At 42.8% G+C, this 144,179-nt stretch overlaps 2 protein-coding genes across 8 annotated transcripts; one reads left to right on the top strand and one right to left on the bottom strand.

The window, feature by feature from the left end:
* Positions 1 to 3,606: 3,606 nt before the first annotated feature.
* Positions 3,607 to 24,630, bottom strand: Lins1 (lines homolog 1). 3 transcript variants are annotated; one of them, XM_027408105.1, is made up of 8 exons: positions 24,478 to 24,630; positions 10,659 to 10,763; positions 9,869 to 10,329; positions 9,696 to 9,785; positions 8,924 to 9,065; positions 7,589 to 8,176; positions 6,320 to 6,491; positions 3,607 to 4,614 (listed from the first exon to the last, which is right to left on the bottom strand). In XM_027408105.1, the coding sequence occupies exons 3-8, from the start codon at positions 10,223 to 10,225 to the stop codon at positions 3,699 to 3,701; spliced, it is 2,265 nt and encodes a 754-aa protein (XP_027263906.1). In that variant the 5' UTR covers positions 10,226 to 10,329; positions 10,659 to 10,763; positions 24,478 to 24,630; the 3' UTR covers positions 3,607 to 3,698. The 3 variants fall into 3 exon arrangements, with proteins under 3 accessions (XP_027263906.1, XP_027263904.1, XP_027263905.1); XM_027408103.2 differs by having other exon boundaries at positions 24,300 to 24,622; XM_027408104.2 differs by having other exon boundaries at positions 24,209 to 24,622.
* A 235-nt stretch (positions 24,631 to 24,865) lies between these two features.
* Asb7 (ankyrin repeat and SOCS box containing 7) lies at positions 24,866 to 71,358 on the top strand. 5 transcript variants are annotated; one of them, XR_004769155.1, is made up of 8 exons: positions 24,866 to 25,399; positions 25,577 to 25,674; positions 32,413 to 32,532; positions 35,223 to 35,484; positions 54,887 to 55,492; positions 61,615 to 61,764; positions 62,935 to 63,358; positions 68,028 to 68,159. XR_004769155.1 is itself a non-coding variant. In XM_027408106.2 (6 exons), the coding sequence occupies exons 4-6, from the start codon at positions 35,274 to 35,276 to the stop codon at positions 68,165 to 68,167; spliced, it is 957 nt and encodes a 318-aa protein (XP_027263907.1). In that variant the 5' UTR covers positions 24,870 to 25,399; positions 25,577 to 25,674; positions 32,413 to 32,532; positions 35,223 to 35,273; the 3' UTR covers positions 68,168 to 71,358. The 5 variants fall into 5 exon arrangements, 1 of the variants encoding a protein (XP_027263907.1); XR_003483899.2 differs by having other exon boundaries at positions 63,068 to 63,358; XR_003483900.2 differs by lacking the exon at positions 62,935 to 63,358 and having other exon boundaries at positions 68,028 to 68,157.
* The last annotated feature ends 72,821 nt before the right edge of the window (positions 71,359 to 144,179 follow it).

Genomic DNA, 144,179 nt, shown 5'->3' on the forward strand with positions numbered 1-144,179 from the left:
TAGCATTGGTTACAACAGTGTCTTAGATTCATGGAATTTACTTGCATTTAGTCAAACACCTTGTCAGATCTCCACTGCCTATAAAGACGACTCAAATTCCTCAGCTCAGCACCTTGGGTCATCTCACCTGAATACACTCTTTTAGACCATATCACACCACCACCACCCATACTCATTACAATTTCCATTTTGCCCATACCCATGACCCCATATCTTAAGTACAGGAAATCAATCACAGAGAGGTATGAAAGGATGTTGGGACCAGACTACCTGGATGCCTCCACTTAGCTCAGCCAACCACTTTTCCAGCTGGTAATCTTGCAAGTGACTTCATCTGCAAAACAGGACACATCGAAGTACCAGAATCACCTCTGGGAGTTGAAGAGCACTGTGACTAGGAGCTGGCATCTAAGGAGTGCGTATAAGCTCTGAGTTCTAATTCTCTACACATCTGTCTTCCCCAGGACATTCTCCAGCTCCTGGAGAGTATTCTCCTCTGGTTGGTGGTGCCTATGACGTGACAGTTGCTGGACACTGGGGACAATGTAAAAAGAACTTGACAAATGAAAAGACTTTCTACTGATGATTCAAATGTAATGTGACAAATGCTACACTAGGGAAAGAGTCAAGTGCACAGAACACAGGGCCAGTCAGAACTAATGGTCCAGAACCAATTGGGACAGCTTTCCAGACCTGATACCTGGAAGACCCTTGCTGGACACTGGGGACAGTGTAAAAGAACTTGACAAATGGAAAGACTGCCAACCGATGATCAAGTGTAATAAAGCAGATGCTACACTGGGGAAAGAGTCAGTCAGGGCCTGTCAACATCCAGGACAAACTGAGGAAGCTGAGCATGAGCTGGAGCTCCTGATTGAGAGTCCAGCAGAATGTCCCCTTGGATGAAGCTTCCAAAGGAAAGAACCAATAGCAGCAGGACAGCTAACATCAGCAAATTTGGGACTCTAAACATCCAGTAGAGTGTGGAGAAGCTGACAGTTTCACTCCATGGCCCAACTTCAGGCTGCTTTCCCACTGCAGGCACTTTTATCCCATGGGATAATCAATAGTAACCTCTGATGGAAATGGTTCACCTTCTAGCTGTTTTCACTCTGGTGATTTTGCCCTCCCTGACAGAGTCAGAGGGACCAGGCCATCTTCAGACAAGAGACATTTTGAGACAAACATGCTTGGATTTTGAGATGGAGGTGGCAAACTTTTCAGTGAGCTCATATACTTGCCTGATAGTAGTAAATACATTTACCCATGAGCCATCTTCTAGCCCCATACATCTTATCAAAAGTAAACATTACAGTGCAATAAGTACTGATACTGTGTGAGGTGAAAGGGATATAGGTGGATGTGTGTAGATTCTATAAAAGTAGCATGCTCTTTATAATAAGAGAAAGTCCATGGATTTTGGCTTCATGGTGGGCAGGGTGTGTATGTTTGTGTGTGTGTGTGTGTGTGTGTGTGTGGTAGAACAAGGTCCTGGAAGTCATGCCTTTCAATACCAAAAGATAACCACATATGTAAGTACATGAACAGTGAATGTGTATTACCCCCTGCCCCAATACTTTTTTTAAACAAATGGAGGTCCGGTATATTCTGTTGTGTTTTTGCTGGAGAAGTTTCATTAACTCTAACACAATGCATTTTTTTTTACAGTTATGTAATATTCCAGCAAAATGTGTCTAGCCTTGTCTTTTACAATGTATGATCTTTGGTTACACATTCTTTGATATGCTTTACTGATTATTTAGGCTTAGTGGTACTTGCCTGTAGCCCCAGCTCCTGCGGAAACCGAGACAAGAGGTTTCTCAATCTTGTCCACTATTTTCTCTTTTTTTTAAAGAATCATATTCATAGAGCAGGTAAAGTAGATGGAGCTAGTTATCCCTACCTAGTTATCCCTCTCTAAGTGTGAGAACAAACAAATAGCAAAGATAAAAGTAAGCAGGGATGGAGATAAAGCCCAGCACTACAATGCTTACCTAGCAATTGCAAGGCCTCAGAACTAAAACAAATGATTGAAATTCTTAAAAAGACAAGTGGCATTATGGCAGACACTGCCAATACACATCCTTGCTAACAATGTCTCACTAGCCTTTTTGGTCTCTGTACTTCTGCCTGACTACTATCTTACTGGTTTTCAAAATCAACATTTCTTCCTGTAAAGTATCAATTGTTTTGATTACTACAGGTAATCAAATATTTGGATTTTGTGTGTGCACCTGTGTATGTGCATGTGGAGGCCAGAGTAGGACATCTGGCATCTTCTTCCTGCCCTCTGATTTTCTGCCTTTATAAAGGGTTTCTTCCTAAACTGGAAACTGACTCGTTGGCCGGGCAAACAACGAACAAGGCTAAGTGTCAGATGTCACGAATCAGGGCAATGCAAATCAAAACTACAATGAGATAATGTTACTCCAACTGGAAAGCTACACTCAAAACACAAGACAAAAATAACCAAAGCAACTAACAATGCACAGGCTGCAGACATTGATGTGTCAGCATGGGTAGGATGTACAGTCGTAAAATCGTGGGACATAAACAATGTGGAAGTCCCCAACTGAGAAGAGAATGGGCACATACTCCAGCAACCCCACTTACTGAGTAAACACCCAAGAGAAACCAGTAATATTTTGAGGAGATAGACATAAGAATTATCCCAATCTGCCCATTACATATTAGATACACATACCAAAACAACACAAGAGCCCACAAGAGAGTACATGTTAGGTAAATTAATTTTACTTTTGAAGCATGGCTTACCTTTCAGCCCAAGATGATCTTGAATTTACCATCTGCTGCTTTCATCATCCAGGATTCATCATGCTGAGATCATAGGTATCCACAATCTTGTCATATATATATATATATATATATATATATATATATATATATATTAAAGAATCATGTTCATAGAGCAGGTAAAGTAGATGGGGCTAGTTATCCTTCTTTAAGTGTGTTTCTGGCATGGCCATGATGGCACATGACTCTAATGCCAGCACTGGGGAGGCCAAAGTAGGAGGTCTAGTTCAGGGCCACTCTGGGCTACACAGCAAGTTCAGGGCCAGCTTGGGATACACACAGACCCTGACACAGAAAGTTTTCCTCTTACACATTAATTACTATATGTAAATACTTCAGAGAAATAAAAATTAACTGGGCTAGTGTCTCCCCCAAATTTATGTCCATCTGGAACCCATGAATGTGGCCTTACTGGGATATAGGTCTTTGCAGGTATAAAGGTTTCATATTGGATTCCGACACAGAATGGATAGACATGCACACAGGGACAATGTCATATGAGGCAGTGACTGGAGTGACACAACAAGGGACATTCAGTACTGTGGTGACCAGCAGGAGCAGCAGGGAAGACATCTAGCGCCGCTGACACCTTGGATTTTGGTTTCTGGCCTCCGGAGCTAAGAGGACAACCTCCCTTGTTTTAGGCTATGAAACACGCAGTCATGTGTCATGGCCATCTCTGTGTGGTCTGAGCTAGCACAGACTTTCAGCTGTTGCCCAGCTGCTCCAGGTGACCTGTCAGAGAATGGACCTTTCTCAGGTTGCTCTGGAAAGCAAAGACTCAGAAAACCATTTTTGCAATTTTGGTTCCTTTTTATTTATCTCAGATATGCAATTTACATAGACAAAAACAAGAGGACAAATGCTTCTGTGTCACCCCGTGCTCACACTTTACCACACTTTGCTCCCACCACTTTCAACAACTTCAGAAGTGCTGCTGGGTTATACGGAAAGAGGTTTTTCTCCTGTAAGCGTTCAATAGCGTCCTGTAGCTCCTGGAGGCATTTCACTGTTCTAAGAAACAGCCCCACTTCCTGGACAGCCCCATTGGGAGCAACTTCCCCAGTAGCACAGTTGGGAGGATTGGACTGTAGGGGAAGCAGAAGCCTCTGCTGATGTTCCCTGCTACGGCTACGTTCTTTTCGATTCTGACTTGTTCTAGGCAGGCCTTGAGTTTCCCTGCTCATTTCTTGATGTGAAGATGTCTGTCTGTAGTTTGCTAAATGCTGATTTGTGGCTTCCTCATCAGAATCTTCAGAGCTCTCATAATCTACCAGACTCAGTGGGGTCTGGGAGGGTGGGCCATGAGCTGGCACTGTGTGAGCTTGCCTGGCCATCACCACCTGGCTCTGGGGTTCAGAGGAGGCATTGGAAGCCCAGGAGACCTGTGGGCAAGCATTTCTGTGGCCAACAGGAGAAGCCAGAGCATGCGGTACTGTGTGGCCAACAGGAGAAGCCAGAGCACGCTGTATTGTGTGGCTGGCTCTTGAGTCTTGGACAAGTGAGGGGGTGACAGCACCATGAGTATGTACTCCACATTGTAATTTGGCTGCATCAAAGAACTTGCAGATGGCCAGAAAGTGACCCCAGTCCCTCTGCAGTAACTTTAAGTATTTAACAAAATACTCAAGGAAACAGGTTTCGGAGGAAATCAAGAAGTCAAGAAGAACTGTAGAATCAAACACTATGTTCTTTAATAAGAATAAGAAAATACAGTGTGGATTACAGCCATTTCTATGTGTGTAGTGGATCCATGCTTCATTTTCTTGGGTCAGTCTTCCAGAAGTGTCATCCTGTCCTCTGAAAACACAGATAGGGAGAGCTCAGGATGGCGGGCTTTACAAACACTTTCTCCCACTCACTTGAAATATTACTTTAAAAGGAAATCAAAAGGAATCTGCTCACCACTAACTAGTTTTAGTTTTTGTCTGCACAAAAGTCTCTACCCTTTCTTCAATATCAGAAGCCCCTCTTCTTGAGGGTAACTTATTCCATGTTTAAGGTGAAGCTCAAGACAACCACATCAGGGGTAGACATGTGATCCCAACCTACCAGTCAGAACATGGCTTCATAATCCAAGCGAGTTAATCATATCTCCCCTGAGATATCTCTATGGCTAAGAAAAAGTACAGTGGTAAGATTGTAAAAAAGGAGGGAGGAAGCTGCTGGGTGGGATGGGCAGGCCTGAGAATCAATCAGGCTGTGAGATCATAAACAGGGAAATCATGGCTGGCATGATTTGAATACACACAAACACACAGAAAGACACACACACACACACCCTATATCTGATGCCAATTTGATGCCCTAAAAAACTCTCAACTGGCTAGGTGGTGGTGGTGCATGCCTTTAACCCCAGCACTCAGGAGACAGAGGCAGGTGGATCTCTGTGAGTTTGTGTCTAGCCTGGTCTACAGAGCGAGTTGCAGGGCAGCCAGGCTACACAGAGAAACCCTGTCTAGAAAAATAAACCAAAAACCAAAACCCCAAAAGCTCTCTAGCCAGGCCTCAAAAAATTCTATTTTTGCTTAAACCAGTTTGAACTGGTTTCTGTCATTTACAAACAAGAAAACCTTAATGGCATTTTTTTAGGTCCCCATGGCAGGAAACCTACCTCTGTGGACACAGTGAACTGAAGTGAAGGCAGACAGACTCATATAAAGCAGAGGAGACATAAGAAGGCTGTGCAGAGTGAAATCAACATATACCCTTGAATATTTACTCTAAACCTGTATTTCACTATTTTTGAGCCTAACTCAAATCACATGCAGGAATTCTGTTCTTTGAGCAGAACCTTTTGAAAACTGGCCCCAAACACTCATAGATGGAAAGCAGCCATTGCCAGCTGGGTCCTAATGCAGCAAGCACAAGGCTGCACCGCCAATCATTAGTGAGAAAGCCCTTCTCCCAGGACAAGGGAGAGGGAAATGGAGCAAGTACTTGAGGGTTTTAATGAAGCAGAGCAGAAATAATGGAGAGGGTCAAGGCTGTCAGCTTCAGAAGCAATTACAGACACTGCTGCAAGTATAAAGCAGCAACAGAATTGGGGCAGCAGTGTCCTAGCGGGCCTCCAGAGAGAGCGGCCCGAATAAGTGTATCTGGATGTGAGTTCAGAAAGGCTCTGCTGGTTATTTCCATTTGTATTTGCTTTGAAAAAGACAAAGGTTGCCATCTAGAAGCTTGAGGTTTTTAAAAAGATGGTTCTTAACCATCAGCTGTGGCTCAGGGAAGGCACTGGCTTACCTTGACCCCACAGGCAACACACTGGAACCCAGGGGTTCCGACCTCGCTGTACTATCCCTGATTGGCTCAGCCAGCCAGCTTCTCAGGATAATGCAAATAGCATCCATTTTCATGTAAGGCAGAGTTAAGACAGGAGAAAAGCACAAGATAGTTCTACCCCAGTAGAAAAGAAATGATGCACCAGGCAGAAACACATTTTCTGACACGTGTGTCTGCTGACTCTCTGGCTTGTTGTCAGTCTGAGCACTGGGAACACACAAACCTGGTCAGCTGGAGGTAGATGCTCAGGGACGCTTTGGCAGCCTCCACCATGTCATCGTCCTGCTCTATGAAGACCCTGAACAGCCATTCACATGGGTTGTATAATCGTAGAGGGCGCCGAAGGTGAGACTTCAAGAAGGTCAGTAACTCGGACATGAACTTCTGCAAGTCAGCTTCAAACAAGAGAAATTTCAGAGTGCAGGTAATGTTTATGAACACAAATAATATCTTGTCTGTATGCAACTTTCTAAGTTCATTATCGTAATCTACACTCTCAGATCCTACAGTCAGGGATTAGCTGTTTCACAAATGAAGAACTGAGGATTGTAAAGGTGACTAATGGAGGGGCACTCATTTAAAGCATAGAGTCTGGGTGTCCATCTGCCAAAAGACTAGTCACAGTCTGTCAGTCTGTCTAAGAAATAAATATGTGATTTCACGATGAGAGCATGTCAATTGAGTACACAACAACTATTTCTTCATTGGCGACCACGGCTTTCTGTTAACTAACAACTGCTAAGCCATAAAAAGAAATTGCTTCAAAACAACACAAAAATCTTCCTTTTGCTTGTTAAAGACCTAAAAGAAAGTGCTGCAAAAACCCAAAGTCTGGGAGCTTAACTGCAACTCAAACCTCTGAACTGTGTAACTGATGCCACCTAGTGTTTGAAACTGTAATTGCGCTAATGAGGACATTAAAAATGATGTTGCGGAGCTGCACTCCCCATGGAGCCACAGGCTGCTTGCTGCAGACAGCCACTGTTGGCTCCCTCCTAGTGAAAGGAAGACATACCTCTACAGCACCCACACTGACATCACTCTTTCAGGCACTCTGACCCTGCACTTGTCACCTTCAAGTTATGTGCAACAATTCCTTTATCAACAGAACTTCTGGTACTAGTTTCAATAAAACTTCTAATTATCAGAAATGAATGGAGGTAGTCATATTGCTTTTGTGAATAATGTAATTAGATATGAACTGACCTCTATTTGCTTGGGTAGTGACTCAAAGCAACTATTTTTGTATTCATTATTCTATGCATTAATTGTACAAGAATACAATTTAAGAAGCAGAAAAGCTTCTTAAAATTCCAGTCCCTCATGGCCTCCTCCCTCCCTTTGAAAAAGTATTTACTAAGTTTAATCAGAAAACTATAACTAGATTAATGAAATGGCACTAGCCTTACTACTCACTCATCAGGAGTCACTTTTCTTAAGTGAGCAATGAATTGCATAGTGCTTTGAATAACAAATGAGTCTGGAGAATCACCTCTCATTTCGGCGGCTGACGTACAGTTCTGGAACTTGATTTCTAAGGATTTCACTGTAATCAAGCTTGCTGCTCTCAGGGTGACGTAATCAGGGCCAATCCTTGGTTGGCATCCAGGTTGAACTTCATCCCCTCCAAAGCGGGAAGGCTTTCCAGACACAGACAAGTCCTTCCACAACCCCAGGCGCACGGCATGCAGAAGTGCATCAGCCAAGGCCAGCACGTCACCGTCCAGAAAATGGTCAGGTGACATCAGGGCAGGCACAGATCCACGGCAGAGGTCTTCCCCCATTTTACCTAGAAGGCACTTTTTGATGACTATAACCAATTTCCTTTTAACAAAAGCTGGAATAGGCCAGGCAAGAATATCTAGAGCACAGGGTTTCAAAAATAGCATCCTTTGGCTCTTAAAGTGTAGTTTCAGGTGGATTCTGGAGGCTGTGAGAAGTTCAAGCAGCTCCAGGAAGCACACCAGGCTGTTGACTACGTTAGAGGGATTCTGGAAGTTTCCAAAATGCTGAGAAAATAAGGAATTGTAGAATACTTCAAAAGTAATGTCAAAAGGAGCCAAGAGCTGCTTTAGCATTTCTGTAATTATAAAAATAGTAGTTATAAGAAACAGGAAAATAAAAGCTTTCTTAAAACAAATCTTTACAATTCAGTTTGTATATACATTACTTTGTAAGATAAAAAATAGGTTTAAGAACAGTTACTTTTAATAAAACCAAATGAGGATACACAGATTAAAAAAAAGCTAATTACTAAAAGTTAACATTTGCTTTATAAATATGGACAATATCAGACTACCCAACAGATATTTAATGATTACATTTCTTTCTAAAAGGGTAATCGTCAGTGCTGGGGAGGTGGCTCATTTGGTAATGTGCTGGCTGCTGAAGCATAAGGTCCTTAGGACCCCCAGCACCCATGTAGAAGCCAGACAAGGTGGCACACATCTGTAACCCTGAGCTGCGGAGATGGGGATGGAGCTCACTGGCCAGCCAGCCTAGCCCAGTTGTTGAGCTCTAGGTTCAGTGAGGGCTCTTATCTCACCAAATAAGGTGGAAAGTAGTTGAGGAAGATGCCCAGCATTGACTTCTGGCCTCTACATGCATATGTGTGGGTGTGTACACACATACACACACATCCCCACACATTCAATATGTACACCACACACGCCAAGGCTATGTCTGATTAAAAAAAAAAAAATCAGGGAGAGATTCTTGCATTTTTCCATACTTCAAGAGAGATGAGGAATAACATACATTTTATTCACACTATAAACACAATGCTCCTAGAGAGGTGATGATCATTTGTGGACAGTATGATCTCTACCTGCTTGCTGGCAATGTGTATCTTTAAAGATTTCTTTTATTACAACTGTAAGAATCCAGAGGCAATGCACTGCTTCTCTACTCTCAGGGGATTCAGAGAGATGCTTTTGGCAAAAAGTGATCCAGGGATTACTCAATGCCATCTACAAATGAGAAAACAAAAGGGTAGTTACAATTATTTTGTTTATAATTAAAAATTACTTATCACACAACACAATGCCACAAAATGTTGTCTACTTGTTTTCATGAAAAAAAAGTATGGTAATATTTGACAAAATAAGGAACAAAAATATTCTACTATTCTTTAAGGCAGGAAAGTCAACACACCATAGAAGTGAAGGATCAAAAAGAACCATGAAAACATCCACATTATTTACAAATGGTAATGTGTAAGTGTTTCTTTTAATTCTCTACTCTATTTTCCAAATATTTTACCATAAATGACTTTCATATTCAAAGTGTTGTTTTCAATACAAGCAATAATTGGAGCACAAAGTCAACAGATGTTGGGTATGTGTATGTTTGCAAGCCCCTGTGTAATACATGTGTGTGCCAGTGTACCAGGTACCAGAGGCCGAAGCCAGGTATCCTGCTCACTCACTTCCCTCCTCGTTTTTTTGAGGTAGGGTCTTATTTTATTCTCCTGGTTTTGGATTTGCACATTATCATGGGTGCAGATATATTATTAATTCAACTATCTATAGGAGGAAAGTCAATGCCAATGAGCAACTTTAGAACTGTAAGAGAAATGACTCTGTTCTGATTTACCCTACCTTCGCTCTCAGCTGGAAATAGAGGAGCGATGAGAGGCACTTGGCAGCCAAGTGAGACATCAACTTGTCGGAATTCTGGAGCATCCAGATCTGTGGCAAAACAGACAGCTCATCACACCGCTGAAGCCTTCAAACCTGGACTCAGTACCTAAATTATTTAAAAAATGGCTTACCAGTTTGGAATCGACTTCAGCGGACTGCAAAAGGCCTTCAGTCAGCTTTCTGTACCCCTCCTTTGCGAGGGCCTCAGTTTCAGCAGACAGCACTCGGCTCAGCATCACATCCATCACTGTTAACTGAAGGAGCTTCACCTCCCGGGCCCTGCTCATCTCAAAGGGACTCTTTGCACCTGGCACCCCACCAAGTGTGCCACTGACATTGGACCTAGTTAAAGAGGGGGTTGTACAGTCAGCTTGTTCTGAGAGGTTTGGGTTGAGATAAAAGATGTAACCATGGACGTCATCTTCAAGGGTGCCTCCAAGAAGTACTTTCTTGTATAACTGGTCCAAAATTTCTTCGACACCTTCCATTTTGATTTCTAAAATGTATCTGGTAAGAGGGTCAACTGCCCCAAGGTGTAAATACTGAAGGCTTAGAAATACAAAGACTCTCTAAGACGTTCCCTCAGTGAAGCCTGAAACAGAAAACGTAATTTAAAATTGAGTGTTAAAGCTTTTACAAGTGAAAGAAAACTGTGTTCACTTAGTAAGCCTCAAGTTAGAGATAATGTTAGATACGGGACTCTTATACAAATCATAATAATATTTTAAATGAAATGTATGTTTTATATTCAAATATAAGAGCATAAAACTATTTGTAGTGTTGTTTTGCTTTTGCTTGGTGTGTGTGTGTGTGAGTGTGTGTGTGGTGTGTGTGTGTGTGTGTGTGTGTGTGTGTGTGTGTGTGTGTGTGTACAAATAGTTTTATACTAAGTGAACACCTGCTGCCTTGCTGGGGGAATACCTGAAGATCATCGTGAAGGGCACTGTCTATCCTCTGCCATCATTAGCTTCTTGTGTCCATGTCAGTCATCCAGGAATCCCTTCATCAACTCACCTGTGGTGGGCTCTGGAGGGCAGAACAGAAAAACAAGTCAATTGTGATGCAGAAGAGAAGAGCTAGGCAGATGCTGGCTGATTTTAATGTGGAAGACAATTCTGGGGAATCCCATGAAGGTCTCAAAGAGGCTCGAGCTGCATATTTAAAAACCAAGGTTGCAAGCTGACCAGAAAATGGGATTATCCCTGAGCAAGAAGCTTCAGGAAACATTGGAGAAGCCCCTGCCTGGAAGACAACAGTGAGCACCAACGCCTCTTTCCTGGTAAGCAGGGTTATCACCCATTGCTATTTTACCTGAACTCTTATCTCAGCCACTGAGAGTGTTCATTAAACAGATTAAAAACTTTGGCTTTGGGAAGACTCTCCCAACTGCATATAGGTCAGTAATTACAGGAAAATGTCATCCAAAGTGAGGTAGTGTTCCCAAAAAAGCGGAGCCCTATATAACCCAGTGCTGTCATTTTTAAGTGTCCTCTCCACTCAGCTACCGTCGGCAAGTGACTAATCTCTTACCACAACAGGAAACAAACAAAACCATGAGTGAACAACAAAAATAACTATAAAGAATGCCACTCTCAGAATAGCTGCACTAACACTCAGAGCCACCAAAATGCTGGCAAAGATGTACAGAAACTAGATCCCACTGTAAATTAATCTGGCAGTTCCTTAAAAAGTTGCACATCTAGTCACCAGATGACCCAGCAACTGTGACGCTGGCATTCATGCCAGAGAAATAACACCATCCACAAAACCTGGTACAAGATGTCCTCTACTGGGTGTTCGGTTAAACAAAGGTGCACAGCCACAGTATAAAATACTTTTCATCATCAACAACAAACAACCCCATTGGCCCTCAAAGGGATTATGCCAAGAGGAAAAAAGGCAATCTCAGTGGCTGCACATTATTTCTGTTCCCGAAGAGCAAATGGGTGACGAAATACAGATGGAAGTCAGCTGCTAGCTGAGGGCTCCACCTCCTTACTTAGTAGGCGGGGCTATGAAGAATAACAGGAGTGCCAGTGCTAACAGATGGACAAGGGACAGATTAACTTATATATGACAAAATCACACAAAACTAAGCACAAGCACAAATAAATGCATATAGGTGAAGAGGGAAATCTGAAGGAGGCTGGTGGGCGGTGTCAAGATCCTGGGCTGTGTTGAGCTAGATGCTGGGGGAAATCAGGAAAAGGTATTCCCCTGTATTCCTCTAACTGCTTGTGATTCTACAATGGCCTTAGAGTAAAAGAAGTGCATTAAAAGAAACCCCAGTAATTTTATCCAGGTAAGACAGCGCACCCCTCTAATCCCAGCTACTCAGGAGGCTGAGGCAGAAAGATGTTGCAGAAGGGAAGGGAAGATTGGAGACAGAGCTCAGTGGTAGAATGCTTGCTAGGTATCAACCTCCAGAACCACAAAACCAAACAAACAAGAGACCCCCTTCACACATACACACACACCGTTTACATCCATTAAATGTTATTTAAAACATACCAGCTTTTTTTCTGAGGGAGTAATAACTCACTTTGTAGTCTAGGATGTCCTTGAATTTATGGTTTTCTACTCTAAACCTCCTGAATGCTTATAAGCTTATGTCACCAAGCCTAATTTACACTAAAATTCTGATTCTTAAAGCCTCTACACCAAACCAGAACAGAGTGGTATCTGAAAGTACATTTAAAATGTTTTCTTAAAATATTTCTAGACACTAGCCCGGACATAGTGGTGCATGCTTTTAATCCTAGCATCTGGGAGGCAGAAGCAGGGCAGTCTCTGTGAGTTCAAGGCTAGCCTGGTCTGTCTACATAGTAAGTTTCAGATCAGCCAGAGCTACATAGTAAGACCCTACCTCAATAATAAATAAATAAACAAATCTAGAAGCTGAGTGTAGTGGTTCACGTTTGTAATCCCCACACTTGGGGGTTTGTAGAACACATAGACATAGGAGGGAGAGGACTTCAGGAACATCGCTGAGTGACAGTATGATGGCTCAGCTAGTCAAGGCACTTGCCATAAGCCCAGTGGCCAGAGTCTGACCCCTGGAGCCCACCTGGTGGAAAAGAGCAATTCTCACAAGTTTTCTCCGATCTCCACATGTGCTGTGCACACATAATCAAATGAACATCAGAGATTAAGTCGTCCAAGGTCAAACAGATCCTGTCTCTAAATAAAATACTTTAATAGTAGGATACAGACAGAACTTGAAGCCTTCGTTAGAAAATGTAGTTTCTCATCACTTAATTTCAGAATTACCAAAATTGCCCCTATTTCTATTTCTATGGCCAATATTATTAAAAGTAAAACATTGACTTTCTTTTGACAAATTTACTAGAGTTTGCCAAGAGATTCAGGATTAAGCCTCAGCTTAAGTCAACAATGGCTCAACTTTAATCGCAGCCCAAGTAGCTACATAGTTCAGATGCTGTCTATGACACTTAACACAGAAGCTGAAGCACTCCAAACAAAGGCTGTCTTCCAGGATTCCCATTCTGTCCCCACTGAGACATCATAAACTGTGGGGAACAAGTGGGGTGAGTGGCACATAGGAATGACTATCAAAATTATGCAGGCCCAGCCAAGTAAACATCAATCAGAACTGTCCTCATTTGCATATCACACTTCCACCATCTAGAGGCAGAGTTTTCAGTCCTTGCCCAGCCCACTGCTCCCTTGAAGTATTTGTAAGGTTATCTTTTCTACTCTGACATGGATTGGTGAATTCTTTTTACCATAGATGAATCTGACCCACATGACATTTGTCTGCCTGGACTCTGGGGTACATCAACTACCTGCTTCCATTTCTCATGACCCTCACTCGGTGAACTGCATTAAGAGCTTGGAGACAACTGACAGCCTCTCCTTGGGTCAACTCCCCAGGAGGACCAGGTTTGCATGCTCCAGGACATGGTCACCTCTGTCCTTGGGGGTGAGGGACTAGAGTTCCTCTGGGAGTTTTCCCTCTGCCTCAGGACCCTTGAACAATTCCATGGAAGAATGAGGACAGCTTGATTCCTGGCTGGGACCAATCCCTGTGGAACAAAGGCCTCCCTTCTCTCACATTCAGTGGCAAGGTACCAGAGCTGTCTTACACCTTTCAACAGAAGGCCTTCCCTCCCATGGTAGCTGACAGTCCCCAACTGAGGACTACTCTGGTGGGATCTGAAGGTTGGGACAGAGTGGCCACCTGCTGAGTCTGTAAGGAAGAAAGAACTGTTTCCTGCCTCTCCTCACCCCATCTCAGTGCTCAATGCAGCAGGCCATGGCAGCTCTCTGGGGTGGATCTGTATACACTGTGGTAAACACTTGAGCCCTATAGTTTCTTTCGTTCCTTTCTGACTGTCCCTCTGAGAATTTCTCCATTTATCTGAGGATGCTCTGTGACATCAGACTGCAGAACCTGGACCGTATACCTAGTATCTCCGACCTTTTAACCACTGGTTCCAGTGCCAAGATGTCCTTTTAGTAAGTTAAATGCCCTCTCTGACATCTACACCTTAGGTCCCTTGTGGACATCTTCTCAGGAAGTCCTTTAGGAAGGCAAGCTATCCCTTTTTGAAAATGCACTGTTGAGTCTGTAAGAAAGAAAGAACAGTTTCCTGCCTCTCTTCACCCCATCTCAGTGCTCAGTGCAGCAGGCCATGGTAGTATTTTCTACCTAGGGCCCTTTTCCCTTGGAAGGGTATCTGTTAGGGTGGGGAACTGACCTCCCCAATCATGAGACAGTCACCTCCTTTCCCCTCAGACTCACCCTCGGGGGTGGGGGTGAGGAACATTTGAAAACATCAGTACTAGTCTCCAGTTTGCTCTGCTCTCTTACAAACTTTGGAAGTGACTTCATGTTCACCACAGACATGCTAATTCCTGTCCCCTTTCTCCAGCTCCAAATCTGTGATAAACCCGTTGTGGGTGGTCTGGCCAGGTTCTTGGGACAGGGTTGTTCCATCTCATTCTACTGATCACACTACCCACACCCACCTTCTCAATAGCTCTCCCCCATATCCTGAGGCCCTGACACTCTCTTCCTCTCACACATCTATTTGGGGAATACCTTTAGGGAACAAATAGCTCCCACTGAACAGAACAGGCCCAATATCCCTTCTATGAGGTGGCCAACAGAGAACTGGAAATCATCAGAGTCCATGTGTCCTTTCCCGTGCCCAACTCTACCCACATAGAAACTGAACAGTTCTTTTAATCCAAGACCCCCCCTCCACTTCATTAAAGAATTTCATGTAGTATAAAAACTGTCTCCTTGTCTTGGTTAGGGTTTCTATTGCTATGAAAAGACACCATGACCACAGCAACTCTTATAAGGGAAAAACTTAATTGGGGTGGCTCACTTATACTTTCAGAGGTTCAGGCCATTATCATCACGGCAGGGAGCATGGTGGAATGCATGCAGGCAGACATGGTGCTGGCTACATCTTGATCAGAAGGCAACAGGAAGTGGCTGTGACACTGAGCTAAGCTTAATCAAGAGAGACCTCAAAGCCTGCCCCCACAGTGACAAATTTTCTTCAACAAGGGCACATCTACTTCAACAAGGCCACATCTCCCAATAGTGCCAATCCCTATGAGCTTATAGGGGCCAACCACATTCAAACTATCACACTCCTTCAGCAAATCCTACCGGTCTGCACCACCAGAACTGGCTCTATCACACTCCTATACATGAGGAATTTGGTTACTGACCAAGAAATGGGTCAATGAGGCTCATGCTTGTAACTCTTCTGCACTGCTTAGATTTTTCTGTCAACACAGGCTAGAGTCAGCTGGGAAAATGCCTCTATAAAGATGGTCTGTAGGCAAGTCTATAGGGCACTATGTGGATTAATGATTGATGTGGGAGGGCCCAGCCCAGGGTGGGTAACACCATCCTGGGAAGAAAGCAGTTTAGCTGCCCATGGAAACCAAGCCAGGGAGCGCATTTCTCTGTGGCCTCTGCTTCAGTTCCTACCTCCAGGCTCCTGTCCTGACTTCTGTTCCTGATACAATACCAGGTTCAAAGTCTGAAATAAACCCTTTCCTCCCCCCAAGCTGCTTTTAGTCATGATGTTTATCACAGCCACAGAAACCAAACTAACACACTTGGAAGCCCCTCCAGGGGAAGATGCAATTCCCAAAGGGAACCTGGGTGAGCTTACCCAGATAAGGCTCTAGAAGAGGGAGTCATAATTACCTGTGCCCATGGTTAAGAGGAGAGATGAAAAAGGCCATAAGGAAACCTATTAATTATATCAAATTGAAAGAAGTAAAACAGGCCCACTGAGAACTCAGCTTTGCTTCATTCCTGATTGGCTATGAGGACACAAATTGAGCTGGGTGGACAGAGTACGAGAGGCCTTGCCCTTCTCAAAGACCATTTCATCAGCCAAGCTTCCTTAGATAGCAGACAAAAGCCTCAGGAACTAGACAGATCCCAATTCCCTTGACCCACTTTACTCGATATAGCCCTTGAGATATTTACTGACTAGAGGGAGGATTGAAGGACCAAGAAGGAAGGGCAGTGTGACAAGCAACAGGCCCAGTACAGAAGAGCAGTCATAGAGCATGCCTATGCCAGGGTAGCCCTAGCTACTTTCCCAGCATGGTCCCATCCTGTATGCCAAAGCCCAAGTTCATTAAAACTTTCTCTCCTGACTCACAAGGACCCTCACTGGGCTGTTACAACTGCCGCCAAGTAGTACACACCATTCAAACTGTCAAAATCCACACGCCCAACACCTTGCCCATAACTGGAACTTCAGTACACTGAAAGGGAACTGAACCTTTCTTGCTCAGAAGTGTGTGTGTGGGGGGGGGTAATTTCAAGATCTATGGCCAGAGGGACTGACAGTTACTTTTGATTCTATTCCTTTACTGTAAGTCTACTGTGAGAAGGAGCCATCTTCAGCTTGACTGATAAGAGCCCAGAGGTGGTATAGACTCCAGATTTTCCATCTCTATAGAAGAGGCTTGAATGAGTTTTGTTCTTAGGAGCTGGAGTCAGGGGGATGGCAGCATTTAATACAAACTTGCTCTTTCCTGCATTGCTCTGTCACTGCAATTCTCCAAATGCTAACTTTTTCTAATGTGCCACAGACCTAGGCTGGGCATCAGAACAGTTTTGAGCTGGGATACAATATAGCTCAGTGGTGGGGCATGTGTTTAGTAGGTGTGAGTTACTGGGTTCTAGCCCCAGAACCACCACTAACACCACCTCTCATTTTAGTACCAGAAGGATCTTGAATATGATCTAGACAACATTCTAAAACTCTAGTGCCTGAGTTCCCCAGAAGGCTTGTTAGAACATGGGTATCATGTTCACCCCTCTACCCCAGATTCTGTCTCTGTGGATCTGGGAAGGTTCAAGAACTGGACCAAAGATGACACTAAAATTTTCTGCTCAATTTGTCTAATTTTACTGATGAGAAAGCCGAGTTCCTTGGCTTCATATCACACTGTGCTAAGCATTTTCTAAAAATGGAGCATCCAGTTGAGGGCCCTACCCTGCCTGGGGAGTGATGGGGTGGGGGAGGAGGGATTGGGGTGAGGGGAGGGAGAGGGAGAAGGGACTTACATGTGAAACAGGCTTGTTACCTAACTAGAACTAATAAATAAATTTTAAAAAAAGAAAGCAAACAAAAAAATGGAGCATCTTATTAATATTAAAAGTGGTGGTTTTCTACTCTTAGTTACTTATGATTAAGCAGTCCTTCCGAATTCAATCTTTCACAGGAAAGACTCCCTGCTCGTTACCACCCCATGTCATGTTAAGTGTCCCTCATTTCAGCATCCTGTTTGCTGGGCCAGTGAGACCAGCATCTATGATGTGACTTCTCTACTTACTCCTGCCCCTTTTTGCTAGGTACAGCTGGACTATGCTACAAGGACAACACTGGGTGACATCTGGTCTGTTGTGGTCCTATTCATAATCACTGGGTCCCTACATATTCCCATCCAGAATGGTGCCTACCACCATCCAGACCATAAGCTACCATTTTTCTCTACTACCAACTGCTTTAGAGGCCAGACATGGCTTACAGAGCAGTGATCATACATGGAAGACAGAGTATATTACTAGCAAAAATTTCCAAGCCCCAGATTCTGGAGACCAAGCAAATCATAGTTGCTACATTTGGATTGGGACTTCCTCCAATGAGTCATTATTTAAGAGTTTTTGAGTATTTAACCATTGGAAAAAAATCATATTGTTTCATATATAAGACCCACTGGTTTTTATTATGCTTTTATGAATAAACCAAACACTAGACAGACAGACAGACAGATACACACACACACACACACACACACACACACACACACACACACACACACACAGAGAGAGAGAGAGATTTGTGTGTGCATGTGTATATGCCACATGTGTTCAGGAGAACATCAGCTCTCATGGAGTTGGTGTTACAGGTATCGGTAAAGCATCTAACGTGGGCGAGGAACTGAACTTGGAGAGCACTGTGTGTACTGAGAAGGCTAGAGGTGTCAGTGTGAGTTTGTAATTCCAGCACTGGGGAGACAGAGATAGAAGGATTTCTGAGGCGCACTGGCCAGCCAGCTCCAAGCCGATGAAGGATCTCGACTCAAATGATGTTGATGGTGTTTCTGACACCCAAGGTTGTCCTGTGGCCTCCATCCACACAAGCACATGTATAAACCCACACATTTGTAAACACACACACACACACACACACACACACACACACACACACACACACACACACAGGAAGAACAATATGCATGACTTGGCAGCCATAGAGATGTGCTACCCCCAGTGAAGTCATCACTTAAAACAAATCTAAGAATATCTATGTAACCTTATCTAAATTGGCTTTGAGAAGTAAAGACAGGTGGGGTCAGAACAATCACAGAAACAAGATTTTAAAGCAACTCAATAGACTAGAGAAACAGGAAAAGCATTTTACTGGTAACATAGCCAAGGAGTAGAAGTTTCTCTATCAAGCCTGCATCAAGATGTGTCACCTACTAAGGAGCATTGTATCCCTCACACACACATCCCCACCCCCCACACCCGGACTGCAAGATTCTTCAGATTAGTGCCTTCTGACAACTGCGAGTGATGGAAGAAACAAAAATGTTTCCTCTTAGTAAAAGCCATATAATAATCCAGGCTCAGTGGTTAAGAGCACTTGCTACTCTTGCAGAGAACCTGAGTTCAGTTCCCAGCATCCACACTGTGGCTCAGTGACTCACAGCCCTCTGTAGCTCCAGTTCCAGAGGATCTGACACCCTTCTCGGGCCTCCTCAGCACCAGCATATATGTGGTGCACAGACATACACACAGACACTCATTCCCATAAAACAGAAACAAATGTATCATAGAAGAAACAGTGCTGCTATACTGAAACCTTAACTACCTACTTCACACCAAAGTGAAAAAAAAACACTGCAAAGGAGTCGCTTCCACATCAGTGAGGTCCAAGTCTTACTATTAATAAGCCAATGTGTTATAGTATCCGTATCTCTTGTATTAAAAAAAAAAAATAGGCTGGCAAGATGGCTTAGTGCATAAAGGCTGGCTGACACCTGAGTTCCATCCCTGGGACCTACCACTGAAGGTGAGAACCAACTACTGAAAGTTGTCCTCTGAACTCATATGCATGCATACATACATATAAACTAAACAAATACAAAAAAGGATCTTTTTTTTTTTAAATTAAAAACTAACCATGCCATGGTAAGATAAAAATCATGAAATTAAATCAGGGATTTTTTGTTGTTGTTGAAATATATTTACTATTTTTAAAATTTGAAAAATATTTATAGTCTGATTTTTGACATCAGAATATTTGTATTGTGTTTGCATGCAAACACTGCCCTTATCCTCAGAGAAATAGAATGGTATATCTGCTTAACTGGGAATATGCATGGAGTTGGCTAATTTAACTTTTTGTGTACAATATTAGTATTTTTCTTTTTGCAACACTTAACCTGTAATTTAAACAAATTTTCTAAATATTTCTAATATAAATAATAATATCCTGAAGTATAAGACTGGGGTGTAGCAGTTTTGGTTGCAGCTGCCTATCAGGTGTGGGTCCCTGGGTTTGATCCCAACACTGCAACAAGATTCAACTAAAGGAAAAGCAACCTCCAACCTTCCTGAGCTCCAAAGCTATGCAACCAAAACTGCTTTCCAGTCAAAGAATTATAATTTACAAGTTAGCAAGTCTGATAGCCTAAGTTAATAAAGAATTTTGGGTTCTCCAGCAGCACACTTTGTGAAATTCTGGCTATCTGATGTTCCTCCTGCTATCTCTACCTCGTTTGAAAAGCTGTTGCAGCTTAGATGTGGGATTTTTAACTGGAAGATGGCCAAGCTGGCCATGCGGAGAGAGCATAGTGGCCCTCACAAAGGTGCTGCCAGGCCTTCCTGTCTCCCAGGCAGCAGCATCTGGCCCGAGCTGACCTCTGCATTCTGTGACTGTGTCTTCTCCCTACCTTACACCCAGATTCCACTTCTCCCTCTCTGGCTCCTTCTTCATGGAATTTGAAATAGCCTGATTCTATACTTAGCAAATGTCCTAAAAACTAACTTGTGAAGTACACCAGGACTGTTAAAAATAAAACTTTAACAAATGTAAAGATCTAATAGTTTCTTTTCTAATCATTGATTCACTAATTTGGTAATTTGGAAATGGCTGTTCTCCTTTTTTTTTCTTCCTTTTTTCTTTTTTCCCTGTAATGCTCAGGATTAAGCCCAATGCCTTGCACATGCTAGGTAAGTACTCTACCTCTGAACCAAACTCCAGACACCAAACAAAGATATAGAAAAGGCATTCGAAGGAGCTGGACAGTGGAGCTGTGCTCTATAGGCAGACAAACAAAAGCAGAGTACAAAAAGATGCTCACCTCTGAGTAACTTTCTTTCTAGGAATGACAGGGGACAACATTCCAAGCTCAAGTACAGTGGGTTCCAATGAGTCCCTGCTGTACAGCCCTTGTGAACTTTTTATTTTTGTCATTATCAAAAACAAACAAACAAACAAAAAAAAACAAGCAAAAAACCCTAACCTATTTCAAACTTCAGTGTGATGTTTAGTACAAACTTAGTACAAATGACTGTTCTGGTTTGGTCTAGCTGGACAGTTGGGCCTGGTACAAAAGCAAAGGCCTCCAGCAGATTTCTTTCACATTATCATAAAACAGTGGCAAGCCATTGCAAGAAAATCTTAAAAGCCCTAGTCTAGACTACTTCTTGAAATTTTCAAATCACATAACCCTAAGATCACTTCAGACCTCATGCAAGGTCTTAAGGGGAATTACGTCAGTTATAATTACTTTAGGCAGAAATTACAGACTTTGCCTAGACCAATTGGTAAGTATGTTGGCGCTTTAAATGCATTGGAAGGTAAAGGAGTTAAGTTAAAGGCAAGGTGTTCTGGTCTCCAAACTGTCTAGGACAATCCTTTGTTTTTACAGTAAATCACTGTAGAGTGAAAAAAATTCAAAACATACCATTGATCAGTCCTTGATATAACTGGTTTCTAATTATAGGTCAGGCATCCATTTCTCTCTTTAGAGAAACTTCAGGGAGCAACAAGGATAAAACTGAGGATTAAAAGGCTTTGGAAAATAAGTGGAATCCTCCAAAATAGTTTGTCATTGTCGCTGGGGTTTTTTGTTTGTTGCTGGAATTCTGAACCTGCTTGCACAGCAGCACATATTCCTATGAGTAAGTGTTTACATAGATCTAGGTTCTACATACATTTGGTCTAAATTAATAGCCAGAAGTGACAACCTGGTTCTTACTGAAACAAAACAATACATTTTCTAATTTAAGTCAAGTCATTAAAGACGTCCTCCTAGGCTGGCAAAATGTTTCAGTGTGTACAGGAGCTTGCTGCCAAGTCTGATGACCTCAGTTTGATCCTTTGAACCCACACAGTGTAGAGCCAGTACATCCTCCACATGTAACACAGAGGTACATGTACACCCCACACATATACAATAAACAAATAAATGTAAAAATGTTAACGCTTTTCCGAGAACTTGTATTTTCTGAGAAGCTTTCTATTGAAGGAGGGAACGAAACCTGTGGGGCTCACTAAGGGAAACAGTAACTTGATCATTAGTCCACATTGGTCATATGCACTCATGCCTGGGATGCACCCTTTAAGACAAATCCCTCTACTACTCATACATGCATGCAATCTTCATACATGCTTTCCACTTAAAATTTTATCAGCATGTCTCCTGGTCAAAGGCATAGCTTCTCTAAAGGGAAGGTAGGCCTATATTCACATAGGTAACAACTGTCAGTTTTCCATTAAAAAAAAAAAAAAAGCCCACCTTTTCTAAAAGCACACTGACTTCTGGCATGACAGTCTGCTGTGTTGGAGCTCCTTTTCCCTCTCTGGATCCTCTTCTACACCTGGTCTCTCACTGTCAGGACCTCACAGAGCTTGGACCTCCCCGTTCCCCCTCTTAGAATAATTCCATGGACTTTTATGTCTTCAATTTTACTTCTACAAGTTAGGGGTTAGCTCCTTTCTGAGCTGTGTACAGATACTCCTTGATTTACCATGAGGCTACATTCCAATAAACACATCATAAGCAGAAACCCTACTTATAACCTAACTTACTGCCCATGTCTGGAACACTCACATTAGCTTACAGATGGGCAAATTTCATCTAATACAAACCCATTTCATAACGAAGCACTGAATCGCCCATGTCCTTATTAAGTGCTATATCACTTAATAAACAGAAACCATAGCTGTACGTGTATAGGAGACATAGTGAAGCCTGCTCTATCTTATGTAGACATAAGGGGACGTAAAAACACAATAAGCAATAAGTACTGGAAACATAGTACACTCTTAGAGCATAGGCTGTTTCCCCTGATGATTGTGCAGCTGCCTGGGAGCTGTGGCTAGCTACCATTGCGCAGCATCTTGAGAAAGAAGCTATCTGACTGTACATCATTACTCCAATAAAAATTTACAGTTCAAAATGTGGAATTTGGCTGTCATTGAACACCAACATTGAGAGCCCACATGCTTCCTGCAAAACTACACTTGGAGATCCCACAGGTACTCTGAGCACAAACTCAACTCATTCCATGCCCTTTAAACTCACTTTTGCCTGTACTCCTCCTCAGCTGAGTGTATGGAGTCCACATCTGTTACTTATGGAGGCTAGAAGCCTTGCATTTTGGAACTCTTCCTTACCCTTAGCCCCCTGTCCTCTCTGCCACTGCTTCGGTGAACCACTTCTACCCTTTACAGAAAATGGATTCATTCCTAAATAGTTTTATCTTGGCTCACTATACATCCGTTCACATCTTGGAAATCTATTTTTCTTAATATAATGTCCCAAACTCCAAAAACACATGGCCTAGCAGGGCCTTTAAGACCTGTCTATTTGTGTCTATTTACTTCTGTGCCCACAAACTAATCTGTAGGCTTTCTCTGAAGTCCCCAAAGACTATACAATTGGAAAATACTCGGGCTTTCACTAACCCCCTTTCTGATGAAATTATATTCGGCAGTTTCCCATCTACTATCATCTTTTACTTGAGAATCTACTTAGTCCCTAGAAACATTGTATATACTCAAGGCAGAACTAGACAGCCTGGCCCAAGGCTCCCTGTCAAAACCACAGTATGTATTTCACTGTATTGTCCTCAGATGTTTTCAGTGTTGGTCTTTCCCCCACACCCTATCCCTGACTATGACCTTTCCTGGGAATGGGTGAACCTAGTTTGCCTACATAAGAGGTAACTCCTGTTGAAGACACCAAAAGAGTACTTTTGAATAAATGAGTGGCATCCTAGATGAAAAGAACCAGAGGTGAATTTAACTCTTTGACTTCCACCTGCAACAAAATGTCTCAATAAGTTACAACATCTGCAGTAATCCAGTTCCCCCATAACAGTTTTCACTACTGACTGATCGTTGCGAAACGTAAAGAGACTATAATCCTTCTGGCATAACCTATACAGTCCTGCAAAATCTGCAGCCTGCCCACACCCCCAGTCTCATTTCCCTTCCTCCCCTTTACTCTGTTTAGGCCACAGGCTTTCCTTTCGTGCGTCTAAATAGCAAAGCTTATTCCAGTACCAAAGGCTTTGTGCTACCTGCAAAGGACTAGCCTCAGATCTTTGTTGGGCTAGCTTTTTGTCATTTATGTCGTGCAATGTCATTCTCTGGGAGATCTCTCCTACCAATCTAAAAGAGGCCATCACATCCTAGTCAAGCCGGATTCCATTACTTTGTTTTCTTTTTTCTAATCATTTTGCAGTTTCATCTTTTCTTCTTAAGAATAAAGCAAGAGAATGCTCAACAAAGTCTCCTCAACAACTAGAGCAGTATCACGCCAGTAAACACTTACTAAACGAATAAATGCCCTTAAACAACTATCAAGGTGTCCACTGTGAATCCCACCCCCACCCCACCCCCTCGTTTCATTCACAGGAAACCGCGAGGATCGCTAACCTCGCAGGGAAGCCCTTGAGCCCTCATTGCGATCCCAAAGAGCGTGCTCTCTGGCAGGCTGGGCGAGGCCTCCGCAGCCTGGAAAGCTCACCGGGTCTCAGAGACCGACAGATGCACCAGGACCTGCCGTTGGTTTCCAAGAAGCTCTGCGGAGCGGCGGCGAGTCAGGGCCCTCCTCGCCGGCCCTAGGGCCTGTCGCCTCGCCCGTCGCTTAACCTGCCGCTCATACGCCACTCCCGTAGCCAGGCTCAACCAGGGCTCGGGGTTACCTAGTCGTCAGTCAGCGGGGCCGCACCACCATCACCCCGACACTCGCGCCCACAGATGCCCGCTCCGGGCCACCGTACTCCGCGGAAGGCCTCGCCCGCCCCTCCCTCGGCGTTCGTAGAAGCCCCATTCGTAGTACAGTGTCTCTTAGCAACCGCTTCGAGTCTCCAGGCCGGGGGTGGAGCCTCGGAAATCACCGCCGGGAAGCGGAGGGACGAAGCAAGAGCGACCAATCACAGACAAGTTCCAGCCCCTACCGGCCCGCCCCCTCCAACTGTCGCGAATCCGCAGGCAGCTTTACGGCATCAAGGGGGTGGGGGCCTCTGGGTGAGGAGAAGGAAGCAACCAACCAACCAAGTCGCCCCCACCCCCTACCCCCACCCCCACCCACCGCGGACCTGGTTTACGGCTTGGAGCGCAGGCTCCAGTGCGGCAGCTGATTGGTTGCTGAAGGCTTGGTCCCATCCCAGTGACCCCAAAGTGCTGGAAGGAGGGGGCGGGGGTGGCCCAGTGCAAAGTGCATCCCGAAAGCCCCCTGTCGGGACACCCTGCTGCTGACACTTCGGACCCGGTACGATTTGGGGTCTCTCTGTCCCCAGAGCTCTTGAGTCCCTCGGTAGCTGGAAGCCTCCGGCCCGGCGCGCGGCAGACCCCTGGTCTGAGCCCCTGGACCGGGACTGCCCCCCCACCCCAACCCGAGCCGGCACTTCCTCCCTGAACCCCTTCCCGGAGGCTGCTCCAAGGCCAAGACCGCCACCTCCAGCTTGCTCGGCTATCTGGATGCTCTCTGGGCTGGGGCCGTGAAGCACCGAGGAGGAGCAGGAACACGGTGTCCGGCCCTGCCTGGGGTGTTTCTTCAATGGAGAAGTTGGTGAATGTGGAGGAGGCTGGAAGGAGGGAGAGGAGCTGCAGCTGAGGAGACAGGTAAAGTCAGTTACCTGTCCCCCGAGGGGAAGGGGCTGGCTGGGTGTGGGAGGAAGGAGAAGCCCTGCTTTCGCCTGCCTGCCCTTGCCACTCTCCAGCCTTTCTTAGCTCCCCCATCCTCAGAGTTCTCTCCTCGCCCCTGGATTACTGCACCACTCATGGGTTTCTGTTTCCCAGGTTTGAGCTGGCTGGAGGACACGCGCGAGCAGAAGGGGTCTGCCCACCCGCTAGAGAAGCAATAGGGAGAGTGCTTTGGACCAGCATCCTCTCTAAAGGTAAAGACCAGACCTCCCCATCCCCCATTGTTTATTCCTGGCCCCTACCTCATTAAGCAATGCTTTATTTTCTGGGTGGTTGCCTGGGATTGCAAGCTGTCCTAGACCCTAGTTTCCTAGCAAAAAGAGACACACTGTCCATGCCCGATCCTTAACATCTCAATAACTTCTCTACTCCAGAAACATCTTCTGGTTCTCGTTCAGAATGTTTCCGTGTTTTGCATTATCTTTGGGTACACCGTGTCATTTACTCTGCTCTGAGGCTTTGAGACCTTTTTGTAGCTCCCCGCCTTCCTCACTCTCATAGGAATTCCTCAATTCCATGTTAATTGCTTGTTAATTCTGAATGATGTTGCTTTTAATTAAACCACAATTTACTGTTTTCCCCATGTACGGTTTTCTCTCTACCTCCATCATGAAAGCATCATTCAGAGTTACCTAACTGATAATGGCTTAGTAGCAAAAGGTGAACTGGAGGACTGAAACTTACTGGTTTTGAAGAAAATAATTTGATTTGGTTTTTCTGGAAAAAGCGAACATGAATAGTTTAAGAATGGGAACTGTATAAAAGCAATATTAGCCCCTGAAACAAAGTATATAGTTTACTCTTTGGGTTTTTTGTATGTGGCAAAATGGATGGACACTAGAGTTGTTACAAAATGATACATAATGTTAGTTACATCTGTGTTGTTCTAGGTGAACTTACGAAAATTTACTTTGTATCTTCTTGATAATAGTGGCACAGTCAGGCATTATAAAACAAAGTAATGTTTTGGTATGTTTAGCTATCTGGGGCTTGGCTTTTGGCAGTGGTCATTCTTGTTTTCTCATTTTAAAACTCTTACAGAGAATTTGCTAGATTGAAATATTAGCAACTAGTTTATGTGGTTAGATTTCTGCTGCCTATTTTGTTGCTGTCTCCGAAAATGCCCTAAAGGTAAGTTTAGAACATTAATATAATGTTCTAAACCAACCATATAGAGAAGAAATTATACAAAGGACAACACAGAGACTACCTAATGAATAACCTTATAATAGTTGTTATCATAAATAAAAAGTGCTCATTTGTTTTAGTAACTCAAATGTTTTAAAAATTTTCAGTACAAAAATATTTTAAATGGTACACTTTTTACTTTGTTCCTTTAGATTTCTTGTCTTGAACACATACAAAAAAATAATGCCTTTTGGTTCTACTGATACTTAAGACATAAAGATAATTTTAAGGGACTCCGAGGGCTTGCATATTTTTAAGACTTGAAGCTAGGTGCCAAAAAAAGACTATGTTCTGAATGGAATTTAAAAGTAGTGTGTGTTAGCTATGTGTGATGGGGGCCCTCTCTGTAATTGCTATACTTTTTTTTGTTTGTATGTTTTTCAAGGTAGAGTTTCTCTGTGTAGGTCTGGCTGTTCTGGAATTCACTCTGTAGACCAGGCTATCCCAGAACTCAGAGATCTGCCTACCTGTACCTCCTGAGTGATGAGATTAGAGTGTCGGGATTAAAGGTGTGCACCACCACCACTGCCTGGCTGTGATTACTATTCTTTTAAGGCAGAGGCCAGAGGATGGAGAATTTGAAGCCAGACTGGGCTGGCTGCAGAGTGAGACCCAGTTTTAAAGAACTGAGTGAAAGAAATAGAGAGAGAGAGAGAAAAAAAAAACTAATGTTTATCAGTGACTGTACTATGGAGAAAATTTAGGGTAACATTAACGTGTGTGTGTGTGTGTGTGTGTGTGTGTGTGTGTGTGTGTGTGTGTATATACACGAAAGGTCTCTCAAGTTAAAGGGTAGTTGATATTATTTAAATACAGAACTAAGGGCTGGAGAGGTTCTGCAATTAAATATGAAACTCAGCAGTGTGTTGCCTTTGAGTACTTTATATCTTTTTAAAAAAATGGTAATAAAATATTTGAAGTATGTTTCAAAGTTAAAATGCAGTATGTATTTTTGTAGTCTAGCCTCCTCAGTGGGGGTGTGATAGTACTTTTCTCTTTAGAGTTAACCTTAGTATGTATTTGCTGGGGTTCTTAAGTGAGGGATATGTTGACCTGAGATTATAAATGAGGAGCACTAGTCACACTTGTAAAGGTGGACATTGCTCTGTCCCGGTTTTCAGCCAGGCCATTATTGCTGGTTAAACCATAGTGCATGGATCTGCTCAGCTGGCAATGGTTTTCCTCAGATTAAGGGATACACCCCCATACACGGGGGTGGGGGTTGGGGGGGGGGTGTTGTAATAATTAGCATAGTTGAGAATGTTTGGTCTAGGTTATGTCAAACATTTAAAATTTATTTAATTTGGACATTTACTTAACATGGCCAGCTAGTTTGTATTTCTGTATATGGCAGTCAACTTGTATTAATTTTATTGTGAGTGACATGGTGGGGAGGGGGTGCTAATCTGATTATTTGGTAATCAAATACAGATTTATATCATAAAAGGAGAATAATTGATGCTACTTGTTTAGTTATGGCCACTTCTGTCTTTTATGCCTAAAATGATGTCATTCACAGTTAATTCTATTAGATTACATGTGTAAATTATATATAAAGTAAATATATAATGTCTTAATTTGTTCATGTGTATGGGTATAGTCTTCAGTGTATTCACATTTAGTGTGTGTAGTCTTTAGTTGGTTGACATTTAGTGTGTGTGTGTAGTCTTTGTTCACATTTAGCCTTAGTGAGTCCATTCTTAAAATGGGTAAATAAAGTCAGCTATACTCTGTATATCTGATAGCTGACCTTCAGTCTTCCCTCAGTGTATTGTTCTGGCAAACTTCTAAGGTGATGGCTTAAGGCTGCTAAATTTGACTTGGCATGCCTGCATTAATAGGACATTATTGACAAAGCATTTCTAATACCCGTGATTTAAGCTTTGAGTTGGGTCTGGATAAATTATTCTAAACTTTTCTCTATCACCTCATCTGCATTCTGTGAAAATCATTGTACTTTCTCCTAGAAATTATGTGAGTCATAGGTAAGTTGTACATGATAATAAATCTTGGTGTCACACAGAGGTCCAGTCTTGGAGGAAATGTGATATCCTTCTTTAGGGACATAAACACTATGGTATGTTGAGTGATACTAAAATAACACCTGCTTTATTTTGGGTTCAGGCTTTTGATTGTATAAGTGGAGCTCGGCAGCCTGCCCATTGGCCATGTTGTGTACTTTGATTGGACAGAGTATATTTCTGTATCTGGCTTCCCTCTGAGGTCTTGTGAACCATTGGTGGATTTTTAGGTTTTGTCCTCAAAGCCAATATCTTCAAGGTTGCTGGTTTTCTTTCCATATCTTAGTTTACTCTGCAAAGAAACACACTTGTTCTTTCTTGAGTCAGGAACTTATTTCTCTTTGGTTTGAGATCAGGAAACTGAGTTACCATTTGTGTCACTTCATGAAAAGTTGCAGAAGCAGGAAGCAGGCCTGCAATCCTAACACTTGGGAGGCTGAGGCAGGAGGATCCCAGGTTGCCAACCAGTTTGTACTACCTGGGAGGCCTGGTGTCTCAAGTCAACAAAACAAAAAAAATCATGGAAGATAATAATACACAGAAGTCATTAGTAGCTAGTCTTGTGCCAAAGGAAATTGTAGAGATGTCAGATTTGTTGAAGGCTGTGTGCAAATTTCAAACATACCTTGTTTATGAGTATATTCTACTTCAGTCTGTTATCTCAGTATAGATTTTCTTTTAACCATGTGAGGAGATTTTGATCTTAACTGAATGGATTTCATTTGTCCACCTGTAAAGAAATTAGGCAGTAAAAAATTTGTAGCCTTCAATGTGGTCAACTGTATAAAAACTTGTAAACCTAGGTTGTTTGTTATCTGTTGACTTCATTACAACTGATGATTTAGCAAAATGTAAACATAGTATTAACATTAAGTAGTAAGACTTCTAAAAATGATACTACTGGGAAAATGATTCATTTGACACTTCCAAAGTCTTCCATATTTGTTTATTATTTCCTTTTTTTTTCTGGCTGGAACCCAGAATGTGATTTCTAGAGGTGGGGCTGGTGTCAATGGTTGCTGGATTCATTTAAGAGATCCTTCCATTGAATGTGTATTATTTAGAAAATTGCTCCTTTGTCACAAGTCCTGTTTTATAGGTGGTTTCTTGAGCACCAGAATTTTGAACTTGTTATTCCCTGCAGGAAACTAGGCTTTTCCATTCCCACCCGTGGCTTCTTTTGATGCCTGTTTTATGGGCACCTTTGCTGCTGAAGTTGTATTTGTTCTTAAGGTCCATGGTGCTTTCCCCCCTTTATTTATACATACCTGAGTGCCCATAAAGTAACACCAAGAGAAAAGTAATTACTGGTCTGATATGTTGGACTTTCAGGCTACTTTGATAATAAATCATTGCTCTTTATAATTCACAATGGTGCAAACAATAGAGATCCTGTGTACATGGTACACCACATGTATGTATTCTCCCCTGTGACGCAGCACATGCATGTAAGGAGTGACTAAGAAAAACAAAAAATCCGAAATTATCTAATGTCTTTAAAGCTGTCATTTTAAGGGCCCCTTGGAGAAATGTCTTGGCAGTTAAGAATTCTTGTCTTACAGAGGACACAGTTTCAGTTCCTAACACCCACAGAGTTACTCAGAACTTCAGTTTCAGGGGATCTGAGGCTTTCTTCTGGTTTCCTCAAGCACCAGGCATGCATGTGGTACACATACTTATATGCAGACACACACACACATACACACACACACACACACACACACACACACACACACACACACAAATATTTTTAAAATGTCATTTTAAATGTACAGGACTATTTTAGGAGGTCTTGAGCTGTACTGAGCACACATCAGGCACTTGGTGGCCATCTATTTGTCCCATTAAAGTCACATACAAGGAATTATTATCTTTTGGTGCAGGGAGAAATAATTTGATCCCTTTATCTTTTAATACCCAATGTTTTCCTGATATTAGAAAGAAATTCTATTTCATGCTTTCTTCAATACCTACCTCCCGTGGTTCCTCTCTGTCATGTCCAGCTGTCTCTGAAAATGGTGATGGACATTTGGAGGCCTGTGAAAATTGGCAAGGACTCTTAAAGCTTGAATCCACATTGGGGCATTTTTCATGTCTCTAGGGAGACAGAGAATACTGAAGACACACTTAGAAGTAAGGTGTTTGATAACATTCATTCTTTTTGGTATTCATTTTTAGAAATTAAGTTTGTTCTTTGGCAGTTTCATACCTGTATATATTGCCTTCTGCTTACTCTTATCACCCACCTCTCCTATCCCTACCACCTCCTGCCTGTCAGTTTCTTCCCCCACCTTGATTTTAACCAGGATTGCCTGTGTGACCCCAGCCAGGTTTGTAACAATCCCCTGGAACCTGGTGGCTTAGTGCTGGATACACAACTGATGTTGTTCATTCTTGACATGTAGATGCCATCAGAGTGAAAAGTGATCAGTGCTCTCTGCAAAGGAGCCCTGATGGTGGCTCCTTTGTCCCTGTGGTGGTGGCTTTACTGTGGTTTTGAGCACTTCCTTGCCCTCAGGTACTGTAAGATGCTCCAGGCTCACCTTGTAGACTTCCTGCCTCAGTCTTTGTCCATTTCTGCAAGGATTGTTCCGTGGTATTTATACTTTGCTTTGAAGGAGTTGTTCTGACCATGTCTACTTCATTTATTGGGAAATAATAGGGACAGTTTGCACTCCAAGTTTAGTTTCATGTTCGTACAAACTTTTTGCTGTCCTTAAAGACAAGGCAAGGGAAAAGAAAACATGAAGAGAACAAAAGGAGAACATGAATGATTCTAATTTGAGTTGAATGTCCCCTTGCACAGCCAGCAAGCCTATACAACTGCCACTCTTCCCTGCATATGTCAGGTTGGCAGGTGGCCTGTCCCTCTCCATGTCTGAAAGTTTAAGTGATAAAGGCACAGCTCCCCCCTCCTACACACACACCAGAAGGGGTGGCAGGACTCCCAGTGGGCTAATTCCTAGAGTGATCTTGTGATGTTGTGGAGGGTCTCTGTTGTCCTTAACCTGAATGGAATGTACAGAACAGGGTTCACTGGGAATGGGGAAAGAGTCCTTTTCTTTTCATTGTAGCGAGAGAAAGAGGTTGGGTTGGGTTTTTATTGTTTTGTTTCTTAAGAACAAATGTAGAGAAGCTAGCAACAAGTCTGGCTAGTTAGTGTTTTAAGTGGCTTGTTGTGTGCATGTAAATGTTATTGACTGGATGCCTGTAAGGCATGTGAAGAGCCACCGCTCAAAGGCCTAATCTCCTTTTACTTATCATAGTTTACATTTGGCCCTAGGCAGCTGCTGTATTGAATGCACACATTTTTTTTTTTCTTTCAGTCCTGTTGAAAAAGAGCAGGTGACTGATGGTGTCCTTAAAAAGTAATTCAAAGGGAGCAGGCCTGAAGATACATTCTCAGTAGAAAAAATAAGAAATCTCAGCTTTTATCTAAATTCTAAATGTGTGATTTGTTGTTTTCCTTATTTACTCTTTTTCTAGAAGCTGGGGAATGGGGTGGGAGGAAGGGCACAGAATGCCAAAAATAAATCATATTTGATAGCATCTTGGAGATTGTTGTAAGCAGCAAGATCATTTTCTCCCAAACCTTCTCTGAGTTCTGTCAATTTGTTGTAAACTCCTGAAGCTTAAAGTTGCCAAAAAGTAGACCATGCAGACAGCTGTGGTTCTTTGTTAGTTTAGGAAAGCCTCTGTGATTGTTATTTGATTTGTTTTTAGGTGAAGAATACTCTTGCCCTGAGGCCTGGACACACTGGGAGCCCCTTCCCCATGATGCTGCTTGTACACAATGGTCTGTAGGCAACCTGTCTACCAAGAGAAGAGTCACTCTTCTGTAAGGTAAGATGACTCAGGGCCACCAGTTTCCTATGCTGTTTTGAGGAAAATACCACTTAACTTTTACTTTTCCCTTTGGAAACTGCTGATGAGTTGGTTGGGGCTGTAGTTCAGTAATAGAGTATATGCTTAGAGGCCTAAGGCTCTGGATTCAGTCTCCAGCAGGAATAGAATAGAGTTGAACAGAAATGAATGAGTAAAATTGAGATTTAAAAAAGAAACCAATGAGCTGGGCATTGGTGGCACACACCTTTAATCCCAGCACTTGGGAGGCAGAGGCAGGCGGATCTCTGTGAGAGTTTGAGGCCAGCCTGGTCTCTAGAGTGAGTGCCAGGATAGGCTCTAAAGCTACACAGAGAAACCCTGTCTTGAAAAACCAAAAAAAAGAAAGAAAGAAACCAATGTATCCACAGTGCAGCAGGCACTGAAAGAGAAACCTAGTTTATTTTGTTGTTTCAGTCTTTTTCCTCCATAGTAGACCTCTTTCAAGTGCTGAGATAATCTCCTATTTGAAAACACTCTTTGGGTCCTGGGGAAGGGGCTTAGTGGGTAACTTAATCTTAAAGTTTGGATCTCCATTTACTTGTGTAAAAGCTGAGCATGGAAATGGACACTTGTAACCCCAGCACCAGAATGCAGAGACAAGGAGGATCCTGGGGGCTAGATAGCCAGCCAGTCTGGAAGAAATGGTGGGGTCAAGGTTCAGTGATGGAGCCTGGCTCAAAAAAAATGAGGTAGAGAACTATAGAGGAAGACACCCTAAGTGTATGCATATACACATATACCACACCGTATACCCACACTCAGAGCTAGTGTGGTAGCACACCTGTAATTGCGACGCTCGGGAGATGCAGATGAGAGGGTCAGGAGCTCAAGGCCAGCCTAGGCTATATAGCAAGTTGGGAGGTGAACCTGAGCTAAACGAGGCAGACTCAAAACCAATAGTAGAATAAATAAAAATTTCAAAAGTGTTCTTTAATGATAATGGTCTGAGTAGACAGTAAGAGCTTCCATTAATCTGTTCTGATGCACTTCAATATTGTCTCTTATAGCACTGAAACTAATATGAAACCTATATTTTTGTTAAATTTCTAAGCCAAGAGACTGAATTTCAGGTAATGAAGTGAAGAAACAAAAGAAAACTTGTTTATTAAGAGAACAAATTATCAAGAAATTTCCCATTTCTCAGTTTTCTCTGAGGAAACAGCTATTTGAGGTAATAGCTTGATACTTTGAAATTACATCACTTAGTGATATTGCTGAGACTGTAATGATGTCATTTTTTATGTGTAAAAGCACATCATCTGTTTGTGCTCTTAACCTGTGTTGGTTCCACCAAGCTAGGCTTACTTTACCTGTGTAGAGTCTGTGATGAGAAGTTTTAAAAGAAAATTCATTGGTAGCAAAATTATCCTAAGATGTCCAACCTACAGATGAGACCAGAATGTTTTCAAAGGGCTTTGTCACATTGTTTTTCTTTCAAACAGATTTACTTATAAAAATGAAAGTTAGTAACCAGGAGATGTAGTCTAATTTCTTCTTTCAAACCAGCCCAGTTGGAATGTCTTCCCAGGAACTTGTTGGTCTAGGTTTCTGTGTACATTTCGATGCTTGAAAGCACACAGACGGACTTGTACCCCCCCCCCCCCCCGCATGAAAAGTAACCATTTTACCTATGTGCATGGATGAGCTCATTGTCTGCTGGGTTTGAAGACACATGTCTCCATGACCTGCAGAGGCTAGAGAATCCTCAGCACTGTTGTCCACTGAAGTCATTTCATCTTGTTGCTAACCAACAGGTTATTCACCATGCTCCTTTGAGTATTTATGAAGTAAAATTTCTGGTACGGAAATTGGAAAAAAAAAATGTTTTAAAAGAATGTGACAGTATGGGTGTGGGTTGGCCGGAGGAGGGGAGGGAGGGTGTAAAATGAATAAAAAAATTAAAAAAAAAAAAAAAAGAAAATGACAGCAAAGGAAACAGCAAAATATCAAACTCATAGCCTGAGATGGGAAAAACCAAGAAAAAGACAGACAGACAGACAGACACACACACACATACATACACACACGTACATACATAATATATACTATACATGCATAAATATAATCTATTTTACTCCAGCTTACTTTGCTCAGCCTGCTTCCTCTAAGCTTTGTTACCTGCATTAAAGATCAGATACTGTGGACTACTTCAGACACTCAGCCTAAAGAAAGCCTTTCCTTTTCCTTCACAGAATAATGGGCTGTTTTCTGTACTCCATATAGATTGGCTCTGACTTGTGATAAGTAGTTCGTGAGTTAAATCTTGATGGTGCATCATGTAAATCAGGTGCAGCCTTGAGTTCCCAAGACTGTTACTACTCTGGCTCCTCTGGTACTGCCATCTTAGCTTCTCGATGCCACCTCTCATTTCACCTAAAATAGAGCTGTGATGGTCCAATGTAGGTTTAGATTTTCAGAAGCAAGGGGAAGAGATTTTTCTGTTAATTCAGGGATTTATGTCTGGCTTACACTTTTAATTAATATAACCTTAATGCAACTATTGTAAGTTTTGGTCTTAGCAGATGCATGTTAGCCAATAGTGTGAACTGCCATTACTTACTGTACTGTGGACAGTTCTGTGGTATTCAGTGGGTACAGTGTGAAGAGCCACACATTCTAAATTTCATGTGTTCTACCTTCCCTGAAAGGCTGACTCCTTTGACCTAATGACTGGTTGGTGAAAAGTGGACTCTGCTAGGATGTTACACCACCACTGTCGGAGGAACCCTGAGCTCCAGGAAGAATTGCAGATTCAGGCTGCAGTAGCCGCCGGGGATGTTCACACAGTACGAAAGATGTTGGAGCAAGGCTACTCCCCAAATGGCCGAGATGCTAATGGCTGGACTTTGCTCCATTTCTCTGCTGCAAGAGGAAAGGAGAGATGTGTTCGGGTGTTTCTAGAACACGGAGGTAAGTTACCAGATGCAAGGAGAAACTAGTGATGGTGTTGAGTTGAAAATGCACTCATACATGTTTGCATGAGGTTTTTAATGCTTCACTTGCATTAATGGTCAGTGTCTTATTTTTTTTCCTCTTTGCAAAGATTTTTGTGAACAAAACACCAAATTTTGTTTCAAACCAGATTACTGAATGGGCTTTACCCGGGCAAGTGTAATTTCTACATGGAGTCAGGCTATCCCGGGTTATTTCAAAGAGCCCTTATTAGGGCTGGTAGGCACTTGGGTTTCAGAAGCAGAAGTGGTAGCTTCTACCATGGGGAGTTGCCCAGGTTTCCCCTTTTGGAAATTGCTCAAGCAGAGAAGCCTAGCACAGGTCGTTTTAAACATCTCAGCTCTCCCTGTCCCTTTAGACTGTGGATTTACCTCCCTTCTTGGATGGTTTATCTTGTTCTTTTGGAGCTCTGGCCTTTTCTAGAAGAAGGCTGCTTATCTATTTCTACAAGACTTTGAACTAATCCTCTCAATTGACTCCCCTTTCCAGTGAATTTCAACTTCATTCTTTCCCTGAAGACAGGAGGCGGGGTGTGTCTGTTTGTAGATATCACTTATATCTACATAGCCTATGTATTAGGGTGTAAAACAGCTTGTCTGGGCCATTCTGGGCCCTGGGTTGCTCATCAGCAGTGGTTTTGTTTTATTCTGAAAGTGTACTATGGGATGTGTACTTGTTAAAAGACTGGCCAGGCTTGCTGCCTTTTGAAGCACAGAAAATGTTAGAATTTCCACAGCTCTCATGAAGGTCATGTGAACTAGTGACTGTATGAATGCTAAGGCTATGAGCCTAGGCTGATTCCAGGAGAAAGCTAAATCCAAGCGTCCTAAAATGGGAATTATATGCCCCAAGTCATTGGCTGTGGACGGAGTCCAGAAGTTCCCTAGCCTGTGCCCACTCATGGCTGTCTTCCATGTCATTTCACCTTCTAACTTGCAGACCTCAGTTCTGAAGTTAATGAAGGGGATCTAAGTAGAAGGCCTTGGAAAAGAGGGTCAGAACCAATTCTGCCCATACTTGGTAAAATTAAGACTAAGATCATAACTCATGTTTGCTTATTTTACCTAGTCCTGTGCCTTCCAGCTCTGTCACCCTCACTTAATAAGGAATAAGTTCAGGTAGTCAGTTAATGCATGGATATTATCTTAAAACAAAGCACACCCTCAGACACACTATACAGAGAACCAAACCCTGCCTGACCTGCCAACTCCTGCCTGACCGCCACTACTCAGAAGCGCCCCTGGCATGGTGACTCTGGGTGCTTAGCCCTCTAGATACTCCGAACATACTTGTAGAAATTGTGTTTCATGTAGTTTTCAAACTAAATATCATACTATCTTAACTGCCACAGTAATTTTTCACTCAACTTCATGGAACTATTTTTTTCCCCCTTAACTCTCTGGAGTCTGCCTTTGTAATGTGTGGATGTAAAATATCATGGAAAACATGTTATAGATGTGGCTGTGCTCCAGACGGACTTTTTGTATAAGGTGACGAGTCAGATGAGGGCAGAAAGGAAAAGCCAATGATGAGTCAGATTTAACTTGTGGACTACAGCTCCTAAACATCTCTTCCTTCGCCACCCCACAGATGATAATTTACAGGGTTGAGGGTGGCTGTGTGGTGGATCGAGTATCTAGAATACTCAAAGCCTAGAGTTCAAGTCCTAACACTGCAATAAAAGTGTGTATGTGCGAGCGTGCATGCGTGCCTGTGTGCGTGTATGTATGTGTGTGTGTCTGTGTGTGTGTGTGTTTGAGTGAGTGTATGCTTGTGTGTGTGACAGACTGCACAGTGTATTGCAACTATGTGCATTTGTAGAGTTCGGTGTCCAGCACGACAATTAATTTTTAAAGTAATTGTTACTACTACAGAAAGAAACCCCAGTGTTTCTGTAATACACACATTCAGACTTGCCCTGCTCCCTTCAGCATAGTATATCCATTCATGTAAATATACTACCATTTGGTTATTCTTTCAACTTTGTCCCTTTTAGTTTTCTTAGGAAGCATGAAATTCTCTCAGCAGACTGTTGAGAATGTAGTTCATAATATGCCTGCTTAAAACCCAGATTAATGTTCTCTGGGCTGTGCAGGGAGGTGGCCACTAACTGCTCTTTATTACCCCCCTCCCCGCAGTAATAGCCTGTGTTCTGAGCCTAGTGGATTCCAGTCTCATCCTTCTCGCCCACTCCTCTTTATAATGTTCTATTCAGTATCTTGACTTTTGTCACAGATTATCTTCGTCATGATGGTTCCCTCTCGGTATCCATTTCAGTCTCAGATTCCACTGTTTGGCTGCAGTTGGCTACACATAACTCCAGTTATGGGACATTATTGTTCAAATCTTTCTGCTAGGGCCAGTATTGCAGGAAGTGTCCTTGCCTGTTCTTTTCTTACCTTTGTCAGAGTTTTTCTCATGATTCCTAGAAGTACTTGCCAAGTCAAACAGTATTTTATAGATGCTGACACATCCTGCAGTTTCCTATGCCCTCCCTGACTGGGTGGGACAGTGCCCAGTCCCTAACTTGGTCCAGCAGCATATTCCTTGTGTGACGTGTTTGCCCCCTCCCTGGCAAGACTGAGCTTGTCCTTCTCTTCCTCACTTTTGGTTTGTTCAGGTGCCCTCTTTTGTTAGTTCCAGGTGGAAATCTTTCTCCCAGCTTGTATCAATTCCATGTTCCTGTTGCTCTTACTATAAACTGGGTACATTCTATTTTGCTTTTGCCTGGCTTGTGTCTCTTGGGTCTTTATAACACAAAAAATAGAGACTGAAATTGGGGTTCAAACTTCAAGCTGAAGTTCAGTAAAGCAAACCAGCTGGCCACTAGCTTCTTACCTCTACCTCAAACTGAATGGGCTGGTCCTATCTCTATGAGGTCTCACCAAGCTCATACTGTAACTTCTCAGCATGGCTGGAGAATGAACACTCCTGTCTTCAGTGTGGCTGGAGAATGAATGCCTTCTACTGCCTACTGAAAACCCTGCTTCTATCTTTTATACCCCTGTAGTGCTGGGGCTAAAGAGATGTGATCTATTTCAATCTTGTGTATCCCTGGGTGGCCTTGCATCCGACTACCTCTTAATCCTGAGTCCTAGGATTAAAGGTGTGTACCACCACCTCCTAGCTTCTGGCTGCTGGATTAGAGGTGTGTGCCTGGCTTCTATGGCTTATGGCTAATTTTGCTTTCTGAATCTTCAGGCAAGTTTTAATAAATCATAAATAATATGTCACCACAGGTCTTGGTTAGTAAATATTTTATACTGCAGGGTCATTATTCGCTTGCATTTTCTTCTCATGATTGTGTGGTACTCGGTCACCAGTCTGCCCAGAATCGGCATTCATGCATGAGAATGAATGTGTTGGTACAGTATCGCTGCTCTTCCTGCAAAGGTTGCCTAAACTTCCCTTCTTTCCTCATGGCTGTGCACTGCTGGGTCACATACACAGATTTAACATTTGTGCATCTACTTCTGAGTTCTCATTTAGTGTTCCAGGACCAGTGCAATGCTGTTTGTATTCTTCTATGAGAACATTACTCTAGTCAAAAGCGATTTGGAGCATGCACCCCCTCTCCACCCTCACTGCAAATGATAAAACAAGAAGGAAACTCATCCATATCTCTGCCACCCCTCTCCCCTTGGTCATGGTCATGCACAAGGCTTCAACACATATGCACATCCTCCATGTAACGTCCTGGTGCATCTGTAAATGGCCCTGCAGCTGTGGAGTGCCATGCAGGAAGGCTACAGACTGTGCTAGGCACTCTTATCCTCATCTGTGATGTAACCAGTTGCTGATTAGCTGTCTCTTCACGTCTTTCCACGGAGCCTCGTTACACTCTTCAGCAGGGAAACTCCTTTCTCATGAGGACTCTGGATCAACCTCCTTCACCCCAGTCTCCAGATAATGTGACATTTCTAAGTAGAAATGGAAATTAAATCTGGTAGGGGCTTCTTATTTCCCTGCACAGAATCTTCTTAGTCTGTCATGTGCTCAGCACAGCAGCAGATCCCCGAACCCCTGAAGATACAGCTCTGTCAGCGGCCCCCTTCACTTTCTTGGGGTCTCTGCGCTTAGAGGCGTGGTCACAGAGGTCATTGTAACCTCCCACCATGGTCTCTTTTTCTTTGCATGCACCTGCTTCCCCTGTAAGTCTTCCCAGCCCCTGCTCATGGCTACTGCCTCCTTCCAATAGACTAAGTCAGGTGAGAACTTCATTTTTGCCCTGTTAAATGCTGCTGCTGGCCCTGGATGGTGCTCTCTCTCCCCTATGGGATACTGTTTCCTAGACCAGTATGGTTTTAAGGGCTAAAATAGTTGAGTATGATTGCAGTATGCCCAGTAGTTTAGGGGTGTTGGGAGCCATCAGAGGCTTGCTGGAGAGGGCAGGGCTGTAAGAAGTTCTCTGGTTACAGTCCCTCAGCTCATCTGAAAGGCTCAAAACCTAGGGCAAGAGGGGCAGGTAAGCAATGCAGTGAGAAAAATCAAGAGTAACTGAAGTTTTAGGTCAAGATTAAGGGAGAACTGTCACCACTTACTAAAATGGCAAAGTTACGTCAGCAAGTAGGGGAGAGGGGCAGCCAGTTGGAATATGAGAAAGAAGATGTACAAATTTTTTTTTATTATAAATGCTCTGACAATAGCTCAGACTTATTACTAACTAACTCCTACATTTTAAATTAAGCCATATTCTTTATTTATGCTCTGCCATGTGGTGGTATCTTTGTTAACATGGCGTGTTCATCTCCTGCTCCCTTTGCATCTGCCTGGCATCTCCTGACTCCGCCCTTCTCCTTCCCATCATCCTTAGTAGGTGGGCAAAGATGTAGAAATCTAAGCCACTTATACAACCAGAAATTGTTATCTAAAAGAATACAATGAAAAAAAAAATAGGTTCTACCTATCAAGTCCACATAGTCACATAGTAATACTAACCAATGAATGATCACACAGAGCTAGCAAGCTTAGGACTGACTGAGAGTCAAGGGTAGTGATGTAACCCCAGGAAGAAGCCTGCTGGGAAACAGCTGTGAATCCAAGTTGCTTAAAACAACAACAAAACTGTGTTTGGGTTGGATAACACAAAAGTGAAGACGTGGCACAGGGTCCCCAGTCTCTAGTTTAAGCCTGTGCTCTCTGTAGTGTGAGAGTCTGTCGCATTATAGATTCAATCCTCAGTTTTAGAACTGGTCACATTCTAAGTGCTTCATAGCCACAAGTGCTTATAGCACAGAGTGGCACTGCGTGGGTAAGTGACATTTTGTTGCCTTACATACTGCTTTGAAATAATGAGAACTTGAGATTTTCAAATGTCTAAAAACTTGAAATTTCCATCACAAATGCCTGTATATTATCATACCTCTGTACAAATTCCGGTAGCTGGGCCAGTGAGATAGCCCAGCAGTAAAGGCACTTGCCATGCAAGCCTGTCCACCCGGGTTCTGCCCTCAGAATCCATGTATATGTGTATGGAGAGAAATGGCCACAAAGTTGTCCTCTGACCCCCATATGTAGCAGGATGTGTACATAGAAACACTAATAACCAATAAAAAAAATGCTGTAATCTCTCTGAGAAAGTTAGTGAGCTCTTGCATTAAGAGTCTCCTACAGAGACCAGGTCCTCTCAGGAAAGCGTCTTGATAGATACATGGAAACAAGTGAGAGAGATGGTAGCATTAGACACACAGGGTGCAGTGAGAAGAGCTGTTTGCAGCTCTGTAGAAATGAAAGGGTTTGCAAGACAGCCCCAAGTGTTGTAAAATATGTGTATGATGTGGAATTTGTGGAAACACTTTTGCAGAGCAATTTGGTTGTGTGTATTAGGGCCTTTAAAGTGGTAGATGCATTTGCCCAGTAAACTTATTAGTTTAAACTTGATTGTATAATAACTAAGGTTTATTAATTTATTCCAAGGATAGAGTCTTAAAAGCAGGAAATATTTTCACATAAAAATGCCACACTTCTCTCTGTCTCTGTCTGTCTCTGTCTCGTTTTTTTTTTGTTGTTGTTGTTGTTGTTTTGTTTTGGTTTTTGCTTATTTCATCATTGGCAATGGCATAGAACTACTATTTGATGCGTGTGTGTGTGTGTGTGTGTGTGTGTGTGTGTGTGTGTGTGTATGTTAGCACAACATAGGGGAAGGAGGTTATATTAAAATAGTTTTTAAACTCTTAGAATTAAACCCAGAGTGAAAGTAGAAATGAAATAAAAGGAAGACAGAACCAAGTCATTTGGTAGTGGTGCATGCCTTAGACCCAGAAGTTGGGAGGCAGAGGCAGATGGATCTCTGTGAGTTTGAGGCCAACCTGGTCTAGAGAGTGAGATCCAGGACAGCCAATGCGGTTACACAGAAAAACCCTGTCTCAAACAAAGCAAACAAACAAAAAGAAAAAAGAAAAAAGAAAAAAAAGAAAAGAAAAGAAAGAAAAATAAAGAAAGAACCTTTCCACCCAGCCTTCTCCAGGGTCTAGCCTGGTAAGTCTCCTTGCCTTTCCCATCTATGCTACATCCCTAACATGTCAGATCTAGTGTGGTTCCTATATCCAGTGCCCCAGCCTCCTCTGGCCACCCCTGTCTGTGCCATAACCAATCTCTAATCTTCTGCCAGGACTTTACCTATCTAACCCCTAGCCCCAGGCCCACACCATATCCAGCTTTTCTACCCAGCCAGATCTACTCCCATACTCCATCCTGAACAGCAGTCCCCTCTGTCTACCTGACCACTTTTCACTTAAGCCATTTCTAGCCTCTAGGCCCAACCCACCTGTACACCACTCTTCTTCCCCAACCCGCTCTGTCCATCAAACTTTCAAGTCTGTATGCCCAGATCTCATCACAAAACATCAACACTGAAAGGTCAGGCCAGTATCTTCTCTCCTCAGCTTACCAGTACTACCAAAATATTTGCCAATGAGAATTACCTAGATGAACACCAGGACACAGAACTTAAAAGAACAATCATAAACTTCATCAAAGAACTCAAGGATTTTAAAAGCCACAATCAGCACACTGAAGTCAAGGAGAAAGAATGAAAGGAAAATAAATACCTGAATGATGCCCAAGAAAACACAAATATAAAGCTGATGGAAATGATGAGTACAATCCAGGACTTGAGAACGGAATTCAGTAAGGAGATAGAAACATTGGAGAGAGCTCAAGCTTAAATGATGATAGAATTGAGTAAACCAAATAACTCAACTGCAAAACTCAAAGGAAAACCTGCAAATGGAATGAATCAAGCAGAATATACAATGTCAGGACTGGAAGATAGAGGATCTAGACCAGTAATGCAAGGAATATGATAAATGAAAACAAACAGACAAAAATACCAGAAAAGAAACATACAGGAAATGTGGGACACCATGAAAAAATAAATAAAAAAAGAACAAGCCTTTGAATTATAGGCATAGATGAGGGAGAAAGCCTTCAATAATCTCATACATCTCCAAACTAAAGAAAAGACACAACCATACAGATACAAGAAATATATAGAAGACCAAATAAGCAAGACCAGAAAAGAAAATTCCCACAGCACATCTTAGTTAAAACACTAAGTATGCATAGCAAAGAAAGTGTATTGACAGCTTCAAGAGAAAACTCAAGTAACACATAAAGGAAAACTCATCAGAATAACAGCTGTTTTCTCAGTGGACAGCCTGGAGTAATACATTCCAAACCCTAAAAGACGGAGTGTCAGCCTAGACTAAAAGACAACGAATAATCCACCATGAGAGAAGAAGAAGAAGAAGAAGAAGAAGAAGAAGAAGAAGAAGAAGAAGAAGAAGAAGAAGAAGAAGAAGAAGAAGAAGCCTTCCCACAATATAAACAGCCTAAACAATTTGTATCCAACCAAAACTTAAACTGCAGGAAACAATATTTAGTCCAAAGATACGAATGAGAATAGTAGAGAGACTGTGAAAAATACAAAGCCATAATTAGCAAAAACAAAAACAAAAACAAAAAACAAATTACTACTGAGAACACAATACCAAAACTCAGCAACGCAATGTCTTCACCAAAAAGACATCACTATCATAAACATATGTGTACCACATTGTGGTGTACCCAGTTTCATTTTTAAAAAATGTATTACTAAGATTTAAAGACAAACATTCAAAAACTAACATCAACCCATTAATAATGATTTCAGTACCTATTTTCTCCAGTAAATGGATAGATCATCTGGACAAAAAATAAATAGAAACATCAGATACCTATAGGATATTCCACCTAAACACCAAAGAATATACCTTCAGCAGCACATGGAAGTTTTTCTAAAATAGATCACATCCTGGGACACAAGATGATTCTTTACAAATTCAAGGAGATTGAAATCACTCCTTGTATCTATCTGATCACTATGCAATAAAACTTGAAATTGACAGCAAACAAGTCCCTAGTACATGCACATAAACTCATGGAGATTAAACCACTTATTACTGAATGATGAATGTGTCAGAGAAGAAATCAAGAAAAACAAAAAGTATCTGGAACTAAATGAAAACAAAAGCACAATACAACAAAGTTTCTGGGGCACATTTGAAGCAGCCCTGCAGGGAAATTTATAGTTCTAGGTGCCTACATCAAAATTATCTGAGCACAAACAAACGACTTAGCAATGCAACTTGAAAATTTGAGAAACAAGAACAAATCAAATCCAAAGCCAGTCAACAGCAAGAAATAATAGAAATCAGAGCAGAAATCAGTGAAATAGAATCAAAGAAAACAGTGCTAAGAATCGGCTTATCTAAGAGTTGGTTCTTTGAGGAGATAAATGAGATTGACAGACCCTTGACCTAACTTACCCATATTAACAGAATCAAAAATGAATAGGGAAACATGACAACAGACACTAAAATAAATTCAAAATATAAGGGAATATTTTAAGGTCCTGTACATCATTCAGGTGGCAAATCTAAAAGAAATGGATTGATTCTAGATTAACAATTAAACCTAGATGACAACAACCTATAACAGACCCATAACAAATGAGATTGTAATAGTAATAAAAAGCCTTCAAGCTTAAAAAAAAAAAAAATCTGGGGCTAAATGTATTCACTGCAGAATTCTACCAGACATTCAAAGAAGATCTACAACTAGTGCTCCTTAAAGTACTCAAAAAATAGAAAGAGAAGCATTCCCAAACTCCTTCTATGGAGCCAGTATCACTAATGACAAAACCAGGTAAAGTTGCAACAAAAACAACCACAGGCCCATATCCCTGATGATCAATAAAGCTCAATAAAATACTTGAAAACAGAGTACAGACAGTCATCAAAGATTATCTGCCATGACCAAGTTGGCTTTATCCTGGAATGCAGGGATGGTTCAACATAAGCCAGGTCAATAAATAAGATAAACTACATAAATGAATTTAAAAACAAAAATCACACAGTCATCTCAATAGACACAGAAATGCCTTTGACAAAATCCATTATGCTTTTTTGATAAAAGTCTGAGAGAATGTAGGACTAGAGAGAACACACCTTAAAATAATAAATCCATACGCAAGAAACCCACAGCAAACAATAGAGAGAAGCTTGAAGGAATCTGGTTAAAGTCAGGAATGAGACATGATTTTCCAGTATCCACACTCCTTTTCTACATTATGTTTGAAGTACTAGCTGGAGCAATTATGCAAAAGAAGGAATAAAGGGGTACAAATAGGGAAAGAGGTCAAATTATCCCTATTAGCAGAAGACATGAAACTGTATATTAGAGACCCTAAAATTTCTACCAGAGCAGTTCTAGAAATGATGAATAAATTCAGCAAAGTGGAAGGATACAGAATCAAGTCACACCAATTAATAGCTTTTCCATACATCAACAATAAACATAAAGAAATGATGGGCACACTTCCATTTTCTTTTTCTTTTTCTTTCTTTTTCTTTTTCTTTCTTTTTTTTTTTTTTTTTTTTTGGTTTTTTGAGACAGGGTTTCTCTGTGGTTTTGGAGACTGTCCTGGAACTAGCTCTTGTGGACCAGGATGGCCTCGAACTCACAGAGATCCGCCTGACTCTGCCTCCCAAGGGCTGGGATTAAAGACGTGCGCCACCAACTCCCGGCTCATACTTCCATTTTCAAGTCTGAAAGAAAAAAGAACATCTAGGAATAAACCTAACCAAGGTAGTGAAGGGCCTCTAACAATGAAAGCTATAAAGCTCTGAAGAGACAGAAAGACCAGAAAATTGAAAGAAATTCCATGCTCATGTATTAGTAAAATTAATATTGTAAAAATGACTTTCATAAAAAACACTTTTCAGATTCAATTCAATCCCAATGATAATCCCCATTTCATTCTTTTCAGAAATAGGAAAAACTACCCTAAAATTCATATGGAACCATATAGCCAAAATAATGGGAGGGGGGAGTACAAGTGATTATCATCCCAGATTTTAAGATTATATTACAGAGCCATAGTAATAAAAACAGTATGGTACTGGCACAAAAACAGACATGTAGACCGATGGAGCAAAATCAAAGACCTCCAAGATTAGTATATGTAACTTCAGCCATGTAATATTTGGCAAAGATGTCAAAAACATATACTGGAGAAATAATCTTCAACAAATCATCTTGAGGAAACTGGATGTCCACATGAAGAAGAATTAAATCAGACCTGTATCTGTCACCCTACACAAAAACTAACTCCAAATGGATCAAAGACCTAAACACTGAACTAACTAGAAGAAAACATAGTGCCTTACATGATACAGGTGTAGGAAAGGGCTTTCTGAATAGTAATTCCATTTGCCCCAGACAAAGGCCAACAATTAACATGCATGATTTTATAAAACTAAAAAGTTCTGCATAGCTAAAGAAACAACTGGATGGGCAAGGTGGCGTGAGGCAGAGGCAGGCGGGTCTCTGTGAATTCAAGGCCAGCCTGGGCTGTTACCCTAAGAAACCCTGTCTCAAAAAACAAAGCAAACAGAAAGAAAGAATGAATGGAAGGAAGGAAGGAAGGAAGGAAGGAAGGAAGGAAGGAAGGAAGGATGGATGGAAGGAAGGAAGGGAGAGAGAGAAAAAGAGAAAGAGGGGGAGGGAGGGAGAGAGAGAGAAAGAAGGAAAGAAAGAGAGAAAGAAAGAGGCAAACAATCATCCAGGTGAACAGGAAGCCTGCAGAATGGGAATGAATCTTTGCTAGAGGATTAATATTCCAAATATACAAAGAACTCACAAATTAAAATAAAAAATCAGGCCTATTTGAAAAAAAAAAATGTACCTGAGGCTTGGAGTCCTCAAACAAAGAAAAAATGGCTAAGAAATGTCTGTCTCCAAAGGTGTTCATTGTCCCTAGCAGTTAGGGAAATGCTAATCAGAGTGACTTCGAGGTTTCATCCTACCCAGTCAGAGTGGCAAAAAGCAACAAAACAGTGGACAACAAAGGGGATACAGGGAAAAGAGAACCCTCATTCACTGTTGATAGGTTTGCAGACTGCTGCAGCCTTTATGGAAATCGGTGCAGAGAATTCTTTTAAAACTTAAAGTAAGTCCACCATATGACCCAGCTGTGCCATTCCTGGGCATATGCCCACAGGACTTGACATCCTACTCTTACAGACACTTGCTCAGTCATGTTCATTGCTGCACTATTCACAATAGCTAGGAAATGGAAACAACCTAAATGTCCTTTAACACATAATGAATATATGATAGTAAATATACCCTATGGAATGCTATTCATATGTAAAAAACAATTGAAATCATGAACATTGCAGGTAAATGAAATGAACAAAACACGGAAAGTTCTTTTTGAGTGAGGTAACCCAAACTCAGAAAGACAAATGTCACATACTCTCTCTCATTGGAGGCTCCTACCTCCAAATCTTAGATGTGAATATAAATCCCGTAGTAAATGCAGAAACCAAGAAAGTAAAAGGGAACCATTCCACTTGGGGGTGGAAGCACATTAGAGAGGGGAATAGCAGGGCACAAGTGATTTGAATAGGGAAAAGGGGGCTCTAGTTAGGGAGGGGGAAGAGAGATAAATATAGAAGAAGGAGGAAGGAACATAAAATAACAAGTCTATAAAAGTCATAATGGGTTATGCTATTAGCTGTCTATGTAAAAAACTATAATACATATATGTCTATGTATGAATATGCACAGATATTTTAAATGAAGTTTTCTCATTTGGGCTAACAATATTCTTTTCAAGAGTCAATCTAACAAAAACCCCAACACCAGGCATGAGCAGCCCTCTTTGAGTTGTTGATAAGGCTGTCCAAGAGACTCCCAAAACATTGTAGGCTTTTATGATTACCCTTGGTTGCTCCCCAGAGGTAGAAGGTAAGTCTTATTGATGAAGACACCGTGCACTTCAGACCCAGAACCCAGAAGCCCTGAAATGGAGCTGACCCAAGGCCTCCTCCTCTCTGAGGACTAGCTCTCACAGTGCCAGAGGTATCATGCAAGTCTCTAAAGGAAGGAAGCAACCAATAGTCCTCGTCCTGCTACAATGCCTATGAACCGCAACAACCAGCATGGCATGATAACCCTAAGGATGTAGTGCAGTAGTGGTACACATACCTTGGTTGTAACCAACAGCTCCCTAATTGGACTTAAGACTGGCTTAACAAGAGGGAAACCGAGCCTGGTACTGGAAACCTAACCACCTACCAAGGCCTAGTGAAGTTATGATCTTGGAGGAGAACCTACAACTGCCACTTTACTAGACCAGCAGTCACAGCCCTTAACTACACTCTTAAATATTTGTCCTCATAACCACAGATAAGTATAAGTATAGTCTTCACCCCTCATCAAGGAAACTTCTCTTTACAACAGACAAATTGTGGATCCCGCTTCCAATGGCTGCATCTCCTCCTATGGCTCAGCGAACCTTGAGGAACAGGGCCTGGAAAGACTGTAAAAGCCAGAGGATCAGGAACTTGCTGTAAGATTATGTCTCCTAGTATTATCAAAAGTCATTCCCTTAAGATGTCACCAACATGAGCTAAACAAGACCAACAATAGATATGTTCAAGTGGACAACCACCACAAAGCCACAACCCTACACAAAGAACTACAGGCATCCAAGGAATGCTGAGATTGAGAAAAATAGTCTTCCCCAAGGATGAGCACACCAATGGGTTATCCAGTACCAAATGGTCAACCCTGAGTACATACATACAAGTAACAATATACAGACTGAGCAGGTTATGTTTAGGAATATACATGTATGTATGCATGTATGTACATACATATATGCATGTAAGAACCATTAATGGGAAAAAAGAAGAAGCCATGAATTTGAAAGAGCACGAGGAGGGGTATGTAGGAGAGTTTGAAGGAAGGATAGGGAACAGGGAAAATGACATAATTGTGTTAGAAGTAAAAGATAAGTTTAAAAAGAAAAACAAAATCAGTGTAATAGAAAGGTAGCAAATTGATGGGGCTGAAAGAAAAAAGTAATCCTTTGAAAAGATCAATAAAATTGAAAAAATTTATAGCCAGACTGAAAATGAGAAAAGACATAACCAATTTCAGGACTGGGAACAGATACTGCCCTGGATTCTATAGATGTTAAAAACAAAAAGACAAGGAATATGGGGAGCTTCTTGTCATGGAGAAGAGTCCCATTTCTTGAAAGACACAAATTACCAAAACTGACTCATAGATAAAGAATGATTGCATCACTATATAGTATTGAAAAACTGAGGTCCTCATTAAACGTTTACCGAGAAAGCTGCAGGCTTTGCTGCTATTCTGTGGATTGCTGAGACAAATAGTAATCCAGCACCCAGTCTTTAGAGGAGGTAGTGCTTCTAACTCAGTGTGCAGTGCCACGTGCACCCCTGCTGCAAAACCAAACACAGGCAGAAAAGGAGCTGCAGAGCTAGACTTTATGACAGCAGACCAAGGCCCCACTTAAATGCTAACTAAATGGCCCATCAGTAGCATTTTTAAAAGGATGTTACAGCGTGGCTATGCAGTTTTTGTCTCAGGATTTGAGGTTAGTTTAACATCTGAAAACCCTTGAATTGTTCCCCAGGTTAATAGGATGAAAGACAAGTGCCAAGGGGTCCCTTCAGAGCCTGTGGTAACGCTCCCCATTCAAGGTGACTGAGCAAGCCAGAAGGCAACTCAGAACCCAGGAAGGGGGACCTTGGGGAGGTGGTACCTTGCCTTGTTCTCAGTGCTGAACTCAACACTTTCCTTCTGAACATGTATAGAAGGGTGTACGTGCTTTTGCCATTTTGATACAGCATTCTTTTGTAGGTTCTAGACATTGGAGTAAAAGAACAACAAACAAATTGGAACAAGTAAAACTATTGTGGGCCAGCGAGATAGCTCAACAGGTAAAAGCCCTGGCTGTACAAGCCTGATTACCTGAATTTGATCTCTGTACTGAGTCCTGAAAGTTGGCCTCCAGAAACATACCTTGGCATCTGTGTTTCCCCTCCACCTGCAATATCATACACATTAGTAGTAACAAAAAGTATAAGTAAAACTATCTTAATTGTATATATATATGTATATATGTTTAAGTCTACAAAGATATACTAAAACTAAAAAGTGAGTTGAACAAGATTGCAGGCTGATGTTACAAAACTTGAGTTCTACCAACAGTTAACATGTTAGCAGCTCATAGTGGGAATAATTTAGAGTGTTTAGTAGTCATTTTAATTAAATAAATATTTATTCTATACTGAAGTATTGTTGGGATGGAAAGAAGTCCTGAGTAAGTAGATTCATTACATGGAAAAATTAGTATTATTTAGATCATTTAGGAGTGTTTGCCATCTGTAAAGTTGGAATCAGAGCAGTAAAAATTAGACCAGAAATTAACAACCTAATTTGAAAATGTATTAGCCGAAATAATTTTTTTAGGAAGATTGGAGGAGCTAACATTACCTGATATCAAATGCACTATAAAGCCACAATAATTAAAACAGTCTGGACTTGGCATATAGAAAAACTTGCTGTTTTATTTCTTTAATTGCATTTTTTCCTAGGTCTCTGGGGTTGGACTGAGGGCCATGTTCATGCTAGGTAAGCCTGCTGCCACTGAGTTGTAACACTGGCCCTTGATTTGAGATAGGGTTTTGATATATAGCTCATTCTGGCCTTGAGCCTGTCCCAAGGCTGGCCTCAAGCTCTGCCTCCCCCTCTGAGTGTGTGCCACCATATCCAGCTAGGAAGTATTTTTAGATAAATGTCACAGTTCGGAAATAAAACTACACATAGATGATAAGATGAATTTCAGCAAAGGCAGCAGGATGAAGCATTGAGAAAAAAAACATTTGTATGCATGTGTATATGTGTGTGTTTCTGAGTGTTGCATGTGTGTGCAGGCATGTGTGTTTATGAGAGTGTGTGTATGCACAAGTATGTTTGTGAGTGTGTGTGTATGTGTGCATATGTGTGTTTATGAGAGAGATGTGGTGTGTATGTGTGTGTATGTGTATGTGTTGTGTGTATGTTGGGTATGCATGTAGCAATCAGAAGACAGAGTTCAGGTGTCTGTTTTCTTCCTTGATGGGATCTAGGAATAGAATGCAGGTCACTGGGCTGCCAGCAAGCACCTTTACCTGATGAACCAGCACTGTCCCCCCACCCCCATTTTGTAAAGACAGTATCTTAAAAAATGGGGCCAATACAAGTAGACAGCATATGGCAAATGATGAACCTTGATCTTACTTTATATCATACACAAATATTAACTGGTAGTAGATCATTGACCTAAATGTAAGTGTTTAAAATGCAAACTATCCAGAAGAAAAGAAAATCCGTTGTCTTGTGTTGTGTCCGGCAAAGTTTTCTTCAGCAGAACAGGTCTAGTAAATGGTTAAAAGAAGAAACTGGTAATAGACAGAGTCAAGAACAAGGAGCTTAGTGCAGATCAGTGGTTGAGTGCTTGCTCTATGTTCAGTCTCCAGCACTGCAAAGACAGTAAGTAAAGAAGCATACTCATTTGGTTCATGTGCAGAACACTCAAAGAACTTTTACAACTCCATAATCAGACAGCCCAGCAAAAAAATGAGTAAACACTGACAGATGATCTGAAAAGAACGTGTGCAAGTGAGCCAGCCCTCTGTTCCCTAGAATGTAAATTAACAGGGCAGGGAGCTATTGCCTACTCTTTTAGTGAGCAAAGTTAAAAGAGTGACATAGATGGGGCCATCTGCTGCTGTGGTTCATGGCTGGGGAGGACAGAGGGCAGGAAAGCCATTGGCAGAAAGCCACACAACAGCTTCTTATGAAGCTCAACAGTAGTTAGCCTCAGAGTCTGAACAGAAGAAACAAATACAGATAAATACAGAAGAAGGAGAGGAGCGTAAAATAACAGCTGTCTATAGGTCTACAGGTCTTTCCTGTGATAGCATCATTCAGACAGCCTCAGATAGGTCAACCCTGCTCATATACAGGTACAAGTGGCATACATGAATCTCAGAAGCATCATGCCGGGTTAAACATTCCCAGAGACCTGAAGAAGAGCCTTTGTCATGACATCCGAGGAGAAGCAAAGCTTTGTCTTTGTTGACCAGTGATTTGCTTGGATCCCAGAATCTAGGTAGGAAATTGGTTGTAAAGAGACATGAAGGAACTTTGAGGTGACAAATGTTTTGGATGTTAACTACTTTAGTTAACATGACTATTTGTATGAATTCTTAGAGCTTGTCAATCTGTGCACTTGATGAACGAGTTTCACTTCCATTTGACAAAACTTGTAGAAAACAAACCACATACAGCATGATAATGTTTCCTTGTTTTTAAATGCATTGTGTTTCTGTGTGCTTAGATTAGATTATGCTACCATTTGTTTAAAATGGTCTCACTTGTGGGGGAAAGTGTCTGTTAAGGGGGAGCAAGAAGCTTGTCGGGGTTGTTATTTTATTTGTTTATTTATTTTTGCTTTTTGAGATAGGGTTTCTCTGTATAGCCCTGGCTGTCCTGGAACTCTGTCTATAGACCAGGCTGGCGTTGAACTCAGATCCCCTGCCCCTGCCTCTGCCTCTGGGGCATTGGGATTAAAAGTGTGTGCCACCACTGCCAGGCAGCATTGTTGTTCTAGAGCACTTAGGGAGTCTCACGGATAAAGAGAAGTTGTGCAGATAATTCAGCCAAGTGGATTCCGCACGTTTCTCACTGACCTTGTCGTTAATCTGTAGACTTCACCAGCATTGCAAGTGAGCTCTTATCATGTTGCATTGACTGATCCTGACCCTGTAGCATTTGCTCATGTGCTCTGTTATTTCATTCATTCTGTCACTTTTTCTTAGAGACAATAGCTATAGTTTTACACATTTTTACCCTGTAGTTTTCAGTTCTGTGTGCTGCTTGCAGGATGCAGTCAGTTAATTGGTTTGAATGGTTTGGGCTGAGATGAATCAGGTCACTGCTCTCTGTGCTAATCTGTGTTTTCTTAGTTCAGTATAGCAGTAGAATGTAAGCAGAATCTTAAATAGACCCAAGGTGAAAACCAAACATGCAGGAGCAACTTTGTGTAACAGCATTTTAGCCTGACTTGTCAAATAGAATGGCTATAGGGTGTAAGGATTCTAGCACCTTCAAAGGTATCCCTGGTGAATGAAAGGTGGGAGGGGTAAAAGATGGGGTTCCTGACTTTCACTGACAGATCAAGGGGCATTATCTGTAAACAGTTGGCTGCCCTCGTTTAATCTATTCTACTTATTTATTCATTTACTTTTAAATCTTTATTTTTACATGGGGGTGCGGGGGAGGGAGAATGGGTTTATGTGCATGCCTGCAGAGGCCTGAAGAGAGTGTTGGATCCGCTGAAGCTGAAGAAGCACGTGTTTATGAGCTGCCTGATACGGTTGCTGGGAATTGAACTCAGGTTCTTGGAGAGAGCAGCAAGAACTCTTAACACTTCATCTATTTTAGGTATCAGCAGGATCTGTAAGGCAGTTTGGTCTGAGCTCAAAGTGAAAGGGGACTAGTGCATGTTCAGCCTCTTCCAGTAGGTGGCAGAAGAGTGCTTTGCATCACGCCTGTCTTTGGGTTGCATAGTCCTAGGTACTGAATATTCTTTTAGTTAAGGCCATTGCTGATACCTTTTTCTTTTCTTTTTGTTTTTGTAGACAGATCAAAGTGATACTGTGGTTGTTAGCTGTAACTTTACATCAGATGTTATGAGGAGCTAAAATAATAGTTTACTTTGTATAGGTTTTATTTGCTAACAACTCTTTAACTGCAATTTTTACCCGCTACATTATTATTAATATTTCAACATATCATTTTCTGCCTCACAGCCTCTTGTAGAGAACCCAGCTGTTATAGTCTGGAATGAAATAAGATCTTATTAAATAGCACATAAGTATTTCATCACATAGCTTTGGGGGCATTTTGTGTCTGTGAAAAACATTCATGTTTTTTTTTTTCTTTTGTAAACAAACCCAAAACTGAGTTGCACAAGAAGCATTTTAATGCTAGTAGTTAGGTGGGGCTGGTTTCTCTTCCTCGTTTGCTTTACTCGCCTCCAGGAAGCAGTGTCCATACTGTGGGGGAGGTGACTCTGTTCTACCTACTGCTCAGGGATGGTAAGCTACAAAGTGCTGATCTTTGAAAAGGCCAGAGTGGGTGGCAAAAGTCTGTAGCTTGAACAGTCGCTTAGCAGATAATTCTTGTGAATTTTTCTTCCCATGGATCTATTGATTTAGGAGAGAGTTTTAAAACTGGTTTTTAAAAACAAAGTAGTACTGAGGTTTCTTCCATTTTTTTCCCCCCACATAAGCGCTTGCTAATTCTTATAAACTCGCAGGATCTATAACTGAACTCCAAGTCCTATCTTAATCATGCAAACATGCTTCATCATGGTCCTGTCAGTCAGCCTGTGTCTCCCCGGATTGTCTGGTGGAGTGCAGAGACTGCCTCTGGTCTTCGCCTTTGCCGCTCTCCCCACCCTCTTAAACTCTAAAACAAGTCTGGCCAACCACAGGACACTGTAATTCAGAGCAGCCATCTTGCTCACATGCTTCTCTTTAAGCCAAGAAGCAGCAGCACAAGAGAAAAAAAAAAAGAAAGAAAAAAAACAGCAAATAGCTGACAACAAAAGAGAAACCATGGGATAAGGCTTCGATGAGCCCTCTCAACAGACACACTTAACTTAGCAGGAGTGGGGAGGTGCTGTGAGCCTGCATTCGGGGTCTATCCTTAAACAGTGTTGCTCTTGTCCCCCTCCTCCCACTGACTCGGGCTTTGATAAATTCCTACTGAAATGTATTTTCCACTAAGATACAACTTCTGCTAAACCTGGGGAAGTCTTCAGTGTCATTCATAGTATTTACCCCTTCACAGTCTGTGATAACTGGCTGAGCCATACTCCGCCTGCCCTGATAAGAGTTGTTTTGTCTCAGCAGCTACTGATGTTTTCATTTTGGTTTAACCCTAGCTGATCCTACGGTTAAGGACTTAATTGGAGGCTTCACCGCTCTACATTACGCAGCCATGCACGGCCGGGCCCGGATTGCACGCCTGATGTTAGAGTCTGAATACAGGAGTGACATTATTAATGCAAAAAGCAATGATGGCTGGACTCCTCTCCACGTGGCTGCTCACTATGGTAGGGACTCATTTGTCCGGCTCCTCCTGGAGTTTAAGGCCGAGGTCGACCCACTCAGTGATAAAGGTACAACGCCACTTCAGCTCGCCATCATCCGAGAGAGATCAAGCTGTGTGAAAATCCTCCTGGACCACAACGCCAACATCGACATTCAGAACGGATTCCTGTTGCGCTATGCTGTGATTAAAAGCAATCATTCTTACTGCCGCATGTTCCTTCAGAGAGGGGCAGACACAAACTTGGGGCGCCTAGAAGACGGACAGACTCCTTTGCACTTGTCTGCCCTTCGTGATGATGTGCTCTGTGCACGGATGTTGTATAACTATGGAGCAGACACGAACACAAGGAACTATGAAGGTCAGACCCCTCTGGCCGTTTCAATAAGTATTTCAGGAAGTAGTCGGCCGTGTTTGGATTTCTTACAAGAAGTCACAAGTATGTAACATAATTACTACTCTTATTGAATCTTTCCCTCTTAATTCACACTTTCTGAGTTGCTTGAGATATTTTTGTAATACGAGATGACTAGACATTAATCATTCCTATAAGTCGCACTTGGTAAGTAATACTCACTCATCCAAAACCCAATTGTGTTACTAAAAGTGGACAGTAAAGTTTAGAGGAAATGACAGACATTTTTTTAGGATGAACAAGTTTTGATGGTAGAACAAGGCAATTCCCACTGGTCCAAACAATAGCCTGTCTGTCTAATACTGTGTAGGATTCAGATTGAGGAATCAGAAGGAGAGTTTGGGGTTTTAGATTCCTTAGCTATAGAGATAGTCCAGATTCCACACTTTATTACCAAATTCCAATGATAGGAATGCCACTCTGGCTTATTTAGATAGCCCAATAATGGAGGTTAAGGATACTAGAAATTATTGTGAGAAAGCACTAGGAAATTAGGCACTATGTCCCTGGGCCACACAGCTTCTATCGATGTCTGCTCACTTTCCGAGAGACGCTACCTTGACACCTCCCAGTTTGATTTATCTAATGTAGGAGCAACGGGTATCCACATTGCTCTCTGAGGGCAGTGTTAGTCTTCATGGATGTCCTTACCTTTTCTTGTCCTGCTTCTCTGGGGCTGGCCAAGTGTGTGTACCAAAGGTTAGTGTGTGAGCTCTGTCAACACCATTCATTTACTCTCTGCTGTCCAGCACCTAGCTGCCTTCCCACATGATCTCAATTCAGAAGAAAGACCAGCTTCTGATTATGTGGCTCTTACGAGAGGCCAATTTTAGTTCTGAGTTTTTAAATTTGGAAGCCAGGGGGCGGTGCCAGTAAACAAAAAGGACGGAGAGCCTGGAGTGTGTGGAGGTTTGTCAAATGACAAGTTAGCGTGGTCGTCAGGACAGACCACTGCCTAATCCTAAGGAGATGAACTGCCCTTTCCCCTGTGGCCAGGCTAGAACTAGAGAGAGTGGAATTATTTGTCCATGGGTCCTCCACATGGACATTATTGCGGAAGCAGGGGGATCTTGGGGATTTGGACCTGTGTGGTTGGGTTACAGTTAAGGGCGAAAGCAGGTTGTAGAAATGCTTGCCTAAACAAAAAGGTGAACTTAGTAATACAAAAACAAAACAAGGGAAAGCTGAAGAAAGATTGTTGAAATGATGCAATTGTATAACTTTGTGAAAATATCTAAGTATAGCATAACATGAGGATATAGTTATCCTCTAATGGAACCTGCCAGAGAACTAGTTTTAATTTAGCTGAGATTTTTGTTCTCATCATCTTCCTTCACAGTGTAAAGTTCTCTGGTTAACCGGTAACTACAGACTACAGAGTTGTTCAGAATATGGAATATGTTCTAAAAGTGTATTTATGTGTATGGGTGTTTTGCCTGCCTATATGTCTGTGTACCGTGTGTGTATAGTATCCAAGGAGGCAGAAGAGGCATAGGGTCCTCTGTACCTAGTTATAAGAGATTGTTGGCTGTCTTGAGGGTGCTGGGAACTGAACCCAGGTCCTGTGCAAGAGCAGTACTACTGAGCCAGCCCCAGAATGTAAAATCTTCTGAGAAAGACAGACAAATTTCATGAGAGGGCTTAACCTTGGGCAGAGACTAACAAGGACTGACTTTGATATTAAAAGATGAGAGTTTAATGAATTCATGCCTGGAATTTTATTCACAGAGAAATTTGTAGTACCAGGCGATGGCCCGTCTAGAAATGCCCAAGCACAGATTATAGGCTAGATGATTAGGTACACCACCACCTCTGTGCTGCACCAGCCGCGTCTGCAGTGGGGAAAGTGGAGGGCTGAAAAGAGCCCTGGTGGTTCACAACTGAATTGAGGAGACTTTGGGTTCGAGTCCAGGCCAGGCTGTGTTGGACTACTGGGCTACAGTCACAAGACCCTGTCTCCAAAACACAAAATAAATAAAGAGCTGGTGGCCTGCAGTTGCTTGTGCATACCGTCTGGAAAGCAGCTAGAGTGCAGTACTTATAAGGAGGCTGCCTCTGCATTTGTGTGTGGAAAGGCTGCATACCTCAGAGGCCTTTCCTCATGAATGTTTCCCCTAAGGCAGGAGACGGCCATGTTCAGAAGACAAGGCAGAGTCAAAATTGGGGCCAGGCAAGTGGAGTCAGGCTTCTCTCGGGGCATCTGGCCTCCTCACTTTGCCAGGGCTGTCCATATCTGCACTGTGTGGGAACCTCAGCTCTGCAGAACTGCTGCTTCATTAGGGCATTAGTCAGGATTTCCCTTCCTCTAATGTCTTCATTAGCTCTAAATGAATAATCATAGTTACTCTAAGTTCTCCGGCTTAAAGTAATTGCAACATCTGTGGCACATCTACGTCTGCTTCTGATACTAGCTTTATCTCTTTAGCTGCTTTTCTTTTTATCCTGCCTAGCATGATGCCGAATTCCTTTTTTTAAGTTGAAGCTAGCCATGATGTGAAGAGCAGCAAGAACTCTGGTGATAGTGCACCTCCACCCCCACTTTTTTCCCATTTTGGCCCTTTGAGACCCCTTGGCTATATAACTCTGCCTGGTCTGTGACTTGCTGTATAGACCAGGCTGTCCACAAACAGTGCAGTGGATTCCTCTGCCTCTGCCTCCCTAGTGCTATGAGTGTATGTGTGAGCCACCATGCCCTACTTCTAATAGTCTTCATGCAAGGCTTCCTATTAATTTGGCTAGGCATGGGTTGTGTTTGTGTAACTACAGATAGCTGGATGCGCAAAGTTCTCAGGTCTGTCAGCTTTAGCCCACTGTAACTGCACTGGAGCCCTGCTGGTGTAGTTTTAAGGTGTGGTGGTGTAATCTTCTAATTAAATTCCAGTGTTTTAAGTGGCCCTGTGTCCCCAGGCTGGAATCATCATGTGTGTTTTCCCTTGGGTATGTTTTTTTCCTCCAGTCCTGTCAGGTGAGCTAGGAAGGCCAAATCTGAGAAGTGTCTACTCCTGGATGAGTCTCTTCCTTTGGAGAGTCCTACTTATAGATTGGCTTGGGGTGCCAGCTGTGCATACCCTCCCCTGCCATAGCCATCAGGGTCTTTATTGGTCTTCACTTTGAGGACTGGCAGGCTTCTTCAGACTGGCCCTTACTGGCTATCCATGGTCTCCAGTGTTTGTGTTTGTGGGCCCTATGGCTTCTGCTCAGGTAAGCATGTGTCAGCATCAGTGCTCTGGGTCTCTTGAAATCTCTAGAGCTTTTGATAAAGGTACCCTGCCTGTAGCCTCAGTGTTTTTGATTGCTCCAAGATTAGGCTTAGTTTTTAAAGTTGTGCAAGCTTTTTTTCTTCCAAGAACTCAGGAGTGATGATGTCTAAGCTCTACACATGCTAGAGTTGTAATGGCATGGCCATCTGGTTTTATCATTGTTTTTCATTTGAAGTGTGAAAGCATCCTCACCGTGGTTCTTTGAGATGAGGAATATTTTGCACACTGGGATCAGAAGCTCCCCTCTCTCCATCATCACAGGCTCTCAGCCGTGCCCATGTCAGATGCTGTTATACCAGCACAGTGCCACAAATGGCTTGCTTAATAACCTGGGGCAAGGTCTTCAGCCCCCAGCCCCCAGCCCCACCCCCACAGAGTTCAGTGCCTTACTCAAAAAAAAGGGGGGGAGGGGGAGGAAACTGGACCTAATTCTTGCCATCAGCAGCTACTTTTAAAGGCCATGGTTTTCTGTTACTTAGGAGGGAGGAGGAGGAAGGGGCAAGGGAAGGAAGGTGAGAAGGCAGACAGAGAGGAGGGAAAGAGAGGGCCATATAGAACTAATTGTGGTTCATTTTTCCCAAAAGATGGGCTTCTAGGAGTCCACAGATTGCCTTAGATGGCCGTAAGGTCCAGGTGTGTAGCTGGGGCTCTTGCCCTTCACACTGTGATGACCTCTGTGCTGCTGATGTGTAAGCTCTGGAGGGGAAACTGCGTCCAGTTTAGCATGACAGACAGCCTGGTGGGGACGGTGCTGACGAGGACTGTTCTCTTCACTGCTGGGCAACCTCGTCATGAGTATTCCAACCCATTTACAAATGTCTGTGACAAAGCAGGAAACGTAATTGAATTAAATCTTGTCCCTTTGTGCACATACCTTTTAAATGTTCTGTAGACGAAAATGACTGAGCGGTGGTGAAGTGACAGGTTTGTTTGAGCTGCACCAATAGCTTTTTTTTCCATGGAGAACCATTTTTCCTTGAAAGATTGACTGACAGTCAAAGTATACCGTTTAATCATGGGCACTTAGCAGGCATTTGCTTGGAAATGCACAAAGTTCACTTGTCACTTTCAGGAAAATGACCACAGTATTGATGACCAGTCAGAGCTTGAGCTTTGAAAAGAGTGCTTTTGAAAACTTGCATTTACCATTGTGAGAATCCTTCTGTGTAATATTTTTTCTGAGATTAGTGGAAATATTTTTTTAAAAGTATCATATAATGAAATTGGCTAACAATTTGAAGACATGCATAACCTAGTATGCTGTGTATTTCTGCTGACTAAGTTATGTTCCTCTGTGTATGGGTCAATGGTCCACTAAAAGTTTAAGTTATACCAATGGACTATAATGTAAAAGTACAAAAAGTTCATCAATGTAGTTTCAGATCTAGCTGTAGGGGCTGGGGAGATAGCTCAACTGGTTGTATTTGCAAGTAAACACAAAGACATTAGTTTGGATACCCAACACCCACATACAAAGCTGGACATAGTAGCATGATTTTGTAACTCCAACATGGGGGGAGTGGAGACAGGAGGATCTCTGGGGCTTTCTGGCTAGCTCCCAACAAGTTGGTGAAATTCAGGTTCAGTGAGAGACCCTGCCTCAAAAAAATAAGGCAGAGAGCAATTGAGGAAGACAATATTTATGCTGGCTTCCACTCATTCTACACATGCTCCTATGCACATATGCAATACATACACACACACCAAATCTAAAAAGAAAAAGTCCCTCGTCTCATTTTAACAGGGTTTCATAGAGTATCCAAGGTTGTCCGGATAAGGCTGTTTTAAGTATTCCTTGCTTTCCTAGCATCATATCTGAGTGGAGCTAGCTTAGCGGTTCTCAACCTTCCTAATGCTGCAACCCTTTAACACAGTTCTCCTTGTTGTGACCCCCAAACCATAATATTACTTCATTGCTACTTCATAACTGTAATTTTGCTACTGTTATAAATTGTAATGTACATTTCTGTGTTTTTGGTTTTTTGTTTTGTTTTTTTTTTGTTTGTTTTTTTGTTTTTTTTAATGATCTTATAAGACCTCTGTGAAAGGGTTGGGTTAAGAACCCCTGAGCTAGCGTTATTCAGGTCCTGCAGTCAGGCTAGCACACAGACTGAAGTCAGAACAGTTGGAAGGCAGACATCAAGAGACAGTTGTAGGAAAGGAGAAATGGGCACGGCCTCGTGGCCTTCCTGTTTCAGAAACTGACACCAGTTTGCGATTGTTTTCGTAAATTATTCCAGCTGATGAACTGATTGCTGCCATTTTTAAACAAGTCAGAAACGTTTCTGAAATTTCTAGTTTTCCAAATATGGTAAATTTAGACAAATATAAATCACATAAGCAAGAGTTCTTTGAGAGTCTCTCATTTTAAAGGTGCAAAGGCATCCTTCAGCCTCAAAGTGGAAACCTAGCCATGTGTAGTTTCCACATTTTCAGTGCTAAGGATCAAAGCCGGGGCCATGGGCATACTAGGTAGGTAATCATTCTGTCAAAGGCTGAATTCCCAACCCTGCATTCAGATGTGTTAGGGGTATCCTATCAGCCTGGTGTTTTAGAAATTGAAGAATCCTTCATGTATTTTTGGTTGAAGTTAAAATCTGTGGGTCAGCTGGGAGCTTGCCTCATGCTCGCCTGTTTATGGCTCAGGCTCTAGACAGGCACCTTACTCCTGGACATTGATTATAAAACTGTGGCTTTGCTGACTTGGGATAAATGGTTCCTCTCAGTTGGGGATTTTAGTACCTTGGATCCTGGAGGCAGTTGGCAGAGACTGGTCATGCACGGAACATCTCAAAAATGCCAGGTCCTCGAGTAAACAAACCATCCACCTTGCTTGTGTGGGCCACTTCCAGCGTATTCTCACACACCATCCTTTTATTCTTACAGCTCTGGCCTAGACTATTCTTAGGTTGATTGAGTTGATTGAGTTTCTGTTTAAGATCCTGAGATATCTGAGCTGAGGCAGTGACCTGTGTTCCAGAAGCATCATTCAAAGACTAGACTCACCCATCAGTATGCTTTCAGGGCTGTTTAAAGGTAGGCCTCGGGTGGATTTTGATTTGTGTGTTTTAAGGGATTGAACAGCTCATAATGCTAAAAGGAAAAGTTGAAGTGGCTGGGAGTTGAGTTGTGTAAACTTTCACAGGAGACTTAATCTGTCAAGTGCTGAAGATAGCTGCTTGCTGGAACAGTAATCACAGATGTTTAAAAATACTGTTTTATAAATATTGAAGTAGCCAGAAATATGTTTTTGTTTAGATTTCAGTAATAGTCAAGTACTATATTACTTAAAAAACAAAAGTACTATGTTTACAGAAATAAGATTTGAAACTAAAAGTTAATAAAAGAGGGGGTGGAATCCGAGGGTGGGGGTGTGCTTGGAGGGGATGTGTGGTTCCGTGGCTCTGCAGTGGAGTCCATGCTTAGTGTGTGTGAGGTCCTGTGTTCAGTCCCAGGTGCCACCAACATACACAAGCAAAAAACAAAACAAAACAAAAAAAAACTTTAAAAGGTATGGGCCAGTAAAAGGCACAGCTGGCTCCTATGCTTTTTAAAGTTTGAGGAAGTGGAACAGGCGGTGGCTTTCCCAGCTCAATCCAACACCGAGTAGGTATGTAAGCCGATTTACCCCCAAGCCAGCCTGGATGTTAAAGCCCTGGCCTACCCTGCTCCTTCCCACTGCGTCCATTATTACTTTGTGGGATGACTTATTGTACAGTGGATTCTCTCTATGGAGAAATTTATGAGACACGTTTTGGCTAAGGGTTCTTTATTATTTTTTTTTTCCTAATGAATTGGAGATTTTTGCCAGACTATCCACATTAGAGTCTTAAAGGTTTTTTTTTTTTTTTAACTCTTAACTTACTAAAAACCATTTTCAGAAATAAACAGTACAGAGTTGTCATTCAGATTTGACATAGGGATTTTTTAATAAATTGATTTTTTAATAAATTGATTATTTAATAAAATGATTGATTTTTTAATAAATCAATTTATTCTAACTAACTAGAAAGTATCTTATTCTGTACCTTCTTGTAGTGGTTTTATAGTCCCTACTTTTAATGTTGGCACCTACAGATGTCTTGACATTTGTGAGTAAATCATGTGTAATATTTGCTTGACTTTGTTACTTTTCTATCACTGTGATAAAAAGACCATGACCAAGGCAATTTATAAGAAAGAGTTTATTTGAGCTCATAATTCCAGAAGGTTAAAGTCCATGATGGCAGAACAAAGGCATGGCAGCAGGAGCCACAAGCACCAGGCAGAGAGAGCCAACTAGCAATGGCAGGAGTCTTTAAACTCTCAAAGCTCACTCCCAGTGATGTGTTTCCTCCAGCAAGTCCACACTTCCTAAGCCACCCCAAAGACTACCACCAAGTGGAGACCACTCATTCACGTGCTCAAGATTATGGAGGACATCTCATTCAGATCATCAATGTTCGGTTGCCTAAGGAAAACCATGACCAATAGACTTACATCAGAAAGTTGATAGATACTGTGTATATTTGAAGTGTGAGTGGATACTGTGACTCTTATTCTAAGGGAGCTAGAAGCTGCCATTGGACCTATAAAGTAAGAGTTGTTTATCCTCCTGAGAAGACTTCAGAAGCAAGAGAAAAAGAATAAGGTATGATTGGCCAGACATGGTGGTACACACCTTTAATCCTAGCACTCAGAAGGCAAAGGCACGTGGATCTGTGAACTGTAGACCAGCCTGATACATACAGTAAGTTCTAGGCCAGCTGGAGCTTTATAATGAGACCCTGTCTTTAAAAGAAAAAGCATGCTTACCATAGAATTTTACAGTAGGAACTGGAATTAAAAAGAAATATTAGGAGATCATTGTGGATGCCGATGAAGATGGAGAGGTTCTTTAGGGGTGACAGACTCTGAAGTAGTCCAGAGGAGGGGAGCACCCTATCGATTTCTCTCCCCCCTCTCCTCCCTGCCCTGTGTCACTGTCCACAACCACAAAGAAGCCTAGGACTCCTCCATCTTCTGTGTGGTTGCCTTTGACTATTTTAAATGTTTGGTCTTTGTCTACCTTTGTGAGTATGAGTATGTTTTAAAGATTTATTTTTAAGTATGTATGGGTGTTTATGTACATGAGCACAGGTGTTCACAGAGACCAGAGGCACTGGATTCTCTGGAACTGAAGTAACAGACAGTTGTGAGCAGTTGACATGGGTGCTGGAATCAGGTCCCCTGGAAGGCCAATTCACACTCTTTAACAGCCAAGCCATCTTCCCAGTTCCTAAGTCCAGACTGTCTTTATTCTAAGAAGTAAATCAGGTCTCCCTCATAAAAGCCACAAGGGGAGCTACTTCAGGACAGTTGATTTTCTAAGTTATACCTTTGCTTGGGCTTTTTATTTATGCTAAACTGGGCCCTTCAGAAGCAGATTTCCTTTTGTGCCAACCTGGTTATTAGTAATGATAGGCCTCTCCACAGCCTGGCAAGATTAACCCTTTGAACTATTGTGTAAGCTCACTATAGTTCATTAGTCTGAACACCTTGTAGTTCTTGCTGCATCCTCCAGTGTTTATAATTCCATAAATTACAGTCTATGAGGAGCGGTCTGCCAACCTTCCCTGTTACAAGCCCATTTCATTTCCTATGATGCCTGGTGGGTGGGATAAGCATTTTTGTCTACCCCACCCACATTCCCTTTCTTCCTTTTTTCCCTTCTGCTCCTTTTCTCTTCTTTGTCCCTCTATTCTTTGGACACCACATTGCTAAATGTGTAGTAGGTCCTCAGGAAATGCCTTTATGTGGTCTGTTAACAAGAAATGAATATTCATCTTTGAATCATATTCTGGTCCCAAGATGCTATCCCCAAAGAAAGACTCTCGGGGATGTTTGTGAGTAACAGTAACAGTGAGCCGCCCATACTGCCCTCTGCTATTAGCCTGCTGTTGACTCCGCATGCTGACAAGCCGGTGTGAGCAGAGAGGACTCTCAGGCCCTTTCTCTGATACACATCTTTTCACACCGTAAAAGCCTTCATCTCCAGCCCTTTGAAGTCATATGGCTGACATCATGCAGTGATGCCATACGGTAACTGTCCAGCAGTTGGCCCAACTCCTCCCTTCTAGTGGGCACTACTTGTCCCTTCTAACCATCTTGTTATCTTACCATCTTCATACCAGGAAGACGGAGACCACCTTCCGAGGATGGCCTTCTAGTTTCCTGAAAATGAGAAGAAATATTATCCCTGCAAGTGTTTAGCAACTATTATTTTTAGAATTTATTTTCCAGTTTGCTTTGCAATGTTCTCAACACTTTGTCACAATGAATGTTTTTTAATTCTTATAAAACCTTTGAGGTAGGTGCTGCTATGAAGAAACTAAGGCAGCAGGCTAAACACCTCAGCCCAGATCGTCTGGGTGGTGAGTGCTAGGGCCAAGGAGCCTGTGGATTCTACCTCCAACACTGTTGATTTTAACCACTACAATATGCCCTTATCATTCAAGGCAATTTTGTAGTCAGGCATTACATTTGACTAAGAAATCTTTAAAAGACAGCATTCTTCCAAAATATTACAGGATGCTGTGCATGGCATGTTGCTTAAGAAGAAGAAAAATTAACAAACTGAGAAAAGCATTCCAATATACTTGGGCCTAGGACTTCACTAAGCGAAGCATTCCAGCACATGTAGACCTGGATGGTCCCAGTTGAGCTCCAGTGGCCACAGCTCTCACCCACTAGACACTGAGTGAATGGACTATTTTGCAATGGAATCTCCAGTGATGCTTTCCAGAAGCACTGCCCTGGAGCAAACAAATAACATAATGGAGTGTTGTCTTAAATGTCACATGTTAGGGGGACTCAGTCAAATACTAATGCTAGTGGCATCTCTGACAGTATGTGACAGATAACCTGACCTGCTTTTGCATCAGCCTGGCAAATGGAGGACATATGATCTGTCTAGAGACAGACACGTGTGTGAGCTTGTCACTTCCTTGTGTGTATCCTTCTGCAGACTTCTGTATCCACATCTGCATCCTAGTCACAGGCATTTCCAAGAAAGCATTTATGTGCTGTGACTCCTAGGAGACCACGTGTGTGGTACTCTTGGAAAGCAGTGTGTTCATCCAGGTCTTCCTGAGCAAAGTCTTCAGTCTTTTATTTTCCCTTCCTCTCGTGGGATGCTGGGAGTTGAACCTGGAGCCGTGTGCTCCCTAGGGAAGTGCACTACACTACTGAGCACCAACGTCAGACCAGGAGGTCTAAGTCTAAGGGAGCTCTTTTCACTTAGGAAGAGTTACTTAATTTTGCAACATCACTGCAAAAACAATGCAAGCAAGAGATAAAGTACTGGGAACAGCAGTGCTTATCCAAGTACAGCTTGGGACCCTCCCAGGGAGGCTGTGAGGTCAGAGTGATCTCATACCAGCAGCGTGGTGTTATCTGCCCTCTTCTTGTTCCTTCTCTCCTGAGACTGAATGCAAATGTTCACAAGAAAGCTCAGCTGTCCTCTGTAGAGTTTTCATCAAATGTTGTTCATTTTAATGTGTGATTAGTTTGTTTTAATTACTTTTTAAATGAATTAACAGGTATTTATAAAATTTCTGCTGTAACTTCTGATGTGGTTATCACCATAGCGACTGCCCACATCAAAGTTTTTTTCATATCCTCAGTAATTTTTAAAAACATAATGGGATTTGAGACTAAATGTTTGATAGCCACTGAAATACGCTATCTCCTTGACTTTTGAAGCTTGTTACTTAATCGCTCTGAGACTGCAGTAAATTGGAGTGATGCTATATATTCCTCACTTGTAAAAGGATTAAAGGACTCCATACATGTCAGAAGCTTGTGCTGTGCATGGAACAGCAGGCATTCGGTATGGGGTAGCCTTTTCATACTGTTAGTCCTGTGTGACTCCAGACACTACTGAGGCATTGTTAAAGAAGTTTTCCTTATGTCAGTAATTATCAGTACTGTTAAGTTATAAACACAAAGTTGTTGGGAGAAACGGAATTGAATTTGATTGCTTTTGTTTTGGATTCAGTGACAACAGTGGTTACTGACCAATGATCAGGATGTGGATTATGAAGTGAACTAGAGATGCAGATTAGCTTGAACTGCCTTTAAACTCCCCTGCTGCTGGACCATCCAGCCCTTATCCCTTAGCCAGGGTCTGCTCTGACCCTGATAGTGAATAGGCAAGCAGACATCATTGCAAAGCCCTTTAGAGATGGCGCTATGTCAAGGCCCCAGCATCTTAGCCTCAGAGTCAAACAGTCCACCTTAGTGAGCATCTCATTCAGTCCATGCTTTTCTTGTGGAGAAACTGAGACCCAGAGAAACTATTTGCTCACAGACACTCGCCTTTGTATTAGAGTCTCATCAGGACAAACCCATAATTTCTTGATTTGTAGTAGAAAGGATACTGGACTTGGAATCAGAAAGACTGTCCTCAGCATTATTCTAAGTTACAATTGGCTGTCTGACAGCAGCCAGTATACTTAACTCTCTCATCCAGAGGACCTCATTTGTAAAGTAGAGATGGAGGCATCTACCTTAGTTGCTTGTTGGTCCAATTACCAGACATGGGCTACTTAGAAGAAAAGAGATTTTTTTTTTTTTTTTTTTTTTTTTTTTTTTTTTTTTTTGGTTTTTCGAGACAGGGTTTCTCTGTGTAGCTTTGGTGCCTATCCTGGCACTCGCTCTGGAGACCAGGCTGGCCTCGAACTCACAGCGATCCACCTGCCTCTGCCTCCCGAGTGCTGGGATTGAAGGCGTGTGCCACCAACGCCCGGCAAGAAGAGATTCTTTTGGACCACAGTTTCGGATAGTTATATCCACAGTTGACTGCTACCATGTGTTTGGGCAGAAAGTCATGGCAACTGAGACTGTTCTTGTCATAGTAGATAGAGAAGAGGAAACAAGACAGGATGTGATCTAGAGATAATAAACTCCCAATGTCTGACTCCAGGTAACTTGTATCCTCTAGCTAGGTCCTACCTCCTGGAGCTTCCACAACACTCGCCAAAACAGTGCCATGATCTAGGCATAAGCTTTCTAATCATGTGCCTGACAGGGTTGTTGCATATTCAGACCATAACAGTACCATCTTGTAAAGGGTTTTGGAAAAGACCAAGTAGTTGAGGCAGCACACGAAGGTACCAGTAACACTTGGATTTCAGTCAGTCCAATGTTCCAGCCCTTTGCCTGTCAGGTCCGCAGCAGGTACTTCCTTGGAAAACAACACTTCCCCAACAGCAGAGACTCTCCCTCTTCAGTGCTCTGCTTCATAGCCTTGTAACATTTTCTTTTTTCTGTCATTTTAGGACAACCCAGAACCCTGCAGGACCTGTGCCGAATTAAAATTCGACAGTGTATAGGCCTTCAAAACCTGAAGCTGCTTGATGAACTACCAATTGCCAAGGTCATGAAAGACTACTTAAAACACAAATTTGATGATATCTGATGTACCTGGACTGTGAGCAAGATTAAGAGTTATTCCAGCTACTCAAAAGGCTTTGGGCCTTGCACAAAGTATATCCTATGCAATTTCTGATTTGCTGTGAAGTCAGAAGGCGGCAGGTATACACTTTTAGGTTTTTTGTTTGTTTGGTTTTCATTTTAGGGGAGGGATTTTATATAGATACATATATATATATATATATATATATATATATATATATATATATGAACACACACACCGCAGGCTTGAAGGTCTTAATTTGGTTTCTTGGTCCAAGTCTATGAGGTCCAAGCCTTTCTATACAATACTGCATTTAGAAAAATTGTTTTTCCTAAATGCACAAACACAGGCAGGTTCGATGCTCTGGTTTCACTAGTGAATGAGGTACTAGAAACCAGTAGAATACTTGTTAAGTGTGGAGGTCTCAGGCTCACCTAGGAGATCCTGGGTGACACTGGAAAATTCCCTGGGAAGAAACTTGCAGTAATGTTATCACCTCATTCATCTTTAATGAGTACAGATGAGCTGTTTAAAAATTCTTTTTTTCCCTTCTAATTAATGTAGCTTTCCAATGGGGGGGGGAAAAACCCAGTACCTCTGCTTCCTTTTGGTGTGCGCTTATTTTTAAATTATTTTTTTTAAACAACTGTAGGACACTACCCTGAGACATTGTGTTTTGACTCCTCTCTCTCTTGTTGAATTGTGCTTTTAAAACAAAAATAATGGGGAAAGGAATTAACTTTTTAAAGCCAGTGTATTCTGTTTTTATAAACAGTGCCTCTTGTGCAGCTCTCTCTTGGTGTAGTCTCTCGACCTCTCACTCTTCCCATTCCTCGGCCGGCGGCTTCCTCGTGCCCCTCAGAGCAGGAGCCCCACTTCCATTCCCACTGCACACCCATAGGATGTCACCTTAACTTCCATTTTAAGCTTTCTGTTTCATTTCACTTTAAGGAACAAATTTCATATCCTGGTGATACAGTGTTCCCTAGGACTAACCCACATTTTGCTAATAATTAAATGATTTGGGATGGTTTCATGGTGTTTTTTTTTTTTTTTCTTCCTGGTAATATGTCTACATATCTATTTTAAGGGTAAAATCTCTCATAGGCATTCTTGTGAGCCTGGCAAATTGCTAATATGCTAATTAAATATTTCCTGTCTGTTTTGAAGCTAGGTACAGTAAAGCTCTTCAAGACAAATAGTTGATTTTTCTGGGTTGGTTGTTCATGTCTGTGCAAGATAGACCCAGATGTGGAGAAGTGTCAGTAGCAAGGGGGAAGGTCCCGTAGGCACTAGGCATCAGGGATGTGCCTTCGGACACATGCTCACTGCTTCATTCGTCATTATGTTAGTTTGAGGAGAGCCTTTTCAAGTGCCCCGATGTCATTCTTAGTGCCATGACAATTTTTTTTTTAAATATTTATAACTGTTAATGAATTTGCTATCATAAGTTTGCAAGGTAAGGGCTTTTCCTTTCTTGTCAGAATTGCCAGTTTGGGGGCATGGAGCATAAAATTCATTCACCCCAAAGTGTGACTAAACAGAATCCAGCTTCACTGACTTCAGGCCAGCAGTGCTGTTTTCTCAAGCCCAGAGTTTGTCGTCTTGGCTGCAAAGTAGCTGTGGCATCAGAGCATGGAATCTTCGAGTGCCTCGATGTTACACTGATTCCTGAACAAACAGTTTGGACACAAAAGATGATTCAGGGACTTGGTATTGTGGCCCATAGACTCCGTCAGCAAGCTAGGGCGCACGCATGTAGCCAGTTACGGCTGATCTCAGTTATGGCTGAGTAGCTGGGAACCCAGTGGATAGGGATGGATGTTTGTTGTGACCTTGTCTGAAAGGTTATCTCCATGGAGACTCCCCTTCAAAGACACCTGCACAACTGTATTCTCATTTTTTATTCAGGATCGAGGTGAAGGCTGGGGACCCATGAATAGCAAGCAGCCTGGGGGACACAAGGTGACCAGAGTTTCTTGAGTGTTAACTTCTATTAGAACCCCAAGCCCAGTATGGGAAGTGGTGGGAGGAGGAGTCTGCACTCTGAGCTGCCATGTTGGTGTCCCAGCGGCACAGGACTCATGGGTGTATTAATTTATTCAGTGAGTTAAAAATGACATTCACTCCCCACCATGGAGAGGGTCCTGAACTAACCCATGAAATTGAGTAAGGGAATCCCAAGTAAAAAGATCATATTAAGGCAAATTCTTTGTTCTGTGTGCTGCTGTGACTTCAGAAAAAAAAAAAAAATTATGAACGCTCTTCCTGGAATTGAAAATTCTATTTAATGAAGAAGTCTATAATTCTATTATTTATTGTTTGAGGTTTGATTTATCTGGAAGCTTAAAAGAATGTTTTTTGTTTATTAATAGAACCCCAGTCATATACTGTATCTTATGGTGACTGAAAGGCTGTATAGTTCCTACTGTGACCATGATGACATGCAGGTCTGCACTTGAATTTGATTATCAGAGAAGCCTTCTGTGGCCATGAGGAGAGAAAAACAAGCATTTTCAAACTATTGGCTATTCCAGAATCTTGACTCAAAATTTGCCACTGATTCTTTTGTGTTTCTTTTGAAATGTATTATTTAAGCCTATTCCTAAAACTTTGTAAAATGCATTTGGCAAAGACACCAAAGAAACCAGCTCATAAAAGATTATGATCACTAATGAACTGCAAACCTCATCTTTTGCAAACAAGGGTGTTTCTTTGTAAATATTTGTGTTTATAAATGTACAGCAGAGTAAGAGTGGTTTTTTAGATTATTTAATTCCCATATTTCTAAACTATTTACTACAGAATAACCCGTGCTCATTAGTTTGGATGACTTGATTGTTGGTTTTTTTAATTCATTATCAGTCATGCGTGGAACAACGTTTTGCTGGAGAAGTCAGCATTCTAGCAGTGGCAGGAGTCACTCTTGGAGCATGAGGGAGTCTAAACTCACACCCTCGTAAGACACAAGAAAGTGTAGCTTAATGACCAGAGTGGACCATACGAAAGCACTTCTAACTTCCCTAATGAATCTACTTGTTAGCCCAGGATGGGATTGGGACAAGGCCGTTTGTTTGCCCACAAATTTAGCTTTCATGTAACTCCCAGTGTGTTGTATCATAATATATTCTGTTCTTTCTTTGTAATGTAAGTTTTGCTTTGGGTCAATTTGAATTAAAAAAAAAAATCTTAAATCTGGTTAAAAAAAAAAAAATACTGGATTCGTGTTTTTTTGTTTCCCTCCTCTGCCTTAACTTCTTAACAATTCCAGGTGTTTGGTAAAATGAAATAAAGCTCTATTCTTCATCAGCACATTAGGTCACTGGTGACTGTGTAAGAAAATGATTTCCAAAACAGCTCCACATTTCATGCCATTTCTTATCCCCCTTTTTATTTACTTACTTTCTAGTATTTTATTACATTTGCTTACTTTGTCAGAAGGCAACCTGCAGGAGTCTGTTCTCTCCTTCTACTGTGTGGGTCCTGGGGTCGTTAGGCTTGACTGCAAAGCCCTGAGTCTGCTGAGCCCCTTATGGCCCCATCCGCTTTAGAGTACATTCTATGACTTCAAACCAGAAAAGGACTCGGCCCTGAGGGTGTCCATCCAGCACAAAGGCTTCATGAATCAGAGTCATCATCTGTCATGTCTCCACCAGGAAGATAGGTTCCGTAGCTACTTCTCTATCAATGTGATGCAACAGCACAACCAAGACAACTTAGAGAGGGAAGGGTGTCCTTAGCCTTACGGTTCCACAGGGATAATAGTCCTTCATGGAGTGCAATCAGCAGGCATGGTAGCTGGAGCAGCAAGATGAGAGCTCACATCTTGACCCACAAGCAGGAAGCTGAAAGAGAGAACTGGGAGTAAATAGGTGAAGCCCTTAGCTGGCAAAGCCCACCTCCAGTGATGCACTTCCTCCAACAAGGCCACACCTCACCTCCCAAGCTTCCCCAAACAGTACCGATACCTGGGGACTGAGTGTTCATAAACTGTGGAAGAAATGTTTTCATTCATATCACAGCAGTGGGTACAGACCACACCACACTAAGTGAAAGAGCAAGTGCAGGCATAGCAGAGCTGAGGTAGTCCGTTAGCCTGCAGGAGATACCGGCATAGCCCAGAGTTTGCACTTCCTCTATGTAGCATAAAGACAGCTTGATTTGGGAAAGAACTCTAGCTCCTATGAATGATAGCATGCCAGGGGAAAGGAAAGACAGACTGTTGAAGTACCTCATGTACAACGTTGCTGCATGCTTATGCAGGGTTTGGTGCAAATGAAGGCCAAGAATGGCATATTTGAAACCATTTATGATGGTTAACTGGGGAGTTTGAATTTGAAAACTGGCTGTATTGCCTGGAAATCTTGGGAGTCGTTCCTTTTCTGATACGATGTAAGGAGTGTGTTGTTGTCTCAGCTGAAAAACATTACACAAGTGACTTACAAGCTGGTGATAGAGCATGCCATCTGCTTGACAGAAGAAATATTTCCACGCCCATGTAGTTAGATGTCCACGAAAGGCTGTGTGTCACCTCTCTCTGTCTCTTAACTTTAGGTGGCACTGTGTTCCCTAAGAGAAGGAATGATGGCTTACATTCTGATGTATGGCCCAGGCTAGCCTCTAACTAGTCATCCCCCTGCCTTAGCCTCCTGAATGCAGGAGTAAAGAAACAAGCTTCCTTTACTTGTGTGTGTGTGTGTTTTGAGTGTGTGTGTGTGTGTGTGTGTGTGTGTGTGTGTGTGTGTGTGTGTGTGTGTGTGTTTCTGTGTGTGTGAGAGAGAAAGACAGACAGACAGACATAGAGTAGGAGAAAGACACAGACTGAGAGTGGGAGAAAGAGAAAGCGAGAGAGAGAGAGACAGAGAGAGAGACAGAGACAGAGACAGAGAGACAGAGACAGAGACACAGAGAGAGTGTAAATGATGTAAGGCCAAAAAGGTAGTGTCTGGCCAGGCAGTGGTGGTACACACTTTTATCCCAGCACTTGGGATGCAGAGGCAGGAGGATCTCAGTGAGTTCAAAGCCATCCTGGTCTACAGAGAGAGTTCCAGGACAAGCCTGGCTTTAATGATAGTATTGTCACTCAAAACTAGTGGAGCCCTTATAAGCATCCTCTGCTAGATCCTGGGGTTAAAGGACAGCTGCTGCAGACTCCTGCCATTACAAACCGATGCTTCGTTATTCTTGCCATTACTATGTTGGCATTACCTGCCTGGTGAGTATTAGGTAATCAAAGGGTCAACCAACATGGGTGCCAGCTGCATCAAATGACTTCCTGTATGTATATCTCTGGTTCTGTGTTGCAGGTTATCCTGCATTCTACAGATGTTACTGTATTAAATTTGTTCCAGGAGAGTTCAAATTGTTTAGGGGCAAGCTATGGTCTTCACAGACCAGAGCACATTTGAGAAAACAGAGGCTTGGTCAAGAATGTTCTACAAGAGAATGTCAGTGCAGTGATAAACCCCTGAACCTCAGTACTGTGGCTGGCATGCTTCATCTCTCTCAGCCTAAGTGAGGACCTTTAACTAAGTGCCTAGGTGTCATTCATTCAAGTGTGTGTGTGTGTGTGTGTGTGTGTGTGTGTGTGTGTGTGTGTGTGTGTGTGTGTGTTGCTATTGTTGTTATTGTGTTTTTGCTGTGTGTCCCCTCTAGCAGAACAAGTTTTCAATCCTGAAGACATGATAACATTAGAAGTTGATCTGACAATTAGGAGCCCAAGAAAGGGCTGAGAGTACTGCTTGTTGCAGAGGACCTGGATTCAGTTTCCATCACCCACATGGTGGCTCACAGCCATCTCTAACTCCAGTTCCAGGGAAATGTGATGCCCTCTTCTGCCTCCTCAGATACCAGACATTCATTTGTTACACATACATGCACACAAGCAAGCACTCCTGAAATCAGTTTTTAATACTTAAAGCTATAAAAATTATTTTTCTGTTGTAAATCATGACCTTTGAAAACTAGTAGGTATTTGTTGGTTTTTTGCCTTTTATTGAAAATGCATTTTTTTCCTCAAATTGTATTAGTTATTTGAGAGTTTCGAACAATGTGTTTTAACCATATTTAATACCCTCAACTTTTCTTGGATCCACTCCCATTCCCTATCTACCCAACTTGGTGTCCTCTTTTTTATTATTATATCCATTAAATCCATTTTATATTGCTCAAAAAAAAGTAGATATTTTTTCTCATATCACATATCCTGATTATGGTTTCACATTCCTCTACTAGTCCCAGTTTCTCCACCCCCCTCCCCTTCCATGTGAAGCTACCCTCTCTGTCTCTAACTAGAAAACTTCTAATGGGTAATAATAAGATATAAGACAGTAAGATATAAAACAAAAACTAATACTTTGAGGGGAAAAAAAAAAGAACAGGAGAAGAACCCAAAAGAAGGTATAAGAATCAGAGACCCACTCACTCTTACACTTCAGAATCTCATAAAAACACTACATTGGAAGCCTGGTGCAGACCTATGTATGCCCTGTGCATGTTGTCTCAGTCTCTGTGAGTTCATATGTGCTTCCATCATGTTGATTTAGGGGGCCTTGTTTTCTTGGTGTCCTCTATCCCCTCTGGCTCTTATTGTCTTTCTGCAGTGTTCCCTGATCCCTGAGGGGAGGGATTTGGCAGGGACATCCCACTTAGGGCTGAATGTTCCAAGGTTTCTCATTCTCTGCATAATGTCTGGCTGTAGGTCTCTGTATTTTCTCCCCTCTGCTGCAGGAAGAAGTTTCTCTGGTGATGGTTGCGTGAGGTACTGATCTATGAGTATAGCAGAGTCATTTTACTGCTACGTTTTTTGTTCGTTTTTAGACATCAGGGAAATGTAAATCAAAACTACACCCACCAAGATCAATTAAACAAGTGACAGCTCATGTTGGTAGATTTCATCCTACACCCACCAAGATCAATTAAACAAGTGACAGCTCATGTTGGTGAGGATGTGGAGTAAGGGAAACACTCATCCATTGCTGGTAGGAGTGCAAACTTGTATCACCAATACAAAAATCATTGTGGCAATTCCTTGGGAATCCAAGAAATTGGATCTTCCTCAAGATCCAGTTATACCACACTTGAGTATATATCCAAAGGAAGCTTTATCCTACCACAGAGACACTTGCTCAATCATGTTCATTGCTGCTTTATTAGTAATAGCCAAGAAAAAAAAAAAAGGAAACAACCTAGATTCCTCAACAGAAAAATAGATAAAGAAAATGTGGTATATCTACATAATGGAGTATTACTCAGCCATTTTTAAAAAATGAAATTCACATGTAAATGGAACTAGAAAAACAAAATCATTCCAAGTGAGGTATCTCAGATCCAGAAAGAGAAATATGGTTTGTATTTACTTCTATGTGGATGTTAGCTGTTAAGTCAATGATAACCAAAGTTATCATAGAACCACAAAGGTTATGTATAGAGTAAGGAGCTGGGGTGGGCACAGCTAGCTCTCCCTAGGAAAGGGAAATAGAACAGATAGCTGAAGACAACACCTACACAAGTCTTTGAATGTGGTGAAGTTGAGCTGGTGCCTTCATCCCTGTGTTCTAGTGTCCATGTTACAGAAATGTACTCTGCATGCTACCAAAAGGTTAACAGAAACATCAAGCCAACCACAAACTCTTGGGTCAGCAATGGTGTCCTGCCTTCAAGATATGCTAGTGCAATAGTGGCACAGAGTTTGTGAGAGTAACCAATGAACTTCAGATTTGACTTAGGGCCCACTCCATGAAACCAGAACCCATACCAAGAACCTGAGTCTAGTAGCCCAGGAAATAAGGTAAGCCCAAATACTACTGTTCTATTTTTAAAAAATACAGTCATTTGTAGTTTTCATTAATAATATTAAATCTTGGCTTGTTCTAGGATTCAGAAATCTCATTGGAAATCTGTGTGTGTGTGTCTGCAAGTGTGTATGCAGATATACTCATCCATGCAGACCAGAAATTGGCACAGGATGTATTTTTTTGAGACAGAATCTCTCAAAGTTTGAAGTTTGGCTAGACTGGCTAGCCAGCAAGCCCCTGGGATCCACTTGTCTATGCCTCTAAGGGGGCTGGGTTCCAGATGCAAGTCATCGAATATGGGAATTTACGTGGGTTCTTTTATTTATTTATTTTTAGGGAACTTTTAAACAAATATTAATGTAGTTTAAGCCATGTTGAGAACAGTGAAGTGATTCACTTCTCAGGGAAACCAAGTTTTACCTATCAGGTGGGGTGGCTGTGTGTGGCGGTAGATTCTATTTAAGTTGAGAAACTGGCTTGTGTCATGGGTAGACTAAACCTTCACTGACACAGTAGTGATGCTGCTGGAGAGTTCCTGTTTTATCTGGCAAACCCAGTCCTTTTTGTCCCACTGTTCAGCTTTGGCCTCATGATGCTTTTCTTCCTCTGGTAGCTCTGGGTCAGGTTGTATAGCTTTATTTTCTTTGTCTTTCCCAGAATAAAGAGTGCATGGAGATTGTGGAATTCCTGTACATGACTCTTACACATGCCGCTAGAGCAGTGGTTCTCAACCCGTGGGTCACAACCCCTTGGCAAACCTCTATCTCCAAAAATATTTATATTATGATTCATAACAGTAGCAAAATTACAGTTAAGAAGTAGCAATGGAAATAATTCTATGGTTGGGAGTCACCACAGCATGAGGAACTGTATTAAAGGGTCATAGCATTAGGAAGATTGAGAACCACTGATTTAAAGCAAGCACTTCTAGATTTTCTTCTTGATCCCAGTCACTTAAACCTTCAGCAAATTGGATGCTGTCGGCAAGGAATGGACTTACCCTCAGCAAATCTCATTAGGGTTGCTTGTGAAGTCCTAACCTGCTTGCTTCCTCTCCCTTACCAGAGTAAAACAATAGCTCAATTTTATTTGGAAAGAATGACTAATAACTGGTGTGGGCTGCAGCTGTCTCCATCTTGAATGTAGAAACAGATTACGTTTCTTCCTGTTTGACTGCTGATGCTTATAAGAAATCATTTTCTCTGGGTCAAAGAGCTTCTTGACACCCAACTCACTGGGGGGTCTTATCTGCTGGTTTTTCCACTTTGCAGTGTTTTATTCAGCTGTAGTAGCCATCCAGTGCTTCTTAGCCCGTGTCTATTCTTCAGTTCTACAAAAAACAAACAAGCAAAACAACAGCATCAAATAGGTGACAGCATTCACATTCTTCTCTTCTGTCAATATTGGCTTTGTTATTCCTCCAGTCCCCTGCCTTTGGTCTGCCATATGTCCAGGGGGTAGGCCTACTGGTAATGTGAACTTCCATAGATCTCACTGAACCCTGGCTGTATCAAGTTGTATCAAGTCTCCCTCTCTGAGCTTCCTCAGCAATTTGGGTCTCAGAAACATGCAGGGTACAATCTATTACTGTCCAACTCTTGGTTCTCAGGTTGGCTGGGGTGTCCTCATGGGTTCTGGTTCTCAGGGTAGCTAATGAGGACTTCAGTCGAGCCCTGTCCATTACCATGTCTTAAGTTCTTTTCATATTTGTTTATTGAACAGATGATGATGGGGGGGGTTGTGGGTATGGGGTGTGTGGGCGGGTATGGGGGTGTGGGTGTTGAACTCTGCCTGCAATATGGGCAAAGTGAATAGTTATGAATTAAAATTCTGTAGCTCTGGCTCATTTTCATCATATGTAGGACATACGATCTGGCCTCCCAGCCTGTCAGTAATCAGTTTTCTGCAAATTATTGGGGCTCCAACTTTGGCTATACCAGCTATTTGTTGTGGAATAGGGACCAAGAGCAATAATAGAAGGGCATATGTGTTGACAGGAGTTATAGAGCTTAAGGTTTCATCCTGCCTTTGCTTGACTAAGGTGCAGACCAAATGCCTATTTTGATGGTCTTGCCCTTCTCATACCCATTTTTAAACTTTTAAATTTTATTTTAGCCAGATGTTATAGCACGCACCTTTAACCCCAGTTCTTGAGAGACAGAGGCAGGAAGATCTCTGTGATTTCAAGGCCAGCCTGGTCTACATTGCAAGTTCTAGGCCAGCTAAAGCTGTATAGTAAGATCATGTCTGAAAAATTAAAAATCTTCTAATTTTAATTTTTTGAGATGGAGTCTTATAAATTGGATAAATCCCTAGTGCTGGGATAACCAGTGCCACCATCACTTTCAGCTTAAAAACAGAAACTCTTGGGTGGGGAACCCTAACTGTGCATGCCCTTTGCTAGCCTGTGAGCCTGGCAGTGAAAATTACTTGCTGTTGTTGTATGGTTTTGTTGTACACTGTTTTTTCAAGATGGCTTGGATAATGAAATGTAGGAGCTTGTACAAAGAGGTCTACGATGTACAGTCTGCTTTTTTTTTTTTTTTTGTCAACTAAGAAATTGATACCCTGCCCCCAGCCTTCTATCATCTGTTGCAGTCTGAATGCCCCCGAAGATTTGCAATCATTTAGGCTCAGACATTCTAGAAAAGGAAGACTGAGGAGATGGTGGAGGTACTGACACTTAGTTCACAAGGCACTTGCTGGTTTGAGTACCCATCCTGCTAGACACGGGGAGGGGAGGGGGGGTACCAGGATGGCAGTCAAGGCTGCCTTGGGCCATTTCTCCAAGGCCTGCCTACTTCAGTCAGACAACACCTGGCCTGCAGCTTGTCATCCCTCAGCCCAACCTGTGGCTTTGGGAGAGTCCTGGCTGGAGGGGTTGCTCTGGAGTTCTTTCTAAATGGGAAACCCACTTGCTTTGTCTCCACCTGTTATGCCTGAAGCTTCTGGAAGACAAGATCAATCCAGCTATGGACCTTGCTGCCCAACAGCTAGCACAACCCTGAATGTTGTCACTGGCAGGAGGTATCTGGTGAATGAGGAGTCAGCATGGTTCTGCTGTAGCCCTAGCTCCAGGTAAGAGCCAGAGGGAACCAGAATTGGACTGGACTAGGTACCAACTGTGTAAAGCCGCTATGCATTCATTCTCAGGGCTTCCGCACCTCTTCTTGGTAAAGTCACTCATTCTTGGGCCTTCTGACCTCCTCCCTGTGAGGCAGTCTTATCATCTCCACAGAAGAAGCTGAGGCAAGACCTGTGTCCCCTCTCTGCAACTGCCATCTTAGCAGAATGGCTTCAGCAAGCTTCTTCTCAGCTGGCCTAGCTCACCATGACCAGGGCTCTCACAGATATGTTCCATGCCACATGTCCCCACTACCTTGTTCTTGTGAATACTTGTGCTGCTCAGGGACCCTGAGCCAACCTACCCACCCCAGGGGTGGGGGGGGGCGTTGTTCATAGATGGCCTTTTCTAAGAAGATCTGTGGCATTGCCAAGGCATCAGAGGAATCCAGAGCCCTGGTAGTGTTAAGCTGTAGCACATTTGAGTGACCCCCCCACATGGCTCTCCAGCCTCCTTGGGTAGTCCTGCCTGTGTTGCATTGAGCTGAGCAATGAAAGTGGGCTGCACACCATCTCCTGCCACTCCTGCCTCATTGTCCCCACCTGGCTGACACTCAGGCATGTGTTACACAGGGTATGCTTGCTTCCCATTTCCCCTATGTGATGATGGACTCGCAGAAAAACAGATTCTTTGGGCTCAGGTTGTGGAGGTCTCAGTCCCTGATTGGTGATCCTGTTGTTATGGGCCTGTGGCAAAGTACATCGTGGTGGAAGCAAAATTCACCCATGTATGGGAACTGGAAGAAGAAATGGAGACAGCTTTCAATTCCCTTTGAAGAGGCATTCCCACATCCCCAGAGCACGCCATGCCAGGGACCGATGGGAACCATTTCAGATTTGAACTATAGCCAGCTTTCTTCTTATCTCCCCAGTTAATTTTCCCAAGTCGTATCTTAAACACAAAGGTCTTAGGATATGGAAAGAGTATATACACTCACAGAAGTCTCAATATCTCGTTCTGAAATCTAACAGGGAGAAGGCAACCCTGAGACTAGAAGAGGCTAGAGGCCTTGTCCACATGCCCTGCCAAGGGTTTGGTGATGACCCTTAGCCAGACCCTGCTGTCCAATAGTGCCATCTGTCTTCCGAACCCTAGCTTGTCTTTGCCCTGTTTTCTTGCAATCCTGTGTGACAACAGTCTTCCTCTGTAGAGGGCTTTCAAGCTCCATGGAGATGCAACAACCTGTCAAAGTATCTTGGGTGAGCAGCTGATGCTATCTTTTGAGAGGCTCACGAGGACCTGGGGGGGGGGGCAGTGGTGTAACTAGCATAGAGCTACAGTGGCTCATGGACAGACAGGGCGGGAATGTTGACAGAGTTCATACATTCAGCTGGTTGCTTCATCCCTGAGCCAGGCTGGCTCCCCTGGGTGACTAATTCCTCATTGCATCCTCTTCTGGACACCTTTATGAATTGAGATAAAAGGGCTAGTATATAGGCTCCATGTGGAACATCTAAACCTGATATTATACAAGGGTCCTCGTGATTCCTTTGAGAATTCATAGAAACACTCACAGAGCCTATAATTAACTAACTTTGGCTAGCTTCATGGAAGCGCTTGATGTTTAGGAAGCTATTAGGGTGTTAAAAAAAAAGAAGAAGAAGAAGAAGAAGAGCTCTACCCTGAGATTAACTGATACCATTGCTTCCTGCTCCATTTAATAATTGTTTTAAATTAAAAAGTGCTTTAATCACCTTCTGTTTTAACGGGAAGTCATAAAATGCCTGCCTGCTTAGCAGAAGCCTGTCTTTGTGGACTTCCTAGGTTCACACTTTAATCAGAGTATACCCCTGTGGAAATGGGAAAATGAGGACCCTCGAGGAGTCCCTGATGCACTCCTAGGTTGAACTAGGACAGTTCACCTGAGTGTGTTCACCAGGTTCTAGGGGAATGTAGAAAGGGTCCAGCTGAGGCTTGATTGCTCACTCAGTGCATAGATTTTGAGTGGCTGTGCTAAAGGACAGAATAGGACAGCATTTAAAGGGACCCAACTGATGGACAGGAGAAGATCTGGGCTGACTAAATAGGTTGAGAAGAAACACACATGGGCATCCAAGGAACTTCCATTTTCCAGTTCCAAGTGGAGTATGAATTGTACACAGGAATGCAGGTGAGGGAGCCGCAGAATCCCCTGGCAAAATATTAAAAGATTGCTGGTGGCTACCTCTAGTCTTACAACAGGCCTGGGGCAAAGCCCAATTAATCTGGCTTTATTGATTTAGGTTGTGATTTGCTTTGTCAATGCTAGGGACCATACCTGGTACCTCGTGCTTGCTAGGCAAGTGCTCTCTAGCCCTGGGCTATACATAGCCCAGGACACATTTCACCTGAGTTCTCAGGGTGATAAAAGTACCAGTGGCCCAGCGTCTGTACTTAGAGTCAGTGCATTAGGGAATTTAGACTCTTATATAGGGAAGAGGAAAGACAAGAAGTGAAGTCTGGTGATCTTGATGAAACTTAGAGGAACTGTCTATCTCCATGCTTGCACTTGAGGTGTGGGCAATAGGATTTCCAGGGATTCCCAGAGCCCACATGTGAAGCAAGCCTCCTTATTTTATCCACCAGGCTGGAATAGTTCTGGGTGTTATGTTCACAAAGGCTACTGATCTCTGCTGCCACATTACAAGCTGACTCCACGTCTAGACCTTTATGTCTCCAATTATCTCTTGCAACTACTTAATAAGTTAGGCACAGACAAAACCAGTAGCATGTAGTTCTGTCCTCCTGCTGTTATTGTTCTTTAGCCTAGTTTAGTGCTTGTAAATAATATGTGTGCCAAGCATTAATAATGACAGCCCTAGCAGCCCTAGCCTGCTTGGGGAGATGGGCCCTGACTCTGCCCAGGAGGCAGGCTGCTAGTGGTATGTCCCTTGGAGGAAAACATGGTCAGTGTTGTTCGCAATGCTGGTAGCAACTGGGAAACACCTTGGCCACATTCACCTGGCTAAAGCCAATGCAGTCAGAGGGAAGGAACCACAGCACCTGACATCCTGGCCCAACCCTGGAGGCAGTCTGGGATTTATGAGGACTAGATTGGTATTTCCTGCTTTAAAACGGAGCAGGTGATGGTGGTGGTGGTGGTGGCGGGGGTGGCAGCAGCAGCGGTGGCAGCAGCAGTGATGCACGCCTTTAATCCCAGCACTCCAGAGGCAGAGGCAGGTGGATCTCTTTGAGTTCAAGGCCAGCCTGGTCTTCAGAGTGAGTTCCACGACAGATAGGACTGTTACACAGAGAAACCATGTTCTAGAAAATCCAAAACAAAGAAACAGAGCAGCTGCTTGGAACATAGAGCTGAACTCCTATCCCTGCTGAGGAAGCCCCTCTCGAGAGCCTCTGCAGGAAATCTGCTAGAACGAAGAACTTTCCCTTTTCAGATAGAATTGCCATATATATAACATGTGCAAGCTGATGAGTTGCTTGAAAGTGGGAAAACTTTGAATGAAAGATGATGCCCAAAGTCTCTCTTCAAAACCCACCACATACAACTCAGGGCCTAGACCCAGCTGACCCCCCTGTTCTGAAGCCTGACCAGGTGTATCTTAGGTTGGGTGGCTTCTGGTCCTCCAGCTCCTCCCAGACAGCAGGTGCTCCCAGACAAAAATGTGTGTGACAAGAGGGCCAGACACCATATATTAAACAAGAGTAAATATTTAGTCTTTGAATCTTCAGGATTTCAACAGTCATACCTCCTAACCTCAGATCTCCTAACATACACAATGGGACATTTTCCTAAAGAAAGATACAGTCTGACCCCTGACCTACTAGTAGAGGATCACAGACAGTTTCTGGTCTGTTACAGTATTGAGAGTTTGTATCTGTTTGGGGTTGGGAATTAAAGTCATAGCTGTCTGCATGACTTTGTGAGCCTTCACTTTAACACTATCCCCTATTCTACTTTGCTTTCTGATACTGTGATTGACACCATAGCCAAAAGCAACTTGGGAGGAGAAGGTTTTATTTCACTTTACACTGCACAGTCCCTCACTGAAGGAAGTCAAGGCAGGAGTTTGAAGCAGAAACCAGGGAGGAACGATGCTTACTGGGTTACTCTCCATGGCTTGCACAAGCCTGCTCTCCTATGCATTTCAGGACCACCTGCCCAGGAGGGCACCACCCACAGTGGGCTGGGCCCTCCCACATCAATCATCAATCAAGGAAATGACCCACAAATATGCCCACAGGCCAATCTGACAGAGGCAAATTACTCAATTGAGGTTCCCTCTTCCCAGGTGATTTTAGATTTTGTCAAGTTGACAAAAAGGAACCAGAACACCCTCAAATGAAAAACTGTGTCTGTGATAAAATATCAGAGTTCAGCATAAGAAGAGGAATTACACATTTTGTCATGGTTTCAGAGGTTTTATCCATTGTTGTGGGGAGGGTATGGCATCAACAGCCATTCACCTCATGATAGACAGAAAGCAGAGACTGGAGTACAAGATACAGACAAAAGGACACATCCTCAGAGACCTACTTCCTCCAACTAGGTCCCACCCACTATTGCTTCCAGAAATTCCCAAAGTAGCACTATCATTTGGGAAGAAAGCATTGACCACACGAGCTCTGGGGGTAGGCTGGACACTCACCAGTGCAGTCATCTGACCTATTGGTTGTACATGTTGTGTGGACAAGGTCTATATTCCCTTCAGTTTTCAGCCCAGGAACAGAACTCAGCATGTTACAAATATCCAGGCCTTCCTAGATGTTGCCTCAACTCTGGCTTATTTGTTAGGCTGCTTAATGGTGGTGGGGGGGAGCGAGATTCCTACCTCCTTCCACATAGTTGTAACCCATGTGCTGCAGCTCATCCTGAGAGGAGTGTCAGGCCCTACCAGCAAAGAAGATGAATCAAAGGGACCAGCTCCAAGAGGGCTCCAGCTAAAGAGCTGCCACAGCTCTGTTACAGAGCCACCCTACTTTCTGATTCTTTTGATGAAGACAGAAAGGGTCCATGACATGGGTGTCCTAGGTCTTGGGTTAAAAATGCAGCTTTGCTGGTGACTGGTAGTCACAGGAGACACTAAGGAATCCGTGGCCAACCTGTGCTGCCTGATTCTAATATTCCAGAGAAGCCAGAAAGGAAGTGGACAGGCACCCAGGTTCAGAGTGAAAACTGTGAGCATCCATCCGGTCAGCCGTGTCTGTTAACATTCCCCCCACCAATGTGCTCACCTTATTACAATGGCTTATTAGAGGTGGTTTGTGCAAACACTGGAATCCGTGCTCCAGGGCCCCTGTGGCTCTGGCAGAGGGTTTAGCACCAGAAAGCCTCACTTTGTGGAAGTGCAGCGGCTGTGATAAATAAGCTTAAGCCTTGGTAATCACTTTTTCACTTTCACCAATTACCTAGGGCTGCTTTGTGACAGGAGTTAATGCCGAGGACGGATTTCCAAGGAGCCTCATTTTCCTTGTCTAATTAAATTAAATACTTGAAAGGTGATTCGCATACTGATTCCGCATTTAGTCACCTGAAAATTACAGGGCCTCTTAGGAGTTCAAGTCACCTGACTGGCCCACTCAGCCTCTGGGGTCAGAGCCCTTAGCCAGGACACTCCTGCCAGCATCCCACCCACTGGCTTTTGTGTGCAACTGTCCCTGGAAGGGGTTCTCAGATCAACATTGCCTGGGAACATTTAGGGAGGCTGTGCCTTGTTAGTTTTCTGTGTGCACAAAAAAATCCGTTAAGTATGTCTTTGTCTCCAGTTTCAAAAAATTTACAATTTTTGATGTCCATTGACTTAAAATTTTTATAAGTTGACACGACTTATATTTTGGAGATTCCATGTTTTGTTATATACATATATACATTATCAATCCAAACCAGTGTTAGCATGTTTATCTCCTCAAACACATGGCATTTCTTTATGATGAATTTTTTTCAAGGATCTAGCTTTTTTGAAATAGATAGGGCATGCTTGCAGTCTGTAGTCCCCTTACATGCCATGGGACTGCACAGTTTCCTGGTCTTCTCTGGATGCAGCAAAATGTCCTGTTGCTAGGTTTTTAGTATCCCCCCTTGCAGCAGGTGTGTTCAGAGTAAGAACCCCAAAGGCTAGTCACATCCTGTCCCATTATTTTTTTTTTGTAAAGTGGTCACAGAATTCACTAGGGTTGCATTCATGGAGTCAGCATCTGTTGTCTCCTTCCATGGTACTAATCTAGATTATTGAGCAGCCACAAGATGCTAGCAAATTCTTTTTGTGGTGCCAACAGGATGCTGAGATTAGAAACTCACAGTTCTTTAATTTCTCTTCTGCCTTCTGCTTTGTGTTTCTTAAATAAACACAGATGCATTAGAATGTGTGCTGTGCTTGACACGGCTATTTCCTTGGATGCAGGAGGCTTCCGGAGCTTCTGGGAGCCTGGGTGATAGTATTATGTAATGAGTTGGTCATTCCTGGACACCTGAGGCCTCATCATCTGCAAAGTAACTTGGTCTTGGGCAGCTTTCATGACCAGTACACCTGCTTCACTCCCACGCCACCCATCCAGGTATGTGTATCATTATATGCATCTTTAGAGAAATCTATTTTACTTCCAAATGAATACATGCCCTTAAAGTGTAATTAGTGAGCGTGCACATTTAGGGAAAAGTGAAGCCCCCCACGCCATCCCTCCCAGTGTTCCAGATTTGTGGCTTCTTCCTGCTTTTCCCTGTGCATTTAATTTTATAGAAATGCACTCCCTCTGTCTCTCTGTCTTTCTCTCTGTTTTTCTGTCTCTGTCTCTCTCCTCTCTCTGTCTCTCTCTGTTCCCCCCCTCTCTCCCCTCTCTTTCTGCAGGCTGTTTGTCTTCACTCGAAGAAACTTCAATTACTATGTGCATAGATATTTAATTCTTATTGTGGCTAATAGCAGACCACATTCACATTTCCATTCTAGCTAGACTCCTCTATCTGGTCTATCTGCCTTATCTATCTATCTATCTATCTATCTATCTATCTATCTATCTATCTATCATCTATCTCTATATCTGTCCATCCATCCATTCATTCACCCAACCATCTATCCCATCTATCAACCCATCCATCTATCCATCCATCCATCCATCCATCCATCCATCCATCCATCCATCCATCCATCCATCCAAGTGCCTTCCGTAAGCCAGAAGCTTCTCTAGGACTAGAGATGGAGCAGAAATGTGTTCCATGTATTATCCTTTTCTTGTTATTTTCTTACTGGCATATAAAATATCCAGACCACTTCCTAATAATTGGAGGATTTTATTTTCTCAGGATGAAATTTGCTTGCTATGCATTTGTTTATCATCCACCTACATTAAAATAGAAGCTGCAAGGACCCCGGGGCATTGCCCATTCTCTCTACTGATGCTCTTAAAACAATATTTCCCCCACACCAGCAGCTCAAAGACAGTTGCTTCTCCAGACAGCTATGGTGGTGTACATCTAGAATCCCAAGACTCTGGCTCTACAGAGTCTTGGACAATCACAAGTTCAGAGATAGCCTAAACAACAAAGCAAGATCCTGTCTCATATAGATAGATAGATAAATAAATAAATAAATGCAAGTCAATAAAAGGATTTTTAAAAAGCAAAAAAAAAAAAAATGTTTTCTAACGGTCTGGAGATGGCTCAGCCTTGAAGATATGGCAGCTCACGACCATCTGTAACCCAGTTCCAAAGGATCCAATATTCTCTTCTGCCCTTGGCAGGCATCATACATTCATTCAGTCAAAACCTTCACACCCATGGTAAAATTTTTAAAAATTTTGAAAGCAGGCAGCTTGCCCTGGGCAGCAAGAAAACATGGGCCTGCCCTTGTGGTGAGCAAATATATGGTGGAGTATGAGAGAGAGAGAGAGAGAGAGAGAGAGAGAGAGAGAGAGAGAGAGAGAGAGAGAGAGAGAGATTTGAAGAGGCAATTGTGGTGAGGAACAGGGTGGTCTGCTTGCCACCTGGGGCCATGGTGATGTCCAAGGCCCCCTCACCTACTGCAGCCCTTGGGAGATCTGGTCCCACACCTCATCTGCCATATGGTGGAGTGGATGAGGGAGAGATGCCCCCCTAACCATGCCACCAATGGCAGGTGGGAGATCCGATCCCGCCCCTCACCAGCTGCAGCACTTGGGAGAGCAGGCCCTGCACCTCCCCTCGGCAGCACAGTAGAGCTGATCCTGTTGTTGGGAACACAGCTGAGCTGGCCCGAGGGTATGAGCATGGGAGATGTGGCCCCGCACCCCTCATCTCTCATGTGGTGGTGACAAATATGCTGTCCCCACCTCACCCTTGACACATGTGGTGCCCACCCCCCTCACCACCTCTGGCACCTGAGCAACATGGTAAAGTTGGCTCTGCTGGTGTAGGTGTGGATGACCCAGCCCTGAGGGTGTGAAGGCAGGGCAACTGGCCTCTCCCCTGGCTCCTTCCTGCTTTAGACAGTTCAGTAGAAGCATGGCTTACTCTTATAGTCACTGCATAGTTGTATCTACATTTTGCTACAGGACTGAGTCTGTCCACGAGGAAGGCAGCCATGTCCTGAGCCTTCCAGTGTCCCTGCCTCTTCTGTCCCAGCTTCCTGGTCTCCAGAGACCTTACCCAGACTCACCAGCTTTGGGTTTGGGTCCTCTTTCACCCCAAGCTGTCTTCCCGCACCAGCATCAGTTCTGTCCATCATCTGTTCTGTCCATCAGTTCTGCTCCTCAGTTCTATCTGGTCCAACCCTTGTCTTGCAAGCTGCTCAGTGTTTGGAATAGTGCCTGTCCTATGATCATGTTCTAATCCACTTTTCAAAAGAACCACTCAGCTTTGACATTTAAAAACAGGTATCACATGCCACCACTCCAGGCAGAACTGATTGATTGCTTCCGACTCACCCAATCTGAAGTGTTTACCTGGGTGGCAAAACTCTTTCTGACCTATAGCATGTTACTAGGGTACTCTGAGCTCATGAGCTCCCCTACAGGCTGCCAGAACCCTGCTCCCATGCATAAAAATTCAGCCCTGCTTGATTGTTCAAGCTCAGCTTTCCAGAGAGCTCACTGGCCTAAAGTAGGACTCTCTGCCTCCTAGTTTCTTATGTTTTACATATTTTCCCACGGTATTTGGTGTGTGTGTGTGTGTGTGTGTGTGTGTGTGTGTGTGTGTGTGTGTGTGTGTGCTTGGAGTGTAGCAGACCTTCTGTGTATATGACTGTACTAGCTAGTTCTGTGTCAAATCAACACAAGGGTCATCTGGGAAGAAGGAATCTTAATTGAGAAAAAACTTGCATCAGATTGCCTATAGGCAAGTTGGTAGGGCATGTTTTTAAGTTAGTGATTGATGTGGGAGGAACCAGCTCACTCTAGGTGATGCCACCCATGCACAGCTGGTCCTGTGTGCTACATGAAAGCAGGCTGAGCAAGCCATGGGAGCAATCCAGTCAGCAGCACTCCTCCATGGTCTCTGCTTCAGTTCTTGCCCTGAAGGCTCTTGCCTTGAGTTCCTGCCCTGACTTCCTTTGATGATAGACTATGATACAAGCTTGAAAAAAGACTTTTCCTCCCTGAGTTGCTTTCAATCATGGTGTTTTATCATAAAAATAGAAACCCTAAGACAGAAATTGGTACCAGGTTTGTGCAGGTACTGATGTGACAGACCTGACCATGTTGGTTTTTTGGGGGGTAGGGGTGGCATATAAACTTTGGACTGGAAAAAATACATAGTGCCCAGAGCTTTGTGAGCTGTTGTAGAAGCTAAGATAATGCTAGAAGAGTTCAGATGATAGGAGCCTGGCTTGTAACATTTTAAAGGGAAGTTTGAGACTCTTACAGACTCTATTGGGGCCACGCTATATTTTGAATTTAGAATTTGTGTTTCTGGTCAGTGGGGACTAAAGAATCAGCTGTGATTAAGAGGGGACCAGAACCACTACAGCAAAACATTTGCCTTCCTGGGAAAATCAGTGCTGATCCTCTGGAGTGGAAAAAATGAGTGGACAGTAAGAAGGGACCAGCATCACTGAGCTGAAATATTCTGGCAAGTGTTTCCTCAGAATCGGTACACAGAGCTGTGGCCCAGAGAGGGTTGGGCTGCATCTCATGCTGATAGCTAAACTTGATAATATGCAAGAATCATCCAAGTCATAGAGGGTTCATGGCCAGAAGCTGATGCCTGGTCCTGTTAGAGGCCACATGCACTGGTGAATGTGAAGGTGCAACCTCAGTCTAAGTTGAAGCCCCAGGATTGATGGCTCATAGGGAGTGGTTGAAGCTTGCCACCATGTGACAGGGCTAGAGTCCCTCAAGAGAGCCCAAGAAAGGCTATTGGTGAAAGTGCCGAACAGTTGTAACAGAGACCATGTACAGCCACAGAACATGTACAAGAACAGAAGCAGCTGTGTAGTGGAGGTGGCCTGAGCCTATGACAGGCACTGTATAGCAAGCCCTGTGGAGCTTTGACCATTGTGGGTCCCAGACGTCTGACACCAAGCTGTACACAGTTGTGACTGTAACTGTGCTGTGGTTCTTCCCTTTTGGAGTGAGAAAGCATTTAACTTATTTTTAATCTTACAGAAGCCCACAGTTAGGAGACCTTGGAATTTTAGAGAAAGTTTGTCAAAGTATTTGCATTTTTAAAGACTGGGACTTTTAAAGTTCAGAATATGTTTTATATTGTGATACTGATATTAATAGGACATCTTAGGGATAACAAGAAAGGATAGGTTGTGGTTTAACTGTGATGCGTTTATGTGCCAAGCTGGCAAAGGGTCAGTTGTGCTGGACAGTTTTATGTCAACTTGACACAAGCTAGGGTCACTTGAGAAGAAGGAATCTTAATAGAGAAAATTCTTTCATCCAAATGTCTGCAGGCAAACATGTGAGGGTGTTTTCTTGACTAATGACTAGTGTGGGAGGTCTCAGCTCACTATAGGGCCACCCAGGCTTGTGGTCCTGGGTGCTTATATAAGAAAGCAGGCTGAGTAAGTAAGCAACCCAGTAAGCAGCACCCTCCATAGCCTCCACTTTAGTTCCTGCCTCCAGGTTCCTACCTCTAGTTCCTGTCCTGACTTCATTTTGATGATGGACTGTGATAGGGAACTGTAAACTTGAAATAAACTTTTTCTTCCCTAACTTGATTTTGGTCATTGTGTTTTATCACATAAATAGAACCCCCAAATAAGACAATGACATGTATATTTGTCACATATATGAAAATAGATGTTCATATATATGAATATCTCTTTACTATCCCGATAGCTATCAACTGTCCTTCTGTAACCACCATATGTATTTGTATAAAGATAAACGAGCCTGTCTGTCACCTATCTGCTGTCATTTGCTTATCTATCACCTTTTAGACATCTGCATCTACTCTATATCATACATTAGTATCTATAATCTACTTTTTTCTGTCTATATCTACTGTCTGGTTACCTAACTATTTATCTGTATTGTTGTCTTAGTTAGGTTTCTATTGCTGTGACAAAGCACCATGACTAAAAGCCACACAAGGAAGGAAGAGTTTATTTCATCTTGCACCCTCAGGACACACTCTGTTACGGAGGGAAGTCCGGTGTAAACTCCAGTCAAGAATGGAAGCAGAAGCCATAGAGGAGTGCTGCTTACTGGCTTGTTCCTCATAGCTTTCTCGGCTTCTTTTCTTACACCATTCAGGACCACATTTCCAGGGGTGGCAATGCTCTCAGTGAGCTGGGCTCTCCCATATTAATTGGCAATCAAGAAAACTCACCACAAATTGTCTATAGGTAAAACTAATAGAGGCATTTTCACAATTGAAATCTCCCTTTCCATATGACTAGCTTATGTCAAGTTGACAAAAAAAAAACTGAGCAACACAGTTGTCTATTCTGTTTCTGTCAGATTTTACCATCTACTTTCCTATGTGTATCTTTTCATCTATCTCTCTGTTTTATATGCCTAAATTACAGCAGGCCCTCAGTAAGTACATGTGTAATGAATAGATAGGCAAACAGAAACATCCTATAAGGAAAGTAGTTCTTTCCTACAATGCCCACAGGGATGAAGACTGATAGATGAATTCTGTCACATCATCACCACAACCAAACATGGGGATTAGGCAGTATCTTCTTTTACTTGTGAGTTCCCTTATTGGTCCACACGTGGCCCTCTTCCTGCCTTTTCATTTATTAATAGTACATTACATGCATGAAGATTTCACACAGCCTCTAATTTGGAACACAGAGAGTGTCTCCCACTGACACTTGTGGGCATTTCCTCCCCCTGAGATATCAGCCATACTGTGAAGTTTTACTTCATCGCCCCCTTGTTTTCTCTTTTTATGCCCAGATTCGTTCCTGCTGGTGCCATTTCCTCCATTATGTTTTTTCAGACAACAAAGCAATGAAGCGAATGCCCTTAAATTAGAATAAACTTCTTTTAGTTTAGAATCTTTCTATTTATTTTATTCTCTTTGCTTTTCTTTCCCCTGCTTTTAAATATGAAATCCATGCAGTTCCAATAACTTAAGATTTTCACATCATTGCTCATCTCCATATGCACACAAAATATCTTTTCTGTTGGACTTTGTTTGTTTACAGCACTGGGGATTTGGGGGTCAAACACAGGCCTTCCGTTTTCTAGGCAAGCACTCTACCACGGACCTGTATGCTCAACCTTCCTGTGTTACTTAAAAGCCATAGATACCATGATACTTCATTCTGATCAAGGAACAAAGACCTTCTTCAATGTAGCTACAGCTCCCATATCAATCCTAAGAAAATAATGGTAATTTCATTATCTAATATATGGCCCATATTCAAATTTCTCCAGCTAGATTAAAACTCTATATCTTTTTTGTTTTGATGATGCTAATACTGTTTTGACATCCTTAATAATCAAACCAGATTCTAGTTTCAATGTGCATAGTTGTGTCCCTTTGATCTCTTGCGTCCTAAAACAGAACCCCCTTACCAAAACAAAACAAAACAAAACAAAATACCTAGTGATCTACTGAAGAGTCCAGAAGAGTTTCTTGGAGAATGTCCCCCATGCTGCACTTGTGTTTATTCCTGGTGTATTTAGCTTGTTCCTTTCTCTTCAGCATTTCCTGTGAACAAGAGGTTAGCGGCAGCAAGGCTGGTTGGATGAAGCATTCTTGGCAAGTGTGCTTCTTAACTGATGCGCTGAACAACGGCATGTATTGGGAGTTCTGTCTCTAAAGGCAATTGAAATCAGACAGCCCCAGGCTTCCAGAGGGATTACTAGTGTAGCTGAGCATTAGACAGTCAAGGATCACTTCTGTCCCAGGAAGGCCCTAATGGGGAAAACATCTGTCCCATTTGTAGATGCTGGGAAATGCTGTGTCCCTTCCAGGAACTATGGGTGTGGCAAAGCACAGTGGCACTCTATCTGATTCACCTTTTCCTACTTCTGATGTGGACTTCAGCTGAAGTGAGGGGAAGCTTCAGAGTCTCCTGAAGAGGCCGAAGAGTTTGAAAGAAGGATTTTGTTGTCTTCTCCCTTCTTCCTCCTCTCTCTCCTCTCCCCCTTCCCCCTCTCCCATCAGGCCAACAGCTCAATAACACAGTTAATAGATGTGCAAGAAGTAAGTGGGCTGTGGAGGACCGACAATCAGTTTGGCTGTGTTCTCCCCTAACCAACAAGGCCATTTCCAGATGGCATTTTAGCATTGTTTCCTTCCCGCACAGCAGCGGTTCTCAACATGTGGGTCGCAACGCCCACAAGGGTTGCATATCAGATATTTACACTGCAACTCATAACAGTAGCAAAATTACAGTTATGAAGTGGCAATGAAATCATGTTATGGTTGGGGGTCACCACAACATAAGGAACTGTATTAAAGGCCGCAGCATTAGAAAGATTGAAAACTATTTCTGTAGAGATGCCAAGACTGAAGAAAACCTTCTTTATTGAAGTTCAGAGTTGTTGGGATCTGTGTTAATATAAGTATAGACTGTGCATTGTACACAAATTTGTCAAAGATGATTTTTTTGTTTTATGCTTGAGTAGGTAAAATATACCTTATGTGCTTGGTAGTTTTCCTAGTTTTATTTCTTTATGTCTATAGCCAAGATTTTCAGGGCATCTTCCCCGATCAAACCCGATCCATATTAACCTGATCCATATAACCTCTCCCCCAAAGTAACATAGTTTTTTACTTCCATTTTGAAGTCAAGACATTTTTAAAATATATAGGTTAGTTTAATCCGGCAGTTTTCATAATCCAATGTGTCTTAGCAGCTGTTGTTCCTCCATTAACAATCAGAAAATCTAAAGATAACATAATAACATGTGGGATCCAGACTCTGTGCATTTCCAATCTTTATGTGGCTTATTATTTAATTTTACTTTACTCCTTTTTTAAAGAACTTTATTATTTTTAAATTATTTTTTAATCTATGACTGTATGTATCCTTTCTCTTTTTTTCTACCAAACCTATGCACATCTTTAAACACACTGTAACTCATTTAGAGTTTTTTTTTCCTCTGTCTGAATCTGTCTTACTGGGCATCTGTACTGTTCTTTGATCTAATAAGACAAATCTTAAACTGCTATGTTAGTCACCAGCATGGCTCAGCTTAGAGTATGCATTGGTGCATGGCATTGGTAGCAGGCTCCTCTTCCCTTGCTTCCCTGAGAGCTTAGCCTCAGGAGGTACTGACAGCAGCTATGTTTACTGCTCCAGTTTTGGGAAGTTGTTGGGTCCATGCTGTCACCAAGTAGCACATTGCCCACTGCTCATAAACCCCATTTGAGTGTTTGGAATCAGGGCCTCTTAAAGAAACCACACCTGTGATTGCCACTATCATTGAGTCAAGAAAGCCAGCTCTTAAAGGAGCCACGCCTCCATTTGTCACTATTATCAAGCCTGCCTGAGAACAGACAGTTATCAGGAAGCCACATTTGGCTCCATTTCTGTGTGCTTAGAGTCGTTTTGTAAACTTTGTTAGCTCTTAATGTAGAAATTCCAGCCCCATGTTGGAATGCCATTTGTAGGCAGACTTTTCTGTCCTGCCAGCCAGTTCCCAAATAGCCACACAGAGATTTAATATTAATTATAAATTCTTGGCCAATAGCTTAGGCTTGTCTCCATTCAGCTCTTATAACTTAAATTAATCATTGTGCTGCCCCAAGGCTCACTTACCTCATCTATGACTTCCCATGTTCCTTCTTCTGCATCTGGCTCATGACTCAAGAGTCCACCCCTTCTTCTTCCCAGCCTCCTCATCTGGTTCTCCTACCTAGGTGTAGGCCAGTCAGCTTCTTTATTAAACCAACCATGGGACATACATTCACACGGTGAAAGGAACATTCCACACGGGTTTGCTATAAAGCCCTTACACGAACCCTCTGTCACACAATGTTATCTGCCTGAGGTGGGTGGGGGTCCTTACCAGAAATCAGCATGTAGTTATTGGACTTCTCAGCTTTAGATCTGTGAGCAATAAATTACTTTTTAAAGTAAATTGCCTAGTCTGTGGTGTTGTGTTACAGTAGCAGAAAACTGACTAAATTGGGATGCCTTCTGTGTAGTTCCAGGTTAGAATTGACATTAAGGCTCATATTGAAAGAAGGGATGATTTTTCTATGTTGGAAGGTTGTCCCTTTCCTCACAAGACATCTTGAGAGCTTCCAGGTGAGCAAGGCAGAAGGATATCATGTCATGTTAATCCTGACTGCAATATTTTAATATTATTTCAATGATAATTTTGAGGTTTCCACCAAAAACTCTAAGCCTACCAGATAGTACTCCTAAAGGGGGCATTCCCAGCACAGTTAGGCCAAAAATGGAAAGATCAGCTAGTCTCAGGGCTCCTCTACCTCTCTCCAATAACTTCTTTTTACACAGAAGTACTTGTGGGACAGGGAAGTGAACTCCACATGATGGCTCCTACTGGGAAGAGCCTTCAGGAAAGCTGATGTGTTTGTTGGCTTATGTTCTGTGGGTGCCATGATGGTCTTCCCTTAGGTTCTCTGGAGATGTGTGCAGTTAGATGCAACTGTGTTCAGTTCTGATGTCTATGCTGTTTGGCAACACATATGCCCTCTAACCTCCCTGAGTCTCAGTTTCCACATTCAGACTGTGGTCACAGGTCTCTCCGGTGATGATGACTAAAATGAGATGTGTCAACTAGCACTGACAGTGACAGCTGGTGAGCTCAGCAATTGACAGCCGTCAAAGTTTCAGCCTCTGCTTTTTGGGGCCTTGCTTGCCTCCCCTGCAGCATCTGTACTCTATTACACGGCATGACAGAAACCCCCATAAAATACTTGGCACTTCAGTTACTGCCATCACCCATGTACTCCTTAATTTGTTCCCTATTAACAGAAATTACCCAATGGAGGTTGAGATTGTTTACAGTGGTTATTTGGGCACATCTGTAAAAAAGGAGGGCTGTTAAGGAGACCAGTATTTTAAAAGAAAAGAGAAGAGGCGAGAGAAGGAGGGAGAGAGAAAGAGAGAGAGAGAGAGAGAGAGAGAGAGAGAGGGGGGGAGGGAGGGAGGGAGAGGGGAGGGAGTGAGGGAGGGAGAGAGAGAGAGTTTAAAATGAATCATGGTCACAAGTGTATGATGTACTGGTTATGTGGACTCCTGACTATTCAAGAGTGTATGGTCCAAGGATGAAATGGTTGTCAGGGTACCACCATTCAGTTCCTAGCTTTTCAAGAAGAAACACTGCCATTACATTGAATACATATATTGTGTTGGCTAAGCTTGGCTGTCACCTTGACAACATCTGGAATTAACTAAAACTCAAGCTGCTGGGTAATCCTGTGAGAAATTTTCTTGATCAGATTATTTAAATCAAGGAGACCCAAGATAAAACTGGGCCACACCTTCTGGTGGCAGCCTACATGAAAGGATGGGGAAGAAGGAAGTTTTTCCCTCACTCTAGCTGACAAGTCCATCTATCCTGTTGCTGTGACTGGTATTAAATCCAACATCTTCAGGATACCATCTTAGACTGAAGACCAGCATACTTCCACAAGTTCTCCAGGACTCCAATGCCAGATTTGGGCTGCTAATGCACCAGCCTCATGGACTGAAAACTACCAGATTCTCAACGTTTCCACTGGGAGACAGCCATTGTTGAACTACCTAGACTACATCTTATAAGCCAGTCTAACAAACCCCATATATATACATATAGATAGATAGGTATAGCTATATATTCATCCTAGCAGTTCTTTCTGTTACTTTAGAGAATCCACTGTCAGACACGCTGATTTCAGAAGCATTGACAAGTAGGAAAATAGGCTGGCACCTAGAAGAGACAAGTGCCTTGTTAGGGGGAGGAAAAAGAGAAGGGAATGATTTGGGGGCTACTGCTGTATGTTGGGAAAGCCTTATAACACTGGATCAGCCTCAGCCCAAGTGTCCCTCTCAGCCCGGGAAGTAAGTCATGTCTCAACCACAGAATGCTCATCTGGAAGTTTAAATTTTTTTCAGTTTTAATTATAAATTAAATTATAGTTGGATGTTGTTATTGTCTACAAAATATTGTGATACATACCCAAAGTAGAATAACTAAATAAAGCTGACTTACATCCCTCATCAAAGACATTGTTTATTAAAAAAAAAAACTTTCAGTCTTTAAAAGTATTTTTCAATTGTTGAGATTATACTTATATCATTTCCCCCTTTCTTTTCCTCCCTCCAAAACCTCCCATGTACACCTCTTGTCTTCTTTCAAATTCATGGCCTCTTTTTCTCTGATTGTTGTTACATGTACATTTCTAAATAGTATCTAGGTAAGAATCCATGGTATCACCTTTCTTTGCCTGGCTTCCTTCATCCAACATAATATTCTCTAGTTCAATGCTTATTTTTATAAATGACAAAATTTCTTTTGCTTAATTATATAATCTTCTGTTGGTGGACACCTAGGTTGGTTCCATACCTTAGCATTGTCAACAGGACTGTAGTAAACACTGATGGGCATATATGTCTGTGATTTGCTCATTTGGAGTCCTTTCAGTGAATTTCTAAGAATAGTATAGATTCCTCATAAGATAGATCTAGTTTACTTTTTTTTTTTTTCAAAACAGGGTTTCTCTGTGTAGCTTTGTAGACCAGACTGGCCTTGAACTCACAGAGATCTGCCTGCCTCTGCTTCCTGGGTGCTGGGATTAAGGGTATGCACCACCACCACCCAGCTCTAGTTTTCATTTTTTTAAAGACACATTCACATTGGTTTCTGTAATGGAAGGACTAGTTTACATTCCCACCAGTGGTAAATAAGGATTCATTTTTGTCTCAATTCTCACCAGCATTTGCTGTTTATTGTCTTAATTAGTTCAGTACTGACTGGAATGGAATGGACCCTCAGTGCAACTTTGAGATTCATTTCCCAGTGGCTAGGGAGGTTGAAAATTCTTCCATATACTCATTGGCTATGTGTGTTTCATATTTTGAGAACTGTCTGTTCATTTCATGAGCCCAATTATCAGCTGGGCTGATTTATTATTTAGCTTTCAAATTTCCTTGTATGTTCTAGTATTGTACAGAACTAGCCTCTAAGTCAGGGGTTCTCAACCTTCCTAATGCTGCATCCCTTTAATACAGTTCTTCATGTTGTGGTGACCCCAATCATAAAATTATTTTCATTGCTATTTTATAACTGTAGTTTTGCTGCTGTCATGAATCATAATGTAAATATTTTTTGGAGATAGGTGTTTGCCAAAGGGGTCGGGACCCACAGGTTGAGAACCACTGCAAGCCAATCTGCTACTATCTTCACCTTATCAGCCGAATCTGTGCTTCAAAAGGCATCATAGATGGACTTGTTGACTGTTGACATCCCACACACACAAAGAACGAGAGGGCTGGGAGGACCACAGCATTCTCACCTGAATGTCCAGGGCCTCCTCCCAGCCAGTGAGCTACAATTCTGCCCTAATAGCATTTCAATGTCACCAGAAGAAGCTAGAGTATATAGGCTAGGGAATACTAGAGGAAGGGAGTTCCATATGCAAATCCATGGGGAAAGTACTGTCCATGCTAGGTGCAGACTTTCCAGGATGGTTGCTTTAGAGCTACCCTTGCTCCTGTCAATAACCCCTCATCTAGGCTCTGTAAGGGAACCCAACAACTTACTGGCTCCCCAAGGAGAGCTTGGTAGAATTGAACTTTGGTTTGTCATTGAGATCTGGGTAGAGATAGGGTGGGGAAGGTGTTGCTTAATCACCCTTCTCCCAGTACAAAATTTCTCACAACATCTATTATTAATCTTCTGTCAGATATTCAGCTAGCAAAGTTTTTCTTCCATTCTGTAGGCTGTCTCTTCCTACTAATACTGCCTTTCCTTTGCTGTACAGGAACTTTTGAATTTTATGAGGTCCCGTTTGCCAACTGTTGCCTTTATTTCCTGAGCAGCTAGAGTCCGATTCAGAAGGTCTTTGTCTATGCCTGTATCTTAAAGTGTTTTCCTTACTTTCTTCTTTGTCAGCTTCAGAGTTGCAGATCTTACATTAAGGTCTTGGTCCATTTAGGGTTGAGCTTTGTGCAGGATTAGAGAGATGGGGATCTAGTTTCATTCTGCTATGTCTTAGGGTTTCTCTTGCTGTGAAGATACTCCATGACCGTTGTAGGGAGCCGTCCCTGCATTCTCCATTACAAGATGGCGCCTGCGTCCGGCAGGCACCAAATGTAAACAAGATTATTGTGCAGGCGCTGGGTAATTTTCCATTCCTTGATCTCTGCCTATTCCGTGGCGTCATATGGCCAGATGAGCTGCAGCCAATCATGGGGTGACACGTCCCAGGCGGCAGTTGCCAGCCTTTATTAGGGGACGGGATTCTTGGCTCGGGGTCTCCGCTCTGGTAAGCTTATGCTCTCCTCTCAAGACGCATTAAAGCTTTACTGCAGAAGGATACGAATGTCCTGTGTGGTTCTTGCCGGCGAGACTATCGCGTGGGACATGTGGTGCCGAAACCCGGGAACTTGTTAACATCGCCGGCACCGCGGAGACCCCTCGGACGGGGCGGATTCAGAACTGCAGGGTGGTAAGTTTGGAGAGGTATGCTTTATTCTGACACCTTCTTTTTTGACTTTGCTTTTAATTTGTCACCACTATGGGATGGATCAGTAAAAGCCTTAATTCTAGTCTTTATTACATTGGTCTTATATTGTGCCCACCGAAGCTGGTGTTCCAGTTCGCGACCAAGCTTACCCCAGGTAGCCTCCAGCATAATGGGCTCTTCAAAACAGAGAGACCTAATTAAAAACGGTCTAGAGATTGAGGCTTGCCGTCCCATGGTAGCAGAGAGTCAAAAAACACTTAAAGAGGTACAGGATAATATATCAGAAACCGAACGAGATGAGAGATTAGGAGCTCAAAAAAGGAAGGACATGTCTAAGGAAAAATGCCCTCCCCAGGATACAAAAAAAGGGGGAGAGAAAATAGGAAATAACCGGTCACACCCTGGTAAATTTAAGAGAAATAAAGACTCAAAACCTAGCCTCTACCCTATGGTGAAACTAGAGGCCTTGGAGCTGAGCAACTCAGACTCTGAGATTTTAGACTCTAGCGAGGAAACAGAGCTAGAACAAGACAGATACCACCCTGATAGATATCGGCTGCCAAAAGTAAAAGCAAATATGAGGCCATCGCCTGTTAATCCAGCGGGTGTACTTCCATCAGTACCCCAATTATTTGGTACTGACTCCTTTTTACCATTAGAGGAGCGGAGGAAACTACAGATGGCTTTCCCAGTCTTTGACAGGGGAAAGCCAAACAAAAGGAGGGAATGGGAGCATCCTTACCCTCGGTGCCAAGAGTTGCAATATCCATGGCACTCTTTACCCTTAATTTTCTAAACATTGACGCTCAGGGCCATACTGCGGCCAAGCGTCACACCTCAGAACCTAAAAGGCCAAAGGAAATGGTAAAATGGAAAGATATCTTAACTGGTCTTTGGAGAGGCCCGGATCCTATTCTCATAAGATCCAGGGGAGCTATATGTGTTTTTCCACAGGATGAAGAGAATCCCCTGTGGATCCCGGAAAGACTCACCCGAAGAGCCCCTTCGGACCTTCAAAAGTCGGAACTCCACCCTCTCCCCGGGAGTTGAGAGCCACTATTATCCAGATTAACTCCTGTCCTTGACGGAGAGATTGTCATCATAGATCGCTTCAGCTGTCTCCTATTTTAAGGAATGGGTGGGGATGGGATTGTTTGGTGCAGCCGTTTGCTGCGGATTGGTGTTGCTTCTCTGGCTGGTCTGTAGGCTCAGGGCTCAAACTAAGAGAGACAAGGTGGTTATCGCCCAAGCGCTTGTAGCTTTGGAACAAGGGGCTTCCACTGATATTTGGCTAACTATGCTTAAGCAATAGGCCGCTGGCCAGACAGCTCTTGCACACCCGGAGCCTAGGCTCATTGCACAGGGTAGAGTGCCTGGCTTGAGCAGCCCATGAGGGATGTCGAGCAAGGCATCGCACAGAGAGTTGCCCAGTATGCAGGCTTCTCTGGGAGGCATGTTGTCCTGCATAAGGGTTGCCTGCCCTAGTCTCCCTTTCCCAGAAAAACGGCAGAGGACAGGTCGAGAGCACTTCGGGTCAAGCTAACAGCCTGATGGCGACTCTTGTACACAGTCTTAATGTTTGATTGGGAAGGTACAACCTCTGCCTCTATCCCTCAACATATGGGTGACCTATTTGCTTGTAAAAATATGAAGCCTTATCATTAATTAATAAAAAAGGGGGAGATGTAGGGAGCCGTCCCTGCATTCTCCATTACAAGATGGCGCCTGCATCCGGCAGGCACCGAATGTAAACAAGATTATTGCGCAGGCGCTGGGTAATTTTCCATTCCTTGATCTCTGCCTATTCCGTGGCGTCATATGGCCAGATGAGCTGCAGCCAATCATGGGGTGACACGTCCGAGGCGGCGGTTGCCAGCCTTTATTAGGGGACGGGATTCTTGGCTCGGGGTCTCCGCTCTGGTAAGCTTATGCTCTCCTCTCAAGACGCATTAAAGCTTTACTGCAGAAGGATCCGAATGTCCTGTGTGGTTCTTGCCGGCGAGACTATCGCGCGGGACAGACTGTGGCAACTCTTTTAAAGAAAAACATTAATTGGCTTACAGTTTCAAAGTTTAGTTCATTGTCATCTTGGCAGATGGCATGCAGGCAAACATGGTGTTGAAGAAGGAGCTGAGAGTTCTATATCTTGATCCACAGTCAACAGGAAGTGAACTCTGCCTTACATTGGGCATAGCTTGAGCATATGAGACCTCAAAGCCCAACCCCCTAGTGACATACTTCCTCCAGGCAGGCCACACCCACTTCAACAAGGCCATACTTCCAAATAGTGCCATTTTCTATAGGCCAGGCATTCAAACACAAAGGTCTATGGGAGTCATACCTATTCAAACCACCTCATTTTACATATAATTTTTGCTTTCTCAGTGCCATTTATTAAAGAGGCTATATTTTCTCCAATGTATATTTTTGTATCTAAAAAAAAAAAAAAACAATAAAGTGGCTGTGTGGGTTTGTATTTGACTCCTCTCTTCTATTCAACTGAGATAATTTCTGATTTTGTGCCAGTACCATTCTAGTTTTGTTACTATGTCTCTACAGTAAAACTAAAAATCACGTGTAGTAATACCACCATCAGTATTCATCATGGCTATTCTAATTTGCCTTATCTGGGTCTTTTTAAAGATTGTTCTCTTAATGTGAAGAATGGCATTGACTTTTTGATGGGGATTGCATCAAATCTTTTGATTGTTTATGGTAGTATATCCATTTCACAACATTAATGTTTTAAATCCACAAACATGGAAAGTCTTTTCATCTTCTAGTATCTTCTTCAAATTCTTTCTCTAATGTTCTTTCTTTCTTGTTTGTTTGTTTGTTTGTTTCGAGACAGGGTTTCTCTGTGTACCTTTGGAGCCTATCCTGGCACTGGCTCTGGAGACCAGGGAACTCTAGGCTGGCCTAGAACTCACAGAGATCTGCCTGCCTCTGCCTCCCGAATGCTGGGATTAAAGGTGTGTGCTACCAACGCTCGGCCTCTAGTATTCTTTTTAAAAGAAATTTATACATTGATATTTTATTGGCCAGGGTTCTCAAGAGGAACAAAACTGACATATTAAAAGGGTATTTATTAGGATGGCTTATAGGCTGTGGTCCCAAATAGTTCAACAATGATGTCTCCTGATGGCTGTTTCATGGTGGGAGTCTAAGTAGTTTAGTCCACAAGACTGAATGTCTCATCAGTCTCAATCTGGTACTAGAGATGCAAGAAAGACCTAGAGAGCTGCTGTTCTGAAGTCTATGAAATCCCCAAGAAGTAGCCTCCAATACCAGGAAATGAATGCCTCAGAGGCTATGTGGCTGTTCATGGTCTGTGCTACCATTGAAAGCTATGTATACATCTGTGATCTATGCTACCACGGGAGGCCATGTTTATGTCCATGGCCTGTGCTGATGTTGAGGGCCATGATGGTGTCCATGGTCCATACTATGGTCAAGAGCTGTGTTGATGTTCATGGTGTGTACTGCCACCAGAAACCATATAGAAGTCCATGATTCACACTGCTGCTGACTGTAAAGGGCAAGGGAGTTTCTATTGCAGTGCTATAGATGACTGCAAATGCATAATTGAAAGCAGCAAACATAGAAGACTTCTATGACACACCCTTCCTCCCCCTCCCCCCCCCCCAAACAGTCTACCGGAAGCCATTAAAGGGAACTCTTAATATAGCCTTCATCCAGCAGCTGGTGGAAGTAGAAGCAGACACCCACAGCTAAACCTTGAACTGAACTGGAATCCAGTTGCAGAGAAGGAGGACTGATGAGCAAAGGGGTCCAGACCAGGCTGTTGAAACCCACAGAAACAGCTGACCTGAACAAGGGAGAGCTCTTGGTCCCCAGACTGATAGCTGGGAAAACTGCATGGGACTGATCCAGACCCCAGGAACCTGGGTTTCAGTGAGGAGACCTTGGAAATCTATGGGGCCCCTTGTAGTGGATTAGTACTTATCCCTAGCATAGGAATGGACTGTGGGAGCCCATCCCACGTGGAGGGATACTCCCTGAGCCTAGAAACAAGAGGGTTGGCCTAGGCCCTTTCCCAAAGGATATGACAGCCTCTGAAGACCCCCTACGGAGGGCCTCACCCTCCCTGGGGAGCAGAAAGGGTATGGGATAGGTAGGGTGTTAGTTGGGTAGGGAAAAACTTAGGGTTTTTAGGGGGCTGGCCACTGGGTGTTTGACCATGCTCCAATGAGTATATGGGCAACACAATTTGAACTTTTTTTTCTTTTCTTTGGGCAATGTCACAAAGGAGGGAGGGGGGGGCCTGGGGAACCTGGGAACTGGGAATGTGAGATCAGGATGCATTAATCAATAAAAATATTATGTTGGGGTAAAAAAGAAAATTCACCACTAAAAGGGGAGGAAGGGAGGGCAAGGGAAGGAGGAGGGGCAGGGAGGGAAGGAGAGAGAGAGAGAGAGAGAGAGAGAGAGAGAGAGAGAGAGAGAGAGAGAGAGAATGCCCCCAGCAGCAGGACAGATGAACCTACAAGCGAGAGTGAGAGTAAGAAGGCAAAAAGTGAAAGCTTCCTTCTTCCATGTCCTTTTCTGTGTGCTGCCTCCAAAAGGTGTGGCTCATATTTAGGTTGGGTCTTCCCACTCTAAATGATCTAGATTTAGGAAAGGGGGTCTTTACACTTCAAATGGTCCATTCACAGGAGTGCCCCGATGCTTGGGTTTTAGTTTAGATTCCATATCTAGTCAAGTTGGCAACCAAGATTAGCCATCACAAATACAATGTATTTGGATCAAATCCATTCCCCCATCCCCTCTCCTACAACTTTTACCCTACCCCATCTCCACTTTCCTCTCCCAACTTTGTGTGCTGTTTTTGAGTCTACTAAATCCACTTAATGCTGTCTGTCTGTGCTTTGGTGTAAGGACATCTAGTGGGGTCTGGGTAGAATCCAGGGACCACATTCTTGTAGAAAATGGACTCTCCATCCCCAAGAAGCCATCAACCATCAGTAATAACTCCTCAGCTAGGGGATGGACTAAATGAGTCCTCCCCACCCATGCTGGGATTTTGGCTGGCTTGATATTGTCCAGGTCCTGTGCACACAGTCCTAGTGCTGTGAGCTACTGTGGGTAGTGGCCCCATCGTGTCTGTAAAATGCTGTTTTGCCACAAGTACCCTCTACCTCTGGTTCTCAAAATCTTTCCTTCCCTTCTTCCATGATGTTTCTAAACCTTGAGAGAGGGGATGCCGCATAGATGTCCCATTTAGAGCTGAGCACTCCTTCAATCTATGGGTATAAGTGTTTAGAATATATAAAGAACTTTAAAAAAAATACCAAGAAAACAAACAGCCCAATTGAAAATCAGAGCATAGAACCAAACAAAATTCTTGAGAGAAGAAACTCAAATGGCTGAGAAATACTTTTAAGGTGTTCAATATCTGCATTAGAGAGATGGCTTAGTGCTTAAGAGCACTTTCTGGTTTTGGGGGGGGGCAGATTTGGTTCTCAGAACCATATGGCAGCTTACAATCACCTGTAACTCCAGACACAAGGGAACCTGGCACTCCACAGACACCAGGCATGCACACAGTTAACTGATATACATACACACAAAACACTAATAAACATCAACAGATCTTTAAAAAGATGTTCATTATTCTTACCACCAGGGGAATGCAACTTTAAAATTTCATCTTACTCCAGTCAGAATGGCTAAGACCAAAGCAGCCAATGGCAACAAACACTGCTGTGTATGTGAAAAAGGACAGCATGTGTAACTGTTGGTGTGGCAGCACACCGATGCAGCTACGATGGAAATCCCTGTGAAGTCCCCTCAGAGAGCTGAAAGTAGATCTGGATGTACTACTCTTGGGCATATACTCACAGGATTCTACATTCTTCTATAGAGAGACTTGCTCTTCCGTGTTCACTGCTGCTCTATTTACAAAAAGCAGGAAAGGGAACTAGCTGAGGTGTTCATCAGCTGATGAGTGGGTGATGAAAATGGTACAAATGCACAGTGGAATATTATTCAGCTGTAACGAAAGGTGAAAAGATGGAGCTAGAAACAGTAATCCTGAGTGACATAACCCAGACCTGGGAAGACAAACTTTGCATGTCCTCATGTAGATGCTAGCTTTCAATCTTCATATGTGTGCACTTAAGCTGGACTACTCACAAAAGTCAGGGAATTAGTCATAGGATGGTGGAGAATTTTTTTCTTCAGTTTTTTAAATTTTTTCATCATAGTCTTTTCACTTCCTTGGTTAGGTTTATTCTCAGGTATTTTTCAGGCAGCTGTGATGAAATCTCTGATTTCTTCCTCAGTGTGTTTATCATTGGCATTTAGGAAGACTACCGACACTGAACATTACATTTTTACTCTGACTTCTTGCCAAAGGTGTTTACCAGATGTTAAGGTTTTTGTGGTGAAAACTTCTTTTTCAAGACAGGGTTTCACTGTGTTCTGTAGCCCTGGCTGTCCTGGACCACACTCTGTAGACCAGGCTGGTCTTGAACTCACAGATCTGTCTGCCTCTACAAATGTGTAGATGAGGCTGGCCTTGAACTTATGATCCTCCTGCCTCTGCCTCCTTCAATAAATCCTATTGGTGTGTGCCATCATAATCGCCAAAGCGAAATCTTTAGGTTTTCCTATGTTTAGAATCATATCATCCATACATGGGGTGCTTTGACTTCTTCCTTTCCTGTCTGTATCTCTTTCATTTTCTTTTCTTATTGTTTTAGCTAGACTTCAACCCTATTTTAAATAAGACTGTGGAAAGTAGACACTCATGTCTTGTTCCTGGTTTTAGTGTTTTGAGTCTTCCCCATTTTTCATAATGTTGGTTATAGTTTTGTCATATATACCCTTTGTTAAGTTGGGATACGTTTCTTCTACACTTCTTCAGAGCTTTGATGGTGAAGGGATGCTTCACTATAAAGTGATAGATTTTGACAAAAGCCTTTTCTGTGTCTCTTGAAATGATCATGTAATTTCTGTCCTTTATGTTATATAGCATTTGTTGATTTGCAGATGTTTGACCATCCCAGCATCTCTGCAATGAATTGGACAATCTTTTTGATGTGTTCTTGAATTCAGTTTATAAATATTTTATTGAGAATTTTTGCATCTATGTTCATCATGAAGATTATTATTGGTATATGGGGAGATTGATTTTTTATTATTTATTTATTTATTTATTTATTTATTTATTTATTTATTAGTTCTAGTTAGGGAACAAGCTTATTTCACATGTAAGTCCCTTCTCCCTCTCCCTCCCCTCACCCCCATCCCTCCTCCCCCACCCCCAACCTACCCCCACCCCATCCACCCACCACTCCCCAGGCAGGGTAGGGCCCTCAATGGGGGCTCTGCAAAGTCCACCAAATCTTCCTGTGCTGGTCCTGGGCCCTTCCCCATGTGTCCAGGGCCAGAGTGTAACCCTTCACATGGGATGGGCTCTCAAAGTCCCTTCTTGCACCAGGGAAAAATACTAATCCACCACCAGAGGCTCCCTGGAGTGCAGAGGCCTCCTTATTGACATCCATGTTCAGGGGTCTTGATCAGTCTTGTACTGGCCTCCCAGACAACATCTGGGGTCGATGTGCTCTCCCTTGTTCAGGCCAACTGTTCCTGTGGGTTTCTCCAATCTGGTACAGACCCTTTCACTCTTCATTATTCCCTCTCTTCAACTAATTTCCCGATTTCAGCTTAGTGTATATCTGTGGATGTCTGTCTCTGCTTCCATCAGCCACTGGGTGAGGGCTCTAGGATGGCATAAAGAGAAGCCATCAATCTCATTTTAGGAGAAGGTCTTTTAGGTTATCCTCTCCACCATTGCCTGGATTGTCTGATCGTGTCATCCTTGTAGGTCTCTGGAGATCTCCCTGGTTCCAGATCTCTTCTCGGACCTATAGTGGCTCCCTCTGATATGCTATCTCTCATTCTGCTCTCCTCTATTCTTCCCCCAACTCGATATTTCTGCTCCTCCATTTCTTCTCCTCTGCTCCTCTTCTCTTGCTCTTATTGTAGCAGCTCCCTCTCCCCTACCCTCATGCTCCCAATTAGTTCAGGAGTTCATGCCCCTTCCAATTCATGGGGACCATTTATCCCTTAGAGTCCTTCATGTTTCCTAGTTTCTTTGGTGAAGAGGATTATAGGCTGGTAATCCTTTGTTCTATGTCTAAAATTCATATATGAGTGAGTACATACCATGTTTGTCTTTTTGTGACTGGGTTACCTCACTCAGGATGGTTTCTCCTAGTTCCATCCATTTAACTGCGAATTTCAAGATTCCATTGCTTTTTTTCTGCTCCATTGTATAAATGTGCCACATTTTCTCAACCCATTCTTCAGTTGAGGGGCATCTGGGTTGCTTCCAGGTTCTGGCTATTACAAACAATGCTGTTATGAACATGGTTGAACATATGTCCTTGTTGTATGAACATGCACTATTTGGGTATATACCCAAGAGAGGAATGGCTGGATCTTGAGGTAGACTGATTCCCATTTTTCTGAGCAACCGCCATACTGATTTCCAGAGTGGTCTTACAAGTTCGCACTCCCACCAGCAATGGAGGAGTGTTCCTTTTTCTCCACATCCTCTCCAGCATAGATTGTCATTGGTATTTTTGATTTTAGCCATTCTGACAGGTGTGAGGTGGTATCTCAGAGTTGTTTTGAGTTGCATTTCTCTGATGGCCAAGGATTTTGAGCACTTTCTTAAGTGTCTTTCAGCCATTTCAGATTCCTCTGTTGAGAATTCTCTATTTAGTTCTGCACCCCACTTTTTAATTTCATTGTTTGGTGTTTTGGTGGCTAGCTTCTTGAGCTCCTTATATATTTTGGAAATCAGTCCTCTGTCAGATGTGGGATCAGTGAAGATCTTTTCCCATTCTGTGGGTGGTTGTTTTGTCCTACTGACTGATTCCTTTGCCTTGCAGAAGCTTCTCAGTTTCAGGAGGTCCCATTTATTAATTGCAGACCTCAATGTCTGTGCTACTGGCGTAATGTTCAAGAAGCGGTCTCCTGTGCCAATTTGTTCAAGGGTAATTCCCACTTTCTCTTCTAGAAGATTCAGTGTGCCTGGATTTATGGTGAGATCTTTGATCCATTTGCACTTAAGTTTTGTGCATGGTGACAGGTATGGATCTATCTGCAATTTTCTGCATGTCCGAATCCAATTGTACCAGCACCATTTGTTGAAGATGCTATCTTATTTCCATTGTATAGATTTAGCACCTTTGTCAAAAATAAGGTATTCGTAGGTGCGTGGGTTAATATCAGGGTTTTCAATTCGATTCCATGGGTCTATCTGTCTATTTTTGTGCCAATACCAAGCTGTTTTCAGAACTATGGCTCTATAGTAGAGCTTGAAATCGGGGATGGTGATGCCTCCAGAAGATCCTTTATTGTAAAGAGTTGTTGTGGCTATCCTGGGTTTTTTATTTTTCCATATAAAGTTGAGTATTGTTCTTTCAATGTCTGTGAAAAACTGTGTTGGGATTTTGATGGGGATTGCATTGAATCTGTAGATTGCTTTTGGCAGGATTGCCATTTTTACTATGTTAATTCTACCTATCCAAGAGCATGGGAGATCTTTCCATTTTCTGGTATCTTCTTTAATTTCTTTCTTTAAAGTCTCAAAGTTCTTATTGTACAGGTCTTTCACTTTTTTGGTTAGTGTTACCCCAAGATATTTTATGTTGCTTGTGGATATTGTGAAAGGTGATGTTTCCCTGATTTCTTTCTCATTGGATTTATCATCTGTATATAGTAGGGCTACTGATTTTTTTGAGTTAATTTTGTATCCTGCTACCTTGCTGAAGGTGTTTATCAGCCGTAGGAGTTCCCTGGTAGAGTTTTTCGGGTCACTAATGTAGACTATCATGTCATCTGCAAATAGTGAAATTTGACTTCTTCCTTTCCAATTTGTATCCCTTTGATCCCCTTTTTTTGTCTTATTGCTATAGCCAGAACTTCAATTACAATATTGAAGAGATATGGAGAGAGTGGACAGCCTTGTCTTGTTCCTGATTTTAGAGGAAATGCTTTGAGTTTCTCTCCATTTAGTTTGATGTTGGCTATTGGTTTGGTGTATATTGCGTTTATCATGTTTAGATATGTTCCTGTTATTCCTGTTCTCTCCAAGATCTTTATCATGAAGGGATGTTGGATTTTGTCAAAGGCTTTTTCAGCATCTAGTGAGATGATCATGTGGTTTTTCTTTTTCAGTTTGTTTATATGGTGGATTACATTGATGGATTTTCGTATGTTGAACCATCCTTGCATCCCTGGGATGAAGCCTATTTGATTATGGTGGATGATTTTTCTGATATGTTCTTGGATTCGGTTCGCCAATATTTTATTGAGTATTTTAGCATCGATGTTCATGAGGGATATTGGTCTGTAGTTCTCTTTCTTAGTCATATCTTTGTGTGGCTTGGGTATCAAAGTGATTGTAGCCTCGTAGAAAGAGTTTGGCAATATCCCATCTGCTTCTATTGTGCAGAACAGTTTGAGGAGTACTGGAATTAGCTCTTGTTTGAATTTCTGGTAGAATTCTGCAGTGAAGCCATCTGGCCCTGGGCTTTTTTTGGTTGGGAGGCTTTTGATGACTGCTTCTATTTCATTAGGGGTTATGGGCCGATTTAATCGGTTTATCTGATCTTGATTTAATTTTGGTAAGTGATATTTATCCAGAAAGCTGTCCATTTCCTTTAGATTTTCCAATTTTGTGGAGTACAGGTTTTCAAAGTATGACCTGAAGATTCTCTGGATTTCCTCAGTGTCCGTTGTTATATCCCCCTTTTCATTTCTGATTTTGTTAATTAGCATGCTCTCTCTCTGCCTTTTGGTTAGTTTGGCTAGAGGTTTGTCTATCTTGTTGATCTTCTCAAAGAACCAACTCTTTGTTTCATTGATTCTTTGTACTGTTTTCCTAGTTTCTACTTTGTTGATTTCGGCTCTCAGGTTGATTATTTCCTGGTGTCTACTCCTCCTTGGTGTGTTTGCTTCTTTTTGTCTAAAGCTTTCAGTTGTTCTGTCAATTCTCTAATGTGACTTTCCTCCAGTTTCTTCATGTGGCACTTAGTGCTATGAACTTCCCTCTTAGCACTGCTTTCAGAGTGTCCCATAAGTTTGGGTATGTTGTGTCTACATTCTCATTAAATTCTAGGAAGTCTTTAATTTCTGTTTTTATTTCTTCCTCAACCTAGGAATGGTGCAATTGAGTGTTATTCATTTTCCACGCGTATGTAGGTTTTCTGCAATTTGTATTGCTGTTGAATTCTAGCTTTAATGCACAGTGATCTGAAAGATACAGGGGGTTATTTCAATTGTTTTGTAACTGTGGAGGTTTGCCTTGCTGCCAACTATGTGCTCAATTTTTGAGAAGGTTCCGTGTGGCGCTAAGAAGAAGGTATATTCTTTTGTGTTTGGATGGAATGTTCTATAGATATCTGTTAAACCCAGTTGGGTCATAACTTCTGTCAGATCCTTTGTTTCTTTATGAAGTTTCTGTCTGGTGGTCCTGTCTAGTGGTGTAAGGGGGGTGTTGAAGTCTCCTACTATAAGTGTGTGTGGTTTTATGTGTGGTTTGAGCTTTAGTAATGTTTCTTTTACAAATGTGGGTGCTTTCGTATTTGGGGCATAGATGTTCAGGATTGAGACTTCATCTTGATGGACTTTTCCTGTGATGAGTATGAAATGCCCTTCTTCATCTCTTTTGATTGCTTTTAGTTTAAAGTCTAATTTGTTAGATATTAGGATTGCTACACCAGCTTGTTTCTTGAGCCCATTTGATTGGAAAATCTTTTCCCATCCTTTTACTCTGAGGTATCGCCTGTCTTTGAAATTGAGGTGTGTTTCTTGTAAACAGCAGAAGGATGGATTCTGTCTTCGTATCCATTCTGTTAGCCTATATCTTTTTATGGGTAAGTTAAGACCATTGACATTTAGGGATATTAATGTCCATTGTTCATTGGTTCTTCTTTGTTTTGGATTTATTGTTGGTGGTGTCATTGAGTGTGGATTTCGCCCTCCTGTTTCTTTTTGTGTTTGGTAAAATTAGGTTATCTATTGCCCGTTTTTTTGTGAGTGTAGTTATGTTCGTTGGGTTGGAGTTTTCCTTCCAGAACCTTCTGTAGTGCTGGATTTGTGGATATGTATTGTTTAAATCTGTTTTTGTCATGGAATATCTTGTTTTCTCCATCTATAGTGATTGAAAGTTTTGCTGGGTACAGTAGTCTGGGTTGACATCCATGCTCCCTTAGTGCTTGTAGGGTATCTATCCAAGACCTTCTGGCTTTCAGAGTTTCCATTGAGAAGTCGGGTGTGATTCTGATTGGTTTGCCTTTATATGTTACTTGGCCTTTTTCCTTTGCTGCTCTTAATATTTTCTCTTTATTCTGTAGATTTGGTGTTTTGATTATTATGTGTCAGGGGGACTTCTTTTTGTGGTCCAGTCTGTTTGGTGTCCTGTAAGCTTCTTGTACTTTCATAGGCATATCCTTCTGTAGGTTGGGGAAGTTTTCTTCTATGATTTTGTTGAATATGTTTTCTGTACCTTTGAGCAGTGTTTCTTCACCTTCTTCTACACCTATTATTCTTAGGTTTGGTCTTTTTACGGTGTCCCATATTTCCTGGATATTTTGTGTTAGGGATTTGTTGGACTTGAGGTTTTCTTTGGTTGATGAATGTATATCCTCTAGCGAGTCTTCAATAGCTGAGATTCTCTCTTCCATCTCTTGAATTCTATTAGTTATACTCACATCTTTAGTTCCTGATCATTTATCCAGCCTTCCCATTTCCAGCATCACCTCATTCTGTTTTTTCTTTATTGTGTCTATTTCAGCTTTCATGCTTTGAACTGTTTCAAGAACTTCCTTCACTTGTTTGGATGTTTTTTCTTGGGTTTCTTTAGATTCTTTAAGAGATTTGTTTATTTCTTGAATTTTTTGGTTTGTCTTTTCCTCCATTTCGTGTAATTTTTTGTTTGCTTTTTCTTCTATTTCTTTAAGGGATTTTCTTGTTTCCTCTTTAAAGGTCTCTATCATCTTGCTGAGATAATTTTTGAGGTTCATCTCATCTTCATGATCTGGGTTGGGCTTTTCAGATCTTGCTGGAGTGGAGTCCCTAGATTCTGGTGGTGTCATATTGGTCTTTCTATTGTTGAGTGAAATCTTATTCTGTCTTCTTCCCATATCTTCTTCTAGTGGGTGCAGGTGGGGTCTCGGTATCTCCTCTTGTGACCCAGTGGTGTGTGGGGGCCAGGAATTCAATGTCCACAATTCTGGATTGTCTTGCCTCTCCTGGCAGTCTCCTCACTTGTTGTGGATCGTTTGGCAGAAAGAGATGGAAGAGTGGGGTGTTTCCAGATTCAGGGAGCTCCTCTTTGTCTGTGTGTGTTTACCCCAAGCAGGCGGGCACAGGCCCAGGGATGTCGGGGTGAATGATGGTTTGGACGGGGGTTGGGTAAGGGCAGAGGCTCACTCACCTAGTTCCTGGGTCGGTTGGCAGAAAGGGATGGAAGAGTGGGGTGCTACCACATTCAGGGATCAGGGAGCTCCTCCCTGCCTGGGCAAGTCTATCCCAAGCTGGCAGGCTCCGGTGGGGGGCAGGGGTGGTCGGGGTGAGTGATGTTTTGGGCGGGAGTTGGGTAAGGGCAGAGACTCACTCACCTCGTTCCTGGGTCGGTCGGCGGAAAAGGGGAAGATTGATTTTTATGTTAAATTTGTATCTTGACACTTTTCTGAAAATATTTATCAGATCTAATAGTTTTCTGATGGCATCTTAAGGGTCTCATGCATAGTTTTCTCTTCTCTTTCCTTCCTTCCTTTCTTCCTTCCTTTTGTTCATTCTTTCATTCTTTCTTTTCATTTTGTGTTTGGTGTTCTCAATGCCTCCCATACCTGGATAAGTATCTCTATGATTTCATAATATTTCTATTATGATTTTATTGAAAATGTTTTCTATGCCTTTGGCATGAAAATTCTTATCCTTCTTTTATGCTCATGATTCTTAATTTTAGTCTTTCTGTAATGTCCCATAGATCTCAAATGTTCTACTGGTATCTTCTTATTAATTTACCTTTGCCATTGTCCATATGTTTCAATTCTTCTACTTTATTTATAATATCTACTTGATATTATATCCTCTCCATGTTCTTCATTGGCAAGGCCTTTCACAGATGTTTGTATTTGACTTGTTGAATTTTTTATTTCCTGTATTTCAGTTTTCTTTCTCTCTCTTTTACTATTTCTCTCTCTATTTAAGCCCATTTCAATGTCCCATAGTGATTTCCTTGTTTCATTTAGCTGTTTGTGTTCTTTTATTCACAAGTATATTTGTTTCCCCTTTGACTTCTTTGAACATACTTAATAATCATTGTTTTGACTTTTTTGTCTGGGATTTTATCCAGCTCATTATCACTGGAAGGCATTACTGTGGGGTTAGTAATTAGGGTAGGAATAATATTGGACTTGAACCTTGTGGCACTTGTTTTTTGCATTTGGACTTGCACATCTGTGGTTAGGTTGTTAGTTGTTTTGTTGTTGTTGTTGTTTTGTTTTGTTTTTAGTTTTTGAGACAGGGATTCTCCGTGTAGCTTGAAGCCTGTCCTGGAACTAGCTCTTGTAGACCAGGCTGGTCTTGAATTCACAGAGATCCGCCTGCCTCTGCTTCCTGAGTGCTGGGATTAAAGGCATGTGCGACCCACCACCTGGCTAGTTAGTTGAATTTTTTGAACCAACCTTATTCTTTCAGTGCAAGTGTTTTCAATATTCAAGAAGGATGAGGTTACATTAAGGTTAAGGGGTATTTTTTTCTGTTAGACCGTGTTCAGAGTATCAAACTCCTTCCCATTACTTCCCTTAAAGCAGAAATGGCACACAACTAACCCTTAAACTCCAACTATTTTAGGGGATTAAAAACACTGATCATACAGTGTATACTAAGATATTAGTTACTGTGAGTACGAGTGGAAAGAGAAAAAACAGAAAGATAAACGATTTATATAAATCGTTGGGTTGACAGAGAAAAAGTAGAGAAAGGAAACCAATAGAAAGGGGAATGGTAGGGACAAAGGTGGGGGATGAGGTCATTTGGCTGAAGGTAGAAAGAAATGAGAGAGATGCAACCAGATAATCTAAATAGTCACAGCTCTCAGGAGGCTGAGCCACAGAGACCCTGAAGACTAAGCAAACCCATTTTCTCTGAGAAAGCCTTCTAATCTAAAGTTAAAGGGAAAATAATGGAGAAAAGTAAAAGAGAAAGAAAGGATGAGAACATGACAGGACACAGCCTGCTCCCTAAATTGACACTGAGTATTAAATAAATGAAGAAGAAACCTGAAAGAGGAGAGCTGGGTAGCGGTGCAGTGTCTCAATGAGCTGCCTGATTCCAGTGTCAACACTCTTGGTGTTGCTGCCTGTTCCTCTCTGGATGTTCTTTGACAAGGTCAGGTCACAGAGGCTTCTCTGATTAGTGGGTAGTCCTTCATAGACTGGTTCACAGGTTCTGATTATAGCTCTTGGTGGTTCTTCAGAGGTTGGGGTGTAAATGCTCTTCTCACCTCTGGGCTTTGTAAGGCTGAGGTCAGCTGGTTCCATCTGTGAATGTGCTTCACAGATTGGGTCACACATCTGGATGGTCCTCCAGAATCCAGTTGCAAATGATGGCTCTACCCATGGGTTATCCTTTCAGATGTTAGGCATGCCACTTGGAAGTTGTATCTGGGCTCTACTGTTGATGCTGTCTCACTAGGATTCCACTTGGCTGAATACCATGGGGTTCTGATGCAAAGCATCTTCTCCATCAACTACAGGAATTCTATTAGTGAGATTTTAGAGGATCATTCTGTGACACTTGTTTTGGGTTCACCAAAGGTTTGGGGGCTCCTATCTGATGGCTCATAGTGATCTTTTGAAATGACACGTCATTGCTGTTCTAGTCATGCTTCCAAAATGAGAGTTTTCCTGGTGTCTTTCCTCCCCAGATGCCATCTAACCTTTGTCCTTGTCCCATCCCCTTCTCTCTTTAAAATATCTGCTAATGGAAGGACAATGTGGATTTTTTCAGGTTCTCTGTTCTCTGTAATAGTTCACTGTCCTTGAGAGGGGACTCTCAAGATTACACCAATTCCTTTGGGAAGTTAACTCTAGTTTCCCTGTTCTATCTTAAAAAGCTTTGCATTTTACTTTCCAATCAGACTTTCCAAACCTTTGAGTGGTACTTTGCATGAACACTGCCTCTACACCTCATGTGAGACTGCCTCATTTCTGGTGTGTGAGTTACCTCAAACTGATTTGCCGCCTGAATTCGACAGCTGAACTTTCATCTTTTTTATTCTAACATTTAGTTTTCACACTTTAGTATATCTAGAACAGGTAGTAGCTTAAAATGGACAGTGTCTTAGTCTCTAATGTATGGTAACCAACCCACCCTGTTTTTCCATGCCAGGTTTGTATCCTGACTTTGCTTCTGAGGTGAAATTTACCTTCTTTGTCCGCCCCTGGACCCTATTCACTTCTCTTGGCATTTCAGTTGCTTCCCCAAGCATGAACCCTTTTGTCTCTGCACTAACTGCCTCTGCCACCTGGGTGTGGCCTGGGTCAACACTCCATTTAGACTGTCCCTTCTAGAAGTTAAACCCTGGGCATCTTGTAGATCTTAGTTGAGAAGTTCGCCTATTCTCAGAGAAACTTTCTCTAGACACCCAACCTAGACAAGATAGGCAATTTCTTCATGCCCATATCCCTATGTCATCTTTTGTGGGCTCTCTATTCCTACAGGACTGTAAGTTTCATTAGTGTTGGAACCTTGATTCATTAAGCACCTGTGTGTGTGTGTGTGTGTGTGTGTGTGTGTGTGTGTGTGTGTGTATGTGTGAGGTATGTGTGAGTACTTTGTGTATTGTGTATGTGGCATGCATGTGAGTGTATAGGTGCGTGCGCCCATGCTCACAAATGTAGAGGTCAGAGCAGGATGTGCAGTGTCTTCCACTATCTATCTCGACCATATTCTCTTGAGGCAAAGTCTCTCAATGAACCATAAATGTGTTGTTTCAGCTAGGCTACCTCCATCCTTCTAATGCTGGGGCTATGGATACATGAGGTCATGCCTGACTAGGTTACATCCATCCTCCTAATGCTGGGGATATGAACACATGTGACTCTGCCTAACTTTTTAGGAGAGTGTTAGGGATTCAAACTCATGCTTGCAGAACAAGGGCTCCTATCCACTGAACCATTTTCCCTCCCCCTCACCTGGTTCTTAATGCAGACATCATAGAAGGTTGGATGGACATCACAACATTAGTGTTAAGACACTTGAAGAAGACATTCAATTTCCTAGAATCCCTCATACAACAGATTAGGGGGCAGAGAAGAAAAGGGTAATCAGGAAGTAGGGATGACGACAGTGTCAGGCACAAAGAATGATGTTCCACTTTCTTTCTAACTACTGTTCCTTGTGTAACACACATGTCCCCTTCATAAGCTTCATATTGTATCCATTCAGAATGTCCTCTGTATGTTATTTTCAAATTGAGAAATTGGACATCCATTTTACAAATATTTCATATGGCAGATACACTGGGAGTTTTTTTCTGAGGTGCAAATCTCATGTTTGACTCAAGGCATTCAAACACCTGTTTTGCCTTTAAGAATTGATTTAATGTTTCCTGGTGGCGGGAGGTAGACCAGCAGCCTTGGGAAATTTCCAGCTGGAATTCTAGCCATGGAAGACACAAGCTCTGTTTTGTATTGCCTGCTTTCCCCATTACTGTGACAAAAGACCTGACAAAAAAACAACATAAAGAAGAAGCTAGTTTGCTTCATATTTACTTTACACTATGATTTAAATGAGCTTGAACTCAAACAATGGTGGGTGTTTGGGAAGGTAATGGAATCTTGAGAAGATGGAGCCTTGCTGGAGGAAATACATCACTAGGGGTGGGACTTGGGGGATTATAGCTTGGCCCTACTCCAGCTCTTTCTTTGCTTCTAGAATGCCAGTGCTGCTAGACAGAGCACAAAGCAATGGTGATTGCTCAACAGCAGCTGTCTTCCATGTGTCATGTGAGAAACCTGGCTCTTCCATTTTGCTTCTTAGCTATTCCATGGGCCCTTTGTCATGTTCATTCTCCAGCTGGTGAGTGGAATGAAGACTCTAGATAAGTCAGTCGCATCTGCTTCTTATGGGCCTCAACCCAAGTGACACTCAGAGTATCTGCTTATATTCCAGTAGCAAGTGATAGGCTCATCTAGCCAGATGGGAGGATGGTTGATTTAGTCCATGGAGGGGGTATCTCCTGGTGGTACTGCTTCCCAGGGACAACCCCACCTTCAGACAGGGAGTTTATGGTAAAGAGGGAAGCATATGACTGTGGAAGAAGGCTGCTACACAAGGGACATTTTCTGGGGGATAAAGAAACCATCTGTGTCAGCTGCAGCAGCCCAGGGTGGGCAAGAACATAGTTTCTATTGCATGAGACATGTAGGCTGTCTCCTGGCTCCAGTCCTCTGGGCTGGCACCTCTGTCCTATGGAACAGGCTTACTCTGTAGACGCCTGAGTAGAAACGGTGGTCCCCTAAGGAGACACAGATTATTAAAGAATGGCAGTCACAGAAGAATCAAGTGTGGTTCTGACTAGGAACTCCTGGGCTTTAAACACATTTTTCTTCAGGACAAGACACCCCAGAAGGCAGAAGGTCCCCAACAATAGCTCCCTGAGTCCTCTCCAGGAGACAGTTGGGTCTGGGAGCAAGTGAAACCTGGATCTGGTAGGACATAGATGGGTCTGGGATGCTTATAGTATGGATGTCACAGTTGCTCCATTTTCTCCCTGGATAGTTGCTTGGATATGATCTCTCACAGATCCTCCAAGAAAAGGGGACTCCTATGGAGCAGGTGAAGGTGGTTCTGAATTTGAACTATGCAATGAAGTAGAATGACTTTAAAACAAACAAACAAAAAACTTTGGAAATCCAGATGTGTGAATTACATTTCAGCCCATCCATGTATTTCAGGAGTAAAGCCTATAAATGACGCTTAACTTTGCAGAATGTAGGGCTAATCTTTCTGAGGTCCATTCAGCTCCTTGGATGTACAAAAGAGATCATGCTAGATTCGTCATTAAACAAGAACTATCTAAACTCAATGTCTTAGGGTTTCTATTGCTGTGAACAGACACCATGATTATGACAGTTCTTATAAAGGATAACATTTAATTGGGGTAGTTTACAGTTCAGAGGTGGGACATGGCAGTGTGCAGGCAGACATGGTACTAGATAAGTAGCTGACAGTCCTATATCTTGATTCACAGACAGCAGGAAATGAACTGCCTCATTGGGTGTAGCTTGAGCTTAGAAGACCTCAAAGCCCACCCCACAGTGACACACTTCCTTTAACAAGGCCACACCTCCTAATAGTGGCACCCCTTTTGGAAGCCATTTTCTTTCAAACCACCACATTCATGAAAGACATGAATAAGATGACAAATGGAAGGGACTTTTCCAGAAAACTGCTTTTAAAAGGGGAATATTTACTTAGTGTTATAGATAGCTCTTAGATATTTGTTATAGGGAGAAAAGTTCAAATTTAAGTACACAGTGTGATTTTCAACAGAAAAAAATGGTATTTTTTGTTCTTTACACCCCTACACACACACACACACACACACACACACACACACACACACACACACACACACACACAGCCAAAAATAATATAATATGTAAGACTGAAAAATCTGAGTGGGAGAAAAACTTAATAATTGTAGTTAAATGGGGAAACATGTGCCCTGACAAAGTTTAAGCAACACTATAGTCATCGGCGTGACTTTCTCAGGCAGATCCAATGCAGAGCTCCCTATCAGAAATAGAGTAGGCGTTTCACTGGAGCCAGGGAGCCGGAGATGTCAGGACGGGTGACAGGGTGCTGGAGAACTGGAAGTAACAGAACGGAAACTGCTTCCATGAGAACAGCCAAAGAAATCACGCAATGGTCAAGGAGACTCACACCACTCAGCCTGGATTTCCAGAACAGGAAGAGGGAATTCCAGGAAAGGCATCTACCAAGCCTGCCACCTCGCTGTTCCCAGTGAAGAAAGTAGCCAGATTCTCAACAGGGGCTTCCAACTTTCCCCACAAGGCAGGACACCTAACTGGAGTATCTACAAGGACTGACACTGCCCACTTGATAGATATCACACCAGCAGTGAGCAAGCACATGCAGGAGAGAGTAAAGGAATATCTGGGAAGCTAGAGAGATTCCCTAGGGTGTGAGGGGCTAAGGCCTTCTCAAGAAATCATACTCCCAGAATCAATGGAACAGACCCCAAAACAGGCACAGAAGAGCAGGGAAGGATGTGACCAACAGGATAGCCCCAACTCTAAACCTTCTTAATGGATTACTGGTATGGGGTCCCCTCAGGGGATCCGGGCCTAAGTCAGCCTTTGCTATGGACATCAGCTGCAGCTCTGAGAAAGACAGTACAGACTTTGGCAGGCCCCTGAACAGGTACAACTTTGGTCTTTGGCTCAGAGTAAAGGGCAGAGCTGGCCCAAGCCCCGCAACCCCTGGCATCATCTTGCTAGGGAGCAATGTCAGGATGGAATTTCAGTGACTGTAACCAGGAAACCTTACCAAGTCTCCCTTACAGCTCCCAGCTGGCCTCTAAGGCAGTGGTTCTCAACGCTTCCAATGCTGCGACCCTTTAATACAGTTCCTCATGCTGTGGTGACCACCCCCCATCCATAACATTATTTTTGTTGCTACTTCACAACTGTAATTTTGCTACTGTTATGAGTTATAATATAAATATCTGTGTTTTCTGGTGGTCTTAGGTGACCTCTGTGAAAAGGTCATTCAATTCCAGTGGGGCCTTGACCCACAGGTTGGGAACCACTGCCCTGAACACTCCTGATGCCTCCCTATGGGCCACACATAAAGTAAATGGAGCCCCTCTGACTCCCTGCCTCCTGTTCAGAGAGGAGCTCTGCTGGTGGTGCCGAAGCCAGCGTTGTTTGGGAGCAGCTGAAATGCCTTATTTGGCCTCAGCGACACTGTGGCCATGGAAAGATGAGTGGATCAGGAGGCTGGGACTATTTTCCTAGTCAGGGGTCAGATGAAAATTCACCTGTATTGCTAACATCAGATGAGGGTTTGCAGCGACTGTACCTGCCCAGGAGTGAGATGGGACACGATTCCCTGGTAGAGGTGGTTCTCAGTATGCAGGCAGCCCCTTGTGGCTCCCACATGCACTTAAGGAGTCCCTTTCCACACCTTCTCCTTTCCTTCTCCTATTCTGACTAGGACCTGGGGAAAAGATACTGAATACCACAGAGCTAGGCTGGAGTCTCTCCGTGCCCTTTCTAGATCTGTGACCTTCAGCCCAGCGTTTACAGGTCATGGTCTCAGATGAAGGCAGAAGGTTTTGTCCTGCCAGCCAGCTCTCAAAAACCAAGTTAATTACAACTGCTTGGCCGATAGCTTAGGCTTGTTACTTGATAGCTCCTGTAGTGTAAATAAACCCATGTTTCTTATCTAAGCTCTACCCATGTGGTGGGTACCTTTTTTTTTTTTTTTTTTTAACACACCAGGCTCATCTTGCTTCTCCCCCATCTCCTGGCAACTCTGTCCTTCTTCATCCCCACACTCTTATCGTGTCCATAAGTCCCATCTAACTTCTTTCTGCCTAGCAATTGGCCATTTAGCTCTTTAATTAAACCAACAAGAACAACAAATATTCACAGTGTACAAAAAAGTTATTTCATAGCACTCAGACCTGTGTCAGTGGCATGTGGAGGAGAGCTCCCAACACATTCATTCTCTGCTCTTTTGGTCACATGCCAGGCTGCATTTTCTGTCCTTCTAATTAAGGCAATAGAACTGTTAAGAGGCAAAGAGTCATCAGCGCAGAGTACATGCGTCTCTTCTGAGATAAGTCATTGCATTGTATGTTGTTTCCCCCCCCCCCACAATTCCTTTGAACAAATGGTGGAACATAAAGACTTGGTGCAAGTGAACCCAGAAGTTCTCCATCCCACAAATCCATGCACACAGGCATAAACACCAGTTATAGGGTGGAACCTAAGTGGCACAGTGCCTAGGCTGAGCACTGCCGGATTGCCCTAGAAGGTCAAGTCAATAGATACAATAGAACGTATATGTTGGGGGGGTGAGAGTAGGACAGGCTCATACTATGTTGCATACAGGCTAGCCTTAAGCCTGACATTCTCCTGCCTCAAGCTCTCAAGTCCTGGGATTATAGGTATGCTCCACCAATGCCCAAAAGTCCTTGAGAAAGATGGCCCGGGGAAGGTTGGTTGGATATCTCCACAAAATAGGTGTTTCACAAGGAAAAACCCAGGAGCCACGGGTGTGCCTTGCTTTTATGATTAGACTATTCCTATCCGTCTTTTAGTCGATGGGCTCCTGGCATTGGAATGTGGACCTGTACCCACTTAGTGTGTGTACCAAATGGAGTCCACTTCATCACAGACATCCCAAGCCAGGGTCTGTGGCTTGGCTTCGGTTCCTTTCGATTCATTGTAAACTGTGTGCCTGCAAGGAATTTTCAGTGAAACACGGTATACTGCTTTATTGAATTCCAAAACCTCCAGAGTTTTAAAAGCAAGTAGATGAGGAGTTAATGAATTCTGGGGAAGATGGATTTTGGTCAACTGTGCTTAAAAACAGAAAGATAATCTTTGCCAATTGTTTCTGTGACAGCCTGTGGGAAACCAATTCTAGTCACTAGATTAGCATTACTGTTACTTTCCTTGGGGTGCCTGGTCCAAATAGCCTCCCTCGTTACCACTCCCCTAGCCAAACAGTGTTTTCTTCCAAATGTCTTCAGGTGCCACTCAGATTTGGGAAGGTGGCCAGTGCTAGGATTTGGGAATACACATGGCATCTCCAAGCCTCCAAAGGGCCATGTAAGAGTAGCCTGTGAGTCTCCCCACTCCCCCCCATTTCCACTTTGTTTGATGGATTTTTATCCATATTTTATTAGCTTCCACATTTCTAGAGAGGATTTGAAATGTGCATTTTTGTCATGATGCAGGGTCGTGAATGCTTTGTGTGAGGTACAAATGTCATGTTCAAGCAGGGCCACAGATGCTCAAGAAGCAGTTAAAATTAAATTATCTCATTTACTTGAGTGAATCCAGAGACTGACTAGAGACATTGTTCCCAGTTACTTCACCGATGACAGTCCTGGGTGAGTGGGTCTGTTCTCTGCCTTGGAGACAGTGCACCTCTCCAGAATTGATATTTCAGTTGAATGGTTAGGATGATTCCTTTGGGATTTAGTGGCCTTAAGGGCCACCATCCTAAGGTTGCTTCTTTGTCAGTGCCTAAGATCTAGGCCACAATTGTAAGTTTGGAGCTGTTGTATTGCTGTGACTTTTTTTTTTCTTCCTAATTGTTACAGTCTTACAGATGAGTGGATAATACATTTTAAATTTGGACTATTTTCTGGTTTGTTAAGGTTTTTGTGCTGCAGTAAAAACTCTGAGTGGAAGATGGCAGAGTAGAAGAAGGCTTGCAGAAGGCCTCCGCTGGATCGCTGGCAGGGTTGCTTGTCTATGCCAGCTGGATGTAGCTAGAGAAGGACACGTGTTTTTTCTCATTGAAGCCTGGCTTCTCCGCTCCTAGGAGGTAGGTTGGGTTTGGTCCCCACCAGCCTTTTTCTCTGTAACGTTCTCCCTGGGTGTGCAGTTGTTCATGAGCTTAGGCCATGGCTCTCACTGAGATCCTGCTTTCTGGGGTGTGCCACCTGCAGGTCTGTCAGCGACTTTTCTGATACTCTTAGGGTCAGGCCATCACAGCTACCTCCCACTTAGAGAAGAGGAACCCCAGTTGGTCCTGGTCAATCTCACCCTCCTTCTTTGTCTGAATAGCAGGCCGTACTATGAGGAATGAGAGAAGCAAACAGCATTGCAGCTTCTTGATGCTGGGTTTTGGGCACAGGTGACTCTGACCCACAGCCCTGATAGTGCTGCCCATGCCCTGGGGTTGGGAGCAGAGCAGGAGGTGACAAAAGGAGAGGGTTAGGGAGTTCGTTTGGAGACAAGAGTGAAGAGCATGGCTAATGGCAGTTCTTAACATATGGGTCTCGCCCCCTTTGGGGGTCAAATGACCCTTTCATATAGGTCACCTAAGACCATCAGAAAACAAAGATATTTACATTGCAATTACAATTACCAGGTAGCAATGAAAATAACTATATAGTTGGGGGGGCAGCACAACATGAGGAACTATATTCAAGGATCACAGCATTAGGAAGGTTGAGGACCATTTAACAGAGCCTAGGCCCAGGACCATAAACAACATCTGAACAGATGGAAGCCCTCAGTGGATCTGGGGTAAACCTAGAGTGCTGAATATCCTCAAGAGGATGCTGTGGATGGTGCATGAAAAGTCCTCCACAGAAAGGTCTAGCAGAAAAACAAACATGAGCAGTAAATACTTGCCTGTTGTTCCCAACTGGATCATCATACTCTTTGAATTAGTTTGTATAGAGCAATATTCAGAGCATAGGTAAGAAGACAAATGACCAGAGCAACCATGTGAGATACTCAGAACCCTCTGGCAGCTCTGTGGCAGAACCAGGGCTAGACCTAAGGTCCAGCCATTTCCCACTTCTGTCCCTTGCTCTTTCAACCAGCATGGTCCTGGATACTCTGTCAGTTCATCGTTCAGAGTCTGGCTGTGCCAGTTCTTTGTCTTGTCTTTAAACACAGCAGATTCAAATCCTTGAATGTAAACCATTTCTCCAGGGCATTTAGAATAATCTTGCCTTTGTTTTCCGGCCCTGTAACAGAGTACCACAGACTGGGTAACTTATAAAGAAAATACATCTGTTTCTGCAGTCCTAGAGATTGGGGAGTCCAAGACCAAGGCACCAGCAACTAGTGGGGGCTTCCTTGCTACCTCATCTGATGGCAAAAGGTACAATATGATGGAAAACAAAAGGAGCAACTCACTCCCCTAATAACTAGCCTATCTCCACGACAGTTTCTGTAGATAAACTTAAAAAAATCTCTGCCTGTGCAGTCTCTGTCTAGAATAAAGGAAACCTTTGCTTTCATTTTACAGAGGCTTGACTGGTAGGGTAAACATCAATTCTACAAGAGCTTGTTGAATATGAACCCCTTGAAAGGACTCTTGTTAGGAATGGCTTCAGGGGAGCTCCGGCCACATGCTAGTTAACACTGAGAACTTTACCTGACCTTGGGTAGGCACTGCTGCCATGCTTCCTTTAAAGGTGAGGGCTGGCTGGGGGAAGTGTCTCTCCATGTTTAACATGGGGAAAGTGGCAGCATGAGACTCGAACGTGGGTCTGTGTGATTCTAGCTTCCGTATCCTTCGTGTCTGCCCACCAGCCTCTCATGTCAGTGACTTGAGGGTTAGAGGTGGTTTCACATGCACGTCCAGCAACCAGGTTACACAAGGGTGAAACACAGAGAAATAGGGATGAGGAGAGGAGGCTCCCAGGTGGGATGAGACCGCAGCAAGAAACGCATATAATGGACTTGATGAGTGGAGAGTGATGAAGACTGGCCAGAATCAAACGGCATTCCTCAGCAGGACTAGTGCTGGCACCGGGACCGGGTGGCAGTCAGTGTGTGGGATTGTCTAGAGCCCCAGAGGGTAATTCTCACACCTGGGCCATGCCCACTAAATGCCAGTTGCCACCTCCATCCTTGTGTCAACTCAAATGCTTGCACGCATTTCTAAACACCCTCCAATGCACCCCGGGTCAGAGCCAGAAGAGAGATGAGCATTGAGAGTCCAGTTGGACTGTTATTGGGATTAGATTAAGGAAGACCTTGAAAACCAGACAAACGAGTCTGGCCTTGAGCCTGGAAACAATGAGAAGCCACTGAAGGTTGATGAGCAAGGAAGAGTGTGTGATGGGAAGGGCTAAAAAAGGGGAGAGAGCCAGACACTGTAGACAGCAGGCTCTCAAGGTGGCTGAGAATCCCCGTGAGTCATCTACTGTTTATCTCCTGTGGTCAGTCATGTTCATGGGAGAAATACCCACTACCACCACCAGCTGAAGGGTATGGAGTTCCCTTACCAAGCTTTAAAGGAACCGGGGGCTCTGTTCAGGTCACAGTATTAGTCCATTTTCTGTTACTGTAGTAAAGACTCTTGAGTCTGCATAGTGTATAAAGAAAAGAAGTTTACTTAGCTCATTTTGAATGCCAAATGTCTAAGCAGCATAGTGTCAGCTCTGGCCAGAGCCTCTTTGGCTGTATCACAACATGACATATGACAACATGGTGGGAGCTCATGAGAGAGAAAGAGATCACATGGCAAAAGGAAGTCAGTTCTAGAGACTGAGAACTAACTGAGGACCCATGGTGACTATGCTAACCCTTCCCAAAAGCACGTTTTTAAAGACCTATTACCTTCCCAACAGCCCCAACTCTGAACTGTCTACTCTGTTAACTTCCCTGTACTGGAAAGAACCATGCTCTCAACATATGTGCCCCAACCATATGCCCACCGTGCAGTGGGGCATTGAGACCACCTATGCAAAAGATCTAATCCCTTGGCATCGCAAACAGGAAGGGAGGGGGGAGCAGGGGAAAAGATGACTCAGGGACTTGCCAACAATTATTTCCTTTGTTTTTAAGTTCAGTTTATTTAAGCTGTCTCTGAGCCTCCATCTCTTTATCCAAGAGGTCATTAAACCTTATCTTGTAAACTTCATTGTAGCACTAACTTGCAAACAAGGAACATACTGTACCAGCTATTGGTTCTTGAGCCAGACATCTCAAGGAGCTCAGTCCCCACTCATGGCTCTGTGAAGCCTTAGCCTTGGCATTGTGACTTTTTAGGCAGAGAAAAGCATAAGCTTGTGGGACAGAGAAGGAAGCTCTCCGAGTACCACAGGTGAAATATCTGGGACAGTCTGTATCTGTATGGGCCTCAGATGGGAATAGCTCTAATGGGGACCACTGGGCATCACTCTTTGGACTGAAAAAAAATTGCTGCGACTAGTTGCATCCCAGTTATCAGACAGCCTCAAGAATGATGTGTATCTTTGTTTATAAGGAAGAGAGCCAACCCTTGAGAAAATTCCCAGAACAATGATTGTAACTCATGGCAAGACACAGTATGTGAGTTTTTTTCTGGCTCCTTGGCTTTGGTTGTTGATATAGGACTGTGTGGGGTTTTCTTTCTCATCCTCTGAGGAAGCTGCACTTCCCCCACACCACCCCAAAATACTAACTTAAGGAAGAAAGAAAGAAAGGAAGGGGGAAAGAAAGAAAGAGAGAGAAAGAGAGAGAGAGAGAAAGAAAGAAAGAAAGAAAGAAAGAAAGAAAGAAAGGAAGAAAGAAAGAAAGAAAGAAAGAAAGAAAGAAAGAAAGAAAGAAAGAAAGAAAGTTAGTTCATGGCTCTTTGGGGAGAACTGGAAGAATTCTAACTCAAGAACACTCTCCACGCCCTGTCAGCCGGGATGCAGGCTGCTGCCTCCCACCCAGACTGGGGGCTGATCCTGAAATGCCTTATCACACTGGCATTGGATTTACACTCCAGGGAGGGGTGGGGTAGATCTTGTTTAATACAATATCTATGTCCTTCTAACACCCACAATGATGTGACAGCAGAACAAATTTTGTTATGGATTGGAAGGAGCACTGTCCTGAAACATAGTCCTTGCTTTCTGAAAAGGGTTGGCTATTATCCCTTCAAATATTGACTTTGTCATATATTCTCCCCTCCTCTGATTCCCACTAAATGAATGCTGGACTTTTTTGTTTGTTTGTTTCAAGACAGAGTTTCTCTGTAGCTTTGGAGCCTGTCCTGGAACTCGATCCATAGACCAGGCTGGCCTCAAACTCACAGAGATACTCCTGACTCTGCTGGAATTAAAGGTGTACACCACCACTGCCTAGCTCATGCTGGAATTTTTAATCCAAACTCTAACTTCCATAGCTCTTCAGCTCTTTTATACTGGATGGTTTTTGTTATTTGTTTTTGTCTTATCTTTTTTAATCTCTGCTCCATTCTGTATGATTTCTGTGGACCCACCTTTCCATTCCCAAATCCTTTCTTCAACTTTTTCTTACCTTTTGTAGAACGTACTGACTGACTTATGAATTTTCGATTATGATTTTTTTTATTTCCTAGAAATTCCATTTGGCTCTATCAAGTTTTCTAGGTCACTTTATTAGTTCAGTATTCTCAGAAGATACTTTTTAAAGCTTCAGATGCTGTTCCATGTTTTGGGTGGGAGTGTGGCTCAATGATACAATTCTTGGTCTACAGAGTATCACAGAATTTTCTGTTACGTTCCAGATTCAGGTGGGAGGTGACTACTACTTCCTCACTAAGATTCTGAGGCCATAGATCCTTAGGCTTGTGTTAGTCACCCTGTCATCACTTTCAGGGGGAAATGCACCCAAAATAAACCGCTGAAGGAAAGAAGGAAGGCTTTGTTTTTGCTCTTGGTTTTGGAGATTATAGTCTAGTTGGTTAGTGCCATTTTTCTGGGAATCGCTCACTTTATGGCAGCCAAGAAAGAGAAGTAGAAGGAGAGAGAAAATGAATGATACATCCAATATTACACAACAACCATCAACAGATTAATCCATAGATTAGATAAGGTTGGATCCTGAGGACTAAGTCTTCACAGCATGAACCTTTTTGGGAAAGTTTATATCCAAACTAGAGCAAGGCTCATGATGCGATGTAGGACAGTCACTCATTGTACATCTCCCTTGGAACTCTTGCTCACTCTCTTCCTATTGGAGACCAAAATGCAAATCTGTTGGATGATCAAGCACCCTCGAAAGCAATGTCAGTACAGATCTGACCTCTCAGGTGAGGTGGGTGGGGTCCTTCTTTCTCCCACTATCTTGGCCTAATAGATCTTTGTGTTAAATTATAATTGATGAATCCCCTTTTTTCTATCTAAAGACAAATCTATTAAATCAGAAATTCTGCCATCTTTCTGGGGTGCTTTCAAAAATTTTTCTGTCTTATCTGTCATAGCTAAGTCAGTAAACCAAGAGCTGCCCCCAGATGATGTACCTGCTGAATTCCCAGAGATGGGGTCTTTTTCTTAGCTTTTCCTCCTGGTGACCCGAGATCCTCTCCCGCATCATATTGGGTGAGCACAGTTTCTCAACTTTGCTATCTGGGGTTAATCATTTGTGTTTCTTTTTTCATTTTTCCAACAAGTGAGGAGAATGGCCTTCTCTTTCTCACTATCTCTCATTTATCTACTGCAAGGGATAAATCAGGAAAGAGAAAGGCTACAAGGGACAGGAACCAAGTGGGCAAGAAGACACAACCCAGGGGCACAGGGATGTTTCTAGCAATCCCAGCGAACAGAAGAACAGATAACAGCCTTGCTACCTCTCAGAACAGTTGATTCCATTTGCAGCAAGAAGATACATGGCCACAGGAAAGAGACTTCCAAAAACCACAGAAAAGTGATAATTGATATATATGCTTACATGCTTTGAGCATGGTCTATTCTCAGAGATCTTGATGAACAGTCAAACAAAACAGTAACATTGGCATATACTTACCCATGTACAGAGTGAGGCAAAAGAAGATTAGAGCCATTCTCAATTCCAGCCAAAAGAAAAGCTAAACAGCAAATGAATGACGTTTAGTCATCAAGTAGATGATTTGGCTACAGATAGTGGTTACACAGGCATGACTAAGTGATTATAAAAATTGTTTTAACATGATAAAACCATGTTAAGAGAAATAGAATATGCACAGGGGTAAAGGATAGTATAAGAGGGCTAAATTCTTATTGTAAAAGGTCAGGACACAATGTTCAAAGCTAAAATAAATAAATAAATAAATAAATAAATAAATAAATAAATAACATGTCTAAGCATATAGCATGGGTACATAGTATTTGAGGGCTGTGGGTATAACTCAGTGCTTGAGGCACAACCCTGAAGATCTGAGGTTCAACAAACTGGGTGTGGTCTGCACGCCTGTAAGCCCAGTGCTGTTGGGGGTGGAGACAGGAGGATGGCTAGGGCTTGCTTGTCATCAGCTCCATTGCAAGGCACTAGCTCTCAGTTCAGGGACAGATCCTGTTCCAAAGGAATAAGTCATAGAGGAGAACACCTGTCATCCTCTGGCCTCTGCATGCACACATAAGGACATGCGTGCTCATGCACACACATACACACACACATACACACAGACACAGACACACAGACATACACACACACATACACATGAATATACATGTGCATACACCACAGACATATACCCCGGAAGACTCTCTCACACATATACACAAAAGAAGTATAGTATTGTGAAATGGTAATAAAGAAATAGCCCAAAGCAGTCCAAGTGGCTACATTTGAGGATTCTGAATCACAAATGAATGTGGCAAAAGTCAGGAATACCTGGCTGGAGTGTAGCTCAGAGCTCAGTGGTAGAGCGCTTGCCTTGTAGGTATGGGCCCTGGCCTCAATCAGTTAGCAACAAATGAACATAGCAAGGATCTGCTGTCATAATTATGTCTTTTATCATTGTTTTCTTAAAGGCTTTGCTTTTATTATTAAGATAAAAAATAAACTTAAAAGTAGAAAATACTTGAAATACAAGATTACCTATGTATGCAATTGTCATGGTTGGTTATGTATCTTGAAGGCTCCCAAAACTGAATACTAATTAGTACTGATCAAGAAATGTTAGCAAGTTTGCTAGGAACAAGGTAAAAAAAAAAAAACAAAAAAGGAAGTTAGAAATGAAAGCAGGCAAGCTCTACTCGTGTCAATGAAGATAATTCTGCAACATATGTATGCATACACACAGCAAAAATATCACAGCGCTCATTAGAGAAAATTAAATGACTTTATTAAGAGAGATTAAAATGATGTTGAAGAGACACATCAAAACATATCTGGGGGCTGGAGAGATGTATCAGCCTTTAAGAGCACTGTATGTTCTTCCAGAGGATCCCAGTAAGAGTCCCAGCACCCACATGGCAGCTCACAATGGGTTATGTCTCCAGTTCCAGGGGATCTGACAACCTCTTCTGGCCTCTGAGGTAGCAGGAACGTACATGGTACACAGACACACATACAGACAAAACACCCATACACATGAAATACAAATAAATATTTTAAAAACTGTATGAAAACAAAAGTAAAATGCCATTCTAAGTGGAATTCTGGAGGCCTATGCTGAATCAAATAACTCTTAATGGTAGCATAGAATAATGAAGTCTGAGGATAGCCCAGAGCACTTTGGGAAATGATGACATCAGGGGAGTGGTTTGCCCCAGCAGATATCACAAGTTCCTTTAAGATTGTTTTAACAAAACAATAAGATATCTACACAGAAAAGTGGCATCGGCAATAGAAACCTTCACAGGCCCGTGATCCAGAGTGAAGCCAGAGGCACTAATGTTTCCTTCCTTAGGCTTGTTTCACTTGTCATGGAAATGCATTACTTCATAACTTAAATCTAATTAAACATAATTGACAGGCTAATGAAACATTTTTATTTGCATGCACTTAAACATCTTCCTAGAAAAACAATTTTTGGTCTGTAACGTTCCCTTTCTTGTATATGGTTTTCTTCTGTTTTAAATTGGAAGGTTCACTGTTAAGTGTCCAATACCCAGGTCCTTCTTCAGGATCCAGTGCTTGCTGCCTCCCCCAGAGGACACTCAGAGCTGCCCCTCCCACTAATTGTTGAGCTTGCTCCTCGTGTTTCAGATGACTGGATCATTTTTATGACCTCACACTACAAGGCAAAAGAATGATAACTGCATGTGTAATGAAGAATTTGCCTTCAAAAAGAATTTAAATGGAGTCACCTCTGCCTGTCACTATCCAGCTTTAAAAATTTTAAATATGAGCTTCTTAAAACCAGTGACAACACAAATGCCAATGGTTTAAAAGTTCTTCCTCGTAGATCTTATCTCCCAACACATCCATGATCTCATTTTTCCTACAAGAATAATGGTTTGCTGAAGATGGTTCTGATTTTTGTTTTGTGAGGCATAGTCTCATTTCCTGCACCTTCAGGAATGAGTTGTAATGGGTGCATTGTTTTGAGGCTCTCCTTTTTCCTTTTCTTTTTTTTTTTTTTTTTTTTTTTTTTTTTTTTTTTTTTTTTTTTTTTTGCCTCAGGTCTGTTTCCAGAGCAGGGCTACACTCTTCATGGCAGGCACACTTCATCATCATTTATATTGCCAATTTCATCCCAACAGACACATTTCCCCAGTTCGTCCATGACTAGCAATGACATAGAGAATGTTCCGGGACACAAAACCCTGAGCATGTGAGGGGATTTGGGCCAGCTGCATTTCCGAATAGTGAGATTGCTGAGTCAGAGGCTGGTATGGAACTCTCCAGAACAGGTCAGTGCCCCACCCTCCCTCCCGTCATTGGCTTAGGAAGGGTTTCTTTTCCCACATTCTAGTCCCACATGGGATATTCTCAATGTTTTCTTAATGTTTCCCAGTCTAACAGATTTTTAAAATGTCATCTCATTGTTTGAATTTGCACTTCTATGTGTTTATTCTGTGAACTGTTCTAACATACCTTTGGCTAAGTAAGTCTCAGTTTTCTTTTAATAATTTTTATAAATTTATTCTAATTTGTGATTTGAATTACCCTTTCTATTCATTAGTGGTATTTTCTCCCTAAGTATCTCTCATCATAAAATTTTGCAAATAATATCAAATCTGTGTGTTCTTTTCTAGAAAGACTGCATATCAAGTATGAAGATACGATCCCAAGTAGTTAATAGTTTTTTTAACAATTATTTTTCTTCATGTCACTATTTCACTTGCATTTTATTTTCTGCATATAGGGGTGTATTAGGACTCTAAGTATGTTTTTAAAATACCTGCCAATAGCTTCACCCACATTTATTGAACATCTGAGTCTATCTCTGAACTAATTTTCTGCCATATGCTAGATTTATTACTAATCATGAGTCTGTTTCAAGATTTGCTCTTCTTCTCTCTCCTTTTGTGCATTTTGGGGTCAATACCACAATGTTTTGATTACTGTATCTTTATAAATTATTTGATACCAAGTCAACAGTCTTGCATTTCCAAACCTTTCTGATATCACCTTAGATACATTTTAAAGAGAGTCCATTTCAAATCCTGTGGGAATCCTAAAAGGTATAGCTGGGCTTTACCTTTAGATCTCTCTTTATAATATTGGACATTTCAGTTCAGAAACATGGAGGCATTCAGGCTTTTTAGAACAGCCTCCACGGGGACTGGAGAGATGGCTCAGCAGTCAAGGGCTCTTGCAGAGGATCCTGCTATTGTGTTTTTACTGACTCAGATCAAATGTGCCTCCAGTTCCAGGTTTCCACATCCTCTTCTGGTCTATAGTGGCACTGCATCCACAGTGTATATACACACATTCCAGCAAAACACATAACAGTAAATAAAAATAAACAAATCTTCCCGGCACTTGGGAGGCTGAGGCAGGCGGATCTGTAAGTTCTAGACCAGCCTGCTCTACAAGAGCTAGTTCCAGGATAGCCTCCAAATACACAGAGAAACCCTGTCTCAAAAAAACACCCCCCCACACACACACAAAGAAAAACTAATCTTATTTTAAAAAAGACTCCAAGGCATTTTTATTTTTCATCAAGGATTTAAATTTTCCATTCTTATGTGAGTTGTTACATTTATTACCATGTTGTTCATTTGAATGGTATTTCCCCCTATTATTACAGCTCTAAAGACTTATTATGGTTGTTTTTACTTTTATATGTATATGTATGCCTATATGAGTTTATGTGCACCATGTTCAGGTCCCTCAGAGGCCAGAGAGCACTGGGTCCCTGGATCTGGAGTACTAGAAACTGAACCCCTGGTCCTCTACAAAAGCAGTAAGTGCTCTTAACCACTGAGCCATCTCTCCTGCATCCATTGCAATTCTAAATTGGAATTGCTAATCTAAAAGAAGCCCATGACTCCCTGTTTGGTTGGATAAGGAGGTTGAGGAAATGATACACTAAGAACTATTTCATCACTTTTTTATGTAAGTGCCTAGGCCTTGACTGCATCACCATGCTTTTACAAAATAAAATGAGTCACTTGAAAGTCCTTGAGTTTTGTTTATTGTTTCATTGTTCACAGATTAATCCAGTGACTCATAACTGGGGATTGAATGAATATGTCTTCCTGGGAAGGGTATCAACATACCTTAGGGACTGTAAAATGTGATGAGAGGTCTGTCACACATACAGAATATATATGTATACTGTCTGATATATTTTTATAAAATAAGCAAGAGTACAAGAAACACTTATCTATCCATAACTCAGCTTAATAAATTAAACGTTATTAAAATTTTGAAGACCTTTTAGAGGTCTTTCTGATCTCTCATTTCTTCTTTCTTTTGAAGAATTAGTTACTTGTAGCACTGATTATAATTTCTATAACAAGTTGACTATATACAAACTTACAGGAGCACATAGTCACACATCTTATACCTCCATTTCCATCTCAAGCCATCTTGATGATTTTTTTTTTCCATCATGAGCCACTGTTACCCTGGGAATGCATGGAATGCCCTGGAGTTCCTAGCCTTGAAAAAATCATTGACCCTTATGAAGTTTACCTGATATTACAAATAACTGGAGTCTGTGAGTGTGTGTGTGTGTGTGTGTGTGTGTGTGTGTGTGTGTGTGTGTGTGTGTGTGTGTCTGTGTCTGTGTCTGTGTCTGTGTGTGTTTCTTTTTCATTTTTAAATTTTTATTTTTCTCTCATATATTACATCCCAACTGCAGTTTCCCCTCTCTCCCTTCCCCAGCTCTCTCCCCCCAACTCCCCTCTCCCCAGGACCACCTCTCCCCTGCCTCTCAGAAAAGAGCAGTCTCCCAAGGACATCACCCAAACACAGCATAACAAGCTACAATAAGATCAGACACATACCATCCCATCAAGGCTGGATGAGGTAACCCAGGAGGAGGAAAATGAGGGCCATTTTCTGTATCCATGCATCTATTCTTTGGTACCCTAGCTCATCCCATATCTTAGCTACTGTGAATAATGTAATAGCAAACACAGTGGTACCAGTGTCTCTCATACTTGTTTTAAAAGTTTCTCAGGAGATGTTTGGACAGACTATGTAGTTAACGGAGCCAATGTGTATCAAAGGGAAATAAGCAAAAAAATCTTTTGAACTGTGAAATAACATAAAAATGTTACATATTCTTGTTCTTGATTAGATTGGTTCCAAAATCACAGACTATTTGTAATTGTCACTGAAGTCTGTGGCTGGACATACCAGTAAATCAATCTTGTAATGTACAAGTTTATTTTTGCTCACACAAGGTCTAACCAGAGTTGGCTGTAGTTCTTTTCTTTCAGGTACTTCATGGACCCAGGTTCAATCCACTTTGCTATTATTCACTATAGTGGGAAAAGAGGGATGGAGGTTCACAGCCTCTCATGCTTGTTATGGAAATGAAATACATCCCTGATGCAATCCATTGGTCAGAATTGGTCATATGACCTGGCATAACAGCAAAGAAGGCTGGGAAACTCAATGATGTCAAGAGGTATGTCACCTAGTTTTTCATTGCTGTAACAAAAATACCCAATTGAAATCTGCTTGGAGATAGACTTGGAGTCATGGTTTCAGAGAATTTGGTCATGATTGGCTGCCTCTGTTGCTTTTAGGTCTGTGGCAAGACATAAACATCACAGTGGAAGTGTATAATCCAGGAGAGCTGCTTCTCCTCATGGTAGTCAAGAAAGCTCCAGGGTCAAAACAAACCATCAAAGAGTGCCTCCAATTGTAGGGAAAAGGATCTAGCCAAAGAAACATTGAGCAGAGCCAGAGAGACACACTTTGACCCAGCAACCAGAACCAAAGAAATGTACCCTGACTCTGAAACTAGTGCCAAAGAAACACACTTTGTCTCTAGAAGCAGAGTCAGTGAAAGAAATGCACCCTGGCCCTAAAAGTAGGGCCAGAAAGCCAAAAAGACCAGTAAAATACACACACTTTGGCCCTGAAACTAGAGTCCAATCTGGCCCTAAACCCATGCAGAAAACCAACCAATCCCTGAACAGAGAGCTAGCCAATCAGTTCAGGGACTCAAATCGGACCAATCCCTGCCCCCTGGAAAAACTATATAAACCCTGTGTCCCCATGGAACTGTAAGAAGAAGGAGGAAAGAATAAAGGTCCCTGAAGGGCCTTTGAGTGAAGACCTTCCTTTGCGGCAGTGGAGAGGGAGGGGCAGCAGAGAGGGGCAGAGCAATGGCTGAAGAGAGCAGTAGAGAAGAGCAGCAGAACAGCAACTACTGAGCGAAGCTGGGGAAACCTTGAAAGAGCAGAGTTGTTACACTCTGGGGACTGGAGCCGAACCATAACAACTTCGCAGGAGAAGCCCTTTCTGCCGGAGCAGAGCTGATACACTGGGGAAGCCCCTCTTGAAACAGGGCTGTAAGCTGCTGTGCTTACTGTGACCTGTGATATTCCTTGGCTCCCGAGCTCCAGGATACCTTTCCAACTGAGCTGTGTAACACTTAGTACTCTGTGACTCCTGAGCTCCAGGATACCTGTCCCATCTGAGCTGCCCAAAAGGCTTATAGTTAGTTCCAGAATACCTGTCCAATCCAAGCCATCCAAAAGGCCTTACACCAACGATCTACTCTCCCTAATCAGGTTCTAACTCTCAGTGTTCCATTCAGCTAAGAACTTATCAATGGGTTCATTGATCAATGATTCAACCATTCTCAACAGTGCCACTCGTCAGCTGAGCCTTCACTATCTGAGCTTTTTGGAGAGACACCTTGTATCCAAACCTTAAGGAGAGTGTAGGTAGGTGAACACTATTTCCACCACTCCTGTGCGGTCTTCCTGACTGATGTGTGTGGTCTGATGTCTTCCCTGAGAAGTTTCCACCACAAAGGACCAGGCTTGCAGCTGCTAAGCAAGTGTGGGAATGAGCACTGAACCCAAACCAGCTCCTGGGTCCATGATGGATGTCCTGGGTTTCTCCTTCACACCCTTTGTTCTTTCTAACTCTGGCTTCCGTGTGTAAACAGTCGACTCATTGGCTCCCTTGGCTTAGTCATCACTGCTGATTCCTCATGGGGCGATGGTTTCCAAAGAAGAATCTTACCAGGTCTTGGGTGCAGTGGAAAGTCAGGCTGGGAGAGGACACTTTGAAAACGGGGGGGGGGGGGGGGGGGGAACACCAGCGTCAGGGCTCTGTCAGCCGTCCGGGGTGGACCATACTTGATTTGGCCTTTCTCTTGTGATTTGTTGACTGTGTCAGAAAACTCAGTTGGTCCTGCCAGAAGTGGTCCTGGAGTTGCCTATCAGGCTTGCTGCTCTCAGCTGTATCAGAGCGCTATCGATTCCAATCTTATGTAGAAGCATCTGAGCTCTTATAGCTGTTTATCTCTAGTCCCAAATCCATCTCAACAATAGCCAGAGGGAACATGGATGAGCCCACAGACTGTGAAATAAAGTAGACATGAAAAGCAGATGTTTATGCTCCCATAAAGAAATGCCTCCTCTTAATTGTAATCTTGTGCTGACTAGGTTTTTGTCAACTTGATGCAAGCTAGAGTCATCTGAAAGGAGAGAGCTCAACTGAGGAAAAATCCTCCATAATATCTGGTTGTAAGGCATTTTCTTAATTAGTGGTTGATGGGGGAGGGCCCAGCCCATTGTGGGTGGTGCCATCCCTAGGCTGGTGGTCCTAGGTTCTATAAGAAAGTGAGCTGGGCAAGCCAGTAAGAAGCTCCCCTTCATGGCCTCTGCATGGACTCCTGACTCCACCTTCCTGCCCGTTTTGAGTTCCTGTCCTGGCTTCCTTCAATGACAGACTACAATGTGGAAGTGTAAGCCAAATAAACTCTTTCCTCCCCAACTTGCTTTTTAGTCATAGTGTGTCATCTCACCAGGAGAAAAACTAAGACACCTCTCTACAATAAAAAGGCAAATACACACTTTCAATGTATAATGGCACAGAATATACATTACCATTCCAAAAGGAAGGCATGGCAATATAGTGAAGAACTACTGGGCCAAAGTAAAACCTAGTGAACCCAGCAGGGAAAACTCCATACCTTGTAACTCCATGTCTGATGACAGAGCACTTAGATGGCTCTACCCTTCTGGCTACAACATATTCCCCTACCCCTTGGGCTGGTTCTACTCCCTGCCCATAGCTCTTCTTGACAGATGTCTCATGGCTCTGGCTTCAGCAACATCTTGGTGTCTCTAACACAATCCAGGCTTCACTTTCACAGCTTCATAAAATGGCCTCTTAGGGCTCAGTGGAGGGACTCTCCTGCCTCACACCTGGCTTCAACTGCTCTCCTTAGCCACAGATTATGAAGATTCCACACACCCTTCATTTGTGTGTCCTTCATGACTCTAAATCCAGAGTTGTATAGATGACACTGCCAAGTCCAACTACCAACTTGGGGTGAACCTGGGCACCTTTGAATCATATCCATAGAAGCCTTGATTTGCCCTTGTTTTTAGGAGCACAAAACCCCTGGACCTTTCTTTTACAAGTTGGAAGTTTAGCCAGGTGAGGTCTTGCCCTCAGGGCACCTTCCCCTTATTCTATTTCAGACCAAGCCTTTCTTTAATCATTTTATCTCTTTGAGTACAAGCCTTAGCTCCAACATTAAATTTCCTGGTGTAATTTTTCTCCTCAAACGGTACATTTTCTTAATTCCTTTTTGTCCATTGTATCAAGGGCGGCAACGTCCTCATTTCAGCACCTCAGTGTTTCTGTTCTTTTATGTCTTTTCTGCCCTCTGTGGCCAACCCATTCCTGGGGCTGGCAGACTCCAGGGATGGGATATATATATATATATATATATATATATATATATATATATATATATATATATAGAGAGAGAGAGAGAGAGAGAGAGAGTGCTGGAGGTGGCAGAGCAACCATTTCAAACACAAACCTTGAATCTGAAACAAAGGTCTCTATCCCAATGATCCCTTTCTCAAGGTTCTACTCCTTTTGTTACAGAAATCTCTACCTTGCCTGGCTGGAGATGTTTCTTGTCCTCAGGTCTTGGTGCAGTGAGAACAGGGAATAGGTATTTCATAAATATTAGGACGAATGGATGGATGGATGGATGGATGGATGGATGGATGGATGGATGGATGCTTTAGTTCATGACAGACATAGAGCGCATGGTAGGTGCTGATGCACATACCTGCCTAGAGAGTTAAACAGGGATAGAGTTTAGACCTACAGGCCCTGTCTCTTGGCCACCTTGCACTTTCACTGGCCAGCATGAATGGGCTCAAGGCCTTTGCTACTCCCTCTATGCTTCACCTGCAGGCCTGTCTCACCACAGTTGAATATACTTTCTCCCTTTGTCTTCCTGGGAAACACTTGAAGACTTCATCTTTATTCATCAAACACCTACCCTCCCAAACTTATCAGGACATTTAGGGAAGCTTAAAATGGGGATTAAAAAACTCCTGGTTCCAAAGAAAGCAATGGGATTTACTTCCCAGGAAAAGACATCTGTTTGTTTATAAACAGACGTTCACAGTGTGACCCAGGTGTACTGGAACACTATTGTCTGCACAGGGAACACAATTGCCAAAGATTCAACTCTATTCATCAAATGTGTATTGGATCCCAATGCTGTGGCCAAGAGTTTATTTCTTCAATTCTTTCCACAATTCTGTGAGCCAAACCTACTTGTCTTTTACGAGATTCACACAAGTCAACCTTGCCATCTGGTTGGTGGCAGAATAGACAACTGTCTTAGTGACTTTTCTGTTGCTATGATAAAGTACTGTGACAAGAACAACTTAAGGGAGAAAAGATACGTTCTGACTCACAGTTCAAGAGTGCAGTCCATCATGGCAAAGAAGTCAAGGTGATGAGGGCTTGAAGCAGCTGGTCACATTACAGCTACAACCAGAAAGCCGGATAATAATGAATGCTTGTCCAGGGAATTGTCCTGACTTCTATTAAGATGGGTCTTCCCACATAAATTAACATAATCAAGATAAATCCTCAAAACAATCGCAGAGGCTAACCTTACTCTAGAGCAGTGGTTCTCAACCTTCCTAACGCTGCAACCTTAATACAGTTCCTCATGTTGTGGTGACCCCTAATCATAAAATATTTCATGGCTACTTTGTAACTGTAATTTTGCTGCTCTTATGAATTGTAATGTAAACATCTGATATACAGGATATCTGATATTCGACCCCTGTGAAAATGTCATTTGAACCCCCCTAAGGGATCACAACCTACATTGCTCTAGATAATCCCTCATAGACATGCCTAGAGATGTCTCTCCTATATGATTCTATGTTCTGTAAAGATGACATTTAGCACTAACTACCTCATCAGCCCCCAGGCAAGGACCCTGGCATCAGCCCTATTAACATTCCTGAAACCAAGATCCTGGAGCCACTACCCACAGGAATGGCAGTTCTTGGTGTGGGGCCTCAGAATCCTTTGCAGCAAGGCCATATAATATGTTTGTTAAAATATGCATTCCCGTTCCCCTAAATACTAATGTCAGGTATGGATCCAGGCAACCATGACCCTGGTTATGACCTTGTTATGACCCTGCTATGGGAAAGACATTACACACTGGCCTGAGAACCTTTGGAACTCTCATAGGAGAGCATGGCTCACTGACAATGGACTATGAAACATAGTGACTAATGCAACAGTGTATGTCCATCCTGCTTGCTTTGGGAGAGTAGATGGAGTAGGGTGGCCCAGGCTGATCTACAGGACCTGATGTTGAAGTGAGTCTCATGAAATGAATAGGAGTCCATGGTCTGGAGGACAAGAAGAAGTAAGTTCCATAAAAGTGGGGACAGCATGCAGAAAGGCATTGTGAGGGAAAAGCCCAGCCTGGAACAAGGAGTGGCTTGCTGGAGTTGGTGCAGAAACCCAGTGCATGAATGTATTGTTTGGGACACCATGGAGGTATCCAGAGAAGAATCACATAAATGGATGGATAAAGGCTCTTGAATTACCCTGGGACTCAAAAGGTGGAGGGGAGGAAGCCGGGGATGGAAAGAGAGCAGCAAGAAGCATCACCAATGGGTAAAAAAGGAAAAAAAAATGTAGTCCTGATAGGAGGCTGTGTAAATGGAGAGATTGGGGTACTGGAGAGTAGGTGGGGGGCACAGGCTAGAGGCTGACAGAAACAGATGTGGGCAGACTCTGAGAGTTGGCCTTCTCTTGGCTACAACTGTGGTACTCTTACCCTGGCAGGAAACACCACTGTTGGCTTGGGAGACAAGAGATACCAGCTGGAAATATAATGCCACTCCCCCTCATGCCATGGCTCCCTACAGCTGAGGCTAACCCAGGCTGGAGAACTGGGAAAAACTGCAACAGTTGCTCTTTAAGGACCACCCTTGGGTTCCCCAGTTCCCCTGAGCACAGAGAAAAGCCCCCCTCCATGTACTCAGCCCTTCCAGGATGGAGTCTGCAGTTTTGAAGAATGTCCCCAAGTCATGAGAGCCGTGGAAATATTATGTCACTCTCCGTTATCTTGCCTGTTCTGGGAAGGCCCTGGCTTGCTCCTTCTTCTCAGTAACGCAATGAGAGGAGGGGGAAGGCCTGTGCTCCCTCCTCGCAGATAACTGTACTGTGGGAACCATGGCCTTGCTAAGTCCCAAGGTCAGCTTGAGAGTCAGCATGTAGGAGGAGGATCGGGAGCCGAGATGGCTTTCAGAGGGGCTGTGGGCAAGAAGTCTCCTCCACAGAGATGTGGGAGGGCTCCCTGCCTACTCTGGGGTGAGTGAATGTCTTGTCATTCAACAGTGACTTTCCTTGGCCAGGCAGGGCCTGAAGGACTTAGGACATTGGCTGCTCTGCTGTAGGCCTGGCACAATGGCACCATGCCACCAACCACAGAAGGATCCACCCAGGCCCAGTCAGCCTGGCCTGGCCTCCTCAGATTCTATAAACAAGTCTGGTAAGGGTGGGATTGTACCCTCCCAGCACCGAAGTTGAAGTCATATTGCCCCAAGCCTTGGGACCTGACCTTATTTGGGAACAGGGCCACTGAAGATATAATTAGTTAGGGAAAGAGCATACTGAAGCAGGGTGGTTTCTAATGTAGCTATCTTTGAAAAATGAGGAATTGGGACAGCAATATGTGTTCAGAGAGCATCTGTAATGATGAAGGCAAGGAGCTATAAGCTGAGAGTGCCAGCACCTGTCTGGAAGCACCAGAAGCAGAGGAGAGGAAGAAGGTTTTCTGCTTGCCTCGCGGGATGCTCACCCTGCTATGCCTGCCCTGAACCAGGAGCCTAAGGACTTCATACACCTGCTGTTTAGGACACCCAGGTTGTGCTGCTTTGGACTACAGCAAACTCAAACATACAAACTCAATCCATGATGCATAGATGCACTATCGGAGACCTCAAGTGTTCAGGAAGTAAAGTTAAGACTTCTAGTGAACTGCAAAAGAGGATGAATCTGTAGTCTTCCATGATAGGACACCTGCCAGACTCCAGGCACCATTACTCCTCTTTTATGTCTGGGAAGTCTGAGTCTCAAGGCCCTAGAGCTGATGAGAGATGAGCTCTGCTTTCCTGAGATGAGCCCTGCTTTGGACACATTCTGGGAAGTCACCACTGAATAAACAAAGCCTGCCATACAGTGCATCCATTCAGGTTGGCCAAGCCAACCTGTGTACTTTCCAGCTCGGGAGAGACAGAGAACAAGGTATAAGTGTTCCTTGCCCCTATGCAGTTTGTTTTCTTCAAGTGTAGCTACCTAGTTAATCAGCTTGGGAATGGGGGAGGGTTGTGTACTCTCACTACATTGCAAGCAATAGTCAGTGTCTGGTTGACAATTGTTTCAGCTGAGGTCTGATGGAATTAAGTTCTGAAGAAGATAAGAGTTAAGAGTTGGGATGTGTCATGAAAGAAGATCACTATATTCTAGAAAAGCCAATATACTGACCTACAGGAAGCCAGGGTGCCACGGACCACACGAGGAGTTCCACTTTATCCTGAATAACAGGAAGAAATGGGGTACCTCAGCAAGGGAAATTTCTGTTTGAAAATGTTTCTCTGCTTGTGGAGAGAGGGGAATGATGGTGGGTGAGGAAGGACCTGTTTAGAGTAGGCCGTAGGAATCCAAGCAGGAGACTTTGTTACTAGGACTGATGGGCAATGCGGGAAAGGGATCAAGAATGCTCAGTGATGGCCATTACCTGGGAGAAGGAGATCAAACCACAATGAGATATCGCAGTCTCACCAAGAGGCTGTTAGCAAAAAGAGCAGGCAAATGCTAGCAAGGATTAGAGGAGACTGAAACCCTTCTACACTGTGGGTGGGAGAGCTACTGTGGAAAACAGAATAGAGGTTTCTCAAAAAGAAACAAATCCATGGAGGCAGAAAGATGGTTCAGCATCTAAGAGCACCTCCTGCTCTTGCTTAGGACTCAAGTTTGGCTCCCAGTACCCACCTGGTGACTTTCAACCATCCCTAACTCTAGTTCTAGTGGATCTCATGCCCTCTGCTGGCCTCTGCAGGCACCAGGCATGTACAAGGTGCATCCACAAAGGCAAAACATTCAGACACATCTGTATGTCTTTTAAAAATTAAAAACAGAACAACCATAGAATTCAGAATTATGCTACTGAGTATTCCAAAGAACAGAAGTCAGGATCTCAAAGAGATGTGTGACACCTCCCTGTCATTATAGTACAAGTAGCAAAAGCCACATTACAGAATCACCTAGGTTTCCATCAGTGATGAACAGGTCAAGAGTCTGCACATACAACAGTATAGTATTATCTGCCTTCCAAAAGGATAATATCCTGCCATATGCAGCACCATGGATAAGCCTGGCAGACATCACATTAAGTGAAAAAGTCACAGAAGTCAAATACTCCATGATTTCACTGTGTGAGAATCTAAAATCATGAACTCATAAGTCAGGGAGTAAAATGGTGACCATCAGCATGGGGGATAAGGAAACTTAACATTTTTTATAACATTTCAGTTAAGTGAGATGAGAAAGTTCAAGAAATCTGCTCTACAGTGATCTCCCTGTAGCTAGTGATCCTGCTTTGCACACTTAATTGTAATAATGGAGCTCACGGACTATGCTCATGATGATAATTTTTCTTAAAGATTTGCTCCATATACTGTTGGAAGTTAGTGACCTGAGCCAATGCTGTGCTGTCTCTGCTGGTGGGAAATTCCACCACCTGGGTGTGAAATGAGTCCAAAAGTCCACTGAATTTAATAGGGAATACCAAGAGCTGTGTTTTAGCTAAGCTCTGGTGAGATATCTAAGGCATTGGTCAACTGGAAAGGTGGTAAAACGAGACCTGAAAGTCAGAGGAGTGTCGAGGGTAGGGACAAAACATAGGAGCTATTGGAGTACCAGGAGTGGCCATGTGAAGAGATAGGGAAGTGCTGAGGGATAGATAGCAGGGGAGAACCGAGACCAGGTTAACAGAAGGAGACCAGGGCACAGCAGCCAAGGGCTATGAGGAAAGCAAGGTGGTGTCTAAACTGGGAAGTGTTAAGGAACATATGGCTGTGTTGACTGAGGAGTCCACTGAAAGCTCAAACACACCAGGTAAGTTTAGTAGTTTGAGTTATTGGTGACATTAGTGAAATTAGTTGATGCGGTGGAAGCAGAGTCTAAGGGGTTGTGAGCTGAGGGGTGGGAGGAAAGGAGGAGAAGATACAGTGTAGGCAACTTGGATCAGGAGATTTCCAGCTTTGCTTCCACTTTTCTTGCCAAGACCATCAAACATTCGTCAGCCATTCTACAAAAGTCTTGTTGGATGTATCTACAGATTCATCAAGAAATAGACTAGGAAAGGCCAGTGTGGCTTGATACAAATCTGAAAGGCCACTCCAGCCCACCCAACTTTGGGGTCAAGTCTGCTCTTTTTGGACATGCTGTGAAGCAAGGGCAGGACATCCTGAAGAATGTCCTTGTAGGAGATGGGATGCAGAAAAGACCCGAGGGTTCTGAATTGACAGTCATCTGCCACAGTGATAGATGGAACCCAGGGAAAGACAACAGAAGGAAAGACACAGGGACTACTTACTGTCTAACCTAGGTCACAGTCCCCAAGTCCCTCTAGCAACAATGGTCAGTTGTGACTCTTTTGTGTTTCTGTTTGTGTCATTGGGGATTTACTCAG

Source organism: Cricetulus griseus, chromosome 3, assembly GCF_003668045.3.
Source record: "Cricetulus griseus strain 17A/GY chromosome 3, alternate assembly CriGri-PICRH-1.0, whole genome shotgun sequence".
In the NCBI taxonomy this organism is placed as follows: domain Eukaryota; kingdom Metazoa; phylum Chordata; class Mammalia; order Rodentia; family Cricetidae; genus Cricetulus; species Cricetulus griseus.

What these genes read in the sequence shown, in the direction of transcription:
- Lins1 (XM_027408105.1), bottom strand. Translation starts at nt 10,225, where the DNA reads ATGGAAGGTGTCGAAGAAATTTTGGACCAGTTATACAAGAAAGTACTT. An exon ending in ATTTCCAGCTGAGAGCGAAG is followed by an intron (nt 9,066 to 9,695) that starts GTAGGGTAAATC and finishes TCTCATTTGTAG; the next exon opens with ATGGCATTGAGTAATCCCTG. An exon ending in ATCTACCTCCAGCTGACCAG is followed by an intron (nt 4,615 to 6,319) that starts GTTTGTGTGTTC and finishes CTGTGTTTTCAG; the next exon opens with AGGACAGGATGACACTTCTG.
- Asb7 (XM_027408106.2), top strand. Translation starts at nt 35,274, where the DNA reads ATGTTACACCACCACTGTCGGAGGAACCCTGAGCTCCAGGAAGAATTG. An exon ending in GGTGTTTCTAGAACACGGAG is followed by an intron (nt 35,485 to 54,886) that starts GTAAGTTACCAG and finishes GTTTAACCCTAG; the next exon opens with CTGATCCTACGGTTAAGGAC. An exon ending in TTTCTTACAAGAAGTCACAA is followed by an intron (nt 55,493 to 68,027) that starts GTATGTAACATA and finishes CTGTCATTTTAG; the next exon opens with GACAACCCAGAACCCTGCAG.